We start from the raw sequence: 121,896 nt of genomic DNA on the forward strand, positions 1-121,896 counted from the left end.
CAATCAGCTATATTCGTCTGATTTCTAATCGACAGTTGTTTTATTTTCTTATTTCGTGCGCGAAGTGTTTCTCCGTGTTACGTAACGGGTGGCAGGGGGGCACGCGCGGCTGGCTGGCTGGCTAATTAATTCGCAATTAACCGCGGTTATAGATTCTGGGAATTGTTCATCCCACGCTGCATCGGTGATCCCAGATCCGCTCGGCCCCCACAGTGAGACCCATGCGTCGCTGCGGCTCTCCCGGGGACCGAAGTCCACTCCGTCGGCCGCTCCGCTCGCCGGCCCCAACCACCGGGCCAGCCACCTCGCGCATAGCGGCGCGGTCACGACACCGCAGCCCCCCCCCCCCCCACTCTGTACTCCTCCGCCGTCTCTCGACAGCAGCCACAGCTGGGGTGGCAGTGTCTAGGAGATGTTAACGCTCTCGCCTGGTATGCAGGAGGTCGTGGGTTCGACACCGACCCTGACACTGCCTGCTGCTGTATATTTGGAGTCTGCCTGTCTCTCTCTCTCTCCCCCCGTGGTCGCGTTGATTTTTCTCCGGATCCTCTGTGTTTTTCACCTCCGCATTTAGAATCGACATCACGCGTTTAGAGTCTTTGTCTGTTGCTATGAATTCCCACGCGATGATGATGAGCCACTTTGTCGAGCTATCATCTGTGATAGCTAGAGTCGCTTCTGCAAACAGAGCTACGTAGCTCAGTGGGGCCTTAGGGGCCGTCCATAAATGACATCACGCGATTTTGGACGAGTTTTGACCCCCCCCCCCCCTTCGTCACACGGGGTCACAAAAAGTCAGACCCCCCCCTCAAATATGACGTCACAAAGCTCTGCCCCCCCAAAAAAAAATAAAACATGCTTCAAATCGCTTTAAACTATTGTCATTGTAGTGCGTATTTAATGTGGCGCTGCACTCTGTTGTAGGAGAAAACATTTATTAAAAAGTCTATTTAATTAAGTAGAACGTGTTGCCTATATTTATTTAAAGTTTCGCATTTTGATGTGACGTCACATCTCTCACCCCCCCCCCCATCGTCACACATCGTCATAAATGTTTGACCCCCCCCTAGGTGCGTGACGTCATTTATGAACGGCCCCTTACCTGGTACAATAAAAAAAATGTTTTTAGTTTTCCAATGCGAGGCCACTTTGCGGCACCGCAGCGTGTCCTTGTTTAAAATGATGGGGAGGGTGGAGGGAGGTTGGGGGGGGATTAGAGAGGGGGGTGGGGGGCTGGGGAGGGGGGCGGGGTGGGAGGGGGGAATTCACAGTCAATGTCAGACTCTAACCCAGTGGTTCACAACCTTTACCGCAGCCTTGCAACCCTTTGGTTGTCAATCGTTAAAAATGTTTACAATGTTCATAACTGCAGAGGGTTTGATGAAACAAAGTAGTTGCGTAACTTACGTGCCCCGTGCTTAATTTGTGTTTTCGATGATGTCACTTCAAAAAAAAATCCGGACATGTCTCGCACTCCCCTCCAGAACGTGCGTCTCGCGTGATGCACCCCGGGTTCAGTGCCCGCAATAAATAAAAAATATTAAAACACAAATTATATACTTGCACAGTCAAGTAATTGTATGTTTTCATGCGCTATACAGCCAGATAATACAATAGATCGCTAACCTTAAACACCCAGTCGTTCATAAAAGTTGAAGGCAGTATAGTACTATAGTAATAGAGCAAGTGCAGATTCCATCTCTTAGGCATACTTAAGCGGTTGTTCTTTCGCTGTGTTTGTCCCCACCTGAAGACGGACGCTTGTGTTGCGCCCGAAACGTCGTGATTTAATTTAGTTGTTTTCATTTCAATTTATTTTATTTTCTACCTACGTGACTTTACCGAAAAAAACTAAAAGTATGGATCCTTGCAGTCACGAAAACTTCAAATCTAGAATCAAGTGCAGAATCACCAAACCGGAGTTGATAGCTTGAAAGCATTTAGCGCGGGGCCCTTGAAAGTGCGGGGCCCGCATCATATGCAGCTACTTTTGCTACGAGGATAATCCGGCATTGCCCACGTTAAGAATGATAGCCATGCACTGCTCTAAAGAGATGTTAAACGCCGTGAGTGACCGTGCGATCTTCAGCTTCTCACCGCCGATGCCCATAGAGGAATCGGCTAGGATGCCCCAAATTTGGCCCAATCACGCTCAGCTTTCGAGCAACACCTTTCTTTCCACTCAGCTGCAGTCGAGTCGAAATGTTGAGGGGAGGGGGTGGGAATGGCACAACCCGTCCCTGAGCTGTCCCAAACGCAACGTGACGGCTCACGTTGCCTTGGGCGGCCAAACAAAGACAGAGATCCCCCGTATAGCCTCGACAAACTGTTGGGGCAAGTGCCGTAAGCGAACACCTATGAAGGCCGGCACGGCACACGAGGGGGTCGTGGGCCAGCACCACGCCCGGCCGCCTTTGTCTCCGAAGTGGCGATGTTTACACACCGCACCAGGTACTCAGTTTAGGCTGAGTCGACCTAGGCAAGGCCCAGGACCGGCTTCAGATAATCGTCACTGGTGTTGGTCGTGAGCGGGAATCGAACTCAGGTCGCCGAATTCGTAGCGCACTGCTCCGCACACACGCGCACGCACGGACACAACACACAGACGGCGGTGACGTCACCACGCGCTTGTGCCAGGCTACGTGCACGTTAAGGCCACGTGAAGTGTCGAACGCCCGCTCCCAGTAGGTCACGGGGCAGACCCAGGTGCCACGGGTCGACTGACCGGGATGACTGGCCGATGCACCACCTGTGCCCCCGACTGTGCCGACTTGCTGGATTTTAGCCACCCGGCACTCCACTCGTTGTTGTGAGCGTCGCTCCTCTGCCCTCCTCTGCGTCCTTCACGAGCCTCCTCCACACACAACACACACGAGGGGGTGGGTGGCCAACACCACGCCCGGCGATGTTTACACATCGCACCAGGTACGCATTTGAGGCTGAGTCCACCTAGGGGAGGCCCAGGAGCGGTTCAGTTAATCGTGATTGTTGTTGGTCGTGAGTGGCAATCGAACCCGCTTCGCCGGGTTAGTAGCGCAGCGTAGCGCTAACCGTTTCACCACCGCTCGCCACACTCACACACCCCCCTCACAATCCCCATGCCCCACAGCTCCTGTGCGCATCTCCCTGAGGCATCAGGAGGCAGAGGAAGTGAAGAGACGTGAGGACCATTCTGGAATGACAGATGCTGGGGGGGACGCCGCGTTAATCGGGTGACCGTGAGCGAGCGATGCCGCGCACGGCACGAGGGGTCCCACTCGGTGCCGTGCTCTCTGGGCGAGACGGCCCCGGGGGAGACGCGACTGAGTTGTGGGCACGCCGCTCATACCTCAGTGGGCTACGCCCGTTTGGTTTTATTCGTGTCTCTATTTTGTTAAGTGATATGCTGACATTTACTATACACTGCTTGTTGTTGTAACGTTCTAAGCCGCCCCTAATGGACACAGTTTTAAAAAGCGCTTCATAGCTCATCGGATTCCTCCAGTATAAATATATATTCTGTTTCTGAAGTCGAGCTCATGTTCGGCTGACACGTGGCGCCTGTCTGGCACACGTGTCCCACTGAAGCCCCCCCCCCATCACATCGTCACACGCACAAATACGGACAATTGTTTACAAAAACAACAATTAACATCAAGTTGAGGCTGTGCTTGATTTGATGTGCAGCTCGCCCACGCGCTGTCCGACGTTTCGCTCCTTGTCCCAGGCCCAGGGAAGCTCACTCGAGGAGCCGCCGAATAGGAAAAGAAAACCGAAGCGATTCTTCGGAGAGTCTTCTCACCCAGGGGCCGTCGATCCAACCTCCTGGAACACGCACTGGCGTGTGTGTGTGCGTGTGTGTGCATGCGTGTGTGTGCATGTGTGTGTATGTGCATGCGTGTGTGTATGCGTGTGTGCATGCGTGTGTGTATGCGTGTGTGCATGCGTGTGTGTGTATGCGTGTGTGTGCATGCGTGTGCGTGCTTGCATGTGGATGTGCATGCGTGTGACCGGCTCCGGTTTGTCAACAGAGGTCTCACTCAGAATCAGCCGAGCGGCATTATCTTTTCATCGGTTGCGTATCGCTGTGTGGAAGCTACCTGGTCTGTCGCGCCGCACGAAGCTTCAGGTCTTCTCGGCCACTGTCATTCCCTCCATTTCCTACGCTTGCGAAACGTGGAACCCCCTAATGGAGCATCGTCGCCGGTTAGAAACATTTAGGCTGGCCTGCCGACGACCCATCCTGGGTTTAACCAGGCTGGATTGTGTGAGCTCACAAATCCAGCCACCGCATGCCTAAACAGCTTTTGTTCGGTCGGATAGAGGGGGCTAAACAGGCGCGGTACGGGCTAGAGAAGAGATGGAGTGATGTGGTACAGGAGGATGTGGAGTTGAGTGGACTTACCGATGACTGGTAACAGCGGTGTCAAGATCGGCCTCTGTGGAGGAGGAGGCTCGTGAAGGACGCTGCTACTGGGCAGTTGGAGGCAGTCGCCCTCCAACAACAACGGAGGGCAGAAGAGCGCCGCTCACAACAACGAGCGGAGCGCCGGGTGGCTAAAGCACAGCAAGTTGGCACAGTAGGGGGCACAGGTGGTGCATCGGTCAGTCATCTCCGTCAGTCGACACGTGGCACCTGGGTCTGCACCGTGACCTCCTGCCGGCGGGCGTTCGACACTTCACGTGGCCTCAACGTGCACCTAGCCTGGCACAAGCGATGTGTCCTTGCGGTAGTGTCGCGGTTAGGGCGCTGCGCTATTCCATTCCCGCTCACAGCCAACACCGGTGACACGTATCTGGACCGGTCCTGGACCTCCCCCTAGGTCGACTCAGCCTCAAATGAGTACCTGGTGCGGTGTGGAGTCAACATCGCGCCACTGGAGAGACAAAGGCGGCCGGGCGTGGATGCTGGCCACCCACCCCCTCGCGTGCCGTTCCGGCCTTCATAGGTGCTGCTCGCTAACAGCACTTGCCCCAACAGTCTGTTAAGGCTACACGGGAGGGGGCGGATCTTTGTCTTTGCGTGTGAGTATGTGCACGTGCGTGCGCGCGTGCAGTAATCACGCGTGATGAATTGGTTGGGTCAATTTAACTGCTGATTCAATTAGTGATGGGACTGCAAAGCCCTGATCAATCATTCATAGAGACGAACGGGGGAGGGGGGGCACCCGGAGGGGGGGCCCTCCCCTCCCCCACCCTCCCCCCACCCCTCCCCCTACCCCTCCTCGTCGCCTTAATGGGGCCGCCACGCGCGCCCAATGCCCCCCCCCACTGCTCGGTGATGTTAAACGGTGGTGATGTCATCTCGGTTACCTGAACCGGTCCTGGTCCTCACCCAGTTCGACTCAGCCTCAAATGGGTACTTGGTGGCGTTGTGACGTTAAACATCGCCACTCGGGGAGACAAAGGCGGCGGTGTCGTGGTTGCTGCCCCCACCCCCTCGTGTGCCACAGTGCCATAGTTCATAGGTGCTGCTGCTGCTGCTACTCGCCCCGACAGTCCCGAGCGTGATGCAATCTTCCAACCGGGTGGGGGGGGGGGGTGAAATACAGTGGAGTGTATTTTACCAAACGCGTAACTGACCAGCGTGGGGAAGTATGGCCAGGCAATTCCGCACGACGTGGCTAAAGAAGTGAAACACACACGCATGGCCGACACGGCGTTCATGGGCTTGACTGATCTCTCAGTAGAATGCAGTGGTTCTTATTATTCTTAAACTTGGGGTGGACACCCCCTGGGGATGCTGTGAGATGCCCCTTTCTGGGGGTGCGAGACATGGCCCAGGTTATTTGAGACGGTAAATAATCGAGAACACAAATTGAGCACGGGGCACGGTCAAGTAACAACTTCCTTTGTTTCATCAATCCCTACGGATTTATTCACATCTTTTGTTTACCGTTGAGAACCAAAGGGGTGCAGGGCTGCAGTAGAGGCGAAGAACCACTCGCTTCGTAGATTCACACATAACTAAAACAAAAACAACGCCTGCATGTGCTACGTGCATTCTACAATAACAACACTAATAACAACAATAACAGCAAGAATAAAAACAATATCAACAATAGCAACACTAACAACAATATAAACAACAATAGCAACACTAACAAAAATATCAACAACAATATCAACAACAATATGAACAATAGCAACACTAACAATAATATCAACAACAATATCAACACTAACAACAATATCAACAACAATATCAACAATAGCAACACTAACAACAATATCAACACTAACAATAATATCAACAACAATATCAACAATAGCAACACTAACAACAATATCAACAACAATATCAACAATAGCAACACTAACAACAATATCAACAACAATATCAACAACAATATGAACAATAGCAACACTAACAATAATATCAACAAAATCAACAACAATATTAACTATAGCAACACTAACAACAATATTAACAACAATATTAACAATAGCAACACTAATAACAATATCAACAACAATATGAACAATAGCAACACTAACAATAATATCAACAACAATATCAACAACAGCAACACTAACACCAATATCAACAATAGCAACACTAACAATAATATCAACAACAATGTCAACAACAATATCAACAATAGCAACACTAACAATAATATCAACAACAATATCAAAACAATATCAGCAACACTAACAACAATATCAACAACAACAACTACTACAATGCATGTGTAATGTAGTAACTCCACGGGAGACGACTTCACGGGTAACACACTCTTTATTTTATCAAACTTGGTTACAGGTGACTAACACCTACTTTGTATCTCGGGTGACAAACACCCACTTAGCTACTTGGCGACTAACGCCCACTGAGCTACTCGGATGACCAACATCCACTTAGTACTCGGGTGACAAACACCCACTTAGCTACTTGGCGACTAACGCCCACTGAGTTACTCGGATGACCAACATCCACTTAGTACTCGGGTGACAACCACCCACTTAGCTACTTGGCGACTAACGCCCACTGAGCTACTCGGATGACCAACATCCTCTTAGCTACTTGGCGACTAACGCCACTGAGCTACTCGGATGACCAACATCCACTTAGTACTCGGGTGACAAACACCCACTTAGCTACTTGGCGACTAACGCCCACTGAGCTACTCGGATGACCAACATCCACTTAGCTACTCGGCGACTAACGCCACTGAGCTACTCGGATGACCAACATCCACTTAGCTACTCGGCGACTAACGCCACTGAGCTACTCGGCTTCACTAGGTCTTCAGCTCCGTCTTCGGGTCTTCAACTGGGTAACTCTCCCCGAGTGCTCTCGCGCGTCCCCCTTTATACCCCACCTGCGGACGTCGCTGCGAGCCCCCACTTATTCGACCAATCGCCGGGCGCTGGCTACGATCCTCTTTTCCCACATCTCATCGTGCCTCACCACTCACTCCGCGCCGCCTCGTCATCTGTCACTCCCGGCGCGCGCGTCCACACCACGCCCACAACGCGTGCCCAACCCCGCACCCCGCGCCGCCCCGTGATCCATCACTGTCACAGTCGGCGCACGTCAATACCACCACTACATCACCCCCTACCACATAGCTCGCAGCCGCCCCGGCTGCTATAAAAAAATATACAAACCCCCCTGTGTGCCCCGTAACACAACACAACAACAAGAACAACAAATAACTTAACAACACAACACGACGCGAACACTACCATCCGCAACCCTCAACCAATGCCACCGCGACAATAGAACAATATATACAAACCGGCGAGCGACAATAGCAATGTGTATGCAAAAAGGAAAATAAATGGAAATTTTTTTTTTTCTTTCGACTCGTGCAGTGTCCCCTTCTTTTCCCGAGCGTCCCTACAACGGGACATTACCCCGGCAGAGGGGAACACCGGGCGAGCTCGGTGTAGAGAAAAAAACGTCTTCATGAAAATTGTTGAGCCCTAGCCCGAGTCCGCCTTGCCGGTCCGTCGTACGGCACCAGACGCGGTTGAACGTCCGGTGGTGCCGGCGGTTCAGGAAGACATCGGCCAGGCATCGAGGACCCGTGCGTGCCCCGGGGTTCAGGCTCTCGACGGTCAGCAGCCGTCAAGCCCGAGGCACCTGGGGGTGGGTCAGGTGGAAACACGTGAGGAGCAGCCTGCGACACCTCCCTCCCCGAGTCGACGGTCACATCACACGCCCGGTCGTCACGGCACAGAACGGGGTCACACGGTGCCACATAGGGCTTCAGTCGGGAGGGGTGCACATACCAACGGCGTTTCCCCCATTTAATCTGTATACTCTGGGGTCGTGCAACCCGCACAATTTCCACCGGTCCCCTCCAAGGTCTCAACAACTTGGGGGACGTAGCCAACGGTGCATGTGGACAATGCAGCCAGGCCTTATCGCCTGGTTTCCAATCATGCGTATGCACCCTCCGCTCATGCAATTTCTCGTTTGCAATTTGCCGCGACCGCGAATTCAACCTTGCCGCCTCGCGCGCTTCAGTCAATTTGGCTATATTAAATTTGATGTGGTCTGCCAATTTAGATTTTGCACGTGGCTGGGAAATCCCCAGTTGGACGTCCATGGCCGGATCGGCCTCCCGCCCATACATAAGAAAAAATGGGGAAAACCCCGTCGCCGCATGAGGGGCCATTCGATAGGCCGCGAGTACCCCCGGCACCTGTAAGTCCCAATCAACCTGATCGTCGCAGACCTGTTGGCACAACATAGACGTAATCGTCCTGTTCAGACGCTCAACCATCCCGTCAGTCTGCGGGTGGTAGGGGGAAGTACGCACTTTCTTTGTACCCAACAGGTCGCACACCTCGCGCAACAAAACGCTCGAAAAATTCTTCCCTTGATCCGTCAGCAAGCGTTCGGGGGCGCCCTTGTCCAACACATAACCCTGGACAAAGGCGTCCGCCACCGCCGCAGCCGACTGGTTGGCGAGCGGCCATGCCATAGGCCATCGGGTGAAGTATTCCACGCCAACCAGCAGGAACCTATTTCCCCTTGGTGTAACCGGAAAGGGCCCCAAGATGTCCAATGCTACCAATTCGTTTATACGCGAAACCTGAATGGATTGCAGCGGTGGATTAGCTGCCAATGGTGGCGGTTTCCTTTTTGCGCACCCTACGCATCCCTTAAGAATATTCGCCACGTCGTTACCCATCCCCGGCCAATAATAGTCTCGCTGGATTAGGGCGAGCGTTTTGTGAAACCCCAGATGCATGAGCCGTTCATGAGCTGCCAGAACAACCCTACCCCGCATAGCAACAGGCACAACGAGCACGTGACGCCGGGACATGTTGTCCCACCTCATCAAAAGGCCCTGTCTGCACACCCAGGAACCGACCCGCGCCTCCCCTTCTTCGGGAGCGCCAACTTTCCGACGCAGCGTAAGTAGGGAGCTGTCGGGCATCTGGAGGCGGCCCCACTCAATGAGGGGCAACGACAACAGCGAATCCCTCCCCGTGGGAGCGTCCTCTCCCGGGGTGTCAGTGGCGGCGAGCGCAACTCCCGGGGTGCCGGCGACCGGGGGTTTGCACCGCGCTGATCCCAACAAACATGTGCAGTCCGTGCACGGCGGCAACCGCGACAAGGCGTCCGCGTTTGAGTGCCGCAACCCCTTTCGGTAAATCGTCGTGAATTGGTAGTCTTGAAGGACCTCCAACCATCGGGACAATTGGCCCGATGGCTGTGCCACGCGCATAGCGTATTGTAGAGACGCATGGTCCGTCCGGACCGTAAAATGACGGCCGTAAAGATACGGCCTGAATTGCTGTGTAAAAAACACAATGGCTAACAATTCACGACGAGTTACGCAATAGCGTTGTTCTGCGGGGGAAAGAACCCTACTACCGTAGGCGACCACCCGTTCAACCCCCCCTACCACCTGTGAGAGCACCCCCCCGATACCCGTATTGCTGGCGTCCGTGTCAAGCAAAAACGGTTGTGTGAAATCGGGGTAACACAAGGGGGGAGCCTGCACCAAAGCGTCACGGAGGGAGCAGAACGCAGCCTCCTCTTCCGCCCCCCAGTGGAACCTCACACCCTTAGCCGTCAAAGCGTGCAGGGGCTTGGCTATGGTGGCAAATTGCTTGACAAAACGACGGTAATAGGAGGCAAAACCAATGAAACTACGAACCTCCGTGACCGAGGTTGGCGTTGGCCATGAGCTGACGCAATGCGTCTTAGCAAGGTCCGTCGAGATCCCTGAACGACTCACGATATGGCCCAAATACCTGACTGATTCCCGAAGCAGAAAACATTTAGCCGGTTTAAATTTAAGCTTAGCGGAACGCATCCTGAGGAACACCGCTCTCAGTCGCTGGAGGTGCTCCTCGAAAGTCCGACAAAAGACGATAATATCGTCAAGATAAATCAAACAGGTATCCCATTGGAGGCCCGACAAAACCAATTCCATGAGTCTCTGGAACGTGGCGGGAGCGGAATGTAAGCCCATGGGCAAACGGTTGAATTCAAATAGGCCCCCAGGTGTCCGGAAAGCAGTTTTAGGTTTTGACTCGTTATCGAGTGGCAATTGCCAAAATCCAGAAAGCAGATCGAGTGTGGAAAAAAACTGCGCTCCCGCCAAGGCATCCAGCGACTCATCCATCCTGGGGAGCGGATACGCATCCGCCATCGAGATTTTGTTTAAGCGGCGGAAATCGACACAAAACCGCAAGGACCCGTCCTGTTTCTTTACTAGAACAATAGGAGCACCCCACGGACTAGAAGAGGGCCAAATGATATCTGCCGCCAACATATCATTAACCGCCGATTGCACATGTTCCTTCTCGGCCGGGCTGAGCCAGAAGGGATTCTGACGAATAGGGGCCGCGTCCCCTGTAGCTATGTGGTGGCGCAACAGGTCAGTGCAGCCGATATCGTACTTATGTTTGCTGAACACGTCAGCAAACTCGATGAGCAAACCCCTCAATGCTCCCAATTGCACCCCGGACAAGTTATCTGAACCCGCACACAGCGAGTCCAACCACTCAGTCCCCTCATCACTTTGAGGATGCGACTTGACAGTGAAATCTGCTTGAGCCACGAGCCGTTCCTCAACGGGTAGCGGCGCGGCGTGAGCCAGCACCGTTCCCTGCGCAATTACGGCCGGCCGCGACCCCGTATTCAGGACCATTACGAACGGCTCACTGTCCCCTCTCACCATGGTTTGAGCAACCGCTAAGTCGAGGCCCTTACTGGCTCTGTTTGACGGCCCCAACAGCACCCCCTGTGCCTCCGCACCCACCTCGAGTGGCTTCCTGAACCGAAGGGGTACTAACATTTGCGATCCCGGGGGCACCCGTACAGTGTGCGTCGCCAGCGCCTGCACCGTCGCACAAACCGTGCGCACTTTGGTAGGGCCCGACAAGAAGGCAACCCGCCGACCTGACGGAAGCTCTATGCAGGCCTGATCTATAAGAATTTTGATGGGCATTTTTGACAAAAAGTCCGTACCTAGCAAACAGGGAACGGCCAGCGATGATGATACAAAAATAGGGCCCGCTAATTTAATGTCACCAATGCAAATAGTCGCCCGAATCTGGCCGATGATCCCCAGGGATCCCCCATTCGCCGCATAAAATGGCACGTCTACCGGCAGAAGGGGTCTACTTTGGACGGGAAGAATGTTATAAATAAGGTCCGAGATGATGGTGGCCGACGCACCCGTGTCAACAAGCACCCGGACCTCAACCCCGTCAATGAACCCCGTTACCACGGACGACCCGGCTGACGCAGCCACGATCCTGTGGGCCAATTCGGACCACTCGACTGCTTGCGGGCCGCGTACGGACCCCCCTCGCTGAATTGAACCCCCGGCACCCAGCCGCGAACCCCCCACCGCGAAGCGGCGACCCGAATGTGCCGTGTTTGTGGACCGAATGTGTGAGGTGCCGCGACTTGCCGGGTTTTGTTGGGATGACTTGTGGCCCTGGTCGTCGTCCCGACGTGGTCCTGCGGCACGCTGACGCGGGGCCCGGCACCCGGCTGCGACGTGACCCCGAAGGCCGCAGTTGTAGCAGACGACGGACGTCGTAGGTTTCGGTTGCTCCAGCTTGCGGGGCGAACGTGTGGGCGAACGACCTCCCGTTCTCCACTCCCCCCGACGCGATGCAGCGAAGGCCTGCTCCTGCACCGCAGCTGGCTGAGGTTCGGCGATCGTGGCGGCCAGTGCCGCGTTCCCCGGCCATTTGCAGACGACCCCCGGCTTGCGTTTGAGGACCTCGTACGCGTGAATGCTCGTGGCGATCGCCAGGGAGCAGATCTCCATCTCGTCTGCCACGTTGATGGGGACCCCCAACTCGTGGGCCAACACCAGCAGCTGCTCCGTCACCATGGCGTCCTTCCCCTCCTTATCCATGCGGGGAAAAGCTGCGTCCGCCAAGGCGAGTAGTGCCGTGCGGTAGGCTAGCGTCGTTTCCCCAGCCACCTTCCGCCGATCGTAGAACTGGTGGCGACACGTGGAGGGCGGCCCGAACACCTTCGCCATCAGGTGTAGTGCGGCCTGGAGCGTAGAGCGGGACGACCTTGCAGCAGATGTGAAGGCTGCAAGCGCGTCGTCGTCAAGCATCGCTGGCAACGCACGCAGGGCAGTGGTGTCGGACCACCCCGACATCTCCTGATGAGCGAGGAACCTTCGTTGGAAGGCTCCCCAGTCGCCCCCATCCGCCTTGAACGCCGACAGCACGGGCAATCTTTGCTGGAGGACCCGATCGTCGTCGACGTCGGAGAGATTTTCCCGCACTCCGCTGGAGTTGTGTAAAATGTCGGCTCGGTTGTCAGGCGCAAAATGGAGGGCTCCGGCGCGCGCTGATGACGTGGGCTGCGCTGCGCGGAGGTGTCCGGCCACGTGGCGTCCGTCTTTCCCGCCAATCAATGGCGGCCCCTCAAAAACGGCGGGAACTTCCAGACTTTTGGCGCGAAGCGCCTTTTGGCGGGATCCCGCCAGCCTCGCTCCTTCCTCCAACCCCGCAGCCGTTTTCTCGCCCGCTGGAACGGAGATCTCGGCCAAGATTGCAGCGGCGGCGAGCAGCAACTCCGCCAACCGGGAGTGTGCGTCTTGGAGGCTGGTGTCGGAGGCAAGCGGAGCGTCGGCCATCACCGCGAAGTGCTGCATCGGCGGCAACTCCTCGTCCTCTACTCCCGAGGTCGGTGTCCCCGGTACGCCGTCGTCATCCCGACCTCGCTCGTGGGTACGGGTAGTCTTCCTTGTGTCCATACTTCTTGAAGACAGGTTTACTTCTGACGCCAGTTGTAATGTAGTAACTCCACGGGAGACGACTTCACGGGTAACACACTCTTTATTTTATCAAACTTGGTTACAGGTGACTAACACCTACTTTGTATCTCGGGTGACAAACACCCACTTAGCTACTTGGCGACTAACGCCCACTGAGCTACTCGGATGACCAACATCCACTTAGTACTCGGGTGACAAACACCCACTTAGCTACTTGGCGACTAACGCCCACTGAGTTACTCGGATGACCAACATCCACTTAGTACTCGGGTGACAACCACCCACTTAGCTACTTGGCGACTAACGCCCACTGAGCTACTCGGATGACCAACATCCTCTTAGCTACTTGGCGACTAACGCCACTGAGCTACTCGGATGACCAACATCCACTTAGTACTCGGGTGACAAACACCCACTTAGCTACTTGGCGACTAACGCCCACTGAGCTACTCGGATGACCAACATCCACTTAGCTACTCGGCGACTAACGCCACTGAGCTACTCGGATGACCAACATCCACTTAGCTACTCGGCGACTAACGCCACTGAGCTACTCGGCTTCACTAGGTCTTCAGCTCCGTCTTCGGGTCTTCAACTGGGTAACTCTCCCCGAGTGCTCTCGCGCGTCCCCCTTTATACCCCACCTGCGGACGTCGCTGCGAGCCCCCACTTATTCGACCAATCGCCGGGCGCTGGCTACGATCCTCTTTTCCCACATCTCATCGTGCCTCACCACTCACTCCGCGCCGCCTCGTCATCTGTCACTCCCGGCGCGCGCGTCCACACCACGCCCACAACGCGTGCCCAACCCCGCACCCCGCGCCGCCCCGTGATCCATCACTGTCACAGTCGGCGCACGTCAATACCACCACTACACATGCAACCGTGGAAAGCCTCCCCGAGTCTCAAGACGACTTTTGCAACAGGATCTTGCTCCACCATTGGGGTGTTTGGTCCGTTCTGACGACGAGATCTTTGGCTTCACGTGGGAGGGCAGAGACGGAAAACCCTGGAGATCACCCACCACCAATAGGAGCAGGAGGAGGTGACAATCAACATTCCGCACAGATGGATTCAATAATCCCTTGCTGTGCTGCCAACTCACAGGCGGCCCAAGCCTATAACGCCTGACTTACCAAGCAGTCTTCCAATCAAGCAGTCAACTTTTTGTTTTTAAATGTTACCAAGTAAGGTCCACTGAGCTAGGTAGCTCCTATCACAAATGACATCTCAGCGAAGTGGCTTATCATGTGGACATTGATAACAGCCAAATACTCTTTAGTTTTTTTGGTAAAGTCACGTAGGTATATCAAACAAAATCAATGAAATCACGACGTTTCGGGCGCAACACAAGTGTCCGTCATCAGGTGGGACAACCACAGCAAGAAACTTCAGCAATTGTTTCTTGCTGTGGTTGTCCCACCCTGATGACAGACGCTTGTGTTGCGCCCGAAACGTCGTGATTTAATTTATTTTGTTTGATACCTATGAAGTATTGGAATGACGGCAGGAAACCACTTGACGGGTAGCACACTTTTTATTAAACCTTGACTTGTCACGATACAACGTGTGGTCTCTATTCCTCTGACTACACACACTTCACTTGACACGTGTAGTTACTATTCCTCTGACTACACACACTTCACTTGACACGTGTAGTTACTATGGCTCACACTGCATGCCCACACTGCATGCTCACACTGCACTCCGCCCCGTAATGTCCGTGGAGCCTACAGGCCCACCCCAGCTTGGGCGTGGGCCACAACCTCTGAGTCCCGAGAGCCGGCCCTCTCACAGACGTTCGGCCCCGGGTCCCAGGGTTCCGCCTCTGGGTCACACAGAGCCCGGCCCCTACAAGACAGCGGGACTAGGTACCGCAGGGCCCTATCTCTTCCTCCTCCGTCTTCAGTCTTCGCTGGTTACTCGCTCCCCGTGCGCCTGTGCGCACCACCTTATATAGCCCCCGCTCACGGGAGACGGAGCGTATGCGGACCTCGACGTGAGCATCCCCCTTAGTTGACCAATCCCCGCGCGCTTGTCCCAGGATCCCCTCGCTGTCAGCGCGCGTCACTGATACCCAACCAATCACTGCCTCATAACCCCCCGACCCCGCGCTGACCCCTGATCCTTCACCGTCAGCGCGCGTCACCAACACACACAGCCAATCACTACGCGCTGGCACACGATCCCTACCCCAGCGCGTATCACCACTACATCACCCCCTCCCACATAGCTCGCAGCCGGCCCGGCTGCTAAACAACAACACAACACAACGTCAACACAACAAAAACCCCACCCCCCAGTGTGCCCCGTAACGCAACAACAACAACACAACGACAACAACCTATGTACAAATCGACAACCAACACAATAAAAGTCAACAACAACACACAACACCTAGACAACAAGCTATGTACAGCCCGACGAACAACACAATAAAAGCAAATCCCAGAAAATGAACGTGTCCAGTGTCTCTGTGACTATTGATCCCTCCCCCCTCCGCTCGCTCCTCCACCCGGGTGATAGAGCGGTCGAGCGGATGAGGAACGCAGTGACGAGGCGCTCCGGCCACATCGGCTCCTCATTCGGTTGGTCATAAAAAGTAGCGCGACCTAGCGTGAGTCCGCCTGGCCGGTCCATCGTATGGGACGGGACGCTGACAACCGTCCGGTGGCTCCGGCAGCCCTGGACGGCGCGGATCGGGCCTGGAAGGACAGGCCGCGCCGCGAAGATCCGGCCGCCGGTGGTCGGCAGCTGTCAGTTCCGAGACACCTGGGAGCGGATCAGGCGGAGACATGTGAGGATCAGGCGGAGACATTTCCTCCCTTGGGTGGTCGGTCACGTCACATGCTCAGCCCTCACAACACAAAGGGAGGCCATATGGAGGCGAGAACGGTTTCAGTCGGGAGGGGTGGACGTACCAACGGCGCTTTCCCCATTTTATTTGAACACACTGGGGGCGTGCAACCCGCACGACCTCCACGGGTCCCCGCCATGGCTTCAACAATTTAGGCGACGTAGCCAAAGATGCCTGAGGGCAGTGCAGCCAGGCCCTATCACCTGGTTTCCAGTCGTGCACGGACACCTTCCGTGCACGCAACCGCTCGTTGGCAATTTGGCGAGCCCGCGAATTAAGCCGTGTGGCCTCCCGTGCCTCTGTCAGCTTATGAATGTTAAATTTAATATGTTCTGCCAATTTCGAATTTGTTCGTGGTGCGGACAGTCCCAGCTGCGTTTCCATGGGCGGGTTGGCTTCCCGACCATACATCAGATAGAATGGGGAAAATCCCGTTGCTGCATGGGGAGCCATTCTATACGCGGCGAGGACCCCTGGGACCTGCAGGTCCCAATCAACATGTGCCTCACACACCTGCTGGCACAGCATAGAAGTCAAAGTCCTGTGGAGTCTCTCCACCATCCCGTCTGTCTGTGGGTGGTACGGGGAGGTACGCACCTTCTTAGTACCCAATAGGTCGCATACCTCTTGCAGCAATTTACTTGAAAAATGTTTCCCTTGGTCGGTCAGCAAGCGTTCGGGAGCCCCCTTGTCCAGGACGTAGCCCTGGACAAAGGCGTCCGTCACAGCCGCCGCCGACTGGTTGGCGAGTGGCCACGCCATAGGCCACCGGGTAAAGTATTCGACACCCACCAACAGGTACTTATTACCCCTAGGCGTGACTGGAAAAGGCCCCAAAATATCGAGCGCAATGAGCTCGTTAGTGCGCGAGACCTGAATAGATTGCAGCGGTGGATTTGATGCCACGGGCGGCGGTTTCCGTCTGGCGCAATCAACACACCCTATTAGAATATTCATCACATCACTCCCCATCCCCGGCCAATAATAGTCACGCTGAAGCAGAGCAAGCGTTTTGTTTACTCCCAAATGCAAGAGGCGTTCATGTGCGGCCAGGACAACTTTCCCCCGCACAGCGGAAGGCACCACGAGTGCGTGGCGCCGGGACAAACTGTCCCATCTCATTAACAGGCCCTGCTTAAGTACCCAGGAGCCAGTTCGCTCCCGGCCCTCCTCGGGACCCCCCACCCTGCGGCGCAACGCTAGCAGGGAGCTGTCAGCCATTTGGAGACGGCCCCACTCAATCAGCGATAGTGAGAGCAGCAAGTCCTCTCCCTCAGGGGTAGTGGGAACATCCCCGATTGGTGCATCCGCGGTCGCAGCCAACGCCCCCATACCTTCCGCAGCTGGCGGTTTACAGCGCGCCGATCCCATTAAGCACGCACATTTGTGACAAGGTGACAATCGCGACAGGGCATCGGCGTTAGTGTGGCGCAACCCCTTACGGTATGTGGTCGTGAACTGATAGTCCTGGAGGACTTCCAACCACCGTGACAATTGGCCCGAGGGTTGGGCGACCCTCAATGAATACTGAAGCGCCGCGTGGTCCGTCCGGACCGTAAAGTGACGGCCATAGAGATACGGTCTAAATTGCTGTACAAAAAAAACAATAGCAAGCAACTCGCGACGGGTGACGCAGTAGCGCTGCTCCGCCGGCGACAAGACCCTGCTACCATAGGCGACCACCCTTTCGACTCCCCCAACGACCTGTGAGAGCACCCCCCCAATGCCCGTGTTGCTAGCATCCGTGTCTAGCAAGAAGGGACTTGCAAAGTCAGGATAATGCAAGGGCGGGGCACCCACCAAGGCGTCCCGGAGGGAGCAGAACGCGGCCTCCTCCTCCGGTCCCCATCGGAACTTGACTCCTTTTGCCGTTAGAGCGTGCAAGGGTTTTGCAATGGTGGCGAAATGCTCAACGAATCGGCGGTAGTAAGAAGCAAAACCGATGAAACTGCGCACGTCCGAAACCGACGTGGGCGTTGGCCATGAACTGACACAGTCCATCTTCGCGGGATCGGTAGAGATCCCCGAAGAATCGACAATGTAGCCCAAGTATCTCACGGACTTACGAAGAAGGTGGCATTTGGCCGGTTTAAACTTTAATTTAGCCGATCGCATTCGCAAGAACACCCCTCTCAATCGCTGGAGGTGTTCCTCAAACGTTTCACTGAAAACAATGACATCGTCAAGGTAAATCAAGCAAGTATCCCATTGCAAGCCCGACAAAACCAACTCCATAAGGCGCTGAAACGTCGCGGGAGCGGAGTGAAGTCCCATGGGTAACCGGTTAAACTGGAATAGGCCCCCTGGAGTCCGAAATGCTGTCTTAGATTTAGACTCGTCGTCGAGTGGCAGCTGTCAGAATCCCGATAATAAATCAAGAGTAGAAAAATATCGCGCACCAGACAATGCATCGAGGGACTCGTCCATTCTGGGGAACGGATACGCGTCAGCCATGGAGATTTTATTTAGGCGATGGAAATCTACGCAAAATCGCAAGGACCCATCTTGCTTTTTAACCAGCACAATAGGTGCTCCCCAAGGACTGGAAGAAGACGAAATAATGTCGGCCGCCAGCATATCGTTGACGGCCGACTGAACGTGTTCCTTCTCAGCAGGACTCAGCCGGAAGGGATTGAGCCTGACCGGTGCCGCATCGCCTGTTTCAATATGGTGGCGCAACAGGTCCGTGCACCCAATGTCATATTTATGCTTACTGAACACATCAGAAAATTCTATCAGCAACGCACGCAGCGCACCCAACTGTACCGTTGACAAATCGTTCGAGTCCGCGCACAGCGAATCCACCCATTCAAGGTCCTCCCTCACTGGAATGTTCTGCGTCGGGCTTGGCTCAACATGCGCAACCAGCCGCTCTTCCGCAGGGACCCGTGCCGCGTGAGCTAGCACGGTGCCCTGCTGAATAACGGCCGGCCGCGACCCAGCGTTTAAAACCATCACGAACGGGTCCTTGTCAGCCCGAACCAAAGTGTGAGCCACCGACAAATCGAGACCTCCGACAGCCCTATTTGAAGGACCCAAAAGCATGCTCTGTTCCGAGGTCTCCCCCACCCATGGTTTCCTCAACCGGAGGGGAATTAACATCTGTGAACCCAGGATAACGTGCACGGTCTGTGTCGCCAGTGCTTGTATCGTAGCGCACGCCGTCCGAATTTCGGTAGGGTTCGTCAAAAATGAAATACGGCGACCCGATGGTAGTTCAATGCAACGCTGATCGATGAAAATTTTAATGGGCATTTTAGCCAAAAAATCTGTGCCCAACAGACAAGGAACCGCCAAGGAAGAAGAAACGAAAACGGGTCCCGACAATTTGATATCTCCAATGCAAATGGACGCCCTAATATAACCGACAATGCCCAACGAGCCCCCATTAGCCGCGTAAAATGGCACGTCCACCGGGAGCAGAGGTCGACATTGGACGGGGAGAATGTTGTAAATGAGGTCCGATATAATAGTCGCCGACGCCCCCGTGTCCACTAACACCCTGACCTCGACCCCGTCAATGAATCCCGTAACGACCGATGATCCCGCCGACGCAGCCACTATCCTGTGCCCCAACTCCGACCATTTAATGTCCCCTCGGTCCCGCACGAACCCCCCTCGCCGAACCGAATCCCCGATCCCTAACCGGCTCTCCTCCGCCGCAACGCGACGGCCCATGTGTGTCGTGCATGTAGGCCGAGCATGTGAAGCGCCGCGACTTGCCGGGGTTAGTAGGGATGACTTGGGGCCTTGGTCGTCGTCCAGCCGAGGTCCCATGGCGCGCTGACGTGGAACACGGCAACCGGACGCCACGTGGCCCCGGAGGCCGCAGTTATAACACGTGATGAGGGTCGTCGGAGATCTCGGTTGCTCCAGCTTGCGGGCCGATCGCAGAGGCGAACGACCCCCCGACCTCCAGTCCCCCGGTCGTCCCGCGGTGAACGCCTCCTCTCGTGGGCTGACGACTTGGGGCTCGGTGACCACCGGGCCCGGAGCTGAGGCCACGGCAGCATTGCAGACGACCCCCTGTTTACGTTGAAGGACCTCGTGCGCCTGTATACTTGTTGCGACCCGCAAAGAAGAAATATCGACCTCGTCGGCCGTGTTGATGGGGACCCCCAGGTCCTGCGCCAACTTGAGCAGTTGCTCCAAGACCATCGCGTCCTGGCCCTCCTCGTCCATACGAGGGAACGCGGCGTCGGCAAGAGCCAACAACGCCGTGCGGTAGGCGAGCGCGGTCTCCGTGTCCGCCTTTCGCCGGGCGTAAAAGTGATGGCGACACGCCGAGGGAGGTCCGTAGACCTTGGCCATGAGACCCAGCGCAGCCTTAAGCGTGGAGCGGTCCGACCTCTGTGCGGACGTGAAGGCCGCGAGCGCGTTGTCGTCCAACATGGCAGGCAGTGCCCGCAGCACCGTAGCGTCGGACCAGGCGGACATTTCCTGATGCGCCAGAAACCTGCGCTGGAATGCGCCCCAGTCCCCGCCTTCCGCCTTGAAGGCTGACAATGTGGGAAGGCGCTGTTGAAAGATGAAGTCGTCCTCTGCCTCGTGGTTCCTCTCCGCCGCACCGTCGGTGTGCGAGATGGCGGCCCCAATGGCGGGTGGCTGATGGCGGTCCGCAGCGCGCGTTGATGACGTAAGCGGGCGCGCTTGGAGAACCGCCGCCACGTGGTGCTCGCCGTTCCCGCCAAAAGATGTCCGCGCAGTTGAAATGGCGGGAATCGGCCAGTCATTTTGGCGGGAATCTGCGGGGCGACCCTGTTGAATGTCCGCCGACGTTCCCGCTCCTCCCGACGTGCTGATTTCCGCCAGGATGGACGCGGCGGCGAGCAGCAGCTCCGCCAGATGGGAGTGCGCCTTGCGGAGCACGGCATCGGTCCCCAGTCGCTCGTCCGGCGCCCTCGGCGGATCCTGCGGCGTCGGCATTTCTTCGTCCTCACCCCCCGATGGCAGCTGGCCCGAGTCGTCAAGGTTATCCTCGCGGTCAATCCCGTGAGTCCGACGGGTCTTCCTTGTATCCATGCCTGGAAGACTGTTTCACTTCTGACGCCAGTTGAAGTATTGGAATGACGGCAGGAAACCACTTGACGGGTAGCACACTTTTTATTAAACCTTGACTTGTCACGATACAACGTGTGGTCTCTATTCCTCTGACTACACACACTTCACTTGACACGTGTAGTTACTATTCCTCTGACTACACACACTTCACTTGACACGTGTAGTTACTATGGCTCACACTGCATGCCCACACTGCATGCTCACACTGCACTCCGCCCCGTAATGTCCGTGGAGCCTACAGGCCCACCCCAGCTTGGGCGTGGGCCACAACCTCTGAGTCCCGAGAGCCGGCCCTCTCACGGACGTTCGGCCCCGGGTCCTAGGGTTCCGCCTCTGGGTCACACAGAGCCCGGCCCCTACAGGACAGCGGGACTAGGTACCGCAGGGCCCTATCTCTTCCTCCTCCGTCTTCAGTCTTCGCTGGTTACTCGCTCCCCGTGCGCCTGTGCGCACCACCTTATATAGCCCCCGCTCACGGGAGACGGAGCGTATGCGGACCTCGACGTGAGCATCCCCCTTAGTTGACCAATCCCCGCGCGCTTGTCCCAGGATCCCCTCGCTGTCAGCGCGCGTCACTGATACCCAACCAATCACTGCCTCATAACCCCCCGACCCCGCGCTGACCCCTGATCCTTCACCGTCAGCGCGCGTCACCAACACACACAGCCAATCACTACGCGCTGGCACACGATCCATACCCCAGCGCGTATCACCACTACACCTACGTGACTTTACCGAAAGAACCAAAGAGTGTGGATTCCTGCAGTCACGAAAACTTCACATCTAGATTGAGCAGCAAAATACTCTAAAAACGGAGGATCCAGAGAAAAATCCACGTGACCACGGGGAGAACACGCAAGCTCCGACTATACAGCAGCAGGCGTCAGGTTCGGGTTCGAACTCACGACCTCCCGCATAGCAGGCGAGGTAGTTAACATCTCGCCACCGCGGCGTCTAAAGCCAGCTGCAGTCTTGGCACTACAAATTCCAAATCCGTTGTCCGGGAGGGTTTCTACACATACTCCTGGGCTCCCCTCCCACGGGAATGGCGACTGAGAGAGTGCAGCCCCAGGGGATTAAAATGACGAGAGGCAGGAACATCCCCCCACCCCCACATCTCCCCCCCCATCCCTCCATCCCCCAAATTCCTCCATCCCCCCCCCAACTCTCTCTCCCCCATCCCTCCATCCCCCCCATCTCTCTCTCCCCCATCCCTCCACCCCCCCCCCCATCTCCCCCCCCCCCATCCCTCCATCCCCCCCCCCCATCTCTCCCCCCACCCCTCCACACCCCCCACCCGTGTACCGGCGTCAAGGTCCCCATTTGAGCTACAACAAAACAACAACTTTACAGGAGCCTGCAAATCACTCAGTTCGGTCGGGATCACTCACAGAGCGGTGGCATCGCCCCCCGACTGTGAAGGCAGTGCAGCCGGTGTCTCTGATACACAGCAGCGCCTCGCTGCGTGACGATCCCCTTGTGCTGCCACACAGGGATAGCTGCTACTGGGGGTGCCCCCTGGGCTAGGTGACAAAGCAAACTTCGCCCTGTGAAGGCACCGCAGCCGGTGTCTCTGATACACAGCAGCGCCTCGCTGCGTGATGATCGCCAAGTGCTGCAGGCACCGGAGCGCCCATGCTGAGCCCGCCACACGACAGCATCTCAGGGCGCATCGCGTCTACGCGACTGCCGATGCTGCTACTGATGGTGCTGCTGCTGCTGGTGGTGGTGCTACAGAGGCTGCTGGTGGTGCTGGTGCAGCTGGTGGTGGTGCTGGTGGTGCTGGTGGTGTTGCTGCTGCTGGTGATGGTGCTGGTGGTGCTGGTGGTGTTGCTGCTGCTGGTGGTGGTGCTGGTAATGCTGCTGGTGGTGCTGCTGGTGGTGGTGCTGCTGTTGTTGCTGCTGCTGTTGTTGCTACTGCTGCTGGTGCTGCTTCTGCTGGTGCTGCTGGTGCTGCTACTGCTATTGTTGCTACTGCTGCTGCTGCTGGTGCTGGTGCAGCTGTTGTTGCTACTGCTGGTGGTGTTGCTGCTGCTGGTGGTGGTGCTGGTGGTGCTGGTGGTGGTGTTGCTGCTGCTGGTGGTGGTGCTGGTGGTGGTGCTGGTGGTGCTGGTGGTGGTGTTGCTGCTGCTGGTGCTGGTGGTGCTGGTGGTGTTGCTGCTGCTGCTGGTGGTGGTGCTGGTGGTGCTGGTGGTGGTGCTGCTGGTGGTGTTGCTACTGCTGGTGGTGTTGTTGTTGCTACTGCTGGTGGTGCTGCTGGTGGTGGTGCTGGTGCTGCTGGTGGTGGTGTTGCTGCTGTTGTTGCTGCTATTGCTGCTGGTGGTGCTGGTGGTGGTGCTGCTGCTGGTGGTGTTGTTGTTGCTGCTGTCGTGGGTGAACTCGAGATGAGAGGAGTGACGATGGGGCTGGGACGGGAACCTCCCAGTCTCTCCCTGTCGCGCCAGCCGAGCAGCATGGGGCGGGGGGGTCACGGCCGAGGCAAAGAGGGTTGGGGGCTAAATCTGAGCTGACGACGGCGACGACGATGGCGATGGGAATGGGCAAATTAATCGGCCGCACTTTCGAAAACAGCGTCGGCATAACGGTGCGCGCAGAATGAGCGCGATGGGCGAGACGGAGGCGCGTCTGGAGTGTGATGAGCTCTGATGTCGCCAACGACAGAGAGCCGGGGGCTGGTAAGCGTGGACGTACGTTGAACTTCTTTCGCACCGTACGTAGCCAACCGTGCTCAGCGAAGGTGCGGGTGAAGGACAACGAACTAAACACTTCAAGCGATTCCAAAGAAACGAGTTTGTCAACCGAGATGATGACTTAAAAGTGCATAGCTCCCAGTGACTTCCTAATATGGGAAGGAAGAGCGTTCCAGACGGCCACAGAAGCGCGTCTGGAGGCGCCGCGCGGTGAAGCGGTGACCACCATCACCGCCACCGTCTCTGTTCGACGGCTCGCAGCCAAAAGCCGCCGCTGCTGCTGCCTCTCTGCTAGGATGGTGGGAGTTCGCGTGATGATGGTTTATGCTCCTTGACGAGATCAGCAATCGTGGCCGGCAGAACCATGCCCCGGCCGCCTTTGTCTCCCCAGCGGTAATGTTGTGGACACACTGCTTGAGGCGTTTATTTTAAGGCTCAGTGGAGTAGTGGACAGAGGCAATGCCCAGGACCGGTGCAGATTATAATCGCGACTCGCGCAGGCAGTGAGCGGGAATCGGCTTCGTAGCGCAGTGCGCTCACCACTGCTCCACCGCAGAACAAAAACAACCAAAGATCCCCCGTGTAGCCATAACAGACTGTTGGGGCAAGTGCTGTTAGCGAGTAGCACCTACGAAGGCCGGCAAGGCACACGAGGCGGTGGGTGGCCAGCACCACGCCCGGCCGTCTTTGTCTCCCTAGTAGCGATGTTTAACCACTGCACGAGGTACTCATTTGAGGCTGAGTCGACCTAGGGGAGGCCCAGGACCCGTTCAGGTAATCGTCACTGGTACTGATCATTAGCGGGAATCGAACTCAGTCTGCCGGCTTCGTAGCGCAGCGAGCGAACCGCGACACCACCGCTCCCCAACACAACAACAACGGTCATTCCCCACGAAGTGACGTCACCACGGCGCTCGTGCCAGGCTAGGTGCACTTGAAGGCCACTTGAAGTGTCGAACGCCCACTTGGCAGAAGGTCACGGGGACAGACGCAGGTGCCACGCGTTGACTGAGATAACTGACTGAGATAACTGACCGATGCACCACGTCCATACAGACACACGCACACACAAACATCACTGGTCGATCGGCAGGTCACCATATCCCCCCCATCCCCCCCCCATCCCCCCATCTCCCCCATCCCCCTTCCCTATCCCACCTCCCTATCCGTGCTGCTGACAGCGGATGCTGAGTGGGGACTAGAGAGGGAGAGAGAGAGGAGGGTGATGATGAAGATGAGGGTGATGATGATGAGGGTGATGATGAGGATGATGATGAGGAGAGTGAGGATGATGATGAGGGTGATGATGGAGGAGGGTGATGATGATGAGGGTGATGATGATGATGATGAGGAAACCTACAGGGAGACGGAGCCATTATCCCACGCTCAAAGAGGCACCATTCCGACCCCGGGTCCCATGCACCACGCGGTCGCCACCCGCGCCCCCAGTGGCCGCGCCCTTCGCCGCCTTTTGTTGCGGAGAAGTCGCGGTAGGAGACCGGCCGGCCACCCTGGTTAATACCGCGGTGCTGCTGGATGCGTGGCGTCTTCTTGACCCCGTGCGCCCTGCTGGACGCGAGCTGCCATTGCGTTAGCCGGGTCGCTTCTGACAAAGAAGCTTAACAGCTCAGTGGGGCTTTAACTGGTAAGATACATTTTTTTAATAGTTTCGTTTTAGTTTTATATATTTTTAAGTGATCTCCTTACCTCTCCTATACTGTGTACTCCTATCGTGTTGTTGTAGCGTCTGTTGTTGTGACGTTCTGACCGCGTGGGCCCCGACTGGACATTGTGAAAAAGAGCGTTATAGCTTCGTATTGGGTGTAATAGAGGGACAACAGCCACATTAGACATGAGTTCATCGTTCTCGCCATACTCATTGGCTCACACTGACTGCAAGGCGTGGGGTGAAGCTGGGCGATTGATCACGTGCGGCTCGGCATCCGAAGTCCTGAAGACTCAGAATCGGTGAACTCGCCGACAATGTGCACGTGAGAGGGAGGAAGCTGCCGGCCATTTAGTTTCAAATACAATGCACACATTAGCGGAGCATTCTTGATTTGAAGCTTTCGTGACTGCAGGAATCCATACTCTTTGGTTCTTTCGGTAAAGTCACGTAGGTAGGATTACAATAAAACAGATCACGACGTTTCGATCGCAACACAAGCAATCTTCACTTCAGCATTTTTTTTTTGCTGTGGTTGTTCCACCTGATGAAGATTGCTTGTGTTGCGATCGAAACGTCGTGATTTGTTTGATTTTATTTTATCGGAGCATGTTTGTTTTCCATGTTCACTACAAGTTCTGTATGTGGTTAACGCAGACTCGATTCCTTGCAAAAACCTATCGATTTGGTGTTCGAACACCTGCTGTATTGCCACAAAGTGTAAAACCTATGATCGTTTTTATTAAACGCTGTTATTTAACTCACTCCGTCTGTTGTATCCTCAAAAAATAAATCTTGTAACTCAATTTTTACCCACTTCCCAATGTGATATCGACTGCAAACTTGAAATACCTACGTCATACTGATGACAATACTATATTCTATCATAAAAAAATCCAAAACAAATATTTTTCAACATTTTACACGCTTTTATTTAACTTACTCTGTGTGTTGTGGTATCCTCAAATCTTGTAACTCTATTTCAACCGTCTTCCCAATGTCGTATCGACTGCAAACTTGGTATAGCTGTGTCATACTGATGACAATACTATATTCTATCATTGAAAATTAAAAATGTATTTTCAAACTATCTTTTTTACGGCTCTAATTGTCCACGTTTACGGCTCTAATGGTGAACGCTCAACTTACGTTGCCTGTAAATCACCGCGGTCCCTTACGTCACGGCAAGCCTCGGGGAGCCACGCCGAGGGGCGGGGGTGTGGAAGGAGGGGAGGGGCGATGGGGAAGGGGGCAGGGGGAGTGGCAGCTCGGACAGTACATTTCAATAAAGCGTGGTTTTTTAAAAAGTATTTTTGAATATTTTATTCATACCTTGATACTTGCAAACCAGTGTCCCATGATATAGCTGCTCACCACAGGCTATAAATGCTCCGATACGCGTGGCATTGTCTTTGTGCTGTTTGCTTTTTGTTGTTCTCTGGCCTGACACTGGTGGTGGTGAGACTGGGCCCTGAAGAAGGCTGCTGTCACTGGTGTAGGCCAATCAGTTTCAAACACAATGAATGTTATTATCAGAGCCATGTTTGTTTGCATGCTCACCATAAGTTCCTTGCAAAAACGCATCTATAGTTGGTGTTTGAACATCGTAACACAACGCCTGTATTATTGCCAGAGAGGGTATAAAAACCTATTCTTATTACACGCTTTTATTTAACTCAATCTATCTGTTGTTGTTGTTGTCGTTGTTGTATCCTCAAAATCTTGTAACTCAATTTTTACCCACTTCCCAATGTGGTATCGACTGCAAACTTGGTATACTTATGTCATACTGATGACAATACTATATTCTATCATAAAAATATGTATTTTTAAACATAATTTGTTATGTGTTATGTTTTGGCTTGGGTCTAATTGTCCACGGTCAACTGACATTGGCTGTAATTGGCCACAGTCCCTTACGTTATGGCAAGCTTCGGGGCCACTTCCTGGAGTCGTGGAGTTCTGCCATTACGAGTACGGTACATTTCATTAAAGCGTGTTTTAAAAAAAGTTTTCTTAAATATTAATTATTCCCACTATAATCACCCAGGAATGTCCTTAACCCTCGTGACGTCACTCCACGTCGACCAGCCCCCCTCATTAATATTAATGAACTGCTGCACGAGTGTCAGAAGGTCTTTTCGAAGGCCTCCTCATCCAAAATTAACTGACAAAAGTGCAGCGAACTGCTGGTTGGAGCGTGGGACATGACCGAGTGTCCGGAGAAGGCAAAAACCATCAATAGGAGCACAACATCGCTGCTGCACCACCTGGGGGTGTTCCTCGGACCAGAGAAGGAACCACCGCAAAGGAACTGGGTCAAGCTGGAGGAAAAAGTGAAGGAGCGGCTTGTCACCTGGAGTCGCCTGTGCAAGTTCCTCACCTTCAGGACAAAGATGTTGGTGGTGAACCAGCTGGTGACGTCCATGCCGTGGCACCGACTCTTCTCCCTGCACCCCCCCCCCCCCATGAGTCTCGTTAACGCGCTTCAGAAGCGAGTCCTCGACTTCTTCTGGTCGGGCGGAGGACACCGGGTCGCGGCTGGGGTCCTGTCCTTGCCACTGGACGAGAGCGGTCACGGGCTGGTGTGCGTGCGGAGTCAGCTGGCCACCTTCCGACTGCAGGCCGCACAAAAGTTCCTGCACGCTGCCCCTGCACCGGCCTGGAGCGTCACGGCCTCCTTCCTCCTGAAACAGCTGGGGGCTCTGCAGTGCTCCAAACAACTATTCTACATGGACCTGCAGGGCCTCCCACTGGGACAGCTGCCACATTTTGGCGTCATCTGGTCCAACCCATATGAGACTATGCTCTAAGGAAAGCTGTCTCGGGTGTGGACCAATCGACTTCAAGGACAGTGCACATTATCAGAGTTATGTCTTTTGTTTGTATTATGACTGCAGGTATTGTGGTCTATGCAAACATGACTCCTTGTAAAAAGGTGTCAGTTTTGTTGCCAGATAGAAGGGTAAAAAAACAATTATCATCTTCTTGTTTCCACTGATCGTAAAAAAAGAACAGCCTACGTCCTCGACATGGACCTGCCCCTCATTAGTAATCATGAGCGGGTGACGTCACTCCACATCGAACAGGCCCCAGTGACGTCCTCCAAATGGACACCCTCCCTCATTAATAATAAATAGCGGGTGACGTCACTCCACATGGGGGGCGAGGCGCCTCCTCGCCCCTCCTCGGCGTCAACTTACAACCCTCACTACAAAGGCAGAACCCTCACGTCACGTGATCTCCGTCACGCTGTTGAGACATCGAAGTAAAAATGACGTCATGATGAACAAGGGATTATAACCTTTAAATGAAATAAGTCTGTGTCACCGCGCCCTTATAAATTGCACACGAATTGATGCAATTAATATCACGTGGCGGTCTGCTTTTCGCTTGCAAGTTTCACATCTACTGCACGACACTCGTCCTTGGACGGGCTAAAGGCGAGTTGCTCATAACGAGGGAGGCAGTTCCCTACCCGGGCAGCAGCAGCAGAGTGGAGAAGGGGCAGCCTCTAGTCCAGTGAGCAGGTGCTGAGCGGCGGCTCAGAGTGTGCCAACCGAAGCACCAAATAGAGGTTTTCTTTGGGTTAAATCGCGTAAATATATAAATGTGTCGTGAAACCCGCCACCACCCGACACAGCCAATTGGCGAGGTTTGTGACGTAAACAGAACGTGGCCAATTCGTTGCTCGTGCAGAGAGTACATCCACGACATTTACACACCGGTGTTGCTGTACCAGTAACGAATTGGCCACGTTCTGTTTACGTGAAAAAAACCCTTACTAATTGGCTGTGTCGGGTGGTGGCGGGTTTAACGACACATTGAGATATTTACGCCATCTAACCCAAAAAAACACCTGCATCGTGATGATATCGGTCACGAAATCCTCCTCCTGCTACGACGTGTCAAACAAAGCACCGAAGTTGCATTGCGGCAAATCATCGGAGGCGGTGGGTGGGGCGGGGGCGAGGGGAACGCACGAGGTGACATTCACTCCGTCTCTTCGTCGCCCTTCTCTGCACGCTCCACCCCCTGCGGCAGTCGTCCCTGCTCGGAGCGGCTGCTGGGAAGACGGAGACGGCGTTGCGGCTCGCGCCACCGACCCGCGGTGGCGAGGAGATGTTGACTACCTCGCCTGGTGTGCAGGAGGTCGTGGGGTCGATCACGACCATGACGCCTGCTGCTGCTGTGTATTTTTTGGAGTTTGCGTGGGGTTTTCTACCGGGTACTCCAGTCTCCCCCCCACCTCCACAGTGGCGGATTAAGCTAGTGCGGGGCCTGTAGAATGTGATGTTATAAAGGGGCCCTAAATAAAAAAAGTAAATATTTAAAACACAAATTTGTAACCTGCATAGTAAAGTAATTGTATTTTTTTCATTTGCTACACAGCCAGATAATACGACAAATCGCTAACCTTAAACACCCAGTCGTTCATAAAAGTTGAAGGCGGTATAGTACTATAGTAATAGAGCAAGTGCAGAATCACTGAACCGGAATTGATAGCTTGAAAGCATTTAGCGCGGGGCCCTTGAAAGTGCGGGGCCCGCAGCTACTACATATGTAGTAGCTACATATGTTGTAGCTACTTGTGCTACCAGGATAATCCGGCACTGCCCCACCACATTTAGAGTTATTCGGCTGTTGCTGTAAATGTCCACGTGATGATGATGATAAACCACTTTTCGTTGAGCGATCATTTGTGACAGCCAGGGTCGCTTCTGAAAAAAAAATCTACATCGCAGCTCGGTGGTGGGCCCTTACCTGGTAAAATAACAAAAACAGTTCATGGTAATACGTTTTTAGTTTAACCCACAACTGAAGCGACAAGTCATCGTTCCGACAAACTTTCTATCTCGCGACCCGCTCCGCTCGAGGAATTCGAGGGGGTCGACGCGTTCCCTGCAGGACGCCCGCGGGTGTAGAAAACACGAGGTCGCCCACACAGTCAATAACAAAATGATCGTCTCCGTAAATGAATGCAAATTTGCTCCGATGACCCTCATTAAAAACAACACGGATCCCTTGGCGAATTCTAAAATAAAGTAACACGAAGCAAGGTCGCCCCCTCACCACTCCCCCCCCCCCCCCCATATCGGTGCCTTTGTCGAGTCGCCAGACGCCCCCCCCCCCAAAAAAAAACTGCCGACTTACTACTTACTACCTCTCTCTCTGAGTCGCCCTCTCTCTCTCTCTGAGTCGTCCTCCCTCTCTAAGTCGTCCTCTCTCTAAGTCGTCCTTTCTCTCTAACGTCGTCCGCTCTCTCTCTGAGTCGTCCGCTCTCTCTCTCTAAGTCGTCCTCTTTCTCTCTGAGTCGTCCTCTCTCTCTGAGTCGTTCTCTTTCTCTCTCCACCGCTTCCGTCCATCCACCTGGCGACCTGCTCCAGTCCCCCCCCCTGCCGCCGTGGCGCGGCTGTGGCGCAGTGCCTGGCGCAGCGACAACCAAAACCTCGCGTGGCGCACACATCGCCACGTGCTCGTTCGTCGCGCTGTGCCGCACGCCGCGCGGCTCTCTCCGTTGTGTCCGACGCGTCGCTCCCCACACCACCCCCACCACCATGGCCGGATCAAGGCACGGGGGCTTTAGGGGCTGCAGCCCAGGAGCCTCCGCCAGCTGGAGGGCCTCCAGAGTTGATGACGTGAACAGTTGATTCGTTTGTGAATAATCTTGATTTGAAGCTTTCGTGACTGCAGGAATCCATACTCTTTGGTTCTTTCGGTAAAGTCACGTGGGTATAAAATAAAATAAATCACGACGTTTCTAGCGAGGGATGACGGACGCTGAGGTGTTGCGCCCGAAACGTCGTGATTTATGTTATTTTATACCCACGTGACTTTACCGAAATAACCAAAGAGTACGGGGGCTGTGTTCAACTCACGGAGTTAGAAATTAAATAAAAACAAATCACGACGTTTCGATTGCAACACAAGAAATCATCATCAAGGGCGAAAACCACAGCAAGAAAAATTATGAATTGTATTAGTTGTTAGCCTTGTAAAAATACAATTTTATTTTTCCTTTAACTTTGTTTTCATTTGGGGGGGCCTCACAGTACATGTAGCACCGGGGCCTACACAACACCTGAATCCGGCCCTGCCCCCATCCCGTGCCGCGAGAAGCGAATTCGGCCGCGCGAGCTCCTGGGAGAACTCGACTCGGTTCTCGAAGAAGCTCCACCGGCACGCGCAGCGAAACGTCGGACAACACGTCGGACAACACGCGGCACAACCTGGGAGCACGACGGGGGTGGGGGGGGTTGCAGCATGCACGGCCTGCGCCTGGCACCGGAACTCCCCCCCCCCCCCCGGGCGTCCGAGCTGCAGACTCCAACACGCAAACTACAAATAGACGGCAGGCAGCCAGCCGCCAGGAGTCGGGATCGAGCACACGACCTCCTGCGTACCAGGCGAGGGAGATGATTTCTCCTCAGCCACCGCGATCACACCGCGGGAGGGAGCAACGCTCTATCCCCGTACAGATGGAAGCAGATGGCGATGAGTCCACTCGCCGTTGACTGCCTTCTCCCGGCGAGCCGGGGTGGTGTGGCACCTCCTCGAAGGGAGTCTCACAACAACGGGGCGCGGTGGTGGCTAGGAGATGTTAACTACCTCGCCTGGTACACAGGAGGTCGTGGATTCGATCTCGACCCTGATGCGTGTATAATATTGGAGTTCGCGGTGTCTTTCTCCACGTGGTCGCGTGGATTTTTCTCCGGGTCCTCTGGTCTGCCCCTCCACGTTTAAAATCAACATAACGCGTTTGGAGTCTTTTTCTGCTGATATAAATGTCCACGTGATGATAAGCCATCTTCTTGGTTCTTTCGGTAAAGTCACGTAGAATGGAAATAATAAAATAATAAAAATAAACATCATAAAATAATTCTCACGACGTTTCGGCCACAACGCAAGCAGCCGTCCTCAGGTGGAGAACAGGTCTGTCGAGAAGACAGAGTCTGAATGACACACCCCAGGCTTGGAGCGTCTATTTAAGCTGGGATGGAGGGGGGAAGAGCGCCTTCACAAAAAAACCCCGCCAAACCTCCTACGCATTTCATTCAGACTCTGTCTTCTCGACAGACCTGTTCTCCACCTGAGGACGGCTGCTTGCGTTGTGGCCGAAACGTCGTGAGAATTATTTTATGATGTTTTATTTTTATTATTTTATTATTTCCATTCTACGTACCGAAAGAACCAAAAAGATTAATCCCTGCAGTCACGAAAACTTTAAATCGAGATGATAAGCCACTTCGTTAATATATCGTTTGTGGCCAAGTCGCTTCTGAAAAATATCTACATAGCTCAGTGGGGCTTTTAGCTCGTAAAATAGAAAAACTGTTTATAGTTTAACTGTGCGAGATACACCAACCTTCGCTACTTCCACAGTGCTGTATTACAGGCAGCCACCTACATCCGTTCGGTTCATGTATTAGGTGTAGCATTGTGAGCCACTCGGCTCTTGAATCGGGTGCAACCGCAACAAACAGCAGCGACCGCATAAGTTTGATCACAGCTCGCGTGTTCAACGGCCTATTGCCTCTCCACGCCAATACTGTCCAGCGGCAACCGTTTGAGCAAGAAAACCCCCGGGACCGGTTTCGTTTCAACCTTTCCGGGTCTCATCGGCATGCTTCGTTGATCGCCAAAGAGCAAAGCCAGCGCGCGCAACGCAAGTCCGCGTGCCGCAAAAACACGAACAGCGCGAACTCACAGCGGGGCCAGGCGCGCGTCCCCATCGCTCCGTGGGCAGCACTCGGGAGCCTCACTGAGATGCCTTCCCGCCTGCAGCCACGGGGAGGCACACGCTTGCGGAGTGGGGGGGGGCGAACGCCTGTGCAGCAAGAGTGTGGACTCGTCTCCATCTGTCTCCATCTGTACGGGGATTGAGAGGAAACCCCGCCTCGCACGCGCGGTGGTTCTCTCCGGGCACTCCGGTTTCTTCCCGCGTGTATCGACACACTCACCCCAACACAGGACGCCAGAGCGTGGGCAGTCGTCGGGGATTGAGTGTTACTCCCTCGCATGCGAGGGGTTTTCTCCGGGCACTCCGCGCGTGCGAGCGCTGGACACGGCGGCGCGTGCGGCCGTGGCGCAGCGCGTGAGCGAGATGGTGCGCGTTGACAGCGCCTACTACCACCACCACGACTACTACTACTGCCCCAGTTCACATACCGTGCACGGCTGACATCAGTGGCGAGTGATGTCAAAATCGCTGCTGGTCCTGGCTCACCCCCCCCCCAATCACCCCCAAATCACCCCCCTCCCCCCACCAACCACTCTCCCACTCTTCACCAATCCGCATTGACCAGCGTGGTGGAGTACGAGGGCGCCACGGTGGCTAGCAGATGTTGACTACCTCGCCGGGTCTACAGGAGGTCGTGGGTTCGAGCCCGACCCTGACGCCTGCTGCTGTATATTTTGCGTTTGCGTGTCTCTCTCTCCCCGTGGTCGCGTGGATTCTTCTCCGGGTCCTCCGGGGTTCCCTTCCACATTGAGAATCAACATCGAGCGTTTTTAGAATATGTCTGCTGCTATACATTTCCGCGTGATGATGATGATGATAAGTCACTTCGTTCAGCTATCATTCGCGATGGACAGGTCGCTTCTGAAAACAATAGCGAGGCCTTACCTGGTAAGATGAAAACAGCTTCAGTTCATAATTAACTTTGGTCAAACAACCCCAAATACCGACACGGCGAGGGAGGCCTTTATCTAGCAGTGGATAGACCAAGGGAGCTGTAACCCATTGTTGCTTTAATTACGATGGGAATGCACGGCACGGATATGCACCCGCACATATCCCTCTATGCCCCCTGTGTGCCACATGAAGGAGGATCATTGCCCGGAACGTCGCCCATGATACACTTGTTTTATCGTGAAGGCCACACACACACACAGCTACACGGTTGTCGTCGTGAGCTGTGCTCGTGCACGCAACCTCTGTCAGCGCAAACAGCAGGAGGAGAATCGCGAATCCGTCGCTCCCTCGAATCATTGATCCGCCGCCGCTGCTGCTGCTGCTGTCGAGGTTGTGCTTTTACGAGACGCGTGACAGATGCAGTGCTGGGATGACGATTATGGTGACGAGGATGATGATGACAACGAGGATGATGACGATGATGATGACGACGATGATGATAATGACGACGATGAGGATGATGATGACGACGAGGATGATGATGATGACAAGGATGATGATGATGATGACGACGAGGATGATGACGATGATGATGACGATGAGGATGATGATGACGACGAGGATGATGATGACAAGGATGATGATGATGATGACGACGAGGATGATGACGATGATGATGATGACGATGAGGATGATGATGACGACGAGGATGATGATGATGATGACAAGGATGATGATGATGATGACGACGAGGATGATGACGATGATGATGATGATGACGAGGATGATGATGATGACGATGAGGATGATGATGACGACGAGGATGATGATGACGATGAGGATGATGATGATGACAAGGATGATGACGAGTCTAATTGACCGCTCGTCTCGTTGGCGTCTGCATCGTCCCGCGCGCACAACAACAATAACAATGTAATAATTTAAACGCATGACCCTGAAACAATCGTTCTCAGGATGCTCTGCACACAAACGCACAATGCACTCTCACTCAAAGTAAACACAACAACCCTGCAGCAGCAGCAGCAACAACAACAACATGACGTCATAAACACTCCGGTGCGGGGATTCGAACCTTAACGCGCTCAGCTGCGAGGCACGCGTCCCGATGTGAGTCCCGTCGCCAACCAATCACAGCCAAGTGTGGGAGGGGGGTGACCGGTGGGGGACGACTCTCGTCCAATCAGACGTCTCCGTTCAAGGACGGACTGCATCGGGATCCGAACCCCCGAGATTTCTCGCCGCCGTTGCTGCTGCTGCCGCCGCTGCGTCATAGCGCTCCGGAGCGATCGAGGGGACCCCACGCAGCAGACACCCCGGGGGGTCACGGGGTCCGCGTAGGGGCCACTGGCGCTGGCTCGAGGAAGAGGGGAGGGTGCCGAGGAAAGCAGCAGCAGCAGGGGTGCTGTGTACCCCGCACCACTACCCTCTTCATATCCCCTTGCCCGCCCCGTGCGGGGTTCCTGAGCAGCAAGGGGGTAGCGAGGGGTGGGGGGTAGTGAGGGGTGGGGGTAGCGAGGGGTGGGGGGTAGTGAGGGGGGGTAGCTAGGGGTGGGGGGGTAGCTAGGGGTGGGGGGGGTAGCGAGGGGTGGGGGGGTAGCGAGGGGGGGGGTAGCGAGGGGTTGGGGACCGCGTCACCTCCTCCTTCCCCCGCGCCTCCTGCGAGCGCAGCGGAGCCCCTCGCTGCTCGTCGGGGACCTCGTCCCGAAGGGGACCCCGTGGACACGGGGGTCGCACGCCAGGGGGGGCTGGGGGGTGCTGGGGGGTGCTGAGGGAGGCTGCGGCGCGCTGGGGTCTGCGGCTCGGGGGAGGAGGCTGAGGGTGAGGAGGCTGAGGCTCGGGTGAGGAGACTGCGTCGCGTACGGTTCGCGATGAGAGACGTCGCGCCCCGCGTGGGCGAGGGGGAAGTCGGGGCGGCGCATCACGGCGGATTGTGGTGGTGGTGATGGTGTGGTGGTGATGGTGTGGTGGTGTGTGCTGATGGTGTGGTGGTGGTGGTGTGGTGGTGATGGTGTGGTGGTGGTGGTGTGGTGGTGGTGTGTGCTGATGGTGTGGTGGTGTGGTGGTGTGGTGGTGGTGATGGTGTGGTGGTGGTGTGGTGGTGGTGATGGTGTGGTGGTGATGGTGTGGTGGTGGTGTGTGCTGATGGTGTGGTGGTGTGGTGGTGTGGTGGTGGTGATGGTGTGGTGGTGGTGTGGTGGTGGTGATGGTGTGGTGGTGATGGTGTGGTGGTGGTGTGTGCTGATGGTGTGGTGGTGTGGTGGTGTGGTGGTGGTGATGGTGTGGTGGTGGTGTGGTGGTGGTGATGGTGTGGTGGTGATGGTGTGGTGGTGGTGTGTGCTGATGGTGTGGTGGTGTGGTGGTGTGGTGGTGGTGATGGTGTGGTGGTGGTGTGGTGGTGGTGATGGTGTGGTGGTGATGGTGTGTGCTGATGGTGTGGTGGTGATGGTGTGGTGGTGATGGTGTGGTGGTGATGGTGTGGGGGTGATGGTGTGGTGGTGATGGTGTGTGTGGTGATGATGGTGGGGTGGTGGTGATGGGGTGGTGGTGGTGTGATGGTGATGGTGTGGTGGTGATGGTGTGGTGGTGATGGTGTGGTGGTGATGGTGATGGTGTGTGGTGATGGTGTGGTGGTGATGGTGTGTGTGGTGATGGTGTGGTGGTGGTGGTGTGGTGGTGGTGGGGTGGTGGTGATGGTGTGTGTGGTGATGGTGTGGTGGTAATGGTGTGGTGGTGATGGTGTGGTGGTGGTGGTGTGGTGGTGATGGTGTGTGGTGATGGTGTGTGGTGATGGTGTGTGTGGGATCGTGTGGGTTGGCGTGGTGTTGTGTGTGGGATGGTGGAATGTTGTTGATGTGTGGGATGGTGTCGTGGTGATGGTGTATCTGGGATGGTGTTGATGGTGGTGGATGTGTGTGTGAGTGTCTGGGTGTGTGTCTCTGTGGGTGTGAGTCTGTGTGGGTGTGAGTCTCTGTATGAGTCTCTGTGGGTGTGAGTTTCTGTGTGTGAGTCTCTGTGTGAGTCTCTGTGGGTGTGAGTCTCTCTGTGTCTGTCGGTGTGAGTCTCTGTCTGTGTGAGTCTCTGTGTGTGTGTGAGTCTCTCTGTGTGTGAATCTCTGTGTGAGTGAGTCTCTGTGTGAGTGAGTCTCTGTGTGTGTGAGTCTCTGTGGCTGTGAGTCTGCAGTGCCGAGCTCACACTGTTGGCAGCTCGGGATCAAGATTTACGCTCCAATTTCACCAAGGCCACCCTCTCTCACCCTCTCTCTCTAACCCTCTCTCAGTCTTTACCTCTCTCCCCCACCCTCCTTTATCCTCTCAATCGCTCAGTCGCTCACTCTCTTCCTTCACTGCCTTCTGTTCACTCTTTCTCGCTCGCTCTGTGATTCCTCCCTCCTCCATCTCACTCTGCCCTCACTCATTACCTCCTGTCACTCACACTCCGGCAACCTCTCAGCGTGTCTCACTCCCTCTCAATCACGTTCTCAATCCCCCCCCCACTCTTACCACCGCCACCCGCTAAATCTCACTCGAATCCCACGCTCCTCTCTCCCGCGTGCTCTCTCCGCTGCTGGATGACACGGAGGCGACCCACACGTTTTGCCCCTCTCTCTCTTCTGCCAAGGGGCCGATACAGCAGCCGCGTCTTCCACACGCGCTCGCACGACGACGACACGACACGTCTGTGCGTGGTGTGTGTTAACTACCTCGCCTGGTCTACAGGAGGTCGTGGGTTCGATCCCAATCCTGACGCCTGCTGTTGTATATTTGGAGTTTGCGTGTCTCTCTCTCTCTCACTAACCCCGTGGTAGCGCGGATTTTTCTCCGGATCCTCCGGATTTTCCCCTTCCACATTTCGGATCACGTATTTGGCTCCATTATGAATTTCCACATGATGATAAGGCATTTAGTTGAGCTATCATTTGTGTTGGCCAGGGTCGCTTCTAAAACATATCTCCGTATCTCAGTGGGCTTTACCTGCTAAAGTAAAACATAGTTTATAGATATCCATTTAAATCCGCGGTGAGCGCGCAGCAGCAGGCAGGAGGCACGGCAGTGAAGAAGCCGCCCCCCCAGGTCGGGGAGGCCCCGCCCACTCAGCCACTGGCCCCGCCCACTCAGCCACTGGCCCCGCCCACTCAGCCACTGGCCCCGCCCACTCACCCACTGGCCCCGCCCACCCAGTCACTGGCCCCGCCCACTGCTTTCTGGCCCGCATCTTGAGCCGAGCCCCGAGGAGAGAAGGGGTTTCAAATCCGGTCACTTTCCTTTGCATTGTTGTAAAAAAGGTAACAGGTAAAGGTGCAGTTCCTGCAATTGCTCGCTCACGTCCCTGCTGGGCGGAAGCGGCCTCCACTAGGGGGGGGGGGGAGGGGGGTACTTTGCGCCGACTCTTCCACGCTTGGCCATGCCTCCAGGAAGAGGTGTGAGTCACCCACACTTTACCCCACCACACGGGGGACCTGCCCCTCGACTGGCCGGACAGAGGCGGGGGTGCGGGAGGGGTGGTGGGGAGAGGGGCGAGCGGGTGAAGCGAGGGGGGGTATCTTGTAGAGACGTGGTGATCGTTTCAGGTTCTGCTCCGGGAGATGGAGTCGATCCGGCGACCCCCCCCCCCTCCTAGGACCGTGTTGCGAGCCCATTGTCGCGACATCTCTAACGCCTCTCTCTCTCTGTGCTCTCCACGGTGTCTCCTCCACGTCGTCCTGCTCGTCGTCCTCACGCCATCGCCCGTCTTCTGCGCTACTCCGCTCGCCCTCCCTCCCGTGGTGACGTCCGTCCCCTGTGCTCGGTGAGTCCTCGCTGCCCTCACGCTGCCCACGTGATGCTGCCCTCACGCTGCCCACGTGATGCTGCCCACGCGGTGCTGCCCACGCGGATTCGTGAATGTTCGCGTCACACGTGACAGCCGGGGCCGCACGCGCGCTGTGAACGAGTGCAGGCCACGTGACGCCCATCGCAATGGATGTGTGTGTCTGTGGGGAGCGGTGGTGCAGCGGTTAGCGCGCTGCGCTATGAACCCGGCGACCCCAGTTCGATTCCCGCTCACGGCCACCAACACCGGTGACGAATATCCGAACCGGTCCTGGGCCTCGCCTAGGTCGACTCGGCCTCAAATGAGGACCTAGGGGACAAAGGCGGCCAGGCGTGGTGCCGGTCAACCACCGTCTCGTGTGCCAAACACCGTCTCGTGTGCCAAACACCGTCTCGTGTGCCAAACACCGTCTCGTGTGCCGTGCCGGCCTTCACAGGCGCTGCTCTTAAACAGCACTCATCCCCCAGCAGCCTGTCACAGGCTACACGGGGGAGCTTTGTGTGCGTGGTGGCGTTCGCGGTTTGACACCCGTCCGCGGCCGCCTGGGTAAAATACTGCTGCGAGTGTAAATACGCCCCCCCAAACCCCCCGCCCCAAACCCCGTTCCCCCCATCCCCCCTCAAACAATCAACATCGAGTATTTGGCTGATATAATTTTCTACGTGACCAGCCACTTCGTTGGGCTATCATTTGCGGCTTGGTCGCTTCTGAAAAAGAGTTATGCAGCTCAGTGGGCCTTTCGTGGTAAAATAGAAAAAAATTAGTTTATTTTGTAATCGTTTTAGTCTCGTAGCTGCTGCTGCTGCTGCTTTCAGGTAGCAAATGATTTTACACGGACCTTGTTGACCCGGGTTATGTCCGAGCCAATATGATTGCTCTTCTCCTCCGTCTTTACTTCGTCTTTCGAACTCGCCGATGAGGAGTCGCGTTTTGGTCTTGCGCTGAAAGAAGAGCAACTTCATTGACTGGCCGAGGATCACAGCGGGGGAATTGAGGATTGGACGTCAATCCGGGAGCCGGCGACGTAACGGGACCCCCTCACCGGTGAGGCGCGAGCACCTGGAGAGGTTGACCCGGGGAGGATGACTGGGGGAGGTTGACCTGAGGGAGGATGACTGGGGAGGTTGACTGGGGAGGTTGACTGGGGGAGGTGGCACGGTGGGAGCCGCACAGCTGCCGCTGTTGAGAGAGGGAGAGAGACTTGTTTGTGTTTGTCTCAAGGTCTCTAATTATATGGCCCGCAGGGTCGCGTCGCAGTGGCAACACTCGGGGCTCCACAGCAGGAAGGGCCTGGGCTTGATTCCCAACCCGGGCGCATCTGTGTGCGGTTTGTGTGGTCTCCCCCCACCCTGTTCCCTACAGTGAGTGTGTGTGAGAGTGTGTGAGTGTGAAGTGAATGTGTGTTAATATGTGTGAGAGTGTGTGAGTGTGAATGTCGTGTAGGGGAGCGGTGGTGTAGTGGTTAGTGCGCTGCGCTATGAACCCGGCGACCCGAGGTCGATTCCCGCTTACGGCCAACACCGGTGACGATTATCTGAACCGGTGCTGGGCCTCCCCCTAGGTCGACTCAGCCTCAAATAGCTACCCGGTGGTGGTGTGTAGTAAACATCGCCACTGGGGAGACAAAGGCGGCCGGGTGTGGTGCTGGCCACCGCACTGCCCCATCACCTGCCCAGCACCTGCCCAAAACCTGCCCAACACCTGCCCAACACCTGCCCAACACCTGCCCCACCACCTGCCCCACCACCTGCCCCATCACCTGCCCCATCACTTGCCCAGCACCTGCCCCAGCACCTGCCCCACCACCTGCCCCAGCACCTGCCCCACCACCTGCCCCATCACCTGCCCCATCACTTGCCCAGCACCTGCCCCAGCACCTGCCCCACCACCTGCCCCAGCACCTGCTCCAGCACCTGCCCAAGCACCTGCCCCATCACCTGCCCCAGCACCTGCCCCATCACTTGCCCAGCACCTGCCCCAGCACCTGCCCCAGCACCTGCCCCAGCACCTGCCCCATCACTTGCCCAGCACCTGCCCAGCACCTGCCCAGCACTTGCCCCAGCTGGCTGCGCTAGGCTAAGCGGGGCGCCTTTGCCTTTGCACGACGGCTGCGCGCCTCTCGGCAGCCACTGGGGGGCGCCGCTCTCCAGCCCCCCACCCCGCCCCCACCACCACCACTCTCACACGGCAGCAGCAGCAGGAGCAGCATCGTCTCCACCACCACCACAGCTGCTGTTGTTGTTGTGACCACCGGCCGCCGCCGCCGCCGCCGGCAGCAGCTGCAGCAGCAGGTAGGGAGCGAGCGAGCCAGGGAGGGACCCCGACCCGGTGCCGGGTCGGGGAATGAAGGCGGCGTCGGCCTCTCCCGCGCTCTCTTCCCCCTGTGCGCGTCCCCTGACCTCGCTCCCCACTCTCTCCGTGTCTCTCCCCACTCGCTCCTCTCTCCGTGTCTCTCTCCACTCTCTCCGTGTCTCTCCCCACTCGCTCCTCTCTCCGTGTCTCTCCCCCTCTCTCTCCATGTCTCTCCGTGTCGTCGCTCCGTTCCCGCGCTCTCTCCCCACGCCTCTCCCGCGTCTCGAATCTCGCTCCGTCCCCCCCTCTCCCTCCACGCCGCGTCTCCTCCTCCTCCTCGAGTGTGTGGGGCTCCTTCCCCTCTTCCCGCCTCTCTCTCCACCTCGTCCACTTCCACCCCCACCTCGTCCACCTCCACCCCCACCTCGTCCACCTCCACCCCCACCTCGTCCACCTCCACCCCCACCTCGTCCACCCCCACCTCGTCCACCTCCACCCCCACCTCGTCCACCTCCACCCACACCTCGTCCACCTCCACCCACACCTCCACCCCCTCGTCCACCTCCACCCCCACCTCCTCCCCCACCCCACCACCACCCCACCACCTCCTCCCCCACCTCGTCCACCTCGTCCACCACCTCCACCCCCACCACGTCGCCCCTCGTGCCGCGTCCGTGATGGCTGCGCGCGCGCCGCAGTGAACCGAGGGCGGTCTCCGTCTCCGCCGCCGCCGTCGCTGCTGCTGCTGTTGTTGTTTAGGCGGCGGCGTTACCTCCACGGCCAGCGTGTGGAGCACAAATCACGGCGTGGTTGGTGGTGGTGGGGGCGTGGGAGGAGGGGAGGGGTGCGAGGAAGGCCGCATCGAGCAGTGCATCGATGATGGCAGATGATGATGATGGTGGTGGTCGTGGTGATCGTGCCGTGCCGGCCTTCATTGGTGCTACTCGCTCACAGCACTTGCCCCCACAGTCTGTGCAGGACACACGGGGGAATATTTGCCTTTGGTGATGGGGTGGTGATGCTGATTGTAGTCGTAGTTGATGGTGGTGGTGATGGTGGTGCTGATTGTAGTAGTGATGGTGGTGATTGTAGTAGTGGTGGTGATGATGGTGGTGATTGTAGTAGTGGTGGTGATGATGGTGATAATGGTGGTTGCTGATTGTAGTAGTGGTGGTGATGTTGGTGATAATGGTGGTGGCGCTGATTGTAGTAGTGGTGGTGATGTTGATGATGATGATGGTGGTGTTGCTAATTGTAGTAGTGATGGTGGTGGTGCTGATGGTGATGGTGCTGATTGTAGTAGTAGTGGTGGTGGTGCTGATTGGTGATGGTGCTGATTGTAGTAGTGATGATGGTGGTGGTGCTGCTGATAGGTGATGGTGCTGATTGTAGTAGTGATGATGGTGGTGGTGGTGCTGATGGTAGTAGTGATGATGGTGGTGGTGGTGATGATGGTGGTGGTGCTGCTGATTGGTGATGGTGCTGATTGTAGTAGTGATGATGGTGGTGGTGGTGCTGGTGGTAGTAGTGATGAAGGTGGTGGTGGTGATGATGATGATGGTGGTGGTGGTGGTGATGATGATGGTGGTGGTGGTGGTGATGATGGTGGTGGTGCTGCTGATTGGTGATGGTGCTGATGGTAGTAGTGATGATGGTGGTGGTGGTGCTGATCGTAGTAGTAATGATGGTGGTGATAATGGTGGTGGTGATAATGGTGGTGATAATGGTGGTGCTGCTGATTGTAGTAGTGATGATGGTGGTGGTGGTTAGTGATGGTGGTGATAATGGTGGTGATAATGGTGGTGATGGTGCTGATGGTGGTGCTGCTCATTGTAGTAGTGATGATGGTGGTGGTGGTGCTGATGGTAATGGTGCTGATTGTAGTAGTGATGATGGTGGTGGTGCTGATGGTAATGGTGCTGATTGTAGTAGTGATGATGATGATGGTGGTGGTGGTGATGATGGTGGTGGTGCTGCTGATTGGTGATGGTGCTGATGGTAGTAGTGATGATGGTGGTGGTGCTGATCGTAGTAGTAATGATGGTGGTGATAATGGTGGTGGTGATAATGGTGGTGATAATGGTGGTGCTGCTGATTGTAGTAGTGATGATTTTGGTGGTGGTTAGTGATGGTGGTGATAATGGTGGTGATGGTGCTGATGGTGGTGCTGCTCATTGTAGTAGTGATGATGGTGGTGGTGCTGATGGTAATGTTGCTGATTGTAGTAGTGATGATGGTGGTTATTGATGGTGGTGGTGGTTAGTGGTGGTGGTGGTGCTGATTGTAGTAGTGACGATGGTGGTGGTGTGGTGCGTGCTGTGTTCGTAACCTCTCGCCGTGGCTTGCGTGCTGCCGCCCATCGATTGCCATCGGCTCTCATGATCCACTATCGTCATCAGGAGCCATGATTGATCCACTGCTGGTTGACGACCGCCCGTCCATTCCGTGTGAACCGAGGTCGGGCGCGAGTGGAACGGTCTGGAGTTCAAATCGGCCCATCATCCCTCCCGAACGAGGGTCGATAAAACGAGTACTGTACCACTTTGTGGCGAAATCAACGGCAGCTGTTCCGGGAATATACTCGCCCCCCGCCATGGGAATGTGGAATGTGCAAAGTGGTCAAATAACCCCCACGAACCCACGTGGACTGGCGGGGGGGGGACCCTCCGTCATCCAGCAGTGGAGTGACAGCAGCACTTGCGACATTTACACGGTTAAACTTTGAGAGAGAGAGAGATGCATGTATTGTATGTTCAATCAGAGTTGGCGAATCAGGGCGACTGCCCCGGGCCCCATGTTTTGGGGGGCGGCCCCACACTGTGTGCGATTACCCCCCGGGCTCCACTCCTCCCCCCCACCCCGCTTAACGACCACCCTTGTAATGACTAATCGCTTAATGACGGGCATCCATAGAGCCCAATGTGTAGTGTATAGTAGTGTAGAGTGTATAGTAGTGTAGTGTGTATCGTGGTGTAGTGTATAGTAGTGTAGTGTATAGTGTAGTGTAGAGTGTATAGTAGTGTAGTGTAGAGTGTATTGTAGTGTAGTGTAGAGTATTGTAGTGTAGTGTATAATATTATAGTGTAGTGTATAGTAGTGTAGAGTGGTGTAGTGTATAGTGGTGTAGTGTAGTGTATAGTAGTGTAGAGATTATAGTCGTATAGTATATAGTAGTGTGGTGTGTATAGTAGTGTAGTGTATAGTAGTGTAGTGCCTCCATAGAGCCCATTGTGTAGTGTTTTTTTACCCTTTTATCTGGCAACAAAACTGACACCTTTTTACAAGGAGTTTAGTGTGTATAGTGTAGTTCCTCCATAGAGCCCAATGTGTAGTGTATAGTAGTGTAGTGTATATTGTAGTGTAGTGCCTCCATAGAGCCCAATGTATTCGCTTAACGACCATCCCCCTGCTTACGACGGGCTGTTGTAGGTGCAGTAACTATTAAATAATGCATTGATTAACCACGTTTATTTTAATACTACGTGTATATAATGTTGTTAGTATCGTTATGTATTAATGTGCATTGTTTAAATATTATAAAGTACGTTTTTTGGGGTGAAAAAGGTGAAACTTTCCTTTATCGGACCGAATTAAGCCTTTAACGTGCATTTCCTAGACTCACTTAGTGACCAAATCACTTAACGGACGGTTTCGTGGAACCAATCACCGTCGTTAGGAGGAAGCCCGCTTCTACCGTATCTTGTTATTTACTTGGGAGAAATGTTGAGCAGAACGGTGCATTTTTCTATTTCGAGAATTATATTATTTTATTTTATTATGTTTTATTTTTATTATTTTATTACTTCCCTTCTACGTGACTTTACCGAAAGAACCAAGAAGACAGAACGGTGAAGTTTGCTTGGCCTGGCCTGGCCTGGCCACCGGGACTCTGCGTGCGTCCCGCCGCTCCGCTCTTCCTTCCCGTGCCTGTCCCTCTTCCGGCGCCTTTCCAGTTGAATCGCGCTGATCGCGACGCATCGCTGATGAGTTCTCCGGGCATCCAGACCCGGCGGGTCGATGCTGCGGTCTTCATGTGCGGTGGTGACGCCGTCGCCGCGTCGCGGTTAACGCGCCCGGACTTGCGATTGAGACAAGTCCAGGGTTCCGCGTTGCCCAGATGTTCGCTCCCTTGCCTCGTATGCAAAGAAGTTCTATTGGGACCTTGGCGCCTGCTGTATATTTGGAGTTTGCGTGTCTCTCTCTCTTTCTCTCCCCGTGTCTCTCTCTTTCTCTCCCCGTGATGGCGTGGATTTTTCTCCGGGTCCTCTGGATTTTCCCCGTCACATTTACAAAAGACGCGTTCAGAGTATTTTGCTGCTTTGGATTTCCACGTGAAAAGCCATTTAGTTGGGCGATCATCTGTGATGGCCTGAGTCGATTCTGAAAAAGAGCTATGTAGTTTAGCAGGGCCTTACCTGGTAAAATAAAAAATAATTTATAATTCATTCCAGAATCAGAATCTGATTTATCTGGAGATATCCGATGAGCTGTGAAACTCTTTTTCACAGATGTCCAGTTTGGGGAGCGGGGTCAGAAAGTTACAACAAGAAAGAGTCAAACGGTAAGCAAACCGCTACAAATAAATGAATTAACTGATTCTAAACTTTTTATTTTACTTGACCACGTAATGCCCACTGAGTCATATATTATTTTTCCAGAAGCGGCCACAAATGATAGCGCAACGGGAAGTGGCTTATCATCACGTGGAAATGTACAGCAGCCAAATACTCTGAACGCGTACTTGATAAGCGTGAAGGGAAAACACAGAGGACCTGCACAAAAATCCATGCGATCGCGGGGAGAGAGAACATGCCAACTCCAAATACACACCAGGCGTCAGGGTCCGGATAGAACCCACGACCTCCGAGAGATGATACATAATAAATAATATCTCTGGCAAAGTTAATCAAAGCTCCTCCTGCTGCCTGCCCAGCGGCGTGAATGGGTTCACCGCAGTGTGAGGGCCGATAGGCAAGTTGCGTATAGTGGGGCAAGGTGGTGGGTAACTCCCAACTCTTACAACACGTCTGGCCAGCATGCACGAGTAGGCCACATATCCCCTACGTGTGTACAATATCGTTGAACTTATTTCGCACCGAGCGTAGCCAGCCACGCTAATCGGAGGCTGGGTGAGCGTACGGGTCCGTGACTATGTGATTGTGTGAGTGACTATGCGAGCGGGTGAGTGACTGTGCGAGTGGGTGAGTGACTGTGCGAGTGGGTGAGTGACCGTGCGAGTGGGTGAGTGACTGTGTGAGTGGGTGAGTGACTGTGTGAGTGGGTGAGTGATTGTGTGTGTGGGTGAGTGACGGTGTGAGTGGGTGAGTGACTGTGTGAGTGGGTGAGTGACTGTGTGTGTGGGAGAGTGACTGTGAGAGTGGGTGAGCGACTCCTGTACGTAGCCAACCGTGCCCTTCTGAAGCTCCACCTGGCGGGGAGACCCCTTCCACCAGCGGCGGCGCGAGCGAGTCGTTTGCAGGGGCTGCGCCTCGACCTGGATGAGCCGCAGGGCGGTGGCGCTTTGCGAGGGGAGGTCATCGTCGGTGCGCTCTCAAGCCGCGGTGTTGGTGGCTGTTGTTGTTGGTGTTCACACGCTGCGTTTGCATCCTACCACACACTCGTCACCACAGCCGCGTGTACACGGCCTTGGTGAGTGCCGTCAAATGCTTCTTCATCCACTGCGCCGGGTGTCACCTGGGCCTCGTGGGTTAGGGTCAGAGCTTTAGGGGTGGTGTTGTTAGGATTGGGGTTCGGGGTAGTGTTGTTAGGGTTATGCATAGGGGTGGTGTTGTTAGGATTAGCTAGCGTTAGGTATAGGGGTAGTGTTAGTTGGCAGTAGTGGTAGTGTTAGAGTTGGGTGTAGGGCTGGTGATCTGGAGTTCGTGTGACAGAGGAAGGATTATTTTCCCAAATGGATCGTTAAGCACTCCACACGACACTTTACAGAATCTAGAGTGCATGTGGTTTTACAATTTGTGAATTCGACACGAGCATGCACCTGTGTGTGTGTGCGCGATTGGCGTGTGTGTGCATAATGTGTGTCATAATGTGGGTGTGCATAATGTGTGTTTGTAACGTGTGTGTGCGGAACACGTGTGTACGTAACGCGTGTGTGTGTGCATAACGCGTGTGTGTGTGTGCGTAACGCGTGTGTGTGTGCGTGCGTAACGCGTGTGTGTGTGTGCGTAACGCGTGTGTGTGTGTGCGTGCGTAACGCGTGTGTGTGTGCGTGCGTAACGCGTGTGTGTGCGTGCGTAACGCGTGTGTGTGTGCGTAACGCGTGTGTGTGTGTGCGTAACGCGTGTGTGTGTGTGCGTAACGCGTGTGTGTGTGTGCGTAACGCGTGTGTGTGTGTGCGTAACGCGTGTGTGTGTGCGTGCGTGCGTAACTCGGGGGGGTGTGTAACATCCGACGCGGTTTCCACGCGCCTTCATCCACAACGCTGCACCACCAACCCCTGTTAGCTCCCTCTGTACCCCCGGTTCAGCGCTTCAACTCAACTCCCACCACGTTTCTCTCTCTCTCACCGCGTCTCCCTCCCTGCGTCTCTCTCCCGCCACCGCGTCTCCCCCACCGCGTCTCCCCCACCGCGTCTCCCCCACCGCGTCTCCCTCCATCCAAATTGTGGAACCCTGGGGGCGGTGGGGGGGGGGTCTATTTTGCTTTTAGATGTGGGTGACCCGGAGTTGCATTCCGCATTGACATGGGGAACATTCAACGCAGTTCCACGAGATGAGGCAGCCTCACAGTCAACATTGGTGATACATTTACTTAACGCACCTTCAGCCAAGAAAGCCGTGCGGAGTCTTCAAGACTCGGTGTATAGGAGGGGGGGGGCGATGGTGCTGCTGCTGCCGTGTGATCCCAACTGAGTGATGTACTGAGTGATGTGCTGCTGATCTTTCGGCATCGGGAGGTTGTTTGGCCGATGCCGGTGACACCGTGTGGGTGGGTTTTTAGCTGTGGGGGTAAATCTGAGCGCCCGGAGGAAACCCACGGGGAACACGGGGAGAGGACTCACAAACTCCACTGGCTCACGTGCACTCGCACACACTCACTCATTCACTCGCTCACTCGCTCGCACTCGCACACACTCGCTCATTCACTCGCACACTCACACTCTCGCTCGCTCGCACTCATTCACCCACACTCATTCACTCACTCACACTCATTCACTCGCACCCATTGACTCACACTCGCGCACACACACTTGCTCATTCACTCACTCACACACTGACTCATTCACTCGCTCGCACTCGCACACAATCGCTCATTCACGGACTCATTCATCATACTCACTCGCTCGCACTCATTCACTCGCACGCACTCACACACACTCATTCACTCACACTTATTCACTCACTCATACACACGCACTCTCAAATGCACTCACACTCACTCATACACTTGCATTCATTCACTCACTCACCCAGACTCAATTCACCCACATACACTCATTCACTCACATTCATTCACTCTCACTCCTTCACTCACATTCACTCACACTCACTCATTCACTAACGCTTATTCACACACTCATTCACTCACGCTCACTCACACACTCATTCACTCATACTCACTCATTCACTCACACTCATTCACTCACATTCACTCATTCACTCACTCACGCTCACTCACACACTCACTCATTCACTAACGCTCACTCACACACTCATTCACTCACACACTCTCACTCACGCTCACTCATTCACTCACACTCATTCACTCACGCTCACTCATTCACTCACACTCACTCATTCACTCACGCTCGCTCACACACTCATTCACTCACATTCACTCACATTCACTCATTCACTCACGCTCACTCACACACTCACACTCAGACGCTCTGCAGGACAGGGGGAGAGCATAACACATTCTACACTCACAGGTCTCAACATCCCAGACCACAATCCCAAACTTCTCACACAATCCGGGAAACCTTCACACAGGAAGGGCAGTAGAGTGGCCAAAACGTTACCACTCATTTTAGACCAATCGGTCAAAGTCCAAAACACGATTTCCGATTTGTCGGCGTGTGCCCCGGATTAATAAACTACGGCTTTAGTCCGGCTGTAATGAAGTAACAGCCTTGTGTCATTCCACTGCCGGATGAAGGCCTCCCCCACCCTAGTGTCGGTCACGGGGTCGTTTGACTGTACTTCACCACGCTGGTCAATAACGGGTTGGCAGAGGGCGGCCCCCCGGGACAGCTTCGGGTTTCGAACTCTGCCGATGGTCGGTGCGATGCACGTGGCGGATGACCATGCGGTAGATTTCTTTAGCATCTCACTGCGACCGCACGTCTCGGGCAGGGCCGTTTTATCCAATAGGCCGCAGTAGGTGGTGTGCCTAGGGCCTACTCACCCACTCACTCACTCGCTCACCAAATCACCCATCCACCCCCTCACCCACCCACTCACCCACCCACTCACCCACCCACTCACTCACCCACCCACTCACTCACCAAATCACCCATCCACCCACTCACCCACCCACTCACTCACCAAATCACCCATCCACCCACTCACCCACCCACTCACCCACCCACTCACCAAATCACCCATCCACCTCCTCACCCACCCACTCACTCACCCACCCACTCACTCACCCACCCATTCACTCACCCACTCACCCACCCACCCACTTACTCACCCACTCACCCACCCACTCACCCACCCATTCACTCACCCACTCACCCACTCACCCACCCACTCACCCACTCACCCACCCACTCACCCACCCATTCACTCACCCACCCACTCACCCACCCACTCACCCACTCACCCACCCACCCACCCACTCACCATGGCCGTATTATCCAATAGGCCGCATTTGGCGGTGTGCCTAGGGCCTATGAAAACTAAAGGGCCTATGCAAAAACATTTTGACCATGTTTTATTTTGGTTTGTACCATAAAATGTTTTAACCAAGATATCTTCTGGAATAAATATATTTATATAGCAAGTATATATATACAAAGTACATACAAAGAGTCAGAGTCATGTCAATCGTTTGTTTTTTTCATAAGGAGAGGGAGAAATTAACGCCGGAGTTGAACTTTTCGAGAACATCTCTTCGCAAAATTAACAAATAACATCTTCACAATCTCATTCTCAAGAGGGAATAATATCAGTGCAAGGCAAGACAAGACAGCGGTGTTGTCCTATGGTTGATCGGAGACAGTTTATATTTAATCATCTTTAGCTGGGCAGTACCAACTGTACAGAGTTATCACTGAAGGCCAACAAAACAAGAACCTTAATCCGGCCCTGGTCTCGGGGTGCTCTGTAGGTGACGGCACGCACGTCGCATTGCCCCATCGGCACGGTGCAAGGAGCTTGCCAGCGCTCCCCGTCGGGCAGCGGCCACGCGGTGGCTCGGTGGCAGAGCGAGCGGCTCCCGATTGGGGGTCGTGAGTTCAAGCCCCGGTCGGGTTGGGATTCACTCAGCCCAACCTTCGTCACGCCGGGGTCGAATAAATAGTCGCTCTTTTTTTTGGGAGGCAGTCGACAGTGTTTGTCCTCCGGATTGACTCATCACCGCTCCCCCGCCTGCCATAGAAATGTGTAATTTCTATCCACAGGCTCATGAGGGCTGCAAACAGGAGATGAGCACCGATGCCTCGGGCGCTGATTGGAGCCCACTGGAGAAGGCGGGAAATTACTTGTTACGGTTTTTGTGGCTTTTGTGTTGCGTGTTATTCGGCTAGCCGTTGGTGAGAATTCCACTCATTGAGGTTGCAGAGGGGGAGGAGGGAGTGCTGTGAGAGTGTGGCCATGAGAAAGGGAGGAGGATGTGGAGAGAGAATGGGAGGTGGCGCTTGAATTATCATAAGAAGGGGCGATGGCAGCCGTGCTCGCACAATCGCTCCCCTGGGCCGTTTGCGCGGCTTTGTGGGCCGTGGAGATTCGCGCGGACGATGATGACGACGACGACGTCGGACGCCTGGCGAAGGGGGGGGCGTTGCCGCGATGATGATGATAATGAAGGTCAAGCGGAGGATATTGATGCGAAACTATCGTCAACGTCGTTGCGGAGATGGTAAACAACAGTGAAATTAATATACAGATGAAGCCCCTCCCTCATCCTCATAGCTGTCGTGCCACGCGTAGCACGCGCAGGCATCCCTCGTTTTTATGAAAAGGGGATCAGTTCTTTCAAAAAGCGCGTGCAAAGACGAAATTTCGTAAATAGAAAATGACTTTTCCCATTAAGTTAATATTTAAAGTTAGGAATGTGTTTTGGACTGTCATTCCAGCTCTGCTCAAAACCTAAAACTACACCCCTATCTCACTTTTTACAATACAAAGGAATTATAATAACTGACAAGTATTAAAACGATTTAAGAATATTAAGTGAAAAAAAACAATAATACATTTTCGGGTAACTAGCGACGTTGGAATGACTGGCAGTGTGATGTTGAGGCTTTGCCGTGACGCCGGCGTGGATCGGTGTCGCAGCCTCGTTCGATGACCTCGCGGCGCACGGGGCCGGAGTGAAATTTCGCGAACGCGGAAATTCGATTTCGTTCGGACGCAAAATTTCGTAAAACCCAAATGTTCGTTCACCCGGACAACGTTCGTTCACGTGGAAAGTTACAGCAGCCGAATACTCTAAACGCTCGTTTCTAAATGTGGAGGGAATAGCCGCAGGACCCGGCGAAAAATCCAAGCAGCCACGGGGAGAGAGAGAGAGACGCAAACTCCAAATATAGTGCAGGCGTCAGGGTCAGGATCGAACCCACGACCTGCTTTATACTGGGCGAGGTAGTTAACGTCTTGCCAACGTGATGATGATAAGAGAGAGACGCAAACTCCAAATATACAGCAGCAGGCGTCAGGGTCAGGATCGAACCCACGGCCTGCTGTATACCGGGCGAGGTAGTTAACATCTGCTAGCCGCCTCTGCCTGCGGAGTAGCAGCCAGACGTCCGCTTGTCGTGGTTGCTGAAGCGAGCGCCCCACGGGATTGCCGCACGTGCGCCCTGCGCTTATCGCGCTTTGCAAAGTTTGTTTTCAAATTGTTTACACTGGGGCATTTGGGATGGCCCAAATGGAAAAGCCCCACAGGGCCCCCCGACTGTAGAGTCAGATAGCGTGCTCCCCCCCCCGTGGCGACGATTTCGCCGCAGCATCGGCCTCGGTCGGCACGCAGCACGGGTGGGTGAAGTTAGAGTGGTCCGCAACTTCACTTGAGCGTTTGTTGATCCCACAGGTCCAATTCTTTACCACCGTTTTTGCGAAAAATCCCATTTCCACTGACAATTATCACCGCAGAAGCAAGTGCGCGCATGTGTGCAGGGAGCGGTGGCGTAGCGGTTAGCGTGTTGTCCTACGAAACCGGCGACCAGAGTTCGATTCTCGCTCACGGCCAACACCGGTGACGATTATTCGAACCGGTCCTGGGCCTCCCCTAGGTCTACTCTGCCTCAAATGAGTACCTGGTGCGCTGTGTGAACATCGCCACTGGGGAGACAAAAGCAGGCGGGCGTGGTGCTGGCCACCCACCCCCTCGTGTGCCACAGTACCGGCCTTCAAAGGTGCTCGCTAACAGCACTTGCCCCAACAGTCTGTTAAGGATATACGGGGGATCTTTGTTTTTGGTGACGCCACCGAGATGCGTGAAGGTGACGGCGGTGTCCTCGCGGCGTATCGACTGACGTGGCGCGCATCGTTCACCCCCCCCCTCACCCCTGGCCCTGCTTGGCCCCGATCCAGATTCAGACGCCTTGCCACGCCGGCGTATTTGTCTACGTACATAGAATTGCTTTGGCACTGTGTGTAGCCAACTGTGCTAATCGGAGGGGCGGGGAGAGGAAGGACAACAAACTAAACACAACAACAACAAGAAGCTGTTTTAAAGAAACGAGTTTGTCAATCTGGATGATGATTTGAAAGCGCACAGCTCCCAACGGCCTTCCTAATATCGTGATGAAGAGCGTTCCAGACGGCCGCGTAAGCGCATCCGACGGCGCCACGCGGTGCACCACGGTTCGGGTCAACGGCTCGGTACGGCAAACAACCGGTGGCAACCACCCGTGCCATGAGGGCCCGACTTTCGGCTCGGGCCGTGCCAGCGGGAGATGAGGGGCCTTAGTTGGTCGCATCGCTGCCCTGGTGCGGCAGGGCCGAGCGATCTCCAACCCCCCCCCTCCCCCACCACGTTGGGTTCGCGACGAGTCCGAGCGTTTCGTTGGCGATCGATGGGGAGGAGAAAGCCGCTCCTAATTAGCGGCGGGAGGGTGGAGGGGGGGGGGGGTCGGCGAGAGCGGTGCCGGGGTGGTAATCGGCCCCCGGCTCTCGGATCGGCTGGGTGGGCGAGGGACGCGTTGCCGGCGGCGGCGGTGAGCCGAGGTCAACCCACGCGGTGCCGCGTCAACTCGGCGGTCGGCGTTCCCGCGGAACCCCCCGGGTCTTTACGAATCCTAAACTTGGGTCTGGAGGGTGGGGGGTGGTGGAAAGATTTCGGGTCATTTAAAAAAAAAAATCTGTTTGCCGCTCGGAATGCTGCTGCGTGCCACAAGTGCCGCGCGGAGCAAGAGGAATTGACCGGGTCACCGGGTGTTCGGGCGCATTCGGCGGAGACGCTCCTCAAGGGCGTGGCGCGGAAACGTCGGACCTGGTGGCGGATGACGCTCGGCACGGCCGGCAAACGCGGGTCGTCACCGGGGTCGTGTTGGGGAGCGGTTGCGCCGTGGTTAGCGCACTACACCTCGAGCCCCCCCCCCCCGACGGCCAGAGTTTGATTACCGGGCCACAGCTCGCATGGCCGTCCACCGGCCGCCATCCCGCACCGGCAGACAAGACGGGCAGCGCTAACGCCGTACGGTGTGAACGCGAAGCATCGTCTCTCTGAGCTATTTCAAGAACAACTGCACGGCGCTGGTTAACAAGCGTCCCTTGTGGTGGCACGCAGCGCGCGCCCGCTGCAACACCACCCCCACCCACTGCAGCACCACCTCCACCCACTGCAGCACCACCCCCACCCACTGCAACACCACCCCCACCCACTGCAGCACCACCTCCACCCACTGCAACACCACCCCCACCCACTGCAACACCACCCCCACCCACTGCAGCACCACCCCCACCCACTGCAACACCACCCCCACCCACTGCAGCACCACCCCCACCCACTGCAACACCACCCCCACCCACTGCAGCACCACCCCCACCCACTGCAGCACCACCCCCACCCACTGCAGCACCACCCCCACCCACTGCAGCACCACCCCCACCCACTGCAGCACCACCCCCACCCACTGCAGCACCACCCACCCCCACCCACTGCAACACCACCCCCACCCACTGCAACACCACCCCCACCCACTGCAACACCACCCCCACCCACTGCAGCACCACCCCCACCCACTGCAGCACCACCCCCACCCACTGCAACACCACCCCCACCCACTGCACTGCCACCCCCACCCACTACAACACCACCCCCACCCACTGCAACACCACCCCCACCCACTACAACACCACCCCCACCCACTACAACACCACCCCCACCCACTGCAGCACCACTCCCACCCACTGCAACACCACCCCCACCCACTGCAACATCACCCCCACCCACTGCAACACCACCCCTACCCACTGCAACACCACCCCCACCCACTGTTCACGACCCTGTGGAGCCAGTGGCCGAAATTCCGCATTCATATGCCGGGGGCGAGTAGGGCTCCGTAGGTCTTTCCCGAAAGGTGCGTCTCATTTTATCCACTCCGGAGGGAGGGATGGATGATATGGCTGAGACAGACCACCCCCCCCTCCAACCGCGCACGGTTGGCTACGTGCGGTGCGCACGCTCGCTCTGCCACAGAGTCGTCACCTGGCCGGCTGTACAATCGGCGTCATTTTGGGCAAAATGACCGTACTTAGTGGCACATGAAGAAGGTCCGTTGCTTGAAACGTCGGCTATTCATATGTATAATGCATATAGACGTTTCCTGATAGGGCCGCAGTGTTGTTGACGGACGTGTGGGGTTGGTCGTCGCCTGTGCTTGTGCACCACTGCCGCCGTGCGGTTCGTGCGGGGCTACGCGCGGTGTCACGTGCGTCGCCGTGGGGTTCGTGCGAGGCTACGCGCGGTGTCACGTGCGTCGCCCCGGCGGGCTGCCGCCTCCTCGACAGCGATCCCAGCGGCCCCCCCTCCCCCCCCTCGTTACTCGTTAGGGGATTGCGATGTTTTTGTCGTGGGATTAAACCACCTTAGGGTGGATTAGCAGAGCGAGCGCCCGCGCCGCGACAGACGCAGCCGGCAAATTCCGCGGCTCGCTGTCCCCCCCCCCCCCCGCGCTGTACCCCCCCCTCCCGCGCTGTCCCCCCGTGCTGTCTCCCCCCCCGTCCCGCGCTGCTGGCATGGTAACACAACACCGAGCCCCGTGCACCGACCGGCCGGCAAGGTTCTTGCGGCTCCGTTGGTCGAGCCGTTCCGCACATTACCCCCGCGTCGGCGTCTCGCCCGTCGCCCGGGGTCACCCGGGGTCGCCCGGGGTCACCCGGGGTGGACCGACTCTGAGTCCGAGGTCAAGAGGCACTGCTTGTGAATTCTCTTGAGGTGACCTCAGCGGGGTGCCCGGCGTGGTGGCCAAACCGGGATTCAGAATTTCTCAAAACTCGCAAATCAAGCGCAGGGACTACATTTTGTTAATCTTATACAGTAATGCCTCGATGTATACGAAGTACGCAAAGTTTCTGAATTTACCAACGGGTTCCGTTCCTGAGACCCGTTCGTAAGAACCAGTGGCATCTACATCGGCAGAACATGAAGAACCAGTGGCATCTACATCGGCAGAACGTGAAGAACCAGTGGCATCTACATCTACAGAACATGAAGAACCAGTGGCATATACATCTGCAGAACATGAAGAACCAGTGGCATCTACATCTGCAGAACATGAAGAACCAGTGGCATCTACATCTACAGAACATGAAGAACCAGTGGCATCTACATCTACAGAATGTGAAGAACCAGTGGCATCTACATCTACAGAACATGAAGAACCAGTGGTATCTACATCTGCAGAACATGAAAAACCAGTGGCATCTACTGCAAAACATAAAGAACCAGTGGCATCTACTGCAGAACATGAAGAACAAGTGGCATCTCCATCTGCAGAGGAGGAAGAGGAGGAGGGGGCAAGCCACTCATGGGTTCCGCACGATCCAGCAGCGTTGCTGTTTGCAGGTGATTGTGACGAGCACAGTGAGTGTGACGCGGTGATTGCGCCGCATCGTCACGAGGCGGCGATGCACCGCGTGGAGATTCCCCGTAGAGAATCCCGCTCGTCGGTCGCACCGTGAGTGGCCTTGAAAGGAAAAAATACGTCACGGGCAGTGAGCCTTCTCCATAGCTCGTGAACGCTTTATTCTTCAGAGCACAACTTAAGGACCTGTTACATATATGACACGAGCTGAGCTGGCGTGTTGGCCGTGCTTGTGTCACCGCCGCAGAGCGGTGAAGGCGGCGGCGTCACCGGGCGACGCGCTCCACACTCGCGACCGGCGCTGATCGTGGGTAGCGCCGGGTCGGCTGGGCGAGGAGCGATCGCGAGCGGTGCGACGTGCGCTGCCGCGAGGGGCCCTTGTGCCGCCCCCCACTCGCCCCCCACTCGCCCCCCACTCGCCCCCCACTCGCCCCCCACTCGCCCCCCACTCGCCCTCCACTCGCTGTCGCTGCCACGCGTCCCCAGGAGAGGCCGCTTGGCCGTGTTTACGTCTCGTGGCCGCGGCTCCGCCGGCTGTTTGTGTCGGCCTCGCCCGCCCGGCTAATTGCTTCGGTCCCCTGTGACCTGTTGGCCTGCGGCGAGCTCGTGTTTACACACACACACTCTCTCTCGCGTGCGGGCGTCTTGACACATGCACACACTCTCTCTCGCGTGCGGGCGTCTTGACACACGCACACACTCTCTCTCGCGTGCGGGCGTCTTGACACACGCACACACTCTCTCTCGCGTGCGGGCGTTTTGACACACACACACTGACGTGCGGGTGGGCGGGCGGACGAGCCATGCCCGCTCGCCCGCCCACGCGTGCGTGTCCGGTACTGTCCTCGCCCATAGGCAGCAGCGGCCGGCAGCGCTGCACTCTGCATGTTTGTGGAAGCCTTTTGTTTTGTGTTAATCAAAGCCATCGGCTCTCTCTCTCTGGAGTGCACGTCCGGGCATGGTTCAAACGATTGGGACTCTACTCAAACCGGGTTTCCCCGCGTTGACCGGTAATCCGCATGCTGGCGCCGCCATCCAGAAACCGAGGCGGCCGCCCCGGTGGGCGGTGGAACGGACTCCGGAGTCGACGCGCGCGCTCGATGACATCTCCCGGCGCTCGCGTCAGGTCCAAGCGGTGGCTTCCGTCCTGAAACCGACGCTGGAGCCTGCGGCAACGGGTCACCGATTCTGTAAAAAGGTGACCGCTTTTTTGCAACCGGTCACCGTTTCACAACCCCCGTCGATGGTGGAGGAGTCGCAAAGGGGAGAGGGGGCCGGGAGTGAGGGAGCGTGGGAGAGGAAACGGGGAGGGAGAGTTGCAGGCTGACATCGTGCCATGAGAACAGGGTACAGCGTAGGATCGTGGGTGAACAAACGCAGTGAGGGGACTGGAAAAAAGGGGCGCATTATAGTTATTGGCGTGGTATTCACGCAATCGCGCACGCCGGGCTGTGACACGTGTTGTAAATCTGCCACATGTTTTCATCTGGTGCCAAGCCGCGCGCGCACTGTACGCGTCGCTTCGCCAATCCCCCCGTCCCCCCTCCGTTTCGTCGCCTCACGCTCTCCGTTTCACGCGCGCCGCCTCACGCGCCACTCTTTGCTTTGGCATTATTTTCCCCCCAAAGTTTTATTCCGCGCATGCCCTTTGCGCCGCGCCGCATCGTCGTCCGTCCATCGTTCGTCCGTCGTTCGTCCGTCGTCGCGGGACCGCTCGCGGCGCGACCCCTTGCGGCGCGACCCCTTGGGTTGGCAGAGAAACGTCCCGCAGAAGCGGACGTCACAAAGCCACCTCCGAGATCCCTCCGGTCCCGCACGCCGCTGCAGGGCGGCGGCTTCTCACTCGCCCCGCGAAAGATCACGGCGAGGTTCCTAGCGTGACGAGCCGAACCTCGGGACTTCTCAGAGCTGGAATTCAACCGAATGAAAGAGACGTTAATGTGGCCAGGGTCGTTTTGTCTGTTTGGTTCGAGTGGCCGTCGGTGGCCGTGCCGAGACTGCAGGTCACCGAAGCCGATTTAACCCACGGGCAGCCGCCAGGGGTCTCGGCGGTGCCGGATTTTCGCACTCCGCCCTCTTGAGCCAACCACCCGGCCCGCTCGCTGTTTCCTGTCTTTCAGACTCTCTATTCAAACTCGCATTTGGGCTTTCTGCCCGGAGAGCCCAGAGCCAGAGCGAGCGCGAGCCAGAACAAACAAACAAGCAAACAACAACAACAACTCAACTTGCGGTGTGCCCTTAGGAGTGAGGTTTAATCTGGGACTCGCTCTGTGATCATGGTGGCTTTCGCGCCAATTCAGAGTGCAGTGGCTCTTCATCCATTCATTCATTTGTTCGTTTGTTGGGTCCTTTCAGGAGGGAATAATGCCTGGGGCCCTCTTTCCGACTGAAGGGGCTCTGCCCACGACACTGGAGCGAGGGGGCACAATGACGCGGATGTTTTTTTTTCTTCTGCATTTGTCAAAGCAGTTTGGCCCCCTTCCGGCGATGCGATTCTCTCTCTCTTTCTCTGTCGCTCTCGCTCGCTCTCTCGCTCTCACTCTCTCTCGCTCGCTCTCACTCTCTCTCGCTCGCTTTCACTCTCTCTCGCTCGCTCTCACTCTCTCTCGCTCGCTCTCACTCTCGCACGATGTTTGAAAAGCAACGGAACGAGTTGATGACTGCGTGCGTGCGGTGATGTTTGGGGCAAGGGAGTTTTCGATGGAATCTGGCTTCCGCTGGATGGGCTCCGTTTGTACCTCCCCACGAAGGCATCCATGATGCGAGTGATGCACTGAACTTAACCGCAGTCACAATTAGACCGGCATAGACACCACGGACTCACGTAGAGATTCATGGACACCACGAACTCCCATAGAGACCCATAGACACCACGGACTCCCATAGAGACCCATAGACACTCGCAATCTTGATCCCGACCCTGACCCCTGCTGCTGTATATTTAGAGTTTGCGTGTCTCTCTCCCTGTGGTCGCGTGGATTTTTCTCCGGGTCCTCCGGTTTTTCCCTCCACATTTTTGGCTGCAGTACATTTTACACGTGATGATGAGCCACTTCGCTGAGCTATCATTTCTGATGGCCAGGTCCCTTCTGAAAAAGAGCTATGTAGCTCAGTCGGGCCTTGCCTGGAAAAAAATAAAATAAATGTTTTATAATCGTTAATTGCTGCTGTGTGATTCCAATTGAGTAATTTGCAGGTAATTTCTCATCACTGGGATGTTTTGGCCAATACCAGTCACGCCGCTGTGTGTCCGAGTTTTTGGCGCTGGGAGAAAACCCACAGCGGCAAAATTACAACCTCCACGCAGCATGGTGCAGGCTGTGGGTCTACCGATGATCGTTCCAGGGCGACGTGGAGGATGGGACCTGGCTCACTAGGGGTGGTGGGGTGGGGGGAGTGGTTCTCGTGCCCACACTCGGGCAGCGTCTCTGGAGACCCCCGGCGTGGGCTCGGAGGTGCGTTCTCTCTCTTGCGGCACGCTCGCTCGGAGAGCCCGGTTCAAAGGTTCCCTTTCAACACGACGCCGCCCACGCACGCACGCGATGGCTCGGATGCGCCGTACGTATCAAGCGTACGTAGCCAACGGCGCCAATCGGAGGTGCGGGGAAAAACGACAAACTAAACAACAAAGTAGTTCTGAAGAAATTAGTTTTTCAATCTCGTTGATGATGTAAAAGTGCATAGCTCCCAGTGGCTTCCTAATATCGGATAGAAGAGCGTTCCAGACGGCCACAAAAATCTGAAAGCGCCGCACGATGCGGTGTCCCATCTTTGTTCGTTGGTCAACCAAAAGCCGCTGCTACCGCCGCTGCTGCCACTGCTGCTGCGAGGTTGACCGGAGTTTGCGTGGCGGTTTGCGCTCCTTGACGAACGGGCAGCGTTGTCTGCGTGGGGGGTCGTGCGTGCCGGAACCCCGTGGGGTCGCCGAGTTCCAACGCGGCGGCTCCCTGCCGCGTGCGTTGTTGGCAGAACGGGGCCAGAGGCACGGCCCCCGCGAGCGGTGGCACTTGCCACCGCTTTTGGCCTACGCTTCCATCATCGGCTGGATGAAGGCCAGGCTTTGGCCGCCCCTCCCGCACCCCCCCTCCCCCCTTCACCAACCCACCCGCACTGACCGGCATGGTGAAGTACGGTCAAACCCCCCTTGACAGACGCAGCATTAGCACGCCTTCAACCAGCAGTGGGTTGACAAAGGGCTGTAAACGTCACGTCAGTCTTTAGGCGCTTCCGCCGATGGTAAGATCATCTTGCCCTGGTCGGTCGAGGTGCGTGGCAGGGCACGGCCGTCCGGGACCTGCGTAGCGTGAGTTTTCGTGGAAAGAGAAGCTCCGAGTGTGGTGCAGCGAGCTTCAACGTGTCAGCGATTGTAAGTCGGTGGTCACGGCTTGGTGAAGCCTTTGTCCAGCGGTAATCGACCATGGCTGCTTCTGCTGATGATGATGTAGTCGGGTGGCTTGATTAAGTGTGTTTCTTAAGTTTGTACGGCCAGGTGGTGAAAGAAAATTAAGTTGGAACTTTGTAAGCGAGCGAACGAGCGGCGCGGTCGCCTCACGGATCGATCCGACTGCGATCGGCGGAGCCGTGGACGTGAGCCGCGAGTGGGTGGCTGTATGAGTGAATAGGTGGGTGGATGGGTTGGTGGGTTGGTGGGTGTGGGGTGACTAGTTTGGTTGGTAGGGTGGGTCGCTGACTGGCTGGGTGGGTGGCTGGCTGGCTGGCTGGGTGAGTGGCAGGATTGATGGCTGCGTGGCTGGCTGGCTGGGAGGGTGGTGAAGCCACGTGATAAGAATAATTTAACGTGACGCAGCACGCTTGATTGGCCATGGAATGGACCCCATTCTCTTCTGCGGGGGTCAAGGGTTCACAGGATCGGCTCAGTTTTGTTTATTGCGCCCACGCCACCACTGCCGCCACTGCCGCCGCCGCCTCTATGAGATGAAGTCTCCCCTCACCCTCCGCCACCTCACCCCCCCCCCTGGTGACGAAGTGAGATGCGAGTGAGTGGTCAGAGTCGGGGGGGTGGTGGTGGTTTTGTGCAGCTAAACGATCCCCCCCCCCGAACCCCGCTCTCGATCCGCCGCTCAACTTGCCGCGGTTGTCCCGGGACGGAGCGACGCCTACCGCTGTCACCGTCGCGCTGCGCGGTGATTTTGGTGTTCACTGTCCCAATCCAGCAGGGCCGCCCTGGCCGGGTGTGAATTACCACCGCGTGCCGATTGTTCCGTGGCACGAGTCCTTGTCCACAGTCGGTGAGTTTGCGGGTCCCTGTGGGAGTCTGCTGATCCCTGTGTGAGTCTGCAGGTCCCTGTGTGAGTCTACGGGTCTCTATGGGAGTTGCCGTGTCACTGTGCGAGTCCGCGTACCTCCCTGTGAGTCTGTGGGTCTCTACGTGACCCGTCACTCAGTGGGGCGAGTCTCAGCAGTGACGGGCCAAGCGTGGTCTCCAGGATGTTCGCTCAACTCGTCAACGCTCTGAACGAGGGCCCCCACTTTTGCGTGCGCGTTACAAAGCCCCCCTCCGCCCTCCTTAGCCCCGATGACAGACGGTAGGCACGGCTGCCCCCCCCCCTCCCCCCGTGCTGTGGTGAAAGGGGCCGCTCGCCGGGGTGGGTGAGAAGCGCCGTCCCTCCTGCCACCGCTCCCCCCCCCCCCGCATTGCCCCCACCACCGGCCGGGTTGATTCCGCAAAGCGAAACACGGCAGAAAAATCTCGGTAATCGTTTGACCGGCGCTCGAGTAGGAACCAGAGAGACGCCCCCCCCCCCACGGCCGAGACCCCCCCCCCCACCCCCCCGGGCCGACATTAAGAGACGTGAGCGGCGCCCTGAGAGCTCGCGACACCGCCACGGGAGACGGCGTCTGCGGAGCGGCGTGACGAGTCGTTGAGACGGAGTTCCGTGCCCCCTCCACAGGCGCCTCCTCGCCACGCGTGCCTTTCCCCTCCCGCGCCTCCTGCGGCTCGGCTCGCCCGCCCTGCCCCCCTCACGCCGGGGCCGCGGCGGGGAGAGAGACGATCGCCGAACGCATTGCCCCCCCCACCCCGGCCTGCGAGCGACGACGCCCTTTTTGGGTTGACTCACGTCGACGGTTTCCGTTCTTGGAAGTCGCGCCGAGACGTTGAAAACGACTTTCCGTCCGTCGGATACCCACGCCCCCGGCACACGCGCAAAAATAGACCCACGGGGGCTGCTGCTGCTGCTCGTGCCAAACTAAAACTATAAACTACTTGAGTTTTTTACCTGGTAAGGCCCGCACCGAGCTATATAAATAGCTTTTTTTCAGAAGCGACCTGGCGATCACAAATGATAGCTCAACGTAGTGGGCTTATCATCATCATCATCGCGTGGAGATTTATAGCAGTAGCCAAATCCTCAAAAAAGCGTGACGTCGATTCTAAACTTGGAGGGGAAAAAACCGGAGGACCCGGAGAAAAATCCACTCGACCACAGTGGAGAGAGAGAGAGACACCGCAAACTCCCGATATTCAGCAGCCGTTGGGGTTGGGATCGAAGCCACGACCTCCTGTATACCAGGCGAGGTGGTTAACATCTCCCAGCCACCGCGATGGTGCCCGTTGCGCCGGGCACGACTCGGCGGGGCCGTTGAGATTTCTTCGTCTTCCGAGTTGACGTCCGAGGTCTCGCCGGTGCTGCTCTCTTCATCGCAAAGCGTTTGCCAATTGACATTCCGAACCAGGGCGACGGGCAGATGTTCACTGTTTTGTTCTGAAAGCAGCTTAGGGACACACACACATGCTCACGTGCACACATGCACGCACACACAAACAAAGACAAAGATCTCCCGTACAGCCTTAACAGACTGTTGGGGCAAGTGCTGTTAGCGAGCACCTATGAAGGCCGGCACTGCACACGAGGTGGTGGGTGGCCAACACCACGCCCGCCCACCTTTGTCTCCCCAGTGGCGATGTTTACACACCGCACCAGCTACTCATTTGAGGTTGAGTCGACCTGCAGGGAGGCCCAGGACAGGTTCAAATATTCGCCGACTGTTATTGATTGTGAGCGGGAATTGAGCTCGGGTAGCCGGGTTCGTAGCGCAGCAGCGCGCACTCACGCAAGCACACGCATCTGCCGCTAACGCAAGCACACGCATCTGCCGCTAACTCGGCGGTCACGCTGGATTCGGGCGGTGGGACGGGCTTCACCAAACCACCGCCGCCACAGTGTTGGCGGCGGCGGCGCCGTAGTTCCCCCCCCCCCCCCCCCGGGCGAGAGGCCAACCCCCCCCCCCCTCCCCCCCCCACGTGTCGCCGTGCCGGCTGTCCCCGCAATGTGCCGTGAGCCGAGGGCCGCCCCGCGCCGAGCAGCAAACGATCTGGCAAGTCTTCGCGTCATTCAGACCTCCCATCGCCCTACTCGGCCATACGACATGACGGCAGTCGTGCATTCGCCGCCCTGGTTAATACTGTGGCGCGCGTTAACCATGGAAATATGTCATTTGGTATGCAGGGGATCGTGGGTTCGATCGCGACCCTGATGCCTGCTGCTGTTTATTTGGAGTTTGCGGTGTCTCCCTCCCCATGGCCGCGTCGATTTTTTTATTTTCCCCCTCCACAACGTCACGCGTTCACAGTATTTGGCCGCTATAAATTTCCACGCGTTAAGCCACTTCGTTGAGCTATCGTTTGTGATGGCCAGGTCACTTCCGGAAAAGAGCTACTACATAGCTCAGCGAGGCTTTACCTGGTAAAATAAAATTAAAATAGTTTTAGTTTCCCGGGCAGTAGCCGTTGCGCTCTGAGAGTGGCACGAACGCCCACGCGCGCTCGCTCTCTCCTCACTCGATCGTCGCCACACGACGGCAGCCACCGCCGTCGGCGTCGTCTGGAGGTTTCCCCGTGTCACGGCAGAAGGAGGAGCCTTCGTGCCGACACTGATTTTCAGCAGATGCAGTCGTGTTCTCCTATCGCGCGGTGGTAGTAGTTGTTGCGTTCCTGAATAAATAATATATAACATAGGGGGTAAAGCGCGGTCCGCAATAACCCCGCGGGATGCGTACGCCGGTCGAGCAAAGACCGAAGGTCGTGGGTAACTTCCCGAAGCAGAATCCAGCAGCATCCCAATGCCTTGTATGACGATGATGATGCGACGCGTTGCAACGCTCTATCCAATTCGCGTCCCCGTTAGGAAAAAATGTTTTCCTAAAATGCGATCATCATCATCGCGTTGTATCCGATTCGCGTTGTGAAAACCACGCGGTGTTATCGGAGAACGGACTGCACCTCGAGAATCACGACATCGGAAACTTTGGTGCCCATCGGTGCAGTTGTGCGAGCGAGCGAGTGCCGCGGTACCCTCGTCACGGTTTGATGCGAGACGGCTGTGGCCCACGACTAACGGCGGCACCGCGGATGTGGTGGTGGTGGAGGTGGTAGGGGGGTGGTGGAGGTGGTGGTGGAGGTGGTGGTGGAGGTTGTGGTGGAGGTTGTGCAAATAAGCAGAGGTCGCGTGGCGAGCCGCGAGCGAGTCCGCCGAATGACCCGAAGAGAAAGAGGAAAACAATAATTAAAATCTAATTTCTAGTAACGGTTTGTTTCACCTGCTTAATCATTAACCGCGGTTAGCTCGAGGCGTGCGCTGACCGCGTGGAATCACTTGCGCCGCTGGCGCCGCTGGCACGACTAAGAACCACCGTGTGCCCTTGCACGGAACCGTACCCTGGAGAAAGGTCAACAGTGACGGTCGCATAGAGACCCATCGATGCGTATCCGAGTCCCATAGACTCGCATACAGACCCATCGATGCGCATCCGATACCCAGACTCACACAGAGACCCATAGACTCGCGTAGAGACCCATCGACTCGCATGGACCCAGAGACTCCCGTAGTGGACCCATCGACTCACATAGACCCATGGACTCGAATAGAGACCCATCAACTCGAGTAGAGACCCATCAACTCGAATGGAGACCCATAGACTCGAATAGAGACCCATAGACTCGCGTAGAGACCCATCGACTCATGTAGAGACCCATGGACTCGAATAGAGACCCATCAACTCGAGTAGAGACCCATCAACTCGAATGGAGACCCATAGACTCGAATAGAGACCCATAAACTCGCGTAGAGACCCATAGACTCGCGTAGATACCCATAGACTCGAATGGAGACCCGTCAACTCGTGTAGAGACCCATAGACTCGCGTAGAGACCCATCGACTCACGTAGAGACCCATAGACTGGAATGGAGACCCATCGACTCACATAGAGACTCGTCGACTCGCATAGAGCCTTGCACATGTAATGCGGGCGTAAGCGACCTTCCGGATGTGACGTCACGGGGGGGTGGAGTCATGTGACGTGGGTGGAAGGTTCGGGTCCTTAAGCGGGTAAACCGGAAGGGGAAGTCAGTCGGGGTGTGAGCGGAAAAGAGTGAGGCCACGCGGGCGGGTGAGAAGAGGGGGGGGGCACCGACGGCTATCGGGAGCCAACCCCGAAGACAAGAGGAAGCTGCGGAGTGGTGTGCAGCTGCAGAGGAGACAGCCAGAAGGGCTGCGTGTTAGAGGCAGCGGTGTGGCTGCCAGGAGGAGCAGGAGCTGCGGAGAGAGAGAGAGACAGAAGGGCTGCGTGTTAGAGGCAGCGGTGTGGCTGCCAGGAGGAGCTGCGGAGAGAGAGAGAGACAGCACGAGGCTGCCAGGAGGTGGAGAGAGAGGAGTTGCAGCGAGTACAGCCAAGGGGGGCTGTGTGAGAGAAACAGCAGCGGGGCTGCTGTTGTGGATCGGGCCGACATTGGAGTCAGCACCGTGGAGAAGCTACAGAGTAAAGACAGCCGTGTGGGTGTACAGCACGAACCGAATAAAGGACACTGAGCCAGACATCGTGGTCCAGTCGTTTATTACACACAGACTGAGATTAATCCGGGTTCTCTCGTGTTGTAGTCAGTTGATGGTCTCATCTCGGTGACGGCGCAGACACACACCCACGCACAAATCAAAACGTAGCCTCATTCAATTAGATTTCTACACTCAACTTTGCTAAATTCCAGCCTGTGAGAATAAACACGACAATCGAGTTCGTCGACTACCATGCGGTGAGCAATTACACCCTGGGGCAGGCGGGCGGGGTGAGGGGAAGTGCTGCCCCCTGCTGCCCCCTGCTGCCCCCTGCTGCCCCCTGCTGCCCCCTGCTGCCTCCTGCTGCCGAACTCGGAGGGGATCCCAGAGGTCCGCTCTTCTGCAACAGCCGATCGCCGGCGGCAGGGCCGGACTTGAGGTTCTTGTAGGCCCCAGGCACTTCTGTTTCCTTCGGCCTTCAGTGATCACTTTCCAACAGTTGGAACTGCTGCTGCTGCTTGCCGCCGTGTCACTACTCCCGCCACCGCTGTCACTCCGCCTGCTTGCCGCACGGTTCTTCGTCTAGCCGGTTGGACAGACGCCGTTGCTGACACGTTTGTTATTTGGTCCTGTCTTCCCTTGCACCGCTGCTCTCTATTGAGAATGAGAGTGTGCGAAAAACACCATGTGGGTGGGTGGCTGGCTGAGTGGGTGGCTGGCTGAGTGGCTGAGTGGGTGAGTGGGTGGCTGGCTGAGTGGGTGAGTGGGTGGCTGGCTGAGTGGGTGAGTGGGTGGCTGGCTGAGTGGGTGAGTGAGTATGCCCTAAGCACAGTGCCTACTGTGGCCTATTGGATAATACGGCCCTGGTGGGTGGGTGAGTGGGTGGGTGGCTGGCTGAGTGGGTGGCTGGCTGAGTGGGTGGCTGGCTGAGTGGGTGGCTGGCTAAGTGGGTGGCTGAGTGGGTGAGTGAGTATGCCCTAGGCACAGTGCCTACTGTGCCCTATTGGATAATACGGCCCTTGTTAGCGAGCGAGCGGCCTGGCAGCGGAGCGTGCGTCGCAGGGCGCCCATTCCGATGTGAGCGGAACAATCGCGACCTTTGCACCCCTCCCCCCCCCTGCGAGAGATCGCCACGCACAGAGAATAATTATGACTATTATTACGACCATCATTATTAGCACCGCTATCCCGGCACGTTGGAAGCGGCGCTTGGGCGTTTGGGGATGCGCTGTTGGCAAGCTCTGCACTGCGGGCGTCGATTCAAACGCACAGCCGTGCGGGGCGGCGTTCAGCAGCGGCGTTCAGCGGCACGTGGTGAACACCTCTGAGTCTCGTGCGGTCTCTCTGTGGCGAGGAGATGTTAACTACCTCGCCTGGTATATAGGAGGTCTTGGGTTCGATCCCGACCCTGACGCCTGCTGTATTTCTGGAGTGCGTGTCTCTCTCTCCCCGTGGTCGCGTGGGATTTTTCTCCGTTTTTTTTGTCCCCTCCACATTTCGAATTGACGTCACGCGATCACAGTATTTGGCTGCCGGTCACGTGATGATGGGCCACTTTGCTGGTGCGCTATCATTTGTAGCCAGGTCGCTTTCGAAAAAGAGCTGTATAGTAGCTCAGTGGGGCCTTATCTGGTCAAATAAAAATGGATTACGAGTTTAGTTGAACTCGGGCCGTCGAGTTCATCGCAGTGCGCTAACCAAAGCGCCACCGCTCCGACCGCTGCTTGAATACCAAGGGATGCAACCGAGCAATGCCCATGTCGTGTTTAGGCTTCCGGAGCGAACGCGATGGAACGAGCAGCGAGGGAGCACGGAGCCGGCCCGAGGTCTCGGCAGGGTTGTGAGTTCGCGTCCTGGTTGGGGGGGTTGACTCGGCCCATCATCCCTTCGGGGCTCGGTAAAACTAGTACCGCCTTAAATTTCGATTTAAAGCTTTCATGACTGCAGGGATTCATCTTCTTGGTTCTTTCGGTAAAGTCACGTAGAATGGAAATAATAAAATATTTTTATTATATAATTTTAGTATATTATTTTATTATATTATTTTATTATGTTTTATTTTTATTATTTTATTATTTCCATTCTACGTGACTTTACCGAAAGAACCAAGAAGATAGTACCGCCTTGTGGGGAAGTGGACAGTACTCGCCCCCCGCTGTAGGAATGAGGAATTGCCACCGCTGGCTCAGGGCTGAACGCAGGAACGAGCGCCGCCTCGATGCTCGATTGGAGCGGCGGCGTGCCGCGTGGGCGAGGCAAATGTGCGGCGTGTCGAGCACCCGGCGTTGGTGCGTTACGTAAAAACCACCGGCGGTCCCGGGAAGAACTGCATTGCGAGTCCCCTTCTGTTGTCCTCTACTCTTCCCCAACTTCGTCTTGTGCCAGGTAAGGCCCCGCCGAGCTGCTGTGTAGCTCTGTCTCAGAAGCGTCCTGGCCACAAGCAGATGGCTCAGCGAAGTGGCTCATCATCGCGTGGACATTGAGAGCAGCCAAACACTCTGAGCGCGTGACGTTGATCCTAAATGTCGAGGGAAACACCGGAGCACCCGGAGAAAAGTCCACGCGACCGCGGGGAGAGAAAGAAACGCAAACTCAGAGGATACAGCAGCAGGCGTCAGGGTCAGGATTGAACCCACGACCTCCTGCATACCAGGCGAGGTTGTCAACATCTCGTGACCGCGTGTATTTTGGCTCGCCATCAAAGCAGTGCTGCAGAGATAAGCAGCTTGGACCGGTTTTGTCCTAATCGGGACCCAATCGGCACGGCGCAGTCACTGCTGCAAAGTCGGCAAAAACCCGCCGGGCAAACGAAACGCGGCGTGAAAATCATCGCGGCGCCCAAACACCGCGCATAAACTCCGCAGACGTTTACCCCCCCCCTCCCCGCCCCATTTTTAAATGTGGAGCAATCTCCTCGTGAGGTCTGCATCACTCAGCAGCAGCAGCGGCGGCGGCTTCATCAAACCTGGCCCTCGCGTCACGCAAAGCCGCTAGTGACGACGCGTCCTCGGCGTCGTGCGTAGTTCACCGGCAGCGCGCGGGTCGCCCCGTCTCGGTTTGCTCGTCGCGCCTTCCGCAGCGGGATCTGTCGTGCCGAGCCACGTCGCTCGTCCCCACTTCATTTTGCCCTCGTGAGAGCAACACGAGAAGTGGGAGGGGGGGGGGGGAGAGGAGATTTGAGGGTCTGTTGGACAAGAAATGAGAGCAAAAAGGATGGGAACGGGAGCACAGAGATGTTACAGACTGGAGGTTCGTTGAATTTCTTTCGCACCCTGCGTAGCCAACCGTGCTCATCGGAGGCGCCGCGGCGGTTGGGATAACAAAAAACTAAACGGCACGAAAAAGCAGTTACCGAGGAAAATGAGTTTTTCATTCGGCCTCTCTGCGTACAACTCCCCCCCCACCCCCCCGCCATTCTGGCGTGGCCCGCGACAATCGCGCTGACCGCGCGGAAACGCAGAACCCAGTAACGCCTCATCCCCCCCGTACGTTGTTCCCTCTTGCGTGGTGGTGGTGGTAAAGAAAGAAAAAACACGCAGCCGCACTTTTTACACAACAAGCCTTCAGGGGCCGCACGGCCCCAACGCGACCCTCGGTTATGAGCAGCCCAATGTTACGTTCATTGACGCAGACCGACGTTACGTTCATTGACGCAGACCGAACATTCCACGCGGCGTTGTCTTCGTGCAAATTGCGCGTGGCGTCCGCCGAGCGGGAAGGAAGAGGGCCGTGGGCGGTGAGGCTGGCCAGGCGGGTGAGCCGGTGCCAGCAACAGTCGCTCTGCAGTTCTATACGTATGAAGATGTTTTTAAGACGGCGAGCGAGTGTTCATCTGACGTGTTTGGAGGAAGCCGGAGCCAACCATCTCTGCAAGAAAGCGGTCCGAGTTCAACGCGGCAAACTCTATAAATGAGCACGTTTGTTTGTTACTTTGAGAGACAAATACCGTAGGGGAAGAATGGCTGTTATTTATCTCGTGTGAGCATTCTCCAACAGTATGTTAAGGCTATATGGGGGGTCTTTGTTTGTGTATGTGCTTGTGTATGGGGAGCGGTAGCCCCACCAAAACTAAGCACTTGCCTGGTATTTTGTGCCACCAAACAATCCACCCCCTCAGCTCCCCATTGGAGATGGAGCAGTAACAGAGAGAGTGGAGAGTTTCCCATACCTGGGCAGTATAGTTATGACCAGCTCTGTGTGCCTTTGACCTAGCTACGTTCTGATAGCAGAGGTCTCACTACGAATCAGTCGGGCGGCATTATATTTTCATCAGCTGCGCAATGCTGTGTGGAAGCTACCTGGTCTGTCGCTCTGCAGGAAGCTTCGGGTCTTCTCGGCTACAGTCATGCCCTTCCTTTTCTATGCTTGTGAAACGTGGACCCCTCTAATGGAACATTTGCGCCGGTTAGAAACATTCAGGCTGGCCAGCCTACGATCCATCCTGGGTTTAACCAGGCTGGATTGTGTGAGGAGCTCACAAATCCTTGAGCTCCTCCGGCAGGCAAAGCTGCGTTGGCTGGGTCATGTCGCCCAGAAGCCCAGCCACAGCATGCCCAAGCAGCTTCTGTTTGGCTGCATAGAGGGGGCTAAACGGGCGCAACATGGACTGGAGAAGAGATGGAGTGATGCGGTACAGGAGGATGTGGAGCTGAGTGGACTTGCCGACGACTGGTACCAGCGGTGTCAAGATTGGCCTCTATGGAGGAGGTGCAATGACAACAGAGGGCAGAGGAGCCACGCTCACAACAACGAGCGGAGCACTGTGCGGCTAAAATGTAGCAAGTTGGCACAGTAGGGGGTACAGCTGGTGCATCACCAGTTATCTCAGTCAACAAACCCATGGCACCTGCTGGATCTGTCCCGAGACCTCCTCCTATCAGCGAGCCTTTTACATTGCACGTGGCCTCAAAGGGCACGTGGCCTCGCACAGCCCCCGTGGTGACGTCACCGTTACTTAGTGGAGAATTGACGGGTATTGGTATTAGAGCGGTAGTGTAGCAGCAAGTGCACTGCGCTACGCAGCCTCAATTGAGTACCTCGTGCGGTGTATACATCACCACTGGGGAGACAAAGGCGGCTGGGTGTGGTTCTGGCCACGCCCCTGTTGTGACCGCCGTGCCGGCCTTAATAGGTGCTCGCTAACATCACTTGTCCCAACAGTCTTTTAAAGGCTGCACGTGGGGACCTTTATCTCTGTGTGTTTTTGTGGGCGCTCTCTTTGCTGGTCACACCACACACACAGCCTGCCACTGCCGATACGACCAGCAGGAAGTTTACAGCAACAACAAAAATCCGCGGCAGTCGCCACGAGTACCAGCGCTGCCTTTCATGCGGGACCGGGGGAGGGGCTCCCCCCCCGCACCCCCCGCCCCCCCTCCCCACACGAAGCGGAACCCACAAACGGCAAAACTCCGCGGCGCGCAAAGCGGCAGTCTCGCCGGAGCGTCCGTCCGCCAGGCTGGGAGGATCTATCCCGCGTCGCGGCGACGAGTCGCGGTGATCGGGATTACCGTCCGGCTCCATCCAGCTCCTGCGTCTGGCTGTCTCTTGGTCTCGTGTCCGCCAGATCGGTGAGCGCGGCACTCCCGAGTGGAACGCTCGCCACCGTGTGGTTCCCGCGCCTTTTATTGCGGCACTCCACGGCGGGGGTCGCACGTGGCGGGGTGCCCGTTCGCGCTTCGGTACGTTCGGCCACGTAGCCGCTCGCGATGTTTTTTGTTGCAAACGTTTGCCGAGCACAGGGCCCAAGAGGGCGGCCCGCAAACGGGCGAGCGGAGCGGCCAGTGGCGAGAGCGGCGAGAGGTTGAAGGTGAACGCCTTAAGGTGTCATAGCGCACGCGCGCGTGTTTGTAAGTGCGCGTGTGTGTAAGCGTGCGCGCGGACACGTTTTTTGCGTCGTGGTTTTCGCGAGCGACGCCGGAATTGTCCGGTCAACTTGTGGCGGTCGCCGTGCGTGGTCGAGGGGTCGCGGGGTCGCGGGGTTGCTCTCCGTCCGGCTGCTCGTGGTCTTTCCCTCTTGCCTGCTGCCTCGTCTCTCGCGGCCCAGAAGCCTTCGCAGAGGCCACGTGCCGGGCCCACGGGCCCACAAGGCGAGGAGACGTGCAGGGTCTGTAAATGGTGTGTACGTATTTTTTGTAATAATCGTATTTTCAACACGTACATTGGTGCGGGGGGGAGGTCCGACCGATGTTCACGGATCAGCTGGACGTGTAAACGGGGAACCCTGTAAGTTCCGCGAGGTCTGCGGATGGATTCTGTGGGGCCGTTACAAAGGGTGGGGGTAGATGGTCTGAAATTTATAGTGTTCATCCGCAAGCATCGGTCATTTGGTAATTAGGTAGGGACATTTCATGCGTACGTTTCACAATTTTTCGTCAGTTCACTGCCGGATGAGGGCTTCCCCACGCCTGTGGAGGTCATGGCGGTTGTTTTGACCGTACTTCACCATGCTCGTCGCTGCCTCTCGGTGGGGCGGGTGCCCACGAGGGGTACCGGTCCACGGCACGCCGCCGATGCGAGCCGTGGCCCGGAATCGAATCGCGGGTCTCTCCGGATTCGTAGCGCGGTGCGCTCACCGCTGCGCCACCGCTCCCCCGTCCCCGCCCCTCAAGAGCGGTTGCTAATTTGTATCCGAGTCGCATCACCTCCGGCGGCAGTGGTTAGCGATGGGAAAGTACCTTTAGGTCGTCTCTCGCCACGAGCAGTGGAGCGTGTCGCTCACGGGCTGCTCCTCCAGCCCCCCCCCCCGCTTCCTCCTCCTCGGCGGTCTCCGTGTGTGTATCTGCGCGTCGATCTCCACTCCACGCTCCTCACCGGTCGGGGTGGCTCACTGGGAGAGCGAGCGGCTCCCGAGGTCAAATCCTCGGTGAGGGGCGGAGGATGGGGGGAGGGTGACCCATCGTCCCTCTTCCTCCTTGTCGATACAGTGAGTGCCATCGTGCGGCGGAGCCCAACGGTGGATTTTCTGTGGGTAGACTCTCCCCTGCCCCCCGCCATAGGAATGTGGAATTCCCAACACTGGCTCTGCAGGGCGGGTAAGCTGGAGATGGGCGACCGGTGCCTCGGCGCTAAGTTGAGCAGGAAATCACTTTGACTTTCAAAAAATGTAAACAGAACTGAGACTGCCCGGTGTGTCTGTTGAGTCGGAGCGTGGTGATGCTCGTGATAGTGGCGATGGTGGTGGCGATGGTGGTGGTCGTGATGGCGATGGCGGCGGTGATGGTGGTGGTGATGGTGGTGGCGATGGTGGTAGTGATGGCGGTGATGGTGGTAGTGACGGCGATGGTGGCGGTGATGGTGGTAGTGATGGTGGTAGTGATGGTGATGGCGGCGGCGATGGTGGTGGCGATGGTGGTGGCCGTGATGGAGTTAGTGATGGCGATGGCGGCGGTGATGGTGGTGGTGATGGTGGTAGTGATGGCGGCGGTGATGGCGGTGGTGATGGTGATGGTCGTGATGGTGGTAGTGACGGCGATGGCGGCGGTGATGGTGGTGGAGATGATGGTGGTGGTCGTGATGGTGATGGTACGCGCGCCTGAGCGTGTGTCCCGTGGGGTGGCGACGTGCGCACGCTGTACCACGGCGTCCGTTCCGGCGCCCTCACCGTTGGCACGGCGGTCGTTTACACGGCCCGGCGCTGCTCACGTGTGAGTGTGTGGTGGGTGGCCCGAGTTCGATTTCCACTCACACCGGTGACGATAATCTGAACCGCTCCTGAGCCTCCCCCTAAGTCGACTCGGCCTCAAATGATTACCTGGTGCAGTGTGTAAAAACATCGGCCGTGGTGCTGGCCACCCATCCCCTCGTGTGCTGTACCGGCGTTCGTAGGTGCTCGCGAACGCGTGCGCATGTAATGTTATCCGCGTGGCTGTACTCTGTGTGTGCGTGCGTGTAATGTTATATCCATGTTCCGCTTCACACGTCTCTTCCGCAGACTCCGCGTGCGATGGCCACAGAGGGAGCCTCCACGCCGGGCGGGGTGAGGCCGGCCTCCAGCAGTGAGGAGCAGCAGCAGCAGGAGCAGCAGCAGCAGGAGCAGCAGCAGCAGCAGCAGGTGGCCTCCTCCACGGCCAAGCAGGCAAGAGGCGGACAACTCGGACAGCGTACAGAGACAACGCACAAATACAAATATTCCCCTGCGTAGCCTTAACAAACTGTAGGGGCAAGTGCTGTTTTCGATTAACACCTCTGAAGGCCGGCACGGCACACGGGGGGGGGGGGGGTGACCAGCATCGCGCCCGGCCGCCTTTGTCTCCCCAGTGGCGATGTTTACACCTGGCACCAGGTACTCATTTGGGGCTGAGTCGACCTAGCGGAGGCCCAGGACCAGTTCAGATATAAGTGACCGGTGTTGGCCGTGAGCGGGAATAGAATCCGTTTCGCCAGGTTCGTAGCGCAGCGCGCTAACCGCTGCACCACCGCTCCCCACTGCACCACCCAGCACACAAACACGTATAGTACGACACGTCATTAATTAAAATATAAGGAAGATAAACCAGGCATATGCGTGGGTTGTAAGGGCTGTGCTTCCTAGTATTCACGTGAATGTAAAAAAATCCCACTGGCAGGGGAGATGAGTCTGTAAATCATCCGTGTGGATGATTACATCTCTCTCTTTTTTCCCATTTTACGCTCGGGCGGTTTCTTAGCGGTCAGCACAAGTGCGATGATATTTTTAATTACTCGGGGGAGGGAATTAATCGCCGTGCCGGTTGGCGCGTGAGGTCCGGTGGCTCCGCGACCCTCCGCCGGGCAGCATTGACAAACGGTGTGTGGTTTTTATTCTTTGTCGCTACTCGTTTTAAACGCTCTTCGTATTCAACGCGATCCAGGCGTAGTCATGCTCAGTGCGCACGCGTGCGTGTGTGTGCGTGCGTGTGTGTGTGCGCGTGTGTGTGCGTGCGTATGGGGAGCATGAGTGCGCTGCGCTACGAACCCGGCTGCCTGAGTTCGATTTACACTCACGGCCAACACCAGTGACGATTATCTGACTGGTCCTCGGCCTCCCCTAGATCGACTCAACTTCAAATGAGTACCTGGTGCGGATGAGTAAAATCATTTCCACTGTGGAGACAAAGGCGATCGGCCGTGGTGCTGGCCCACCCACCCCGGCGTGTGCCAACAATCTGTTAAGGCTATACGGGGGATCTTTGTATGGGGAGCACGTTAGCTAGAAATTCTTAACGTGGTTTTGTGGTAATTAAATTGAAGGTGGAGGGGCTACCAGCCCCTTGCACTCGTCAAGAGCCCCCATTTGGCTGCTGTGGTGGCGACAATCGCCGCGGGGGGAATGGCCGATGTTGCAATTCGCCTTCCTTGCACGGCACAGCTCACATCCACGGCACAGCGTTACCGCCCGGCACCGCCGCGGAGGTAGGGGCCGGTTTTTGCCGGACGCTTCACGTGGCCCCTAAAGCGCACTTAGCCTGGCAGGAGCGCCACGGTGACGTCACCGCCACTTAGTGTCGAATGGCGGTTGCTGCTGCTGACCGTATGGGGGGCGGTAGTGTAGTGGTTAGCGCTGCACTACAAACCCGGCTGTACAAGTTCGATTCCCGCTCACGGCCAACACCAGTGACGATTATCTGAACCGGTCCTCGGCCTCTCCTAGGTCGACTCGGCCTCAAATGAGTAGCTGGTGCGGTGTGTAAATATCTCCACTGGGGAGATAACAGTGACCATGCGTGGTCACGGCCACCCAATCCCTCGTGTACCGTGTCGGCCTTCATAGGTGCCGCTCGCTAACAGCACTTGCCCCAACAGTCTATGGGAGGAAACCAGAGAAACGCGGAGGAATCCCAGGCAGACCACGGGGGGAGAGAACGCACCGACTGGGCTCGGCGAGGCTTCCGAGTCGGGAGTCGAACCCCCAGGTCCCATGCTGCCGTGAGCCATCGGTGCCACCACGGCCGCCGCCCGAACGTTTCGTTCCGCCCGCTCTCTGGACGACAGAAACCCGCCGCCCCTCCCTCGCTGTTGCCAACAAGCCGGGGGACTCGCCACAGCGGCCGCGGGAGAGCCAACTGCGGAAGTTGGATTTCAACATTTCACAGTCGGGTGCCCCCCCGCCCGCCACGCACACCACCCCCCCTCCCCCCCCTCCCCCCCCCTCCCCAGCCACCCAGCCACCCAGCCACCCGTGGCTTCCATTTGCCTCTCCCTGTCTACCCCGCGCCATCGGCCTGGAGCCCCGTGCCAGCCTGGATCGGCACTGGACGTTAAAAAAACAACGAGGATGAGAACCCATGCCACGCTTGCATGGATCCTGCGGCGCTTTCTAACGTGGCGGCGCCTTTGTCGTCGCTCGCCCGCCCTCGGTTAGGGCGTTTAATCGGTTCGGTGGCGGTGAGAATTATTGGTGGCGATGGCGTCACGCTGAGAGCCGCGCGGCGCGCTGGCGGTGTCGCGCGGTGTGCGTGACGGGGGTCATGGAGGTCGCGGGGGTCGCTGGGGTTGTTGGGGTTGTTGGGGTCGTTCGGGTGACTGGGGTCACGGGGGTGACGGAGGTCGTTGGGATCGCTGGAATGGCTGGGGTGGCTGGGGTCACGGGGGTCGCGACGCGTGACGTCGTCTCCTCCTCGGCCGGCAGCACCGGTCACCCTCTTGGCGCCGGAGCTGATCGTCACCGAGCGCCGTTACTGGAGCTCGAGTCCCCCGGTGGCGACGCAACCGGACACTCGAGACGCGTCGATGTTGGATCATCGCTACGGGCATTGCCGTGCCGCCCCCTCCCCCACACCGCCCCCGCTACGGACGGTGCCTGACGCCTCAACGCCATCACCTTTACCTGGCACGCACAACACTGTACATGTCGCCTCACCTTCAGGAAGGTCTGCACCAGCGATCGGCAACCAAAATAACAAGAGGAGTAATTTTGTTAGAATTGTGTCAAAAATCAACTCAATTTGTCAAGAGCCCCGCAGTGCTGCGTGAATGCCAGACGGCGGCCCTTGATGAATAACGTCACGAAGCAATCCTTAAAGAGCCGCATGCGGCTCCACGACCGATTTACAGCCCCTTCGGATGATTGCTCCCTCCCCATGCCGTGTGGGCGGTCACGGGGGTCGTCTGTCCGTACTTCACCGCGCCGGTCGGTGGGCCGCAGCGGCTCGGACACCGCGCGGCACCGCCGATCGCCGTGGCCGCACTCCGCCAAAGCGGTTTAGACTTCCATTCGGCGCTCGTCCGTTGCTGCGGTCGATCGATTGACGAGGCCTTGGTGCGACGTTGGAAGGCTGTGGCCGCACGTGCCGATGAGACGCCAAGCGACGCCATCTCAGTCTCGCCACGTGCAGGGGAACCGCAGCTTCCGAGCCATCTCAGTCGCGGCTCGACACCTCGTCACGCAGGGAGAAAGAAGATTTTTTATACTCACAACGAAGGTAAAGGCGCAGCCCTGCGAGTGCTAGCCGACGACGCTGCTGGGGGAAGGTGCCTCCACTCGAAAAATAAGTTCCCTTTCTGCTCGGGAAGGGGCCCTCTACTGGGCACGTGTGAAAAAGAGCTTCACAGCTCATCGGATTTCTCCGGGATGAGAACAGATTCTGATTGCGAGTACGCCGCTCTCGAGAGCCCCTGTCGAGTACTCGGCCTCCTCGTCCCCAACGCCGGCCGGACGTCGCGCAAAGGGAGTGAAACCAAGCACGTGGTGCAGAGGGAGTGAAACCAAGCACGTGGTGCAGAGGGAGTGAAACCAAACACGTGGTGCAGAGGGAGTGAAACCAAGCACGTGGTGCAGAGGGAGTGAAACCAAACACGTGGTGCAGAGGGAGTGAAACCAAGCACGTGGTGCAGAGGGAGTGAAACCAAACACGTGGTGCAGAGGGAGTGAAACCAAGCACGTGGTGCAGAGGGAGTGAAACCAAACACGTGGTGCAGAGGGAGTGAAACCAAGCACGTGGTGCAGAGGGAGTGAAACCAAACACGTGGTGCAGAGGGAGTGAAACCAAGCACGTGGTGCAGAGGGAGTGAAACCAAGCACGTGGTGCAGAGGGAGTGAAACCAAGCACGTGGTGCAGAGGGAGTGAAACCAAACACGTGGTGCAGAGGGAGTGAAACCAAGCACGTGGTGCAGAGGGAGTGAAACCAAACACGTGGTGCAGAGGGAGTGAAACCAAGCACGTGGTGCAGAGGGAGTGAAACCAAACACGTGGTGCAGAGGGAGTGAAACCAAACACGTGGTGCAGAGGGAGTGAAACCAAGCACGTGGTGCAGAGGGAGTGAAACCAAGCACGTGGTGCAGAGGGAGTGAAACCAAACACGTGGCGCAAAGGCAAAGGGCGTCTGCGGCAGCGTCGAGGCGTGTCGGCGCGCGAACGTCACGGCCGCTGTCGACGGTCGTGGCGGGCGAGGCGGGCGAGGCGAGAGAGAGGCGTGGCGTTGTGCAAGCTCCGCGCGTTCCTCATTCCTTCATGCCGTCCCGTCGCCACCATCGCCGTTCCCGCCGTTGTCAGCAGCGGCACCAGCAGGCCCAGTGAGGTGCCTCCTTCCTGGTTCCTCTTGAGCGGATCGCTGTCGGAAGGTCGCGGGTTCGAGTCCTGGTTCGGGTTGGGCTCGACTCAGGCCGAAGACGGTGGAGCTGCGTTCAGGGGCGTAGCTGATTTTAACACCACCATGAGCACCATCACCACCACCATGACCACCACCACCATGACCACCATCACCACCATCACCATCAAAGGAGAAATATCCCCCATATAGCCTTAACAGACTGTTGGGGCAAGTGCTGTTAGCGAGCACCTATGAAGGCCGGCACGGCACACGAGGAGGTGGGTGGCCAGCACCACGCCCAGCCGCCTTTGTCTCCCCAGTGGCGCAATGTTTACACACCGCACCAGGTACTCATTTGAGGCTGAGTCGATCTAGGGACAGCCCAGTTCAGATAATTGTCACTGGTGTCGGCTGTGACCAGGAATCGAACTCGGGCGGCCGGGTTCGTAGCGCAGTTTAGCGCTAACCGCTACACCACCGCTCCCCACGCCACCATCACCACCATCGCCACCATCGCCACCATCGCCACCATCGCCACCATCGCCACCATCACCACGATCGCCACCACCACAGTTCGACTCACAGGGCGCTCTTCCTCGTGTTAATCCAAACTCACCAAGACTCTTCAAGACACGACTGTCTCCCGTATAACAATAATCTGTCAGGCTATAATAATATGATTGTAGTCGCACCGTGTGTTGGGTTTAGAGTCGGACAGTCTTAACCAGTGACAGTGTTGCTAAAAAGCAACACCGTACAATACTCACTCTTAAGTTGCCGCACGTCTTGCTTTCATGCGCATGTCAGTTAGCGGTACTAATATTTTACGGCGTGTGTATTCTTTGGAAATATTCTTTGGAAATATAGCGTCTTCATTTGTAATGATGTTCTTTGGCATTCACGGTCAACTGTTGGAATATTTTTTGCTTATCTGTTGATTCAGGGGTGCCCCCCCCTGCGACCCACTGGGCCCCCTATGCGTCGCATAACGCTGCCACATAACCCGCCCCAGCCCCCCATAGTTACACCCTTGGCTGCGGTACATCTCTGTTGCCCCGGCTACTGTTGCCACGGCAATCGTTGCCACGGCTACCATTGCCACGTGAACTTCACGCGTGCTGAGGGACCCCGGCCCTTAGCAAGACGCTGACCGCACCGTCTCATTCATCACTCTGTGTTCAGCCACCATCACCGCCATCACCACCACCACCGCCACCACCACCACCACCACACGTTGCAACAACAGACAAAGATCCCCTGTGTAGCCTTAGCAGACTGTAGGAGCAAGTGCTGTTAGCGAGTAGCAGCACCTATTAAGGCCGGGGCACGGCACACGAGGCGGTGGGTTGCCAGCACAACACCTGACCGCCTTTGTCTCCCCGGTAGCGATGTTTTTGCACACCGCACCAGGTAATCACTTGAGACTAAGTCGACCTAGGGGAGGCCCAGGACCGGTTCAGATAATCGTCACTGGTGTTGGCCGTGAGCGGGAATCGAAGAGTGCTGTTAGCGAGTAGCAGCACCTATGAAGGCCGGGGCATGGCGCACGAGGGGGTGGGTGGGCGGCACCACGCCTGGCCGGTCACAACAACATACTCACCCACTCACTCACCCACTCACTCGCTCACCCACTCACTCGCTCACCCACTCACTCGTTCACCCACTCACTCGCTAACTCACTCACCCACTCACCCACCAACTCACTCACTCACCCACTGACTCACTCACCCACCCACTCACTCCCTCACCCACCCGCTCACCCACCCACTCACCACACTGCCGGTCACCTGACTTCTCTTTCTGCGTCTTTCCTCGCCCTCCCATTGTCCACCTCCCCAGGTTGTCACAGTAACCCTGCTGCTCAGTTCCAAGACCCGATTTACACGCTCGTCAGCATTACAACTTTGATGAGAGTGCTGTATGTTGCTGGCCGCTTGGCATTTTGGTCCCTTGGGTCTTAGCTCGGCAGCCGCGGTGAACACCGACAGCGGCATCGATGTCGCGCGAGCCACCGTCGGCGCGGCGCACCCGGCGGCCGTGACGGTGTCAAGATTTTCACGACGACGCTCTCGTGGCCACCGCCCCCCGCGCCCCCCCCCGCCCCCCCCACTTCCCCGTGAGTCACGTCGCGAGCTGATTGGCCCGAGCGGGGGATGGCGTGATGGATGATGCGGCACTCGACCCGCGCAACGCTAAGTCGCTCCGTCCACGCGAATGAGATACAGAGGGCCGCCCCGCCCCCCCCCCCCCCCCCCCAGGGAAAAGGGGGGCCTGAAGGGGAACAGTTGCACCCCACCCCTCCCCGTGCAAGATGTTAACTACCTTGCCTCGTATACAGGAGGTCGTGAGTTCGATCCCGACCCTGACTCCTGCTCTATATTTTGAGTTCGCGTGTCTGTCTCTCTCCCCGTTGTCGCGTGGATTTTTCTCCGGGTCCTCCGGTTTTTCCCCTCCACATTTAGAATCAACGTGACGGGTTCAGAGTGTTTGGCTGCTGCTAGACATTTCCACACGACGAAGATAAGCCACTTCACTGAGCTATCACTTGTCATGGCCAGGTCGCTTCTGAGAATGAGCTACACAGCTCAGTGGGGCCTTACCCCGTCAAATACATAGTGGTAGTAGTTTAGGGGCACCCGCCGCGTGCGATGCATCGTTTGAGTCGATTCACGGCCGTGAGATTTGTGCGCACGAGCGGTGACGGCGTGACGCACGTCCCACGCGGGATATACGTTTGTGTGGCGTTGGCGTGGGAGCTGTCAACCCAGCGACACGAGAGTTTGGTTCCCGGCCGTGGCTGACGATGGGTGGCGAGTGATATCGGAACCGGTCCTGGGGCGCGACCTCCTTCCTTCACCGAGCCGCACCCGCCAGTGTGTGGTGAAGTATGACCGCGTCGGAGACCCGCTGTCATGCATTGGTGGAGAATGGCTGGATCATATTTTCGTTGTTTCCGTTTAGATAGTCACATGATGTGATGACAAAGCAACTCACGTGCGCCACTGACGGGGGGGGAGATGGGGGTGGCGGGGGGTGGCGGTGGTGCTGGTTGTGTTGCCCCTGACGAGGGGAGGGGTGGTGCCGGTTGTGTGAGTTGAACCCCCCGATGTGGCTCGGAGAGCTGAATGGAGTTCAAGACAACTCCCAGCAAACACCGCCTTGTTGTGAAAGAGCCAACGCAGAAGATCCCCTGGGGTTTGATCTTCCACCAAGCTGCTCCCGGTCCACCCTAAACTGTATCCACTGCACAAACCACGATACCTGATGATGATGATGATGCACAAGTGGTAAATGTGAAACTCTCCGGCAGTGTGCGACTGTGGCCATCCAGAACGGAGGCGGAACGCAGCGTGTAGCGACGCAACGCCCCGATCCACAAGTACAAAGGAGAGAGACACCGCAGTGACAGCGATGACGATGATGATAATACACGACTCCGCTGGCTCCTAACGTGGTTGTCTGCTTGCTTGACCACCTCAGTGTGAGACCGTCGCCGCTGTAGCTCCGCGTCTCCATCAGCAGCCGCACGACCAAAGCTCCGCCGCACGCCTTCGGGTCGTATCACTTCCTGAAGAAGCTCCCAGCACGTGGAGCGAAACGTCGGACACATCGTGCCGAACTACGCGCAGGACAGTGTTTAAACGTCAGCGCTGGGTCGACAAGAGGTGGCGTGCCGTGGTGCTGGCCACCCACCCCTTTCGTGTGCCGTGCCGGCCTTCGTAGGTGCTACTCGCTAACAGCACTTGCCCCAACAGTCTGTTAAGGCTACACGGGGGATCAACATCAGCATTGGGGAGACAAAGGCGGCCGGGCATGCTGCTAGCCACCCACCCCCTCATTTGTCATGCTGTCCTTCGTTAGCAGCACTTGCCTCAACAGTTTGTGTGACTACACGGGCGATCTTTGTCTCTGTCTGTCATATATGCGACGCATCGCGTGCTTTCAGATGCGCTACTGCGGCCGTCTGGATCGTTCTTCCTTCCGATATTAGGAAGCCACTGGGAGCCATGACAAACTAATTTCTTTAGAAGTGCTTCTTGCCGTTAGTTTGTGTCCTTCCCCCCCCCCCCCTCCGGAACCTCCGATTAGCGCGATTGGCTACGTACGGTGCGAAAGAAGTTCAACAAAAACACATACATCGCTACACATGAGAAACAATTTAATCTATACGCAACCCATTGGCCCCCAATGGCCTTCCGGAAGGGAATACTTTTCAGCAGCATTGATTCTACTAACTATTGACTATTTTATTTTACCAGGCAAGGCCCACTGAGCTTCACAGCTCTTTTTCGGAAGCGACCTGGCCACAAATGATAGCTCAACGAAGTGGCTCATCGTGTGGAAATTTATCGCAGCCAAACACTAAACGCACGTTTCTAAAAACTCCAAATATACAGCAGCAGGCATGAGGGTCCAGATCGAACCCATGACATCCTGCGTACGAGGCGAGGTCGTCAACATCTCTCCACCGTGGCACCCCGATTCGGTCCAAGCCAAACCCTTGACCGGTTTTAACAAACAGTATCTCATCAGCAGTGTGGTGTTTTTTTTCGCGTGCGAACTCTGTGGGCAGGCGCCGGCGAAGGGCAACACGAGCGAGTCGACCCCCGCTGCAGCGGCAAAGGCCCAGGCCCAGGCCCGGGCGGGCAAGAAGGCCAAGGGTGCCGCGTCGGCGATGGCGTGCAAGGTGGCGCTGCTGGATGGTGCGCAGTACGAGTGCGAGGTGGAGGTGAGGCCCCGCGTCCCCAGCGCCAATCCCCACGAATGCCTCCCCCCCCCCCCACATCGCCGCTTATCGCCATCGCTCCATCCCACGTCTCTCTTCATCCCACGTCTCTCTCCATCCCACGGCTCTCTCCATCCCACGTCTCTCTTCATCCCACGTCTCTCTCCATCCCACGGCTTTCTCCATCCCACGTCTCTCTTCATCCCACGTCTCTCTTCATCCCACATCTCTCTCCATCCCACGTCTCTCTCCATCCCACGTCTCTCTCCATCCCACGTCTCTCTCCATCCCACGGCTCTCTCCATCCCACGTCTCTCTCCATCCCACATCTCTCTTCATCCCACGTCTCTCTCCATCCCACGTCTCTCTCCATCCCACGTCTCTCTCCATCCCACGTCTCTCTCCATCCCACGTCTCTCTCCATCCCACGTCTCTCTCCATCCCACGTCTCTCTCCATCCCACGTCTCTCTCCATCCCACGTCTCTCTTCATCCCACGTCTCTCCATCCCACGGCTCTCTCCATCCCACGTCTCTCTTCATCCCACGTCTCTCTTCATCCCACGTCTCTCTCCATCCCACGTCTCTCTCCATCCCACGTCTCTCTCCATCCCACGTCTCTCTCCATCCCACGGCTCTCTCCATCCCACGTCTCTCTCCATCCCACGTTTCTCTACATCCCACGTCTCTCTCCATCCCACGTCTCTCTCCATCCCACGTCTCTCTCCATCCCACGTCTCTCTCCATCCTACGTCTCTCTCCATCCCACGTCTCTCTCCATCCCACGTCTCTCTCCATCCCACGTCTCTCTTCATCCCACGTCTCTCTTCATCCCACGTCTCTCTCCATCCCACGTCTCTCTCCATCCCACGTCTCTCTCCATCCCACGTCTCTCTCCATCCCACGTCTCTCTTCATCCCACGTCTCTCTCCATCCCACGTCTCTCTCCATCCCACGTCTCTCTCCATCCCACGTCTCTCTTCATCCCACGTCTCTCTCCATCCCACGTCTCTCTCCATCCCACGTCTCTCTCCATCGCACATCTGTGAGGGATCGTTTTCTGCCCCTGTGTGGAATCCTTTCCCGTCTCTGTGAGGAATTGTCGTGAGAGCCTACTCCCCGTTAAATTGGATGATGTCATTGAATGGTTGCCACCAAGTAACGTCCCCCGCAAGCCTTTAATCGCGTGCCGGGCTCAGGAGATAAACGCTTGGTGGGTTAACCGCTTGCCAGTGGAAAGGAAGAAAGAGATCATGTGGTTTGTGATTAAACAAAAAATCCTCCACTCGATCACGCTCGGCAGCGGCATCTGGCGCGGCCCAATTAGCGCGGCTAGGCCGGGCCTCGGGGGAGGCCTTGCCCACCTGCTGCCCATCATGCCCCCATGTCGGCGGGTGGGGGGGTTGGGGGGGTTGGGGTGTGAGTGGCCGTGCCGCGGTGCGCGCACCGCCTGCTAACGAGCGCCGGCATGAATCGTTCCCCTTGCTTGCACCGCCGCCGCGGTGTGTGTGTGTGTGTGGTGGGGAGCGGTAGTGTAGCGGTTGGCGCGCTGCACTCCGAACCTGGCGACCCGGGTTCGATTGCCGCTCACGGCCAACACCAGTGACGATTATTCGATCTCATTTACAGCGCCAGTTAATCGTCACCGGTGTTGGTTGTGAACGGGACTCGAACATCGGGTCCGCGGGTTCGCAGCGCACCACAGTGCTAACCGCTACACTGTCGCTCCCCATGCACAACAACAACCGCCACTAAGTGGCGATGACGTCACCACGGTGCTTGTGCCAGGCTAAGTGCACTTTTACGGCCACGTGAAGTGTCGAACGCCCGCTGGCAGGGGGTCACGGGACAGACCCAGATGCTATAGCTTGACTGACCGGAGATGACTGGCCGATGGCATTGAAGGCTTCACGAACTACGTGGTCGAAAAAGATGTTCAATTATGTGGGAGCCAGAGGACATCCCTGTCACACCCCAAGGTGAACAGGGAATGGCTCTGACTCCTGGCCACGTAGTTTTACCCGGGCCTGCCCACCATCATGATTGTGAGCAGAGAGTCAAGGACTTAGAAAGCACGAAGAATAGACCAGAGCCCAGGTCTATTGATGGTATCATATTCCTTGACCAGGTCAATAAAGCAGAGATGTAGGTCCTGTTGAAATTGCCCACACTTCTGCTGAAGCAGACGCACAGAAAATATTGCATCTGTGCAGGACCGCCCTGGCCTGAAATCGCGTTTGGGCTCCACAACCCTCTCCTCAGCATGCCTGGACCTTTCCCGGCACACTGAGGAGGGAGATGCCCCTGTAGTTGTTACAGTCTGTGCGGTCCCCCTTCTTAAAGAAGGGGACCACTAGGGCATTCTTCTAATCCTGTGGAACCCGTCCAATGGTCCAGACCACTGCTTCTGTGTCAGGTCATAGAAGGTATCTGACTCATGGGCCTTGTTCATCTTCGGTGAGGGCATAAGTAACCACGACCACCACTCCTCGCCTCCGGTTGATGGGAAAGCGAGCCCACAGTAGCCTGGGGCTGACAGCTTCCCACACCTCACCGCCACTTTCCCATGCCCCCTTCATTCTTTTGTTCAGAAAAATAGCTCCTCCCTGGTGTTTGGCAGTAGAGGACTGTCCACCCCTCATGGTGAATATCGCAGAGATCCAGGTGGTACCGGTCTAGCTCCCGACAGAGGAGTGGCAGCCTCTCCACCTCTGTGAGCATGTGAACATTCTACGTGGCCACTCGCAGTGGCTTTTTGCTGTTTCTGGAGGAACCCCGATGATAAGGATTCAGTCTCCTGGTTCTGCCAAATGGGCTTTTGCCAGAAGACATCATAGACGCCGGTCTCCCCGGACCCGCTGGCACAAGCTTCGTTTTGTATTTTGCACGTAGTTCAGTGGTAGTTGAATTGATGGTGGAGGGGTTACCAGCCCCTCGCACCCGTCCAGAGCCCCCATTTGGCCACTGTGGTGGCTACAAGCCCCATTGCCAATTTTGGAATTGGCCTTCCCTCCATGGCATTGCTCCCATCCATCACAGCGTTATCGTCCGGCACCACCAAGGAGGTTAGGGGGTTGTTTTTACCGGACAATCATCTGTTTTACAGCGCCAATTTATCGTCACTGGTGTTGGTTGTCAGCGGGAATCGAACATCAGGTCCGCGGGTTTGCAGCGCATCACAGCGCTAACCTCTACACTGCCGCTTTTCATGTACGTGTGCGGACATGCACGCACGCACATTGCTTTACCTGGTGAAATGAAAATGTAGTTTATAGTTTTATTGTTACTCGATGTGCATTTGCTGTCTGCCCGTACGTTGCCGACTGTCGCTGGGAGACGTTTGTGGACTCGTTTTGAGCCATGTCAGCCCAACGTCCTAAACGATCTAAATTGAGAACTATTTTTTTTACTACTTTTCGTGTTTAGTTTGTTGTCCTTCCCCCTGCACGTCCGATTAGGCACGGTTGGCTACGTACGGCGCAAAGGAAGTTCACACACACACATACACACACATACACACACACACATACACACACATACACACACATCCGCTTCCACAATAACTGGTGCCACTTTGACCAAATCCTGACACGTCTCCTCGGGCCACTGAGCTGCATCCTTCCCAGAATGAAAGCAGTCATTCAAAACATTCCTCTTCTTCTTCTTCCTGTATCCAGTATCAGGCACGTGGTGGTGGTGTGGTGGTGGTGATGTTGCCTGGTCCGTAGCCAGTCTATGGGTCTCTGTGTGAGTCTATGGGTCTCTGTGTGAGTCAATGTGTCTTTGTGTCAGTCTATGGGTATTTGTGTGAGTCTGTGTCTCTGTGTGAGTCTATGGGTATTTGGGTGAGTCTGTGTCTCTGTATGAGTCTTTGTGTCTCTGTGTGAGTCTATGGGTCAGTCACAGTGTGTGAATCTAAGAACAAATGGGATGAGACTGTCAGGGAAGATGTTTGAGGTCACTGCGTGTCTCCTGTGCAGCAGCTGTGGGGTCTTGCAGAGAGTGGAACACAACGTCAATGAGGTGGTGGTGGAGGTGGTGGTGGTGGAGATGGTCGAGGTGTTTATGTTGGAAGTGGTTTGCTTAATGGTTCCGGACATGACGACGTTTCGATCTTGAATGCACGTGATCATGATCGTGCGCGCTGCCCCTTTGCTGCCCCCTTGCCGGTCCCTTGCGTTTGGCTGTGGCGTGAGCAGAAGCACTCCAAGGGGCAGGTGCTCTTCGACAAAGTGTGCGACCACCTCAACCTCCTGGAGAAGGACTACTTCGGTCTGGCCTTCCAGGATGCCCACGACCACAAGGTGAGGGCATCGCGGGCCGTCTCGATTCACGGCCTCTCTACGTTACCGTCGCCACGGGGAAGGTGGAGTACGTACGTGTGTACGTTGAACGTCTTCCGTACCACCACCGTACTTAGCCAACCGCGCTAATCGTAGATGCGGGGGAAGGACAACAAACGAAACACTAAAAGCAGCTGTAAAGAAATGTGTTTGACAATCGCGATGACGATTTAAAAGTACATCGGAAGGAACAGCGTCCCAGACGGCCGCAGAAGCGCATCTGAAAGCGCCACGCGATGCGGTTGACCGTCTCTGTTCGATGGCTAGCCAAAAGCTGCTTCTGCTGCTGCGAGCGAGGATGACCGGAGTTCGCTTTACGAGATCAGCAAGGTATTGTGGTTCATTTATGTTAAGCGCTTTGTGTGTAATGAGTTCGGCCTTATGACGTATTCGTCCAACAAACTGGAAGCTAGTGCAGCTCGGACGGACAGGAGGAGGAGGCCACGCGGTGGGTCAGAGGTCAGAGGTCAAAGTGCCGGGCCGCCACCACTGACAACCCTGGGTTCGAACCCGGAGCACGGCTCGATGATTATATCCTGACTCTGGGCTGTGGCTCAACTTCCCTAAACCATGTTGGCTTCACACCAATCATTATTATTGTCATTGTTGCTGTGCTCAAGTGAAGCAACAGTAGTTGTTGTTCGTACATAACGGTAGTACCCGCAGAAAACCCACGCGTGTGAGCGGGGAGGTAACTAAAATAAAAACAAAACTCACCAATGTTATTTACCAGGTAAAGCCCTCTGAAGTTACCCGGCCACACATGATAGCCCAACAAAGTGGCTTATCGCGTGGAAATGTATCGCGGCCAAATAATCTAGAAACGCATGGCTGATTGTAAATGTGAAGGAAACTGCAGAAAAATCCACGTGACCACGGGGAGAACATGCAAACTCAAACATATAACAGGGGTCAGGGTTGGGATCCTACCCACGACCTCCTGTATACCAGGCGAAGGAGACGCAACATCTCCCAGCCACCGCGGCGAGATGAGTTTTCTCAGCCCACAATCCCTCTTGGGTCGATAAAATGAGCATCGCTTTGTGGGTAAGTGCCGCTGTGCGTGGTGTTGCGTTTGTCCGCCACAGTGCCGTGCGGCCTGGCGATTTTTCCTTGTCCCCACGGGTTGAATCTTCATCTCTTGTTCTTTGTCACTTTGCAGAATTGGTTGGATCCTGCCAAGGATATTAAAAAGCAAGTCGGAAGTAAGTTTCACTTTGCCACATTTGGGGGGCTGGTGGGGGGCCGGTGGGGCGTGGGGAAGGGCGGTGGGGCGATGGTTACCGTGTGGCTTGGTGGCAGAGCGATCGGAAGGTCGTGGGTTCACATCCTACTATTGAGTTGGCTCAACCCCATAGTCCCTCTGGGTGTCGATAACACTCAGAATCACTGTGTGGGTAAATGAACAGTGATTGGCCCACCTCCTGGCTCTGCAGGGCTGTGAGCGGAAGTGTCGCCTCGGTGCTCTCTCGAGCCCGTGGGAGGTCGATTAGAATCCCCGTCAGGGGCGGGACGCAGCAGCCAGGAACCCAAGAGACACTTTCACGGTTTCCACCGAGGCTGAAAGCATGAACGCTTTAGCGCCGCCCGCCCGACACTACCGTCTGTCTGTGTTCGTCGGTCCGTCGGTCCGTCTGTGATGGGGAGGCCAATGACGATAACTCAAGCGTAGACGATCCGGCGCGTAGCGTGGCGTCGTCGCTGTTTGGTGCCGCGCCCTGGAAAGCGGTTGCTGCCCAATAGACGTGAGCAGACAAACCATCGCAGCATGGACTTCAGAATCAGAGTCTTGGTTTATCTCTAGAGAAAATCCGATGAGCCGCAAAGCTCTTTTTCACAGATATCCAGTAACGGCCACGGGGTCAGAGAGTTACAACAAACAATGTTCGCGATCGAACCCAAACAAACTCTTGTGGATAATATTGGTCACGAAAGCCGACTACATGTTCAACTCACCTGCCCTCTGTTAGTCCGCTGCTGGATTAAAGGTATCTCCGCCCGCCCCGCTACCGTGTGGAGTTGTTGTTTGACCGTACTTCACCACGCTGGTCAGTGCGGATTGGGCAGATGGGCGGTGGCTGGCGGTTTGGTCGGTGGAGTGGCGACGGCCGGTTCCGTTAACCCCCGCGCCACTGATGTTAGTGGTCGCCAGGTAAACGAACTCGGGGTGGTCACGTTCATCGCACAGTGCCGCTAACCGCTGCGCCACCACCCCACCCGTCCTAGGGTTATGCAATCCTGAAGGATTCTTCACGTGTTTACGTCACGAAATCCAGAAGACATTGAAGACAGATTCCACAGGGCGCTCTGGTCAATGGCACATGGCAATGATTTTACGAGTTTGCTTCCAGGAATCGCACGTTGTGTGGTTATTGTTAATATGGAGAGCCAGGAGTGTGATGGACTCAAACGTTTTATTTGTGTGTGGATATCTGCTTATATTTACCCATGATGCACTGCAGCAATGCATATGAGGTTTGGTGTATAGCAGACAGGCGAGGGTGGTGGCTGGGATTATATTTACCCATGATGCTCTGCAGCACCGTACACCCCGGAAAGAGGGAATACCGTCAGCTAATTTTAATAACGAGGGAATATCGTCGGCTGATTACGATAATGAGGGAATAACGTGATCTAAGTATACTAATGAAGGAATGACATAATCGAATTATAGTAACAAGGGAATACCGTAATCAAATTATTGGAACGAGGGAATGATGTAAGCTAATTCCAATAACGAGGCAATACCTCATTCTAATAATAAGAATGAGGGATTGATGTAATCTAATTATAATAACCAGGGAAATCCATAATCTAATTATAGTAATGAGGGGGGGGGATACCGTAATATGATTATAGTAATGAGGGATTACCGTAATCTAATTATACTCTTTGGTTCTTTCGGTAAAGTCACGTGGGTATAAAATAAAATAAATCGCGACGTTTCAGGCGCAACACAAGCGTCCGTCATACGTAGGTGACTTTACCGAAAGAAACGAAGAGTATGGATTCCTGCAGTCACGAAAGCTTAAAATCAAAATCTAATAATAGTTAGCAGAGAATGCCGTAATCTAATTTTAATAACGAGGAAATACCGTAATCTAATTCATAGCCACGTTCCCAAACGGGACACATTTTCTCTGCATCCATGCTGCCTTCCCCCAGTCACTTTGTGAGTCTTAGCCATTAATCCGAGAAAATAACGCCTCCACCAGTCGCACGCCCGGCCGTGGTTGTGTTAGCTCGTTAAAATGTGTCCTCCCAAAAGTAATCCCCTCACAAATTCTTTATGGATTTATATTCGTTAAGAGGTGGCAGTGGCTTGGGAGGAAGGGCTTCATCCAGCAGTGGATTGACCATGATGTCATTTCTGTATAAATAAACGGGGATTCATTTCTCACTGAATAATCTTTATGGGTCCCCATGAGACCTGGAGAGGAGGCTCTCATCTGGTAGCCAGAGTGAGAGGTCTGCTGGATGTGGCGGGCCGGGTGAAGGAATATTTTTTTAGATTCACCACCCCCCCACACAGAGCCAGCTCGCCCATAGGATTTGATTTGCAAACACCGTGGTCATTAACAACAATAATGGAACAAAAATCCGTAGTACACCGCGAGACAGATAGAGCAACACAGAGACGGAGAACACACACAACTAAAAGCCAATCACACAGCTTACTTCAGCAATTGGGCTCGGCCCTCATGGGCAGGGCCCGGCTGCACGTGAAGCAGGCTGCTGGGTTGCAGCATGTCATTGGCAGGAGCACTCCGTCTAAACTGGTACTGTGTTTGCTTCCTTCAGCAAATACTGCTGCTGCTGCTGGTTGACATTCTTGGTCTAATGAGACCAGTGGATGAATATAATATTTGTGTCTATGACGCAGAACGGGGGTTCTGCTTATGTTTGCTTTTACCCAAAATGCTCCGCGGCACGGTGCACTGCGCCCGTGCAATTGGCCGTGGCCGACTCTAACCGTCGCCGCTGCCACTTCTGCCACCTCCGCTCTCCTCTGCCAGACGGGCCGTGGGCGTTTTCCTTCAACGTGAAGTTCTATCCGCCGGACCCGTCGCAGCTCACGGAGGACATCACCAGGTAGGCGAGCGGCGGCGACGGTGGTGGTGGCGGCACGCGGGCAGTGCCGTGGTGGCTCGCCGCGCGACAGCAAAAGGCGCACGGTGTGACATCGTCATGTCGCGGTGTGACCATCATTTAGCGGCATTGCCGGGGCTGCCCTTCACAATGCCCCTACTGTTTTATTTTTATTTCCTGATAAAGTTTTTCGGAAAAAACAATTGCTAATTTTTTATTACCCGTGTTTTGTCGGGAGTCACGGGCAGCCAACGGCTGTTGTGCGCCGCAGTGATTTTCGTGGTCAACGTGCAATCCGCTTCTTGCGTGGCGGACGGCGCACGCGAGCGTTGTGGTCGCCGGCGCGTGTGCGGGTCCTAACGATCGCGAGGCTCGGGCCGGGCTCACTTGGAGTCCTCGACTTGGGGAACAGGTTACACATTCCTGAGAGCCGTTCGTAAGTCGGGTTGTGTTCGCATGTCGGAACTCAATCGTTCATTGCACGTTCGGTCAGTATTTTAAAATGTCCTACGGTACAACGAAAAAGGGCAGCAATGTTAAACTCATGAATAAGAAGTATTGTACATTTGCATGTAATAATACATAAATACTGGATAGTAAATAAAACATAAAATAAAGTAACGTCAAAAGAATAAAAATCTGTTTTATTTTCACTTAACTTGAGTCGAACGATTCACTGTCGTGCATCGTGCGGGAATGCTGGAGACTCATTACATCTCGCCGAGGATTGCTCCGCGCAACAAAATAGTTCCGCGGATCGGTTCGTGAGTACGTCTCAACGGCGGTTCGTTCGTAAGTGTGGACGTTTCTAAGTCGGGCGTTCGTAGGTGCTGATGCCGTTCTATTCCTCCTCCCCCCCTTCTCTCTCCCTCCCCCCTCATCCCTCCCCTCTGCCCTGTACCTCCTGTGCTCCCCACTCCCCCTCTCCCTCCCCTCCAACCCCCACCCCACCGTCCCAGGTACTACGTGTGCCTGCAGCTGCGTCAGGACGTGTCGTCGGGGCGGCTGCCGTGCTCGTTTGTGATGCTGGCGCTGCTGGGCTCCTACGCGCTGCAGGCCGAGCTGGGCGACCACGAGGCCGACGAGCACGGCGCCGACTACGTGGCCTCCTCGGGCTTCCGCTTCGCGCCGGCGCACTCCCACGAGCTGCTCGAGAAGATCGCCGAGCTGCACAAGACCCACCGGTTTGTGCGCCGCGCTCTTTGCTACGCCACGCTCATCACCGCCCCACCACACTCACAGAGTCGGTGGGTCTCAGTGTCTCACCATCCACCCCACCCCCGTGTCTAACCACCCACCCCATCCACGTGTCTAACCACCCACCCCCACCCACGTGTCTCACCATCCACCCCCACCCACGTGTCTCACCACCCACCCTACCCCCGTGTCTCACCACCCCACCCCTGTGTCTAACCACCCACCCCACCCACGTGTCTAACCACTCACCCCGCCCCCGTGTCTCACCACCCACCCCACATGTCCCACCACCCACCCCACCCCCGTGTCTAACCACCCACCCCACCCCCGTGTCTAACCACTCACCCCCATCCCCGTGTCTAACCACCCACCCCACCCACGTGTCTCACCACCCACCCCATCACGTGTCTCACCACCCACCCCACTCCACGTGTCTAACCACCCACCCCACGTGTCTAACCACCCACCCCCCCCCCCGTGTCTCACCACCCACCCCACGTGTTTAACCACCCACCCCACCCCACGTGTCTAACCACCCACCCCACCCCACGTGTCTAACCACCCACCCCCCCCCCGTGTCTCACCACCCACCCACCCCACGTGTCTAACCACCCACCCCACCCCACGTGTCTAACCACCCACCCCCCCCCCCCCCCGTGTCTCACCACCCACCCCACCCCACGTGTTTAACCACCCACCCCACCCCACGTGTCTAACCACCCACCCCACCCCACGTGTCTAACCACCCACCCCACCCCACGTGTCTAACCACCCACCCCACCCCACGTGTCTCACCACCCACCCCACGTGTCTCACCACCCACCCCACGTGTCTCACCACCCACCCCACCCCTATGTCTCACCACCCACCCCACCCCACGTGTCTAACCACCCACCCCACCCCACGTGTCTCACCACCCACCCCACCCACGTGTCTCACCGCCCACCCCACCCACATGTCTCACCACCCACCCCACCCCCGTGTCTGTGAACCTCAGGGGACAAACCCCGGCTGAGGCTGAGCGCCACTTCCTGGAGAACGCCAAGAAGCTGTCCATGTACGGAGTGGACCTGCACCAGGCCAAGGCGAGTCACCGCCACCACCGTCCGTTGTTTGTTTTTGCTTCCCGCTGCCGGGCAGAGCCACCTCCTCCTCCTCCTGCCCCCTGCATTTCTCCTCCGTTCCCTCCTGTAGCTGGCTTCGTTGGGATGAACACGCAGTCGTACGCCGTCTGCAGCGCGAGTAACGCCCACCAACTTTGGTGGTGGGCGCTTCGTAATCTGCGTCGCCAGGAACAGTCCCCCAGCCACCGCCTTTGTCTTCCCAAATGCGATGCCTCCACACTCCTCTGCCGCCCCCCCCGCTCGCCCCCTCCCCCAGCTACCACCAGGCCTACCCCAACAAGTCCTCCTGAACGCCGCCCGCGCCTGTTCCGCTCTCACTAAGATTACGCCACTGCATCTAAAACCACGGTCGTCGTGCGTACAATTTCACAATCGCTGTGGCGGCAACTTGGGGAGGCGATGATTATGCGAATGTTGTTAAGGTGAGATTGAGTCACGATCGTCAATCTGGACAGGGGACTCGGCGGCGGGGCGAGCGGCTCGCAATGGGAAAGGTTGCGAGCAAAGCTCCAGGTTTACCGAGCGTAGTTGAGGTTTCCGTGGAGGGAAAAACCAGAGGACCCGGAAAAAAAATCCACATTTAGAATCAACCCGCGTTTAGAGTATTTGGTTGCTGCGATGCATTTCCATGTGATGATGAGCCTCTTTGTTGAGCGATCATTTGTGTTGGCCAGGGCGCTTCTGAAAAAGAGCTGTATAGTAGCTCAGTGGGTCCTTACCTGGTAAAAAATAAAAAAAGTTATCAGTAGTCAGTTAAGACTCGGCTTGTGCTGAGCAAACACCGCCAGGGCCGTCGCTCCACGCCACAGGAACGTGGAAATGTCCCCACTGGGCTGTAAACGGCGGACGAGCAGCGCCCGGATGGCTCCCTGGACACTCGCAGCCAGCTCCAGGGAGCTGTTGGGGTTATTGTGGTAACACAAAACAAAAGCTCGAGTTCGTAAGTTTCAGGAAGCCAACAACCGCGGCACCGCGGCGTGGAGACGTGTGCGACGAGACGGGGCGGGTGGCCGTTGGCATAACTGCGACGGGGGGGTTGGCGGGGGGGCGGTTGTCTGACGCGCGCAGGACTCGGAGGGGGTGGACATCACGCTGGGCGTCTGCTCGAGCGGCCTGCTCGTCTACAAGGACCGTCTGCGCATCAACCGCTTCCCCTGGCCCAAGATCCTCAAGATTTCCTACAAGCGCAGCAACTTCTACATCAAGATCCGGCCGGGAGAGGTGAGCGGGACGGGCGGTGGCAGCGCTGCCGCTCACGCGCGTGGCGCCTCCGCTCCGGTACTGTGGATGCAGCAGCAGTGGCGGCAGCAGTGGCTGCAGCAGAAACAGGCAGTAGCAGCGGCAGCAGTAGCAGCGGCAGTGGCAGCGGCAGCAGTAGTAGCAGCAGCAGCAGCAGCGGCAGCAGCAGTAGCTACAGCAGCGGCAGTAGCAGCAGTAGCAGCGGCAGCAGTAGCAGCGGCAGTGGCAGGGGCAGCAGTAGCGGCAGCGGCAGCAGTAGCAGCAGTAGCAGCAGCGCAAGCGGCAGCGAAAGTCAGTGGACCGCCGCACGATTGTCGTGATGCTCCGCTTGCCATGGGCGTCGAGGAGGAGCCGTGCTCCCTGGCTCTGCCAGGAGAAGGTGGGACAGCCAAATAATGTCCCTTCCCCCGCACCTCCAACTAGCACGGTTGGCTTCCTTACGCAGTGCGAAAGAAGTTCAACATACGAACACACGTGTGATCTCCCCATCTGTTCCAGCTGTGCGGGATAGAGCATTGCCACCTCGCACTTGGGCGCTCTGGTTTCCGTCCACGCGTATAAACGACTCGTTCGCACCTCCGATTAGCACGGTTGGCAACGTACGGTGTGCAAAAGAAATTCGACGTACACGCGCCCATTAATTGGCCTGTAGCCCGGCCTGCAGCCTGTCGGCCAGCCCGGCCTTTAGCACGGCACCGTGGAGGCAGTCAGAGTTGGTGGATCGCACAGAGCAGAAGAGCTCCTTTTTTTGCTCTGCCCATGACCGACTGCCTACCTCTCTCCCGCAGACTCACATAGAGACCCATAGAGCCCCACAGACTCACATAGAGAACTATAGACTCACATAGAGATCCACAGACTCGCATAGAGACCCACAGACTTGCAAAGAGACCCACAGACTTACCTCGAGACCCACAGATTTACCTAGAGACCCATAGACTCACAGAGACCTATAGACTCACATAGAGACCCACAGACTCACATAGAGACCCATAGACTCACAGAGATTGACAGACTTCAATAGAGATCTACAGACTCACATAGAGACCCATAGACTCGCAGAGACCCACAGATTCACATAGAGACCCATATCCACACACAGAGATGCACAGACACGCACGGCGACATGTGACTGATTGCCTCCCTCTCTCTTTCTGTACGATTACTGGACATCTTTGAAAAAGAGCTTCATAGTTCATCGGATTCCTCCGGTCTAAATAACGATTCTGATTCTCTCCCGCTCGCGCTCGCTCAGCTCGACCAGTTTGAGAGCACCATCGGCTTCAAGCTGCCCAACCACCGCGCCGCCAAACGCCTCTGGAAGGTGTGCGTGGAGCACCACACCTTCTTCCGGTGAGGCCCGCATGCACGCATACACGCAGATGCACGCACGCAGACGCACGGCACGCACACGCGCAGACGCACGCACGCAGACGCACGCACGCAGACGCACACACGCAGACGCACACACGCAGACGCACACACGCAGTCGCACGCACACACACAGATGCACGCAGACGTGCACACAGACGCACGCACACACGCACGCACTCAATCGCACACACGCAGACGCGCACACAGAGACGCACTCGCGCACACACACACAGACGATGGCGCCCCGACACGGAACTCAGACGCGGGGGGGGGGGGGGATCTCAGACGTCTGAACAGCCGGTTGCGCGGACTCTCCTCTTTGCCAACGCACACTGACCAGAGTGGTGAATTATGATTTTTAAAAAAACTGCCCATGGCTGACCACGGCATAAGGGGCGGGGGGGGGGGGGGGAGTCCTTCGTCACACAGCAGCGCATTGACCTGGGGCTGTAATAAACGAACGGAAATGATTGTGAGGTGGCCTGCACCACTCACCTGGGGCATCGTCGTCGTCAGCACCACCTCCTCCTCAAAGACCCAATGCAGAAGACCCCTTGGGTGTGATCTTCCACGAAGCTGCTCACGATCCACACCTGTGCTCATCCAGAACGGACCGTAGCGACGTGTAACGACGCAACGCCCCGATCCACAAGTACGAAGGAGAGAGACATTGCAGTGACGACGATGACGACGCTGATGACGATGATGACGACGATGATGACACACGACTCCGCTTGCTCCTTGACGCGGCTGTCTGCTGGCTCGACCACCTCAATGTGAGACCGTCGCCGCTGTTGCTCCACGTCTCCGTCAGCAGCCGCACGACAACAAGAAGAAGGAGAAAATCTCCTCCTGCCCCTCCTTCCCATGCCCCCCTCCCTCCTCATCTTCCTCCCCCTGCAACTCCTCCTCCCTCCTCCACCCCTCCTCGCCCTCGGCCCCCTCCTCCTGTCCCCTCCTCCTCCTTCCCCTGCTCGTCCTTCACCCCCCCCCCCTCTTCGTTCTCCCTCCCGATGGGCAGTGAGGAGGGCAGACCCCGGGACACCGTGACCTGGGCGCTCGTCGCTGCTGCCCTGGCTGCTCCTGGAGCTGCTTGTTGTTGTTGTTGATCGGTCTGTTGTTGTTGTTGATCGGTCTGTTGTTGTTGCTATTGTTGGCGTTAATGATTGGTGTATTATTGGTGAGCGGTGTGTGTGTCGTGTTGTTATTGATCTGTGTGTTGTTGTTGATCAGTGTTGCTGTTGATCAGTGTTGCTGTTGATCAGTGTTGTTATTATGGATCTGTGTGTTGCTATTATTGTTGTTGTTTATCGTTGTTGTTATTGTTTGGCGTGTTGTTGTTGTTGTTGTCGTTGTTGACCGGTGTCGTTGTTGTCGTCGCCGCGTCACCGCCAGGCTGGTGACCCCGGAGCCGGCGCCCAAGGGCCGCTTCCTCACGCTGGGCTCGCGCTTCCGCTACTCGGGGCGCACGCAGGCGCAGACGCGCGCCGCCAGCTCGCAGATCGACCGCCCCGCGCCACACTTCACTCGCTCCGCCAGCAAGCGCTACACCGTGTCCAGCTCGCTCGACGGAGGTGATGCGAGCGGACGGGCAGGCGGGTGGGCGGGTGGATGGGCGGGTAGGTGGGCGGGCAGGCAGGCAAACGAGCGCGCAGAAGGGCGATACCCCCTCTTCCACCGGCGCTCTGGACACTTTGGCCCATCGCAGGCGCCTTGCCGGACACCTCCCCCCGCTCTCCTACCCTCGTTTCTCCCATATCTGTTTCAAACTAACCCCCCCCATGTATATATATGTGTGTGTGTGTTTGTTGAACATCTTTCGCACACGTGAAGTGGGGAAGGCTCTGCTGGCAGTCTCGCGCTCAGCACGCGAGTAGAGTTTGAAAGTGAACGTGAATGTAGTTTGCTTAACACGCATTAGGCTTTCGCGACCAATATTATCCATAATCGAGGTTTTTGGGTTCGATCGCGTAAATATATAAATGTGTTGGAGAAACTGATTGTGTTTGACAATCACTAAACGGCGATTGTGTTTGACAATCACTAAACGGCGATTGTGTTTGACAATCACTAAACGGCGATTGTGTTTTTGTCTCTCGCCGATGTCGTTGCCAGCGCCGGGTGGGGGCAGCCAGGACGGCTCCTCGTGGGGTCTCGACGACGAGCCTCCGCCCCCCACCGCTGACCCCCGCAACTCCGTGGGGGGCGAGCGCCACGCCGTCAACTCCGTCGCCGCCGTCACCACCGTCACCGCCACAACCAAGACCAGCGGGGCCACCCTCGCCGCGACGGCGGGCGGGAACGCCACCGATCGGGCGGAGACGACGGACGGCGGTAACGACGGCGGCGACGACGACGTTGTTGGCGGCGCCGGCCGCGACGACGACAACAAAGAGGAAACCTCCGTCCAGAGCTCGGAGGCGCAGGGGGAGGAGGTGAAGGTGAGGGGAGCTCCTTCAACGCCGCCGCCGCCACCGATCGCCGGCAGAACCGAGTTTGGCCTATGCTTGCCTTGAGCCACACCGCTGCGGGGGCAGCGCACTCCGACTTCTCTGCAATATCTAATTATATTTGTTAGCATTAATTGCGGAGCGCCCTCGACAAATGACCGTGCGGCGTTCGTTAAGGGGAAGAAACCGAGCTTGCCGATGAGACCCGGAAGTTTGAAACCCCGAGTTTTGGTTGCCAACACTGCTGACGGGGCGAGCTCCCAGGAGGCCGTGTGGCTGACGGGTCGTCGCGCCAATTAACACATACAACTGGAGAGACAAACGTGGGGAAGGGAGATTTATTTATGTTGAGGGAGTCCAAGCCTCCGTGTTTCGTTGTACAAAACATCACTTGCACATTCAAATGCCACGGTGGCTAGGAGATGCTGACTGCCTCGCCTGTTATACAGGAAGTCGCGGGTTTGATTTCGACCCTTGACACCTGCTGTATATTTGGAGCTTGCGGTGTCTCTCTCCCCACGGTCACATACATTTTTTCTCTGGGTCCTCCGGTTTTTCACATCTACATTTAGAATCAATGTCACGCGTTCAGAACATTTGGCTCCTGCTATAAATTTCCACGCGATATTGATGATGATGATAATAGTCCACTTCGTTGGGCTATCATTTGTGACAGCCAGGTCAAGGCTTCTGAAAAGAGCTGTACAGCTCAATGGGGCCTTACCTGGTCAAATGAATTACAAGTAGTTTTAGATTCTAGAGCCTAAAAAAAATGTGCTTCGAGATCCTCCGCCATCCCACCCCCCCACGCTCACCCCCACGTGCCCGCCCCCTTGCCCCTGCAGAGCACAGAGCACATCGTCGTCGTCATCATCGTCATCATCGTCATCACCGTCATCTTCGTCATCGTCGTCATCATCGTCATCATCGTCATCACCTTGGTTTGCCCATTCCAGTCAACGTCCCCTGTGCCGTGTCCGTTTTGCGCCGCGGTTCTTTTTGCTTTGCTTTTGTTTGTGTATTTATCATTTGCATTCCTCCCTTCCCTCCCCTTCCTCCCTTCCCTCCCCTCCCTCCCTCCCCCCGTGTGTTCCCTCCCCTTTCACAGAGAAGGCCTAAGAAAGCAGACGGAGAAAACATTTATATCAGGCATAGCAGGCTAATGTTAGAGGTTCGTATGGTGCCTGCCCCGTCCCTCCACTCCGCGACCTCTCAAACTTCTTTGTGGATTGCCCCGGGCCCCCGCGTTTGGGGGGGTTTTTCCGGCACGTGCGTGCGTGCACACTGCTCTGCATTGTTTTGGGCATGGTGCCTCCCCCATCCCCCCCCGACGTTTTAGCTCCCCGTGCCTCTTTCAGGAACTCTCGGTCTATGCCGGTTGTTTCAGTTCCTGAAGAAGCACGTGGTTGTTACGGTGTTGTGGTTGTTCTTGTGGTTGTTGTTGTGGTTGATGCTGTGATTGATGTTGTGGTTGTTTCTGTGGGTGTTGCGGTTGTTGTAGTTGTTTTGGTGGTTGTTGTTGTTGTGCGTTGCTGTGTGTTGGGCTCTACACAGCTTAAACTTGACACCTCGGTTAAAGTGCCTCAAATACTTCTCTTGGCCATTATTGGTGAATAACGACACGCACACAAACCGACACAGACGCACACTGACACGCACACTGCCACGCACACTGACACGCACACTGACACGCACACTGACAAGCACACTGACACGCACTGCCACGCGCACTGACACCCACACCGACACTCACACTGACACGCACACTGCCACGCGCACTGCCACGCGCACTGCCACGCGCACTGACACGCGCACTGACACGCTCACTGACACGCACACTGCCACGCACACTGACACGCACACTGACACTGACACGCGCACTGACACGCACACACACCGACACACTGACATGCACACACACTAACCCGCACACACCAACACGCATACACCGACACGCACACGCACAACGACACGTATGCACACACACTGACACGCACACGCCGACACGCACACACACTGACACGCGCGCACACTGCCATGCAGATGCACCGACACGCTCACATTCCGACACGCAACGGCACGTACGCACACACACACCGATATGCACACACACACCGACACGCACACACACATACTGACATGCACACACATCGACACGCACACACCCACATGCACACACACACCGACACGCACACACACACACACCGACACGCACACACACATACTGACACGCACACACACACACACACACCGACACGCACACACACACACACTGCACGCACACACACATACTGACACGCACACACACACACACCGACACGCACACACACACCGACACGCACACACACCGACATGCACACACATGCACGTGCGTCACCGCGGCCGCCCTCTAACCGCCGGGGTGGTGGTGGGCGACGGTTCCCGCAGGAGCTGGAGCGCCGGCCGGACGAGCTGCTGCTCAAGCGGCAGGCGAGCCTCAGCGAGCTCAAGCGCTCCTTCCTGGAGTCGCGGCCCGACGGCGCGGCCGGCGCCATGACGGCGCCACCGGCCGGCGGCTGGGACATCCGCCTGCAGGAGCCGTCGCCCGTGCGCCGGCACGGCCAGCCCGGCGCGGAGGTCCGAACCCTTCTCCCTCCCCCCACAGCCCCCAGCACCGATTGGCAGAGGCATCCTCTTCCCTCGCACGCAGAGAGACAAACAGAAACACCCGTAGACTTGCACAGTGCCTCGAACAGAGACCCGTAGATTCACACAGAGGCTCGCACAGAGACCCGTAGACTCGCACACAGACTCACACAGAGACCTATAGACTCACACAGAGACCCGTAGATTTGCATAGAGACCCATAGACTCACACAGAGACTTCACAGATATCCAGTATGGGCGGGTCAGCAAGTTACACCGGCAAAGAATACAAAAAAACCTGCAGACTCCCACAGAAACCCAGAGACTCACACAGAGACCCGTAGACTCACACAGAGACTCACACGGAGACCCGTAGACTCACACAGAGACTCGCAGGGAGACCCGTAGACTTTTCACCCAACAAACTACTCGTGCACCGCGCGCGTGCGATCTTCGCGGACTGCCGAGGCTCTCCATATCTAGCTGTGACTTCACTGCGGTGTACAATAGTACAACATCGGCATTTCGGTGGAACTTGATGTTAATACGATGAGAGACGTATGTTGAAAATAGGAAGAGCGTGGGTACGGGGGGGGGGGGGACCCCTGTGGATCGCCGACTAGGCAGGGCACGGGCGATGTCTGTTCGTCGCCAAGCTTGACGAACTGCGATCGACCGAACCTTGACCTTGGCCTGTCCGATGAGTGTCTGGTGGTCAGTGGTGTCGTAGGCGGCTGAGAGATCGAGGCTGACCAACAACGCGGCGCACCGCTCGTCCGTGAACTTGTAGAGGTCATCGGTGATCTTTAGCTAGAGCCGTCTCGGCGCCGCGCGACTTCCGGTACGCCGACCGCAACGGTTTGAATCTGCCCGTCGCAGCGGCGCGGGGAAGGAACCGCTTCAGACGCAGGCGCTCTGCGACCTTTGAGATTGCGCTCGGGTTCGAGATGGGGGGGGCGATAGTTTTGCGGGGTCACCTACGGCTCGAGGCCGACTCTTCTCGGCAGCATGCGTTACCCGCACCGCTTTTAACGAAATATTTGGCCGCCGTGCGAGACTCGCGAATTGCCGTGTGGACGTGGTCGAGCCGGCGACGGCTTCCTTTGGCGGCCGCGGTCGATGGAAGTCGACGCACCTTTGGCCACGCCGACGTTGGTGCCAGGTTCACCAGTTGCTGGTTGATGAAACCCAGACCGCAGTCCCGGGAAGATGCGTTGCCTTCCACATCCGTGGGGCAGGGGTGGGGGGGGAGTCTATCCACGGGACAGCCGCCGTTAGCTTCTCCCACAACGTGGTACAGGCAACCCCCGCACCTACGACCTAATTGGTTCCTGGACGACGATCGCAAGTCGAGGCGTCGTAAGTCGAAGCCTCGCCTCCCATAGGGCGCAATGTCAGACATTGGGGTTCCGTTCCAGGAAACCCATTCCCTCCCGTAAAAATACCAAAATTGGCCAACAAACATTTATTGCAACTTCATAACCTTTAGCAACATTTATTAAGTAAAAAACAAACACTTACATTTGAAAATCCTTAAGTACTTTTCTGCACGTGCATCACATTTCCTCTTCTCAGATGTATTAAAAGGCGAACATATTTTTTTTTACAAAGAAGTGAAGAGAGTCGAGAAAGAGACGCTGCTGCATTTGCTCCCGGCGCAGCTGCAGACTGCCGGGCTACCCTGGACATGCGCATTCGGCAGAAGAGCAAAGCAGCACGTGGCATGCGCAGACTCGTCACCCGAAGGCGCTAGCGTCTGCGAGTGGCGTGCTCGGACGCAGCGCCAATCGACTCGGCATCAGTAGCAGTCGCTAGGCGGTCGTAGACGGGAGTTTTGGTCGTAAGAAAGGTCGCAAAAGCGGGGGTCGTAAGTCGGGGGTCACCTGTACCTGTTTTATCGGCCCTGGAGCGCGATGATGGGTCCGAGTCGCAACCCCCAGCCAGGATTCAAACTCAAAACTTTTCCACTCACGAGCCGCTCGCTGTGCCGCTGGACGGGAACGCCGCCGGCTCCAAGCGGCGTTTTGTATCGGCCGCTGCGATCCACTCAGAATCAGAATACAAATTTCTATTTCGACTGTAGGAGGAAGAATCCGATGAGCTATGAAGCTCTTTGTCACACACGTCCAGTATGGGCAGGGTCAGCGGGTTACACTCGCAAAGCCCCGACGCAGACTTCCAGCGCCGGCTGGTCCTGTCGCTGACCGCGTGCGAAGCCGAACTTGGGGCGTCGAGATGTTAACTCCCTCGCCTGGTATACAGGAGGTCGTGGGTTCGACCCTTACCCTGAGTCTGCATGTTCTCTCTCCCCGTGGTCGCGTGGATTTCTCTCCGCGTTTAGAATTAACGTGCGTTTAGAGCATTTGGCCGCCGCGGTACATTTCCACGCGATAAGCCACTTGGCTGAGGTCTCGTTTGTGATGGGCCAGGTGGCATCTGAAAAAGCGCTACGTAGCTCAGTGGGGCCTTACCTGGTAACATAAACAAATTAACCCGTAAAAACAAAGTTTTTCACTATAAATCCTTTATATGCGTGGCGGCTAGAGTCCTCTCGTCCTCTGGCTTGAGATGGCTGCCACCTATGGGTCAGATGAATGGCTGCCACCATTAAGCAATTGGTAATTAAATATAATTTATTTTTTCCTAAAAAGTGTAAAATTTTGGAGAAAAATTTTCACGAACATACATTGTCACGCACAACGAGTCTGTGTGCAAAATGTCAGCTCGATTGGATCACGGGAAGTGGGTTAAAAAACGACTTAAAGATTTGCACGGTCGTAAGCAAGCAAGCAAGTGAACTTAATATAAAGGATTTAAAAACGGAGCCCAGCACGAACAACAACAGGAACACAACAGCACAGCAACAACATCGAGCCCCAGGGACAGCTTGGGCAGGCACACCACGCACCACACACTGACACCTCCTCTAAGATGGCTATGCCAGTCACGACCACGAGATGTGTTCACATCCACGCACTGCAGAGTCAGTGAATGCAAGACATGGAGAATGGGGGGAGCCTTGAGCTAATGAAGTCACTTCTGCGCCGAACTGCAAACCCAGTGAATGTGTGTTTCTCACTAACCTGCTTCTAACGTCTGCTTCTCTCCTCGCCGCCGCTGCTGCCTCCCCCACTGCTGCTGTTCACGGTTCCTCGCCCCGTCGCTCGGCTCCACGCACCCCCATTGCCCCCTGGTGACAGCCGCTTGCTCATTCATCTCAAAACCCAACCAACGCCGCCTCCAACCCCACCGCCCCCGTTCGTGTCTCTCTCCCCAAAACACCCACGACCCTCTGCCCTGCCAACCCTAACCCTGCCTCTGTCTTGACACCACAACACCACCCCCTCCTCCTGAACGATGTCACATCTGAACGATGTCACATCTGAACGGTGTTACGTCCTGAACGTGACGTGATTCACCGATGTACCACCACGACCCACCATCGTAACCGGTGTACGTTGCGAACGATGGTAACGATACGATGAACCATCCGTGTTATTTGCCATGGCGTACCATTATCATTGGTGTACCATTATAATGTGCCAACACGGATGATGTACCATCATGATGTACCATTACAATGTACCATCATGAATGATGTACCATTACAATGTACCATCATGAATGATGAACCATTACAATGTACCATCATGAATGATGTACCATCATGATTGATGAACCATTATGATGTACTATCATGAATGATGTACCATCATGAATGATGAACCATTACGATGTACCATCATGAATGATGAACCATTACGATGTACCATCATGAATGATGAACCATTACGATGTACCATCATGAATGATGTACCATCATGAATGATGAACCATTACGATGTACCATCATGAATGCTCTACCATCACGGTGTCCCATCACCTCCGGCGCATGCGCCCCTCCTCGACCTCCCTGGCTGCCGCCGCCGTTGCTGCCATGACCCTGAAGGATGATGAGGAGGAGGATTATTGGGCACAGCTGCCCGAGGAGCCCGCGCCCTCGAGCGCGCCCAGCGGCCAGCCACACGAGGTGGCCACGGCGGCGCCGGGCGACGAGGCGTGGACGGCGCGGCCTCTGGGCCCGCACCCGCGGGAGCCCCCCGCCCAGTTTGCGGACGAGCTGCTCGTAGAGATCTCGCAGGTGCCGCCGTCGCCGCGACGATAGCCTCGCCGGCTGAGGAGCGAGCGGAGAGACCGGCGATACGAACGCATGATGCCCACGGGGGGTGGGGTGGGGGGGGTGATGTCGAGTGGTCACCTGACATCCGGCACGAGTGTGTCACGTGTGTGTCTGTGTGTTTGTGTGTCTATGTATCTGTGCGTTTATGCGTCTGTGCGTCTTTGTGTCTGTGCGTCTGTCTCTGTGTGTCTGTGTGCAGCACTTGCCCCAAAGGTCTGTTAAGGCTCTTTGGCTTGTGTGTGGAGATAGTGGGGAGTGGTGGCGTAGCGGTTAGCGTGCTGCGCTTACGGAGCCGACGGTCCGGGTTTGATTCCCGCTCACGGTCGACACCAGTGACGCTTGTCTGAACCGGTCTTGGGCCTCCCCTAGGTTGACTCAGCCTCAAACGAGTATCTGGCGGCCAGGCGTGGTGCTGGCCACCAATCTCGTGTGCCGTGCCGGCCTTCATAGGTGCTCGCTAAACACACTTGCTAAGCACTTGCTAAGGCTATACGGGGTATCTTTGTCTTGTCTGCATGAGTGTGTGGAGCTTTATTGACGTGGTCAAAGCCCATGATACTATAATTAGGCCAGTACTCCGGGTCATTTTTTGTGCTTTCGGAGTCCCTGACCATCTGATGGTGGGCAGGCCCCAGGTAAAGCTGCGTTGCCGGCAGTCGGAGCCATTCCCCGGTCGCCTTGGAGTGCGATGGGGGATGCCCTCTGGCCCCTGCACCATTTTTAAAACATCTTCCTTCGACCACGTAGTTCGTAGATGCTTGAAAAAATGTTTGCACAAACGGTTACAAGACGGCTCGCGTTCTGGGAGTCATCAGGGCGACTCGGCGCAGCGCTGGCGGCACTCGGAGTGGCTCCCCACGGCCGCTTGTGCAGCAGCAACCACAGCAGCAGCAGCAGCCGCAGCAGCAGCAACCACAGTAGCAGCAGCAGCCGTAGCAGCAGCAGCAGTAGCTGCAGCAGCAGCCACAGCAGCAGCAGCAGCTCACTAGCCACATCAGCAGTATCTGCAGCAGCAGCAGTAGCAGTAGCTGCAGCAGCAGCAGTAGCCGCAACAGCAGCCGCAGTAGCAGTAGCTGCAGCAGCAGCAGAAGCAGCAGTAGTAGTAGCAGAGTATTTTAGGCTAATGGATGGAAACGCAGGAAGCCCCACGTTGAGTCCCCATGCGCGGCAGGGGGAGGGCACTCTCACTAAAACTATTTAAGCCAGGTAAGGCCCCACTTGAGCTACGTCGCTCATTGTCAGAAGCGACCCTGGCCATTACAAATGATAGCTCAACGAAGTGGACTATCGTCATCACGTAGAAATTTATAAGCGGCCAAATTACTTTAAACGTGTGGCGATGTTGATTCTAAATGTGGAGGGGAAAAACCGGAGGACCCGAAGAAAAATTAACGTGACCAAGGGGAGAGAGAGAGAGATACCGCAAACTCCAAATATACAGCAGCAGGCGTCAGAGTCGGGATTGAACCCCCCGACCTCCTGTATACCAGGCGAGGTAGTCAACATCTCCCCGGTGGGGTGCCAGAAACCCTGCTGGTGACGCTGCGGCTTGCGGGCACTTCGTCGGACCCTTGTGCGTTGGCGCGTCAGGCGAGCTCCGTCTCTGTGCGGCCCACCAACCTCTGCCTTGGGACTTTTCCCCCAGACGCTCACTTTTTTCCCGCGTTGCGCCTCGGCCGCTTGTCCCCCGCAGAGGATAGAGAAGAAGGAGGAGGAAGGCTCCAGGGCGGAGGCAGCGCAGCCTCAGCAGCAGCAGCCGCAGCGGCAGCCGCAGCAGCAGCAGCCGCAGCAGCAGCAGCAGCAGCCGCAGCGGCAGCAACAGCCGCAGCAGCAGCCGCAGCAGCAGCCGCAGCAGCAGCCGCAGCAGCAGCCGCAGCAGCAGCGAATGAGCAGCAGCAGTTCGGTGTCGATGTCGCGGGTCGTCTACAAGACGGTGGTGATCACTGGCGAGCCCGACCTGCTCAAGGGCTCCTCCGACGAGAAGGACGACTCATCCTCCTCCGGCGGCGGTGGCGACGGCGACGCTCGCACCGGGCCCGGCGTCCAGACGGCTCCCTCGTCGGGCGGCAGGAGGAGCGAGGAGGAGGAGAGAGCAAAGACGGAGAAGAGAGCGGCGGCGGAGGAGGAGGTCGTCGGACGCGTGGCCGCCCCGCCCCGAGCGGTCCCCCACGACGGGGCCGAGGCGACGGGCGCAGGCGAGGCCCAGGCTTCGGGCGGAGCACCCGGGGAGGAGGCCGAGGGGGCCGCGGGGGACGTCGACTTCCTGGAGAGGGAGATGATGAAGGTGGCCGTGGCGCTGAGGAAGGGGGCGGCCGGCGGGCACGGCGACGAGGGGAAGCCCAAAGCCAACGGGGCCGACGCGTCCGAGTCGGAGACCAGCGAGTCGGAGGAGGAGCGCGGTTTTGAGGTGAGGGCCGCGTGTGTGTCCGTGTGTGCGTCAGCGGCGGTTAGCGCGGTTAGCGCGCGATGCCACGAATCCAGCGGTCCTGGGCCTCCCCTAGGTCTACTCGGCCTCAAATGAGTACCTGGTGCGGGCGCGTGGTGCTGACCACCCACCTCCTCGTGAGCCGTGCCGGCCGTCATAGGTGCTGCTCGCTAACAGCACTTGCCCCAACAGTCTGTTCAGGCTCCTTGAAGCAGAAAGTCCCCCAAACAAACCTCAAAAAGTTGCAAGGTCGCCCCATATCTTCACCGTCATCATGAAACAGCCATGGTCATTCCACTGCTGGATGAAAGCCTCAAGCTGCCTCAGGTCTGTGACCGGCGGGGTTGATGCGGCATTACCCCACGGTCTCACCCGGCGGCGTCACCACACGGCACCACAAGGCGGCAGCAGAGGCACGCACCGCGGTGTGTCGCCGTGTCCGCATTGCACCGCTGCAGGGCGCTGTCGCTCCACTCTTCTGCAGCGCAATAAGATAAACACTCAACAATGTTTTTTATTACACCAGGTAAGGCCTCACTGAGCTACAGGAGCGAACTGGCTATCACCAATGATAGCCCAATTGTAAGTGGCTTATCATGTAGGAATGTATACTCTGTATGCGTGATGTTGATTCTAAACGTGGAGAGAAAAAATCGGAGGACCCGGAGAAAAATCCACACGACCATAGGGAGAGAGAGAGAGAGAGGCGCAAACTCCAAATATACAGCAGCGTCAGGGTCGGGATCAAATCCACGACCTCCTGTGTAGCAGGTGAAGTCGTCAACATCTCCGAGCCACCGCGGTGGCTCAGGCGAGCTGATTTCTCTGGTGCCTCTTCACGACGCCCCGGGCTTCGTTCGCCAGGCTCCATCGCTTGCCGGGACTTCTTTTCTGGAGTAAATATAGCCGTGCGATGTTGATCCGCACTTTGCTGCTCGTATTGAAGGGTGCTTGAAGTGAGACGGCGAACAAAAACCTCGATCGATTGGGACCCATGGAGCACGCGCTAACAGCCGCTATGCGGACCGGGAAGAAAGAGCGAACTGGCGATGTGGGAAAACTGTCGCAGCGTGTCCTGTAGCAACACGCCCCGTCAGTGTGTCCTGTAGCAACACGCCCTGTCAGTGTGTCCTGTAGCAACACGCCCTGTCAGTGTGTCCTGTAGCAACACGCCCTGTCAGTGTGTCCTGTAGCAACACGCCCTGTCACAGTACACCCTGTCACAGTACACCCTGTCACAGTACACTCTGTCGCAGTACACCCTGTCACAGTACACCCTGTCGCAGTACACCCTGTCGCAGTACACCCTGTCGCAGTACACCCTGTTGCAGTACACCCTGTCGCAGTACGCCCTCTCGCAGTACGCCCTGTCCCAGTACGCCCTGTCGCAGTACGCCCTGTCCCAGTACGCCCTGTCGCAGTACGCCCTGTTGCAGTACACCCTGTCACAGTACACCTTGTCACAGTACGCCTTGTCACAGTACGCCCTGTCACAGTACACCCTGTCACAGTACACCTTGTCACAGTACACCTTGTCACAGTACACCCTGTCACAGTACACCCTGTCACAGTACACCTTGTCACAGTACACCTTGTCACAGTACGCTGATTCAGGACGCCCAACCAGACGTCCCTTGTGTATGGCGCGCAACTCAAATTTCGTGAAAGCGAAAATTCGGAAATCGGGACTTCGCAATTGGAGGAATGCATGCATGCATGTTGAGTTGTTTTTTACTTTGTACGGGAGGAAATCGGAGAACGCGGAGGAAGCCCAGACAGGCCATGGAGGAGAACGTACTGACGTCACACAGAACAGCGGCGGTGTCGGGAATCGAACTCCAATGCTTCCCGCTGGGAGGCGCTAGCATCACCACTGCGATGCCGCCCACGCTCACACGCTCACACGTGTGTGTCTGTCCGTGTGTGTGCGTGTGTGTGTGTGTGTACCTGTGTGTGTGTACGTGTGTGTGTACGTGTGTGCGTGTGCGGAACACAGCCACCTCTGATCGCCACGGAGAGCGTGAGCTTCAGCGAGGTGTCGCACACGGGGAGGGCGGACTTCTCCACCACGGACGTTCCCATCGTGCACACGCACACCAAGACCATCACCTACGCGGCCACGCAGGTACCAGACGTGCGGATATCACTCGGATAAGGGACAGCGGTCGACGTCTCTCCCACGTGTTCCCGGCGTCTCTCCGCCTCCCCGCGTGAAATCCAAAAGTGCTTCTCACCTGACTGTCGTCCCCGCGGCCTTGAGCGTCGCCACCGCACCACCCTGCCGCGCCCGCCGGGCCCGTGACCGTAGCTCGTACGACGTTAGCCGGCGCCTCGCGTTGTCCCGGCGGCGTCGCTCCCAACCGCCGGAGCCGTGCGAAACGTCGGCCTCTGCCGGGGCCGTGGCCTGACAACCGGCGGCGGTGACGGTGATGCCGACGTTGTGGTTCTCTCGCCAGGAGGGGCGCGGAGGCGAGGCGTCCGAGTCGAGTGTCTTGCCCGAAATGGCCGGCTTCTCGGCAGAGTCCGTTGCCACCACGACCACCACGCACATCACCAAGGTAGGGCGGCAACCCCCCCAGTGATGGCTGTCGTCCCCCCCCCCCCCCCCCCCCCCGTGGCTCGCCGCCTGTCCTGCAAATGGCTGATAGTCTGCCAGTAGGGGGGTGATGATTGCTCGTGCTGGTGATTTGTGGGTAATTTTTTTCAAAGTTGCCAAATGTGGACCGTAACCCCGGTGGGGTGGTGCAGCTCAATCAGTCAGCCCACGGTACCTGGATCTGTCCCGTGACCTCCTGCCAGCGGGCATTCGACACTTGGCCTTACAGTGCACATAGCCTTGGTGACATCACCGACACTTGTTGGCGAATGGCGGCTGTTGTTGTGGTGGCGCTGTGCGTGTGTGTGGTGGTTGCGTGTGTGTGTGGTGGCTGTGTGTTTGTGGTGGTGGCGTGTGTGTGTGTTGGCTCTGTGTGTGTGTGTGTTGGCTGTGTGTGTGTGTGGTGGCTTTCTGTGTGTGTGTGGTGGTGGCGTGTGTGTGTGTGTGGTGGCTCTGTGCGTGTGTGTGGTGGCTCTCTGTGTGCATGTGTGTGTGATGGCTCTCTCTGTGTGTGTGTGTGGTGGCTCTCTGTGTGTGTGTGTGTGGTGGCTCTCTGTGTGTGTGTGTGTGTGGTGGCTCTCTGTGTGTGTGTATGGTGGTGGCGTGTGTGTGTGTGTGGTGGTGGCGTGTGCGTGTGCGTGTGTGTGGTGGTGGCTCTCTGTGTGTGTGTGGTGGCTATGTGTGTGTGCGGTGGCTCTGTGTGTGTGTGTGTGGTGGCTCTGTGTGTGTGTGTGGTGGCTCTGTGTGTGTGTGTGGTGGCTCTTTGTGTGTCTGTGTGTGTGTCTGTGTGTGGTGTTGGCTGTGTGTGTGCTGGCTGTGTGTGTTGGCGCTGTGTGTGTGCTGGCTGTGTGTGTTGGCGCTGTGTGTGTGTGTTGGCTGTGTGTGTGTGTGTGTGCTGGCTGTGTGTGTGGTGGCTGTGTGTGTGGTGGCTGTGTGTGTGTGTTGGCTGTGTGTGTGTATGTATGTGTGTGTGTTGGCTGTGTGTGGGTGTTGGCTGTGTGTATGTTGGCTGTGTGTATGTGTGTATGTATGTGTGTATGTTGGCTGTGTGTGTGTGCTCTGTGTGGCTGTGTGTGTGTGGTGTTGGCTCTGTGTGTGTGTGTGTGTGGTGACTCTCTGTGTGTGTGTTGGCTGTGTGTGTATGTGTGTGTGTTGGCTGTGTGTGTATGTTTGCTGTGTGTGTGTGTATGTATGTGTGTGTGTTGGCTGTGTGTGTTGGCTGTGTGTGTTGGCTGTGTGTGTTGGCTGTGTGTGTTGGCTGTGTGTGTGTGTGTTGGCTGTGTGTGTGTATGTATGTGTGTATGTGTGTTGGCTCTGTGTGTGTGTTGGCTCTGTGTGTGTGTGGTGACTCTGTGTGTGTGTTGGCTGTGTGTGTATGTGTGTGTGTGTGTTGGCTGTGTATGTGTGTGTGTATGTGTGTAATCTGTGTGTGACCGCGTCTCTCACCGTGCTCGTAGACGGTGAAGGGAGGCATCTCGGAGACGCGCATCGAGAAGCGCATCGTCATCATGGCCGACACCGACATCGACCATGACCAGGTGTGTGCACGCGCGTGGCCTCCCCTAGGTTGACTCGGCCTCAAATGAGTACCCGGTGCATAAAACAGCAGCGGGGGTGGTAACCACGGCGTGTGCCGTGCGGCGTTCGCTCGCGGTTCCAATGCCGGGCGCCCATTTGAGACGAGGGAGGACGTCCGCGCCCGATGTAGCCGGCGGCGCGCAATATTTGGGCTGCGTGACGGCCGCTCGCGACCTCGTCCCCGAGTCTGGGGATGCGTGAAAGTCGTGCCGTGATGGAACACTGCGTGACTTCTAAATTTAGAATGTAAAGCCTCTGTGCGGACACCGGACGGATTTTAATCCGTCCCATCTGTACGGATGAACACTGCGGAAGTTAAAAATCCCAGCAAGCGGCGGTGGCGACTGCGGCGTCACGCTGCTCCCACGTTTCAAGAATTTTCCTAGCAAATCGCTCAATCGGGATTTCTTCGTGGCGACCATCGCCCCCCCCGCCCCTCTACCCCGAAAAATTGGCGGGACCACCCTCCTGAAGAAAAGAGGTCTCCGAGACCCGGCGAGGTTGTCGTGGGTAAACAAGCCCAATCGCGATGACAAAAACAACGATAACCGGTTGTCACGTGGCTCAAATAAGTGGCAAGAGAGAATAGCGGGGGGTGAGTGGAGGAAGACCTCGGCCATCTCTGCTCTCGGGCTCCAGCCAGCGGGGAACGGGAGCGGTCTCAGACAATATCCAAGCTTCCAGCGTGGACGCCCGGTGGGGAGCAGGAATGGGCAGCGGAGCGCAGGGAGGCTGCCTCCGACGCCGCCTGTGGTGGGAAGGAGCCGGCAGGCGCCGGCTTGCTGCCTCCTCTGACGACAGTGTGAGGCCGGCGGTGGTCCACGATGCGGGGCGTGCAGCGTCGCCTTGAAGTCGTCGGGTTTCTTATGAATGTCGCCCAGAAGTGGGTGGAAAATGCTATCCAAGGCTACAAGTACCTTGAGGGTGTGTGAGTGTTCGGGAACGCGTAGGCTCGGGTGTGAATGTCGGGATAAAGGGGTCATCCTGCGGCCTATTGTGAGCGCACCGTGTGGTGCTAGAGGTACGCTACGGTGTGAAAGCGAGCAGGGTGGCTGGTCTAAAAAATTTAAGACAAACCAAACCTCTTGAATCGCCTCAAGTTTTGGTTGCTGCCTCACTCGACCTGACCCACACTACACACGGGCGTGACTTGGCTGACCACAAATACTAATGGTGGCGGCGATGAAGGCGAGCCTGTGAAAGTAAGCACGAAACAAACACATCGGTGCTGGCGACTGGCGGCTTCGGTTTTCTCATCTCGCGGCGATGGCGCTCTGGAGCGGGAGATTTCTCCCCTCGTGAGTGAAGCTGCGATGAGGCTTGGCCCCTGGGAATACGCTGCGTTGCTCCGCAGCGATCCGTCACCCTGTCGGCTTGTTGTGGCCAGCCCTTGCTTTGACCTCCTGTGTCTCGGCCCATTTAACAGTTGTAAAAGTTTACTACTTGTTTAAAAAAAAAAATACTGGTAGGAACCTCCTGGTTACACAGCCCACAGGGGATTATTGTGTCCGTCGTGCAGGGAGGGGCTGGTGGGGAGGGGAGGGTGGGGAGGGGCTGGGTGGGGAGGGGAGGGTGGGGAGGGGCTGGGTGGGGAGGGGAGGGTGGGGAGGGGCTGGGTGGGGAGGGTGGGGCGGATCTGGGTTGGGAGGGTGGGGAGGGGCTGTGGGTGGGGAGGGTGGGGAGGGGCTGGGTGGGAGGGGTGGGGCTGGGCTGGTCACCCCGTGGTGCCCTTATAAAACTCAACGTTTAACCTACTCACGCCGGCTTGTGCCCGCCCTCACAGTCGGCCATATTTGCGGAATACACCACGCGGCCGTTGACCCTGGCCATTGACCGAGAAACCCAACGTTCCTACCAGCTCCCTCCGCAGGAATGTGTTTTTTTACTTGTTTTGAAGCTTTCGTGACTGCAGGAATTACTATTTATTTTACCAGGTAAGGGCCCCACTGAGTGACCCCACCATCACAAATGAAAGCTCAATGAAGTGGCTTCTCATCGGCGTGTGGACATTTATAGCAGCGGCCAAACGTGCGATGTTGATTCTGAATGTGGAGGGGAAAACTGGAGGACCCGCAGAAAAATCTACGTGATCACGGGGAGAGAGAGGCACTCAAACTTCAAATAGGGGTTGGGATCGAACGCACGTCCTCCTGTATACCAGGCGAGGTAGTTAACACATCTCTACCATGGCGTGCGTGTGACGACCTCTGTGTGTATGACAGTGGGGAGCGGTAGTGTAGCGGTTAGCGCACTGCGCGATGAACCCGGCGACCCGGGTTCGATTCCCACTCACGGCAAACACCAGTGGCGATTATCTAAACCGGTCATGGGCCTCCCCTAGGTCGACTCAGCCTCAATTTAGTACCTGGTGCGGTGTGTAAACATCGCCACTAGGGAGACAAAGGCGGTCGGGCATGGTTGCTGGCCACCCACCCCCTCGTGTGCCGTGCCGGCCTTCATAGGTACTCGCTAACAGCACTTGCCCCCTCCAGTCTGTTAAGGCTATACGGGGGATCTTTGTCTTTTTTTGTGTGTATGAAAATCTGTGTGTGACGACCTGCGTGTGTGACGACCTGCGTGTGTGACGACCTCCATGTGACGACCTCCATGTGACGACCTGGGTGTGTGCGTGTGACGACCTGCGTGTGTACGTGTGACGACCTGCGTGTGACGACCTCCATGTGACGACCTCCATGTGACGACCTGTGTGTGACAACCTCCATGTGACGACCTCCGTCTGATGACCTCCGTGTGACGACCTCCGTGTGATGACCTGTGTGTGACGACCTCCGTGTGACGACCTCCGTGTGACGACCTCCGTGTGACGACCTGCGTGTGACGACCTGTGTGTGACGACCTCCGTGTGACGACCTCCGTGTGACGACCTGTGTGTGACGACCTGTGTGTGACGACCTCCGTGTGACGACCTCCGTGTGACGACCTGTGTGTGACGACCTCCGTCTGATGACCTCCGTGTGACGACCTGTGTGTGACGACCTGTGTGTGACGACCTCCGTCTGATGACCTCCGTGTGACGACCTGCGTGTGACGACCTCCGTGTGACGACCTGCGTGTGACGACCTGCGTGTGACGACCTCCGTGTGACGACCTGCGTGTGACGACCTCCGTGTGACGAACTCCGTGTGACGACCTGCGTGTGACGACCTCCGTGTGACGACCTCCGTGTGACGACCTCCGTGTGACGACCTGTGTGTGACGACCTCCGTGTGACGACCTGTGTGTGACGACCTGTGTGTGACGACCTGCGTGTGACGACCTGCGTGTGACGACCTGTGTGTGACGACCTCCGTGTGTCGACCTCCGTGTGACGACCTCCGTGTGACGACCTGCGTGTGACGACCTCCGTGTGACGACCTCCGTGTGACGACCTGCGTGTGACGACCTCCGTGTGACGACCTGTGTGTGGCGACCTCCGTGTGACGACCTGCGTGTGACGACCTCCGTGTGACGACCTGCGTGTGACGACCTGCGTGTGATGACCTGCGTGTGACGACCTCCGTGTGACGACCTCCGTGTGACGACCTCCGTGTGATGACCTGTGTGTGACGACCTCCGTCTGATGACCTCCGTGTGACGACCTGTGTGTGACGACCTGTGTGTGACGACCTGTGTGTGACGACCTGTGTGTGACGACCTCCGTCTGATGACCTCCGTGTGACGACCTGTGTGTGACGACCTCCGTGTGATGACCTCCGTGTGACGACCTCCGTGTGACGACCTGCGTGTGACGACCTGCGTGTGACGACCTCCGTGTGACGACCTGTGTGTGACGACCTGTGTGTGACGACCTCCGTGTGACGACCTCCGTGTGACGACCTCCGTGTGACGACCTGCGTGTGACGACCTGCGTGTGATGACCTGCGTGTGACGACCTCCGTGTGACGACCTCCGTGTGACGACCTCCGTGTGATGACCTGTGTGTGATGACCTGTGTGTGACGACCTCCGTCTGATGACCTCCGTGTGACGACCTGTGTGTGACGACCTGTGTGTGACGACCTGTGTGTGACGACCTCCGTCTGATGACCTCCGTGTGACGACCTGTGTGTGACGACCTCCGTGTGATGACCTGCGTGTGACGACCTCCGTGTGACGACCTCCGTGTGACGACCTGTGTGTGACGACCTGCGTGTGACTACCTGCGTGTGACGACCTCCGTGTGACGACCTGTGTGTGACAACCTCCGTATGACGACTTCCATGTGACGACCTGCGTGTGACGACCTCCATGTGACGAACTCCGTGTGACAACCTGCGTGTGACGACCTCCGTGTGACGATCTCCGTGTGACGATCTCCGTGTGACGACCTGTGTGTGACGACCTCCGTGTGACGACCTGTGTGTGACGACCTCCGTGTGACGATCTCCGTGTGACGACCTGTGTGTGACGACCTCCGTGTGACGACCTCCGTGTGACGATCTCCGTGTGACGATCTCCGTGTGACGACCTGCGTGTGACAACCTCCTTGTGACGATCTCCGTGTGACGACCTGCGTGTGACGACCTCCGTGTGACGACCTGTGTGTGTGACGACCTGCGTGTGTGAGTGTGACGACCTCCATGTAACGACCTGTGTGTGACGACCTCCGTGTGACGACCTGTGTGTGACAACCTGCGTGTGTGCGTGTGACGACCTGTGCGTGTGACGACCTGCGTGTGTGCATGTGACGGACCTCCGTGTGACGACCTGTGTGTGACAACCTCCATGTGACGACCTGCGTGTGACGACCTCCGTGTGACGACCTGCGTGTGACGACCTGTGCGTGTGTGTGGTGTGTTGTTTATTCTGAGCAGGCCCTGGCCCAGGCAATCCGCGAGGCCAAGGAGCAGCACCCCGACATGGCGGTCACCAAGGTGGTCGTGCACAAGGAGACGGACGTCTCGATCGAGGACGACGACGACGACGAGGAGGAGCAGCGCCCCTGAGGGCCGCTGCCCCGCACCCCCCTCCCTGCCCAGGTGACGCCGCAGCCCGTCGGCCTCCCGACCCTCACGGTGCCCCCTTGCTGCGCACTGCGCGTCTGAGCCGCGCCAAGTCAGCCTATCGGGAGGGGGGATGCACCAGCTTGTTTTTCCACTGCGGAAGTCGAGCCGTGGAGACTAAGACTATCTTTATTGTGCCGGGTGAGGCCCAAATGAGCTGTGTAGTTCTTTTTCGGAAGCGACTTGGCCATCACAGTTGAATAGCCCAACGACAAGTGGCTTATCACGGGTAAATGTATAGCGGCAGCAGCCAAATTCTCTAAACGCGTGACGTTGATTCTAAATGTGGATGGCAAAAAAAAATCGGAGGACCCGGAGAAGAAAAAAATCCACGCGGCCACAGGGAGCAGGCGTCAGGGTCGGGATCGAACCCACGAACCTCCTGTACACCAGGCGAGGTAGTTAACATCTCCTAGCCACCGTGATGATGAGAGAGAGAGACACCAGAGACTCCAAATATACAGGTGCCAGGGTCAGGCTTGAGCCTACGACCACCTGCATACCAGGCGAGGTCGTTCACATCTAGCCACCGTGTCGATTTTTTGTTAAGTTCGAGGTTCAAGTTTGTGGGTCTTCTTTGTTTTATCATGTTGGGTGCTATGGGCTTGAGCCGTGCAGTGCACGCACGCACAAAGGAAAAGACAAAGATCCCCCAGAATAGCCTGAACAGACTGCTGGGGCAAGTGCTGTTAGCGAGCACCTATGAAGGCTGGCACGGCACACGAGGGGGTGAGTGGCCAACACCACGCCCGGCCGCCTTTGTCTCCACAATGGCGATGTTTACACACCACACCAGGTACTCATCATTTTAGGCTGAGTCGACCTAGGGGAGGCCCAGCAACGGTTCTGATAATTGTCACTGGTGTTGGCCGTGAGCGGGAATCCAACTCGGGTCGCCGGGTTCATAGCGCAGCGTGCCAACCGCTGCACCACCGCTCCCCACACACACAACACGTGTACACGCACACAATACGTGTACACGCACACAACACGTGTACACGCACACAAGATGTGTACACGCACACACACACACCTGGCAGACTGCCGTGTGTGTGAGTGCGGCGGTCTGCTGCCGATGCTCACTGGTGATGTCTGTTTGGCGGTGGCGGCGGGGTGCGTGTGTGGTGCGTGCGTGTGGTTTGTGCGTGCGATGTGTGGTGCGTGCGTGTGGTGCGTGTGGTGCGTGCGTGTGGTGCGTGCGTGTGGTGCGTGCGTGTGGTGCGTGCGTGTGGTGCGTGCGTGTGGTGCGTGTGGCGGTGCGGGCATGTGGCGGTGCGTGTGGCGCTGTGTGTGGTGCGGGCGTGTGGCGGTGCGTGCGTGTGGCGGTGCGTGCGTGTGGTGCGTGCGTGTGGCGGTGCGGGCGGCGGTGCATGTGGTGCGTGCGTGTGGTGCGTGTGGTGCGTGCGTGCGTGTGGTGCGTGCGTGTGGCGGTGCGGGCATGTGGCGGTGCGTGTGGCGGTGCGTGTGGTGCGTGCGTGTGGCGGTGCATGTGGTGCGTGCGTGCGGCGGTGCGTGCGTGGCGCTATGTGTGGTGCGTGCGTGTGGTGTGTGCGTGTGACGGTGCGTGCGTGTGGTGCGTGCATGTGGCGGTGCGTGCGTGTGGTGCGTGCGTGTGGTGCGTGCATGTGGCGGTGTGTGCGTGTGGTGCGTGCGTGTGCGTGGTGTCCTCAGCGGCTGGCAGGAGGGGTGGAGCCACGGGGCCGTGGGGAGGTCACCCCGCGAGCGTCGCGCCACAGGAACCACTCCCGTGCCGCAGCGGCGGCCCCCGCCACACGCCAGGGGGGGGGACGTCACACGCCAGGGGGACGTCGCCCACCCACCCACCCTCGGCTCCGCTGTTGCCCGCGGTTGTCGGCGCTCATTCCGCCGCCCCTGACTCGAACCACGCTTCACGATTTGTGTTTTTTTGTTTCTCTCTCGCTCTTGATCTCAGATTATTATTATTTTTTTACGTTGTCCGTTAACGTTTTGCTTTTTATTCCGTTCGCTCGTGCGCGTTTTTAATCGTGCGCGCGGGAAAGGAAAAATAAAACCTCGCAAAGGGGCCTCCTGCCAAAATCCCCACAGCCTGGGAGGCTGCCACGAGTTTCTAATGGACTTGGGGGGCTGCCGCGAGTTTCTAATGGACTTGGGGGGCTGCCGCGAGTTTCTAATGGACTTGGGGGGCTGCCGCGAGTTTCTAATGGACTTGAGGGGCTGCCTCGAGTTTCTAATGGACTTGGGGGGCTGCCGCGAGTTTCTAACGGCCTCGCGCTCCTTCGGTCTGGAGCCACCGGCTCTCCACCGTACTACATCTCAGATGATAAAGTCTTTAACTGGCCACGATTAACGTTTTTAGTATTTTTCTCATTTTAAATCTTCGCTTAAAGACCAACAACGCTCGCTGTCTCTCAGCCTGATGAGGCTGCTGCTGCTGCCGCGTTCTTCAGCGTTGGAAGTGGCGGTGGTTGCTTTCCTGCTTCCCCGTGGCGAACCGGCCTTCGCTTCCAGGGGTAACTGCTGGCCTGTGCTAAACAACAGCAAGAACTAAACTTGTTTTAGTTTTACCACGTAAGGCCCACTGAGCTGTGCAGCTCTTTTTTCAGAAGCTGCCTTGGCCACAGATGAGAGCTCGACAAAGCGGCTCAGCGTCGCATGGACATGTATGTCGGCCAAATACCCTGAATGCACGTTGATTCTAAATGTGGCGGGGGGGAAAGCTGGAGTTGCCGGCGAAAAATCCACACGACCGCGGGGAGAGAGAGAGAGAGACACCGCAAACTTCAAATATGCATCAGGGGTCGGGATTGAACCCATGTGGACGTCGCACAAGCCCGGCTCGCCGTGCCGACGGGAGCCGACGGAACTGGTCGTTTTATTTTTTACCTGCCTGAAGCTTCCTTGTCTCTCTCTCTCTTCTCTCTTTCTTCACAAAACCCGCCCCAATGGCGCGACCCCGCGCTCAGGGGACGCAGTTCCGTTCCGCCCCCCCCCTCGCCCCCCCCTCGCCCCCCCCCGTCGCCCCCCCCTCGCCCCCCCACCCTCGCCCCCCCCCCTGCCCTCCCCCCCCCCAACGCATCGAAGTGAGACTGAGGGCAAGCGAATGGGGGCTCCTACTGGAGGGGGGGGGGGCTGCTCGTGAATTGAAACAGAATTCGTAATCTTTGTTTATCCTGGATGGAAATCCGATGAGCTATGAAGCTCTTTCCCCCCTCGCCCCCCCCCCCCCAACAGATATCCAGGTCGGGTTGCACGGGGTCAGAAAGTTACGGCAGCACTCGGTAGACAAAACACAACCATGCAAAGTATAGAGAAGGGGAAGAAAATCGCAACAAAAAATGTTTTTACTATTTTTCATTTTACCACTGAGCTCTTCAGGGACTCCCCAACTTACGAACATTCGACTTGCGAACTTTCAGAGATACGAATTAACCTGTCCGCATGTCCAGTTGCCTGTTTGGACCAAAAGTCGTAAGTTAAACCACTGTGCAATAGATGGCGGTAGTGACATCTACATCTGCAGGAGATTATACAACTTGTGTTTAGTGTACACGCCGTACAACAATGTTTGGAATCGACAGGAGTAAAGTTTGGACTTACGAACAAATCTAGTTACGAACAGACTTCTCGAAACCTAACTCGTTCGTAAGTCGAGGAGTCACTATCTATTTTTTTCAGAGGTGGCCTGGTCACAATTGATAGCTCACCCAAGTGGCTTGTCATCACGCGGGAAATTGTACGGTGGCGAAAGACCCTGGACGCGTGGCGCTGATTCTGAACGAGGGAGGGGGGGGGGGACGGGTGCGGCGTCGCTGGCTCCTGCCGTGGCTTGCCGACGAGGCCGATCGGAGTTCGCGTTGTGACCGTGTCGCACTGTTTTTGGCCAATACTAATTCTACTCTGTGTGGGTTTAGCTATGGGAGGAAACCCGTGCAGAATAGGGGGGAGAGGCTACACACAGCAAGGCACCCGAGTCGGGAATCGAACCCAGGTCCCTCTTGCCATGAGGCACGAGTGTTACCACCGCTGCCACCGCCATTGCCACCACCGCTACTGCCTCCAGCACCGCCACCACGATGGTGTCCACACACCCGCGTGGAGCTGCAGGCCCGTGATGACGATGATGTTGGAGAGGCTTCATTAGAGGCTGCCGTTGCGTAAGAGATGGGAATTAGTTGGCAGTTCCCTATGGGGCGATATAACCTAAACCCCCATGTTCCAGTCAGGTGGGTTCATA

General features: G+C 56.6%; 1 protein-coding gene across 11 annotated transcripts; it reads left to right on the forward strand.

Moving 5' to 3' along the window:
- The first annotated feature begins 35,330 nt into the window (after window positions 1-35,330).
- Window positions 35,331-120,889, forward strand: LOC144940603 (protein 4.1-like). 11 transcript variants are annotated; one of them, XM_078866840.1, is made up of 22 exons: window positions 35,918-35,973; window positions 39,896-39,988; window positions 74,179-74,322; window positions 83,308-83,463; window positions 87,658-87,762; window positions 88,964-89,006; window positions 91,818-91,893; window positions 92,850-93,074; window positions 94,085-94,172; window positions 95,280-95,432; window positions 96,706-96,803; window positions 98,220-98,398; window positions 98,940-99,265; window positions 100,383-100,445; window positions 101,702-101,890; window positions 105,849-106,040; window positions 107,773-108,486; window positions 110,501-110,629; window positions 110,961-111,062; window positions 112,558-112,638; window positions 117,492-117,656; window positions 119,352-120,889. In XM_078866840.1, the coding sequence occupies exons 3-21, from the start codon at window positions 74,191-74,193 to the stop codon at window positions 117,621-117,623; spliced, it is 3,183 nt and encodes a 1,060-aa protein (XP_078722966.1). In that variant the 5' UTR covers window positions 35,918-35,973; window positions 39,896-39,988; window positions 74,179-74,190; the 3' UTR covers window positions 117,624-117,656; window positions 119,352-120,889. The 11 variants fall into 11 exon arrangements, with proteins under 11 accessions (XP_078722971.1, XP_078722970.1, XP_078722966.1 ...); XM_078866845.1 differs by lacking the exons at window positions 35,918-35,973; window positions 39,896-39,988 and adding an exon at window positions 35,331-35,534 and having other exon boundaries at window positions 74,201-74,322; XM_078866844.1 differs by lacking the exon at window positions 39,896-39,988 and having other exon boundaries at window positions 35,884-35,973; window positions 74,201-74,322.
- The last annotated feature ends 1,007 nt before the right edge of the window (window positions 120,890-121,896 follow it).

This window comes from Lampetra fluviatilis, chromosome 23, assembly GCF_964198595.1.
Source record: "Lampetra fluviatilis chromosome 23, kcLamFluv1.1, whole genome shotgun sequence".
NCBI classification, from domain to species: domain Eukaryota; kingdom Metazoa; phylum Chordata; class Hyperoartia; order Petromyzontiformes; family Petromyzontidae; genus Lampetra; species Lampetra fluviatilis.

What these genes read in the sequence shown, in the direction of transcription:
- LOC144940603 (XM_078866835.1), top strand. Translation starts at nt 57,412, where the DNA reads ATGGTTCAAACGATTGGGACTCTACTCAAACCGGGTTTCCCCGCGTTG. An exon ending in GTCCAGCTCGCTCGACGGAG is followed by an intron (nt 98,399 to 98,939) that starts GTGATGCGAGCG and finishes TGTCGTTGCCAG; the next exon opens with CGCCGGGTGGGGGCAGCCAG. An exon ending in ATAGCAGGCTAATGTTAGAG is followed by an intron (nt 100,446 to 101,701) that starts GTTCGTATGGTG and finishes CGGTTCCCGCAG; the next exon opens with GAGCTGGAGCGCCGGCCGGA.